At 38.4% G+C, this 121,896-nt stretch overlaps 4 protein-coding genes across 8 annotated transcripts; 2 read left to right on the plus strand and 2 right to left on the minus strand.

Annotated features, from left to right (window-relative positions):
• Positions 1 to 865: 865 nt before the first annotated feature.
• On the minus strand, positions 866 to 3,450 carry LOC137085012 (retinol-binding protein 2-like). The gene is made up of 4 exons (XM_067451568.1): positions 3,288 to 3,450; positions 2,430 to 2,608; positions 1,180 to 1,281; positions 866 to 1,067 (listed from the first exon to the last, which is right to left on the minus strand). Exons 1-4 carry the CDS (start codon positions 3,358 to 3,360, stop codon positions 1,014 to 1,016), a joined length of 408 nt encoding a protein of 135 aa, XP_067307669.1. The 5' UTR covers positions 3,361 to 3,450; the 3' UTR covers positions 866 to 1,013.
• A 6,107-nt stretch (positions 3,451 to 9,557) lies between these two features.
• Positions 9,558 to 69,611, plus strand: urb1 (URB1 ribosome biogenesis homolog). Of its 2 annotated transcripts, none has more exons than XM_067450098.1 (41): positions 9,558 to 9,793; positions 10,849 to 10,988; positions 13,050 to 13,201; positions 17,824 to 17,953; positions 18,234 to 18,330; positions 18,408 to 18,493; positions 18,568 to 18,693; positions 21,325 to 21,446; positions 22,696 to 22,891; positions 23,069 to 23,206; positions 25,332 to 25,505; positions 25,609 to 25,717; positions 25,809 to 25,934; positions 33,169 to 33,281; positions 33,441 to 33,560; positions 33,672 to 33,788; positions 34,013 to 34,151; positions 35,301 to 35,471; positions 37,934 to 38,133; positions 39,631 to 39,843; positions 41,662 to 41,847; positions 42,628 to 42,893; positions 44,412 to 44,694; positions 49,203 to 49,464; positions 49,570 to 49,774; positions 51,303 to 51,480; positions 53,020 to 53,078; positions 53,206 to 53,396; positions 55,700 to 55,810; positions 55,899 to 55,962; positions 56,054 to 56,222; positions 57,480 to 57,588; positions 58,747 to 58,907; positions 59,663 to 59,774; positions 59,870 to 59,976; positions 60,167 to 60,310; positions 61,872 to 61,981; positions 62,077 to 62,277; positions 63,625 to 63,866; positions 64,987 to 65,559; positions 68,365 to 69,611. In XM_067450098.1, exons 1-41 carry the CDS (start codon positions 9,655 to 9,657, stop codon positions 68,535 to 68,537), a joined length of 6,714 nt encoding a protein of 2,237 aa, XP_067306199.1. In that variant the 5' UTR covers positions 9,558 to 9,654; the 3' UTR covers positions 68,538 to 69,611. The 2 variants fall into 2 exon arrangements, with proteins under 2 accessions (XP_067306199.1, XP_067306200.1); XM_067450099.1 differs by having other exon boundaries at positions 62,080 to 62,277; positions 68,365 to 69,608.
• On the minus strand, positions 68,346 to 71,284 carry LOC137084134 (melanocortin-2 receptor accessory protein-like). Its single transcript, XM_067450101.1, has 4 exons — positions 71,111 to 71,284; positions 70,936 to 71,032; positions 70,460 to 70,702; positions 68,346 to 68,467 (listed from the first exon to the last, which is right to left on the minus strand). Exons 1-3 carry the CDS (start codon positions 71,214 to 71,216, stop codon positions 70,630 to 70,632), a joined length of 276 nt encoding a protein of 91 aa, XP_067306202.1. The 5' UTR covers positions 71,217 to 71,284; the 3' UTR covers positions 68,346 to 68,467; positions 70,460 to 70,629.
• A 1,235-nt stretch (positions 71,285 to 72,519) lies between these two features.
• On the plus strand, positions 72,520 to 121,183 carry wdr62 (WD repeat domain 62). Of its 4 annotated transcripts, none has more exons than XM_067450103.1 (32): positions 72,520 to 73,076; positions 73,323 to 73,414; positions 76,511 to 76,573; positions 76,655 to 76,712; positions 80,517 to 80,687; positions 82,086 to 82,223; positions 83,305 to 83,487; positions 84,628 to 84,788; positions 90,045 to 90,234; positions 90,313 to 90,462; positions 90,919 to 91,082; positions 91,158 to 91,249; positions 92,467 to 92,592; positions 92,704 to 92,774; positions 95,557 to 95,678; positions 95,869 to 95,944; positions 96,037 to 96,148; positions 97,505 to 97,568; positions 98,661 to 98,783; positions 102,162 to 102,301; positions 103,614 to 103,675; positions 103,748 to 104,014; positions 106,962 to 107,116; positions 107,620 to 107,741; positions 107,862 to 107,972; positions 109,019 to 109,130; positions 109,313 to 109,415; positions 110,216 to 110,273; positions 112,455 to 112,535; positions 113,040 to 113,744; positions 114,269 to 114,351; positions 120,338 to 121,183. In XM_067450103.1, the coding sequence occupies exons 1-32, from the start codon at positions 72,942 to 72,944 to the stop codon at positions 120,596 to 120,598; spliced, it is 4,551 nt and encodes a 1,516-aa protein (XP_067306204.1). In that variant the 5' UTR covers positions 72,520 to 72,941; the 3' UTR covers positions 120,599 to 121,183. The 4 variants fall into 4 exon arrangements, with proteins under 4 accessions (XP_067306204.1, XP_067306203.1, XP_067306205.1 ...); XM_067450102.1 differs by having other exon boundaries at positions 72,526 to 73,076; positions 107,862 to 107,987; XM_067450104.1 differs by lacking the exon at positions 112,455 to 112,535 and having other exon boundaries at positions 72,633 to 73,076; positions 107,862 to 107,987.
• Positions 121,184 to 121,896: the final 713 nt, after the last annotated feature.

Consider the following 121,896-nt stretch of genomic DNA (forward strand, 5'->3'; position numbering starts at 1 on the left):
ATTTCACCTGCAGCAGCATTGTGAACTTTTGTAATGACATTTTTGGCCATTAACTTTTAAATGCATCATTATATTCAAACTGCAAACACATGAGGAGAGTCTCTGCATTAAAGACCCACAAATGGCAGATCAACGAGCGGCTACATTTCTCTCCGATACGGTAGGAGATTAATCTGAATGTGGAGGATTTGAACTGTGACGAATCTGACGATGATTGACAGGGCAGATAAACGGTGACGGGATGCACGTAACTAAGCGACAGAGTCCGTTAAAGATGGCGAAGTAGTATGTCCCGAAGCTTGCATACTTTTCTGCTACACACTCAAAAGTATATACTTTTTCTTCACAAAAAGAGTACATACTTTTAGGACGTAGTATAAGTAGGCGAATTGGGACGCAGCAACTGTTACGAGTGAGCGAGCTGCCTGTGACAAGATGGCCGCAAGTTGCGGACGGCGACCTCCATTGGCCAATAGCGCGCACGAGACATCTAGCCTTTATTATGGATATCTATGCGCCTGATCATGTGCATATCTGAGCCTTTGTATCCTGGTTTTCATGTGTCTTGTTTTTTTTTGATTCTCTGCTTGTTCGGTTGGATTTCTCTGTTCCCCTGAACTCGGTTTATGTTTGGATTGATTGTTTGTGTATGGCCTTTTCCTGTTTTTGGATTCTAATTGTGGATTACTCTTTCAATAAATATTGTGTTTGGATTCTCAACCTGACCTTTGTGTTTCCCAGCAGTACTAATGCGATGTAAACTTTGATATGTTGCTCTCAATAAAACACACCTATTATTAAACTGCATTATACATCTTGTGAAATTATTATTAATTATTAATTAGTGCTGAGATCATCAGAAATCCTTTTATTGGTTACTTGCTGCTTTGAAATCCTCCCACATGGAGGACTAAATGAATGTATTTGGTTGAAGATGTTTATTAAAATTGCTTTAATAAATATGGACAGCACAACTCCAACCCCGGAGGGAATATTCAGTTATTTAGGGAGAATTAATTTTTCTTCTTGAAGACTTGATGGCAGACTTTGTCCTGACAATGGATCTCCTAAAAAGAGAGAGATAGTGTGTTAGTTAGTAGTATGATAACTATTCAAACATATATAACATATATCAAACACAGTTTATTGTTGTACTGATGGCCTGAGGTTGTTGTTTACCAGGTGAAGCAGGTCTCCTTCAATCCACTGCCTCCAGCCACGGTTCTCCTTCTCTCCCTTCTGCACACAAACCAGTTTATCACCGTCCCACGTCACCAGCGTCTGAAAACAAACATTTCAACAGATGTAAAAGACGTATAAGACGCCACCTGCGCATTCACAACAATAAAGCAGTTATTGTTTGGTTAAATTTGCCTATTTAGAACACAAAGTGTATAAAATGAGCAAATGTGTTATATTTATCATTCATAACAGTGCACTCAAAAAAGTATTTAGGTCCAAATTTAAAGGAGCACTATGTAACTTATGTCATAAGTGAATACATCGTCAATTCTTCTTCCAAAATATATTTTTGTCTTACCCAGATTCACTATGGTAAGCCGATTATAAGCGCTTATCTTTTGGATCTGATGGGATCGCTTTAGTGGGAAATTGTGACCATACATCACTCGCCCGAGCGCATCTCGTCTTATACACAAATAGAGAAAAGCTGTGGTGTGGGAGTGACAGAGGTTTGTTGTCAGAACGAGTGAGAAAGGTTCGCATGGAGCAGCTAAATCTCCAACCTCTGGGAATCACTCGTTTTAAACAAACGCTGAACAGAGGAGAGTCTGCTGGCAGAACGAGAACACGACAGAGCTCGTAATAAAACAAGAACCAACATCGGTTTGGCTTTTGAGATGGCGAGGTCTGAAAGGTTGTAAAAGTGATGTGGAGATGGAGTTTTTTATTACTCAACAGGTGAGCAAGGTCATTTATTGAACAGACAAATCTCTATCAGAGTTCATCGTAAAGCATTATCTATTGTGAAGGGTCATATTCATCCGCAGTCACAGAACCAAAGCACATAACAATGTTCTTTTGCTAAATTAACGCAATTTAGTTTTTTAACAACCAGAGGGACAAAAATTACCTTTTTATGTATTGAAAATTTCCATGTGGTTGGATTACACAGTTTTAAAATAAACTGATACATAAGTGTGACGCATATTTGACAGTTCTGCACTCAACAATTGTTTATTATTACCATTTTAATTTCCTTTTAATAATCATTTACATTACTTTCCTGTTTATCACTGTTATCGCTGTAAAGCTGCTTTGGAACAATTTTTATTGCATAAAGCACAAAATAAATAAAAGTGACTTGAAATGAATAGCAAATGAACATATTATCATCTGAAGCAGTGTATTTTTTTCATTTCTGAGAAATGTGATCCTGTTTTGGACTTTGCTATATTTTGGACACCTACTTTAACAACTCTGTTGTCCAGGGCTTTTGTGTGCTCCTCGAACTCCTCTCCGATGTTGAAGTTAACTTCATAGTTTCTGAAGGTGCTGAGAGTTTTAGTCTCAAATTTGTCTCCATTCTGCACGATGACCTTAGTCTGTTTGAGATGCACTGCGATCTTACGGGTGGCAAAGTCAATGTCTGTAGGGAACACAATCAGATGTTAAGACCTTGCCCAGGAGAGATTGTGTGAACAGATCTTACTGTGTGTGAAACTAGTGAACGGACGCTTGTGAATCAGTCCCATGATGCAACAGAACTTAAAATGTAAGATCTGATCAGACTTTAGCTTTGATCAGACTTGACCTCATTCACACAAAGGTGGCCGATGTGTTCAGGTTCACTCTTCTCTCTCTCCTTTATCAAACCGACTGATAAGATACTGTCGTCATCTTTGACCCTGGAACAAGCACTACATTTCTTTATTCATTTATCACACTTTTTGTTCATTATACCTCAGTTAAAAATTAATTCAGTTACTTTAATAATTAGTAATTAATTAACAATATTAATTGTCCTTAAGCTAAAGTGTGACCAGCCAGGTCTTACATTTTAGGTACAATGAATTCATGCATTCAAATCTGTTGCAAAATGAATATTGCTCATGTAAGGCTGAATGTTTTGCAACCCCAAACGTCTGACTCTGTCACCTTACTCGGCATCCTCTTCTTTATTCTGAGATTTTCAACAACTGCACGTTCACTTGAGCAGGATTACAGCGAGCTCGATATAAGAGCTCGATCTGCAGATCTGCAGCGTAAAGGTCCTGTTGATAACTTTATGATTCAGTTCAGACACACAGTAAAAGAAAATCTCTTACCCAGAGCCTTCATGACGTCTTCAAAGCTGTCATTGCTGACCATCTCCCACGTGCCATTGAAATCAGCCGGCATTGTGAAGCTGTGTGTGTGTGTGTGTGTGTGAGAGAGAGAAGAATAGGACGAGGAGAGCCACGGCCTTTTATAGCCGTGTGTGTGTGTGTGATGAAATGATCCGTAGGGACAGAGTTCTTGTGATAAGACCCTTTATCTTCATTAATATAAGGGCTGGGTTTTAGAAATGGGATGTACTCGTGTCGGCTTTAACACGGTCTGAGAGAAACATACAGAAGCTCTGCAGATGTTGCAGATGTCATGAAATTGTAAAGCATCATTACCCCAGTCTTCAGTGTCACACAACCCTTCAGAAATCACTCTGATATGATGATTTGCTGCTCAATAAACATTTCTTATCAATGTCATTTGTGTGGCTGCTTCATATTTTTGTGGAAACTGTTATAGTCCTTTTTAAGATATTTGATGAATAGTAAGTTCAAAAGAACAACATTTATTTTAAATAGAAATCTTTTGTAACAATGTGAATGTCTTCACTAGCCTGGTCTGGAAACTCACCATTGACAGGGCTCAATCCGAGGGGCGGGATAAACAGTTGTCTTTCAGACTCCCTCTGCACAGCGTGCACGCAATTGGATATAGGATAGCGCTACAACCAACCAGAGCAACGAAGGTTCAGCAGAGCTCGCTGACTGATTAAACTTTCGCCGTATCCGGTCAGCAAAACTCTGAACACATCTTCCCTTTTTAAGAATGACTTCAGTGCCGCTCTTTGTTCTTTTCTCAGAGAAAAGCTTAACTCCAAGTCTTCCAGAGTCGTCGTCAAAGCTGATTCGAAAGACCGCTGTTCTGCAGTTTCTGTGTTTACTAGAAGCACGCAAGCACAACTCGGCCGTCATTATGTTAAGCCCCGCCCACCGACTCTATACACAATGTGATTGGCCCGACCAGAGTTTGGTTTTTACAGCTCAGAAGTGTATTGAGAGTTGCTAGACGACACTCGCGGGCAGACTAGATTTGCTGCCGCTAGGGTGCGTCTAGATTTCTAGGCTACGTCTTCACTGCACTTTTGATCAATTTAATCTTTTAAACTAATCTTAGTGACTCAAACCTTTGAACAGTTGTTTATTTAAGTTCACATGTTGCTTCAATTAACAATGTGCAATAAAATGGTAAATTATGTCAATGAGGCGTCAGTAATAAAGTGTCACTTGCATTTGTGGATTTGTAACAGGTGAAAGTTTAGGGCACACAATGATGATAAGAGAAGTGTCTTTATACACTCATCACCAGCTCAGGCGTGTAAACCGATCATTAATGCAATCACTTCAGATTTAACAAATGTATTTACACATAATGGTAATGAATGATTAGAGCAGTAATAAAATGTAATACAGTAAATTGGATTATCATTTCAGATGTGTCGATGCATGTAGGCTACTTTATCATTATACACATTTGTTTAATCCTCCTCTTGAGAGATTTGATATCTTCATATCTACAGTGGATTTTATCAAAGGCTGCGGCTGAAGTCAGTTGTAGTTGTTGTTTCTCTTTCCTTCAGTGATTCTGCTCATTATCCTCCACTAATGCTCAATCATCACTTAATTAATCAATTAATATCTTGACTGCAATATGTCTTCTTTTAGTGAACTCAATTGAAATAAGTTTAGAGTACTCATAACTATTGGTTTCTAAATTTACAATGTTTAAGGTAATCGGTGTCCTCAAATGTAATGAGTTATCTGAACTTGGATTTGACTTTGTGCGTGCTATGGTGAGCTAGCAGTAACTGAAGCGCTCTGAGTTAATTGAAAGTTTGTAATTTCAGTTTTTTCTCAATAAAGGAAAGTTTCAGCTATCAAGTATTTGAATGCAGTGTAAAAGTTGAATTGTATATTAAGAAATATCCTTGTTTTAGTGGACTTAATTAAAATAAGTTCAGAATACTTATAACTATTGATTTTTTATAAACTTAAATGGTTTGAGGTGATCAGTGTCCTCAAATGAAATTGGTCAGCTGACCTTGGGCGAGTGTTTGAATCGACATTCCAATCTTTTAACAATTGCTTTTTCTGGTTTTGAGATAATGTAAATTATGTAATCAATAAGTCACGATAGCATATGTTTTTACATTACCTCATTAAAATAATTTCAGTTCAAACTTTTTATATAAGTAATACACGATTTTAGTTTAAGTTAGACTACATTTTTAAAGTCAGTTTAATAATTTAAGCATATAGGTGGACATTTTTAAAGTGTATATTTTTTCGTTTTTTATGAGAGTCGTCCAAATATCTGAATAAAAAGACAGATTTTGTCATTTTGCAATAATCCTAAGCAACATGTTACTGGGTTTAGAAATAGAGCAGAAGGGCATGTTGCTTAAGAGACAGAATTTAGGACAAGTGTTCTCACATTGCCTTGGACCTAAGATCTGAGTTTGGTCTTGTTTTAAAGAAGATAATCAGCAATATTTAGGGCAAGTGTTCTCATCATTCTCTTCAATGTTTAACCCCTTAACTGTCACCGCCACCCCCGGCCCCTTTTTTCCCTTCTGAGAATGGATGTGAAAATGCACTATCCAAACCAGAATGGATGTAATTCTAGAATTCTTTGGACCTAAGATAAGTTTGGTCTTGTTTTAAAGAAGACACTCAGCATATTATTGCTGTAATAAAAGAAAATGAAAGTATGAAAAAGTTATGGAAGTTTAAATATACTATAAATCAACTGCACTAAATATTTATCTTATATAAAATATATATTTATCTAAATGTTTACTCTAAAATGACTATAAAATAAAAGCTATATGTTTAATCAAGTTGTGTTCCAAATGTAAAGTTGATATCACAAAATTTTAGTATCAAAAGTGCTCCAAGAAAGGAACAGGGGTGAACCGGCGACAGGGTCATGGCCAAGGCTCATTGATGTATGGGAGGAGTGAAGGCTGGCTACTGTAGCTCAAATTGCTCAAGAAGTTAATGCTCGTTCAGATAGAAAGGTGTCAGTTTGTTCATATGGGACTGCATAGCTGCAGATCAGTCCGGGTGCCCATGCTGACCCCTGTTCACTGTCAAAAGCCTCAACAGTGGACATGTGAGCATCAGAACTGGACCGCGGAGCAATGGAAGAAGGTGGCCTTGTCTGATGAATCATGTTTTTTTTTTACATCACGTGGATGGCTGGGTGCATGTGCGTCACTTACCTGAGGAACACATGGCACCAGGATGCACTATGGGAAGAAGGCAAGACGGCGGAGGCAGTGATGCTTTGGGCAATGTTCTGCTGGGAAACCTTGGGTCCAGCCATCCATGAGGATGTTACTTTTAAATTTACCACCTACCTAAGTATTTTTGCAGACCATGTACACCTTTTTGTGGAATGTACATAATTCCCTGGTGTCTGTGGCTCTTTCAGCAGGATAATGTGTCCTGCCACAAAGCAAAAATAGTTCAGGAATGGTTTGAGGAGCACAACAACGAGTTTGAGGCGTTGACTTGGCCTCCAAATTCCCCGGATCTCAATCCAATCGAGCATCTGTGGGATGTGCTGAACAAACAAGTCTGATCCATGGAGGCCCCACCTCGCAACTTACAAGACGTAAAGGACCTGCTGCTAACATTTTTGTCCAGATACCACAGCACACCTGGTCGAGTCAATGAGAGTCAATGCCTCGACAGATCAGGGCTGCTTTGGGAGCAAAAGGGGGACCAACACAATATTAGGAAGGTGGTCATAATGTTATGATCGGTATATATATATATATATATATATATATATATATATATATATATATATATATATATATATATATATATATATATTATTTTATGGACAAATGCTAGAATATGTTTTATTATGAACCTTTAACATGAAAACCAAAGTTTCAATGATTAAAACTGTGTACATCAAAGTTTTGTGAAAAAGGTCAGAAAAAGGTGCATGCATTTATTATATTATTATAATAAATGAATCTATTACTGTTCCTACATAATATATAATACAAAACAGTGGTAATATCTATTCAGAAGTGTTAGACCTTTACAACAATATAAAGTTTGTCATTATTAGTTTAGGATTTAATTGTAATATATGAAGTAAACGTAGGCAACATTTAAAAAAACTTGAGACTATGAAGTTTTTCTGTTAGTCCTCAAAACCACCAAGCAATTCTTATCCCATCAACAAAATGTCATCTTTATAATGTGATCAAAGCCAAGAGAAACCTAATGCACTGGCTAAAGAAGAACATTTCAAGGCACCGATCAAACACTGAGAAAAAATATCATTCATCATTAATAGGCTGTTACATCTTAATTACTGTAAATTACTATATCAATTAGTTAGTCATTAATCAAAATAGCTTTTTTGGGGGGTTTTTTGTTTGTTTTTTTGCATTAGGAAGTTTGCAGGAGCAAAAGCCAGATATAAGCAGAGAGCTGACTGTACGCATGTACTACAGATCACATAGGCTAAAGTTCAGTTTGCTGTCGGTGATATACTCTTGCATAATTATTCTTGTAAAAAAAAAAAAGTTAATAAAGTCAGAACAATGATTATATTTCTTTGTTTCATGTAATCTTGCAACATTGGTCATTGTAAATATTAATTATTTAAGATTGACATAAAACCATTACAAATCCCATAATAAACATCTCTGGAATGTAATGCATTAAGATACTGACAAATGTAATGGCGGTCTGTTTTTTTAATGGGTTTTTTTCATACAATAAAATTAAAAAATGACAAGATGATCGCGGAAGATTTGGTTTCAAAGTGAAATGTAAAAGTGCCTATTTCAGTGAGTTTGTCATTGTGTGTTGTTGTGTTTTTCATTCAGAATAATAGGCTAATGAACCCACAGTTCAAGCAACCCGCCCCCGAATCGGCGCTAATTCTAAACCGAAACTAAAATCGGCTTGGCCTCACAGAGCGCGCAGTTACTGACGAGCTGACATTCACGGTGTGCGCGCACTGGCGCGGTTTCAGTTCATGCATATGGAAGCTTACCTTTCATAGAAATTCACTGAAAGTACTCGCTTTGCTCCGCTCCGTTATTAAAGAGCATATTGAGTAAAAAGACAGCGCAAAAGGGAACTGAAGCAGGAGGGCCGGATATAGGCCTACTTGATTTTTTTTTTAAACATGACGAGAGAAAACTCACCTTGTAACTTTAAGTGTCCTTCTGAGGTGTTGTTCTTCCTCCTAAAAGAAAAAGGAACCTCCACTCCCCAAAGGTCTCCAAACAATTGCCTGTTTAAAAAAAGGAATATGGCGTCACACCATATCCATTTTTGGGACAAAATGTTTTAGTTAAGGGTGGCTTCAAAATATTTTGCCTAAACTTCTAATCAATCAAACTCACAAGTAGACATTTGGGTTATCAATATATGATTGAATAAACATAAAATTAAACCATTTTCTTGTTTTAGTAAAAATCTAAATTTGTGAAATCTGCTTGGGACAGTCACGCCATATGAGCTTTTTCTGGTTTGGCTGAAAATTGTGGAAAAAATGAAAGATTAATCCTACAAATGCTCTGTATGTCCATATATAACAGCACTTTCTGAACAATATCACAACAGTTTTTGACATATTTTTTTTTTAATAATTTACGTAACTTTGACACATTGGACCAAAAAAAGGCCATGTCATGTCAACCATATGCTTAACTGGCTGAAATCAGGGAAACTGTCAAGTGGGACAGTTAGTGACGAAGGAGGAGAGGGACCAAGAGGATCTGGAGGCAAAAGAGAGAGAATAGTGAAACATTTTATGTTTGATGTTGCACTTGAAAAGTTTCAGATTGATCCTCGTGTTTATTTATTTTATCTATCTCGAGAGGTGTTTCAAATATTTTGAAGCCCAAAAAAGTGCATCTATCCATCCACACGGCCCTGGGGGTTAATAAAGTCCTTTTGACGTGAATTGATGTTTTTTTGCTGTAAAAAACAAAACAAAACAAAAACATAAAATAAAATGCTGACTGGGCTGGACTGGGTTAAACCGTACAACAACATCTGTGAGATTCAAAAGAAATTAATGATTCAGTCAGACTTAGCCTACTACGATAAAGTCTTGGCTGCTTGTAAGGGTGCTTTCACACCTGCCTCAGATGAATGTAGAATGTAGAACTGGCAAGCGAATGCTTGGCTTAGCTTATGAATATTAATTCGGTTTCGTGACGCTCTCATTGGCTCTGGTGACGCTCTACAGAGAAAATGAAGAACGTCAGCACGTCAAACTTAATATTCATTAGATACGCGTTTCCACGTGTTTTGCTGCTCTACCGTATCTAGTTTTACACTTCCTGTGTTCCATGTGTCTGTTTTCGTTTAGTGGGATACTACAATGGCTACTAAACGACAAAATGGGAATCCTCCTGAGTCCGTTACAACAGCAAAGAAAACCAAAACAAACGAAAGCGAGTTTAATGGCATTGTCTTCAAGTCCATGCTAAAGGATTCCTCTACAGTTAAAGCGCTAAAGGGTGAGTGAGTGTTTGTCCAGCTGAAACCAGCTCACGTGTTGAACTGTAACTGTTACAGTTTAATGTAAAAATGCTCGATTTGTGTACACCGTTGATCAGTACATTTCTCTTAACGGTAAGTATCAAGCTTCCAGTTTTCATCGCCAAAGACTTTTATTTTGTTTTCATATTTTACTGTGCAGAGGGGTTGAACAAGCAGTCACAAATGGAGACTAACACTAAATTATTACTTATGCATTCATTGAAACGACTAAAGCATGCTAAAATGAATGTTCTTTTTATTTTTTATTTATGTATTATTTTATTTATTTATTTATTATTTTGCAATCTAAACATAAATACCCTGTACATACCCTTGTGTTTGTATTAGTAAATTAGATGCACATATGTAGATCTATGTTGTCTATGTACAGTAACTTACAGGCCAAAAGTTTGGGCACATTGCTATTTGTCTATTTGAAACTACTAATGAAGTTTCTTCTGCTCATCAAGCCTGCATTTATTTGATACATATATATGTTTTTATCAATAATTTTATTCAGCAAGGATGTGTTAAATTGATAAAATTGATAGTAAAGGAGTTTTATATTATTTTTTATTTTGAATAAATGCAGTTCTTTTGAACCTTTTATTCATCAAATATATTAGGCAGCAGAACTGTTTCCAACACTCATAATAAATCCTCATATGAGAGTTATTTCTGAAGGATCATGATCACTGAAGACTGGAGTAACGATCCGGAAAATTCAGCTTTGCATCACAGAATTAATTGATCATTTAAAGTATAAAAAATTGAAAACCAAATATTTTAAATTGTAATAATATATCACAATGTTAAAAAAAAGATTCTGTATTTTTGAATAAATAAATGCAGGCTTGATGAGCAGAAGAAACTTCTTTCAAAAACATTACAAATAGTAATGTGTCCAAACTGTTGTCCTGTACTGTATGTCTATACGTATACATAAACACAGATGAGATGATTTTGGATGACAATGTCTAAAAAAAGAATGTTATCATGGTATTTTAACATATTTCTCTTTAATACCTTGCAGGTTTGGAGACCTTCATAAAAATGGCGAAGAAACTTCCATGCGCAGAACTTTATGATGTAGTTGAGGGCTACATAAAAATCTCAGTTGAATGTTCAGAGATTTTCGGATTACTGGAGGAAGAAAATAATTCAGAGTCTGAAGTAAGTCATGCATTTGAATTTTGGTTTGTTTATGTTTTTTTATTTTTATTTTATTTTTTATTATTATGGGGTTACACTTTATTTCGACGATCCACTTAATTACCACTTACATCAACATTAGGTGACTACACACCATACACAAAATAATGCCTTTTAAAGCTACACTGTGTAACTTTTTTAGTTTATTCTTAGCTAAAAACACTTAGTTCTTTCAAAAATATATGTGCTCATTAATGTATATTTACTTCTTTCAAGTAATAAAGTATTCTCGTTAGTTTATAATATGCCATTGAAAATACATACAGGTGAGGGGTTCGAATGCCAGTCTCAATGTTGCCCCTCCATCTTGAAAGTACATTAGCCAAAGAGGGACATACCCGTAAATTCAAGTTTCGCCTTTCGCGTTTTGACACTCGATGGCACTCATGAACGAGGTCGAACTGGAAGCCATGTTAATCTTGGACTAAATCGCCCACCGTAGGAGTTAAAACGAAATTAGAATTGAGAGGAACAGAAACTATTATTCACTGGATGGTCATATACCTTTACACCGCTAGATGGAGGCAAATATCACACAGTGTAGCTTTAAATAATAAATAGTATATGAAACAATATGCAATAAGAAATGTTAAAAAAGTGTATGCAACACTGTGGTCATGATGATCTCACTACTTTCAACATAATTCAGCAGGTGGTATCATCTCAAAAATAAACAGGGACATTTTATTTAATTTTGTCTTAAGTATTTTAACTTTTAAGAGTACGCAATCAAATATTGAATCAAGAAAGAGATATGAAAAAAACGTTATTTGATCACATAGGAAAGGTCAAATCACATTGCATTGTAGGATACAGTATTAACATTTTACATAACCTACATTTTGGCATTTATAGTAGTTAGTCTAGGTATTCAATACATACAGAAATGCTTCAGCTATGCTTGACCGTTCATATGAATTTGTTATGCATGTTGTATGCAGACTTATGGAAGCTTGTTACTGTCACAGAATAAAAAATGCAAAAAGTGAAACTTTATCTCACAATTCTGACTTTTTTCCCCTCACAATTGCAAGTTTATTTCTCACAATTCTGAGAAAAATGTCACAATTGTGAGTTATATACTCAGAATTGAGCAGTGTTGGGAGTAACTAGTTACTAAGTAATAAGTTACTGTGATTTAATTACTTTTCCCTTGAAAAAGTAAAGCAAGGGATTACTCTTATTTTTTCTGTAATTTAATTACTGTTACTTCTGATGTAATTTAACTAAATACTAAATATAATTATATATAATACAATAGTGGAATTAACAACTTTAAAATGCATGTTATTATGTATCCTTCTCACATTTGTCTTACTTTGGTCAGTTAATAAGAGTAATTTTACTAATATTAATTAAAAATATTATTATTTATTTGAATAAATTAGAAAAGCTGTTTCATGTCTAACATTGAATTGCTTATTAGGATTTAGAAAGCAATTAAAAAGTAATTAGTAATAAGTAATTAAATACTTTTTGGAGAGAATAATTTGTACAGTAATCTAATTACACTATTGAAGATGTAATTAGTAACTAGTAATTCATTACTCTTTTAGAGTAACTTACCCAACACTGATTGTGAGAAATAAAGTCAGAATGGCAAGTTATAATCTCACAATAGCAAGAAAAAGTCAGACTTGAAGTTAAGGTAATTGCGGCTTTTTATCTCGCAATTGTGACTTTTTCTAGCAATTCTGAGTTCATAATTTAGAATTGAGTGAAAAAAAGTCAGAAATGTGATATCTCGGAATTCCAACTTTTTTATTTTTATAAATTTGAGATATAAAGTCAGAAGGAGAAAAACAATTCAGACTTGTGAAATAAAAAGTTGCAATTACTTTTTATTTTTATTTTATATTTTATTCTGTGTCTAAATTCTGTGTCAACAAGGAAACAAGCTTCCTAGCCGCACGGACTACATTAGCCAACATTAGTTCTTTTCTGTCCGCAAAGAATGCAGTTTGGCTTTGATGATAAAAAGTTTGCATGATAATCATAAATTCTGTTTAATGTCTTTTGTAGCTGACTCTGATATTCCAGAGTCTAGAAATGATTTTGCTGCGTACGGCCAGTGATCTTTCTCAGCTGAGCATGGTGGGCTCCAACATCGTCAGGAAGATTGTCTCCACTCACATGAAACTTCTGCTCTCCTCTCTACATTCTGACAATCACAGGTATTTTCTGCACTAATCCTAGTCTGTTAGATATTTGCCTGTATTGAACTTAGTATTATTATAAATGAATCATTAAGCATTATTTCAAGCATTATAGACAAGGAATCACTCAGTAATAAATAAATGAGTAATCGCACAAATAAATACAACTGAACAAAGATATGATTGAAATAAAGTGTTTTAAGATTTATGGGTTTCTGTGCACAGAAACTGTAATCAGAAGAAAAATAATACTGCACATAAAGAAACAAATATACACCGATCAGGGATAATATTATGAGCACTGACAGGGAATAACACTGATTATCTCTTCATCACAGCACCTGTTAGTGGGTGGGATATATTAGGCAGCAAGTGAACATTTTATCCTCAAACTTGATGAGATAGGAAGCAGGAAAAATGGGCAAGCGTAAGGATTCGAGTGAGTTTGATAAGGGCCAAATTGTGATGGCTAGACGACTGGGTCAGAGCATCTCCAAAACTGCAGCTCTTGTGGGCTGTTCCTGGGCGGCCAGGGCTCATTGACGCTCATTTAGAGCGAAGGCTTGCCCGTGTGGTCCGATCAAACATACAAGCCGAAGCCACTATAGCTCAAATTGCTCAAGAAGTTAATGTTGGCATTTTTGGCATAAAGCATTTTTGCAGACCATCGAAATCGAACCGCATTCGCGATTTGGCTTGCGTGCGATTATGAAAGCTCAAAGACTGCGATTTAAATTAAATAAATAAATGCCCAGTGTGTTAGCGAAGAGCGGCTCTGTGATCAGGAGTAAACGCTGCTCCGTCTGAAAGACTGCGAGTTTGAGTCGCTTAACGTGTGTTTGAAAAAGCAACAGGAGTCAAACATCTTCACAAACTAGTGAAGAGCTCATAAACCTGTTCAACAAGACAGCGTTTAATAACATGCTTTACCTCACTTCATGTCGTCAGTCGAGTGTGTGTGAGCTGATGTGGCTTCTCATCACAGAGTGAGGCAGACGATGCGTTATTTTATAGTAGTCTATGTCAATCAGCACTGCATTATAATATACTTTATTATTATGAAATATTATGAATACCCTTGACGGCTTGAAGAACTCAAATACACCATATTTTGCTGCAGTCGTGTTTATTGTCGTCATGTTTAATCAAAGCGTCTCTATCTTCTGTTTACAGCGTTAGCTTCACACACATCATGGATTTCCTGAAAACTAACGTCAATTACTTCTCTGAGGCAATTGTGGCGTTTCCGCTCAAGGGCGCCCTCTGGCTTTCAGTATGAATTAAAAACTTTTGGGTAATCAATAATAAGAAAATAATACATTTTAAAGGTGAACTATGTAGTATTTTTGCTGTAAAATATCCAAAAACCACTAGGCCAGTGTTATATATTTTGTTCAGTTGAGTACCTACAATATCCCAGAAGTTTCCAACTATTTGTAAATTGTGAGAAAATTGCTATTTTAACTAAGGACCAGGACGTTTCAGCATTGCATTTGAGGGAGTCGCCTGTCAATTGCGTCATATCGGCTTTACCCTCGGTTTCGGCTTTTATTTGGCAGGAGCGCTTTACTCTTAGCAGTGTGAACAACTGAACGCACGGAGTAACGTCATAACATCGTTTTAAACACACTTAAATGTATCTAATATGATAAACAGAGCAGCATTATCTCAAAATCATAACCGGAAGAGCTGATCAGTGCAAGTGCCCGGCGAATGTGTCCCGTCCCGTCATAATAAAAGTCCTGGTATTCGCGAGGCGGGTATTTATTTAACAATCGCTCCAGCAGCTTTGCTCAGGTCCATAACACTCGGTCCTGCTCTGCTTTACACTACAGTAACGTTAATAACCGCATGCATGAACGTGATTTCTGCCCGAGTCCTATTTTCCACCGGCTGTGATGAGAAGACCACATCTCCCAAGATGCTGCGCTCACACTTTGCGTCATCAAACTACGATTTGTTTTGAATAGGCGCCCTCCAGTGGACGGAAAGCTCCATAGTGCACCTTTAAAACTTAATAAACTTTTAAAAATTATAAATTTATTGGACAATCCATGTTTTTCTTCAATGTACAGGAGTTTTGTCCCCCACAGTGGATGCACAAGAGGTTCATATTTCATATTAAAGACAGACTTTAAGAAATTGATATCACAGATAAACAACACATATATATTTATCTTTTATTTTTATTAATTTTTTTACAGTAACTCCTTAGGCTTAGACCTTTCTAATGTTTTTAGTCATAGGCTGTCTGCATATTAATAGGTAACCAGCAGTTTTTTTTTCTTTGTAAAATAAGTTTTCTGTAAAAAAATAAAAAATAAAAAAATAAATAGTAGTATTATATTGTTTTATTTATTCTGACGTACTCTTTTTTTTAAATTTGTAATTATGAAAATGTTATTGTAATGGTAATATTTCTTATTTTTAAAAATATTTTTAGCAGTAATAATATTCATAATTATTATTAGTCACATTAATATATAAACACAATGTTATATACACACACTTTTCATTTGTAAAAAATAATAATAACAATAATCGCATTTTAAATCGCAATCGCAATTTTACCCAGAATAATCGCAATTATATATTTTCACCAAATCGTGCAGCCCTAATGTGCACCCTTTTATGGAAAGTAGTATTCCCTGTTGGCTGTGGCATCTTTCAGCAGGATAATGCGTAGTGGTGTTACGGATCACAAAACTCACGGTTTGGATCACATTACGGATCATGAGTCACAGATTTAATCCTTTTTCAGATCGGGAAAAAAGGGGAAGAGACTTTTTATTTGCTTTCCATTTATTACATAAAAACATTTGGTGTTAACATTACGGAAGCTTATTGCATTCACTTGAGAAAAAAAATCTACTCTGTTTTTCTGAATTAATGACTTAATTTTTTCTTGAAATTTTTTTTTTCTCTCTCTGTTTTTCTGAATTAATGAGATCCCTCAAAATCCAGCCAAGAGCTCTATTTTAGCTGGATTGCATGGAAGTAAACATGTCCCGCCTTTCAAATTTAATCCGGATTTATTTTACTTTGGGTTTGAGACGTTGTTTTTAAGTAATATAAATGGTATTGTTTTTAGTGCGTCAAATTTGTGCAGACAGCTCCAGAATTAGCCTGTTTCTCCATATCAGATATGGTATGCTTTGCGAGCCCGATCTCATGAAAATGCGTATAAATAGTAGTATAAATAAGTGTGCAATCTTGTGGAATGTATACGCTAAAATTAGTTTTGGTGTGCATATGGTACACAGTTTTTCACATGCTTATGATACGCACTTTATGGCGTATTATACGTACGTACCCCCCACCCCACCATCCCCAACCTACCCAAGATCATGTCATATGCACGCCATAAAGTGCGTATCATATGCACGCGAAAGACTGCGTAGCACTTGCATTATCTCAGTATACATTCCACACAATATACATTCCAGACGATATACATTAGACACGATTTCACACTCGTACTATTGATACGCATTACTATGTGATCGTGTTAAGATGATGCATCTGAAATGCATTCAGGCTGGCTACGTGGTGACACAAGAGACAATCAGGCAATTGTTGAAAATACTGGATCAGTGCAATAGCAATGTCAAGCAGATCATAATGTTCTTTTCTGCTGTCTTGAGCTGTCTGCACAAAGTTGATGCACTAAAAACAATACAATTTTTATTACTTAAAGACAACGTCTCAAACCCAAAGTAAAATGAATCCGGATTAAATTTGAAAGGCGGGACATGTTTACTTCCATGCAATCCAGCTAAAATAGAGCTCTTGGCTGGATTTTGAGGGATCTCATTAATTCAGAAAAACAGAGAGAGAAAAAAAAAATTTCAAGAAAAAATTAAGTCATTAATTCAGAAAAACAGAACAAAAAAAAATTATTCATGAAAAATTATCTCATAATTCTGAGATAAATAAGTCATTAATTCAGAAAAAAAAAATTTCTCAAGTGAATGCAATAAGCTTCCGTATAACAGCCTATTTGGTTTGTAGGTTAACAAGGAACTTTTGGTGTTAACAAAATTAACCTATATATATGGTTATGGTTGTTTACGTTAGAAATATATTTACAAAAGTTATTTAGAACAGCTTTGCCACTTGTTGTTTAATTAATGTTATTATAGAAACGGCAGCAGGAATTAGGCTGCTGTCACTTTAAGAGCTGCACAGATCCAATATATTAATACACATGCGTTTTATTTCTCAACTGTTTACGTTCACTTAAGACATAACGACTGTGTTTATAAGGATATTTTGACTTGTGTATTTATCCATTCAACTGCAAAAACACTTGAAAAAGAACTAAGTTCAGTATCGCACGCACTATTCAGTTTGAGAGGCAGCTTTCTGTTTGCCAATTTTGGATGTATGTGCAGCACAGAAAACAGTATGCGAGTCTTCTTGGAATTGAGTGGTTTAAAGCCATATTAAACTGCACACAAAGGAAGTGACAAGGATTCGTATTTTACATTTTTATAACAAGTATCCGATTCAAGAATTGGAATCAATTTTCTATTCCCAACCCTAGAACTGGCAGTACTTGTTACAGCAGGCAAAATTAATCACTTGAAAGTTTAACAAATGCACTCAATGTTGTTTGCCTACCTGCTTTTTATGAACAGGTTTGTCCGTCAGTGTCTGTGTTTGCTGTCCGCTCTGGTGTCTCAGGGTGCGGAGGCGGCGAGGGAAGTCTTCAGTCAAATTCAGTTCAGCAAAGGTCTCTCTAGCCTCGCTCAGAGAAGAGACAAAGCGGTAAGAGCTTCACAAGTTTACATTTTCATTTATTAAATTAGCAGATGTTTTTATCTAAAGTGCCTTACAAATGAACTTTCAGGACCAAAATAAGACACTGATACTTACACTTAAGTCAAAATGTATTTTATATAGCGTCTTTGGTTTATGGTTTCAAAGCAGCTTTAGTGAAAATCTGTATAGTAATATTTATAATAAGTTAATATCCTCATACAAATACTATTAATAGCTGGACAATTTTCTCTTTCGTTTAAGTGTAATAATTGTGTTCATTTTCCAGGGGAAGCCAGATGTTAGAATGGCTTACATTCAGTTTGTCCTTTCATTCCTGATGTCTGGAGACAATACAACTATTGGCCAGATACTGGAAACTAAAGGTATCAATGTGCGCTTTGTGCGTTATGAATTGTGCTTTTGAGTTGTCTTAATAAATGTTTTTTTTGCTGCTCTTTAGATTTCCTGTCTGAAATCTTGTCTGAAAGACTTACAGAAGATCGAATATCCATTGTAAACCTGATTCTGTCCACCCTGCAAACCAGAGTAAGACCCTCCCCTATGAATGCCATTTACCAATGTGAGATGCTGTGGATAACTGTTTATATATTTGTTCATAGGTTGTTCAGAATAAGACCATCACAAAAACTCAGAAAGTGCGCTTCTTCAGTGCTTCTGTACTGAGACAGATAGCCTCCCTCTATAAATGGAACGGGATTGTAGATGTCAGCATGGATGAGAAAGAGGTACAGTGGAAGCTTTGCACTCAAAGAAGCCTTCTCTTTAATACTATGCAGGTAGAAGAATGTCAGAAGTCTCTGACATTTTTGCCGATATGTCTCTAGATGGAGTCTGCAACATGTCATGTACTTGGGGCATGATTTAGTAAGGGGACAATTAAATCCTGTTTTATATAATTATACATTCATTTCTAGGTTGACAATTATTCAATAGATTGGACTGTATTAGAAAGATAAATATGACATTTAAATGGCTGGAAAATTTATATTTTATTGCTTAATCTGATTTCCCTGGTATTCCAACAGTGGTTCATTGTGCGACTATATTGTATTGCAATAAATGATATATCGTTATTAATACTGAATCAAAACTATTTGTCACATAATTCATCATTTAAATGGTTAAATGACAGTATATGGTTACAGTTACACTTGAGTCGTTTACACACAGTGAGAAAAATAAGTATTTGAACACCCTGCTATTTTGCAAGTTCTCCCACTTAGAAATCATGGAGGGGTCTGAAATTGTGATCATAGGCGCATGTCCACTGTGCAAAATAGCAGGGTGTTCAAATACTTATTTTCCTTACTGTAATAGATTTAGAATATGATGTAATTGTACCCAAATTGTCACCCGAGAGTGAGAGAGAGCATGCAAGAACAAGTCTAGAAGCAGAGCCCGAAGACTTGTGCTAGAGAAAGAAAAGAAAGCCAAAGTGAAGGCCCCAAGAAAAGAGAAGAGCCATTGCAACAGTTACAGTCTCCTCTTATCCCTTCTTTACCATATGACTGAAACCCAAATGTGAGACATTCAAACTGACCAATCAGCAGTTCCTTTAAACTTGCTTCTTTAAAATTACTGATCATAATCACGATTGTTTTGCTCAATATTGAAATTGTGATTATTTATTATTTATTGTTAGGTGATATGATCAGTTATTTTTAAATGGTAGTGAAATTTCACAATTATACTAGGTTAACTATACTAATACTAGGTTAACTCTACTAATACTAGGTTAATTAATGCAAGTAAAAAGTCCTCAAACAGTTACAGAAGGCAAGTAAATAGTCAGAGCTAAAATAAGAGCAAAGAAACTAATTACAAACAAAACCGACAAAAAATATAACAGAACAAAAATACAAATGAAGTAAACAGTGCTTCAAGTTTTTCAGGAAGATGAACTTAGTGGTATTAAAATGAGTAATAGCCAACAACAGAAACTGAATAAAGTAATCAAATGTAAAATAACACAGCTAATATAGACTAATCTTTATTTAAAACTGGTTTATTCATTCAAGAGCAGTAAGTGATTTGATCTTTCTTTTGTTGTTTGATTAACATTATTGACAGACTGCATTAGGTTTATTAGACTGCTGTCGCTTTAAAGGTCCCGTTCTTCGCGTGTTTTCGAAGCTTTGATTATGTTTACAGTGTGCAATATAACATGAGTTCATGTTTCGCGTGTAAAAAAACACAGTATTTTTCACACAATTTACTTATCTGTACAGCGCTGTTTCCTCTGTCCTAAAAACGGCCTGATGATTTCCTTGTTCTATGAAGTCCCTCCTTCAGAAAGACGTAATGAGTTCTGATTGGGCCAGCGCTTCCCGTGTTGTGATTGGACAGCAGCTTAGCGCACTTTGCCCGGAAAGGTCCCGCCTCTTACCATAACGGGGAGATGCAAGCGCTGAATGCGCGCTCTTCTCCACGTGGGAGAGCAACGAGACCACGCCCCCTATTTTGCGTGTTCTTGTGGGCGGAGGGTTAGTCAACAAACGGTTCTAGTGACGTCATTACATCCCTGCACTTCCTGCTGTAGTCCAAACCGGCCGTTCGCTGTAGGCTTTGAAAGGGAACTTCTGTTAAATAAAATATCTCGCTTGGGATTGAACTTTGAGCTTTATAATTTTACAGGTATTATTTATGCTCTATCAGCAACATTACACACTAACTAAAGTTTGAAAGATGGAATCGCGAAGAACGGGACCTTTAAGATCTGCACGGCCCCAGTAAACTGTTACACACATGCTCGTTCTTTACATTTTTCTTTACATTCACTTAAGACATAACCGACTGTGTTTACGAGGATAATTACAAATGACATTTGACCATTTAATTGTTTCACGCTGATTATCTTGTTTTCATAATCAATAAAAACTAAATTACGATTAATCATGTAGCCCTATTGTGTTTTCTATTAATTTTCCTCACAGAAAATGCATGGGTGACTGGTAACGAGGAATTGTCCATGCCTCGATGGGTCAGGGCTGTTTTGACAGCACAATACAATATTAGCAAGGTGGTCATAATGTTATGCCTGACAGGTGTATGTTTGTGATAATGTTGGTTAAACAAACAACAATACTTATCGTTCAGCTGATCCATCCTACTGCCCCATTTCATCAGATTTCGTTTTGCAGCATTGAGGATTATAACCCAGTCACACATGTTTTTGTTGAGCTTATGAATGTGATGGCCAATCAGAGGTGTTCAGATCAGTCATCGCTGAAACAGTGTTTTGTTCTCTTCATATTCCTCACATAATTGCATGGGTAACTTTGGTAACCAGGAATTGTCTTCCTGTCTTATATTGTGTTTAAGTTTTTGTATTCATAATTAACATCTTTTGGAAACAGAAGGATGAAGAGGCTGGGAAACGTATAGTGAGGGAGCTGGTGCATAACTTCCTGCTGGACATCTGCTGCTCTCGCAAACATGGGATCAGTTTTCATGACCCGAGCCTGGGCACCGCTGGAAGGTAAGTCCTTCAGATGTTCTTGTCGTAATTTTTGCAGCTACAATTGATTTTTTAGTTAATTTAACAGGGTCAATGTGTAGTCCACGATTGCAGAAAATAAGCTTTGTGACCAACAGAAGTTTGTGATTCTTACATGTTTTGTTCATAATAATTTTAACAAATAAACACAACATTTATATTAAAAAAAGTTTTTTTTTAAGCCTATATACATAACAATGTCATGGAAAACCTCTGTAGTCTTAGGGTGTACTCACACTAGGCACGGTTGCCATGAACCGGGCCCGAGTACGATTGTCCCCCCTCCTCCTCTGGCCTGCACTCACATAGGGTTTTAGCATTCGTGCCGGAGCACGCTTACGTCATTATGGTGCGACGGTTTTGGGATAAACAGGAAGAGCGGCGCTCTCTGAACACAATGGAGTCCATCGCTCTGTTTTCTTTGTGGATAATTTTGTGTCGTTTGGTCCACGGTGGTCCACAGCCCTCTCACAGCCTGTTGTTAAACAGATGTGTCGCCTTAGTGGCGCGAAAATGTTCACGTAATCGTGCTGCTCGTATTATGAGGTTTGCAAGGTACCAGCTGAAGTGCAGCAAGGACTTTGCAGCTTTGATTACGGACTCCAGCACGGTTAGCGCTCACACTGCATGCGAACCGCGCCCGAGTCCAACTGAACCGTGCTCTGGCCCACCTCTTCCAAGCGGGCCAGGGCCGGCTAATCGAGCCGCGCCCGGGCACGGTTCAGAGCACTCACACTAGTCAAACGAACCGCGCTTTGGTAGTCAAACGCACTCGGGCACGGTTCAAACTGGCTAGTGTGAGTACACCCTTAGCCACTTAAAACTTTACAGAAATCACAAGGGTTTGTTACTGATGTATTTTATGTCATGGAATAACATGTAAGAATATCTAGAGCTTGTGTTAACCTCAGACCTTCTGTCACACATTTAACCAAAAACCCAATTTAAAGAAACTTTGGGACGATGAAATCGGAAAGTGCTAAAATTCTGACTCATTTCTTTGTTTTGACCTACAAACATATATCATCCCTGCATCAGTCAAATAAGAAATTATAAATTATCCATATATGCTTAAAACCATGTTTTATTAACTTGCTCCAGTAAAATATAACGATACCAGCTCAAGCACTTCAAAAAAATCTCTCAAGTGAAAAAGAAACAACAGACTGTGCCCAAAACACACTCTCACATCTTCATTCTCCTTTTACTTGTATCACCCTGCTGTTTCCAGAGCAGGAAACCTTGTTCTTCTGCAGTTTCTGGTGAGGCTTAAGCAGGCGACAGAGGACGAGATGGTTGCGGAGCTGGTTGTTGGTGTTCTGAAGAGCAGTCCTGATATATTAACCAGATACTTCAAAGAAACCCAGTTCTCATTCTCTCCACGAATCGCAAAAGCCTGGCAGGACAACATCACTCTGCTCAAGAAAGTGGGTCTGATTCCTTTGTATGTCTTCTGGTTGCTTTATGTGGTTTATATTGTGTGGTGCAGTGCTTTCATTTAATTTTGGAAATAATAACAGGGACAATTTAACTCTTAATTATATCGTTCAATGCCTTTATGGAGCTTACAGATGATGGTTACTCAAGGTTTGATGTTGTTACAGATCTATGAGGCTCAGTCAGAGGTGTCCAATGCTTTCCAGACGAGTGAAGTGATTCCTTTACCTCGTCTGCTGTCTATGGTGTTGGTCACGTCTCTCCCTTCAGTGTGCAATAAAGTCTTCTTCACTCAAGGTCTCAATGTAAGTGATCGATTCAACCAGTCATATCATCAGAAGTTGTGATGCCTGGTATATTGTTGACTCTACCATTATTCGGCATTATTCAAGGGTTGGTTCACCAAAAATGAAAAGTCAGTCACCATTTACCCCTTACTTATCCTTATGTCAATCCAAATTCATAAGACTTTTGTTCATATGGAACATAAATGAAGGTCTTTTTTGATGAAATCTGAACACTTTCTGTCTCCATTGATGGCTACACAACTACCACTTTCAAGCCCCAGAAAATTAACTGGATACTTACGGTCATAAAAAACCTGAAAAAGTCATGGACTTTTCAAATGTCAATTTCCAGGCCTGGAAAAGTAAAATCCAGAAAGGTTTGGAAAAATCATGGTGTAGTAGAATATACACAGATCAGGCATAGCATTAAAGGTAGGGTAGGTAAGAATTGGTTAACTTTTCCAAATTTTTCCAAATTTGTTTAAACGTTCTTTATATATCAATACATAATTAAAATGTAAGTACTCTAAAAAAGAAAGAATAAAATTTGAGTATCTGTAGACCTCTCACGACACATTATTTCCATTCACTCCTCCTTCTCCCTTCTGGGTTCTTTCCAAAGCCACGCCCCCAAAATACATGAACGCGCCTCACCGGCCAATCAGCTGGAAGACGCATTATTTACCTGAGAGGAGCGGAGTGCATGTAGTCACATCATGTCAGAATCACATGTAATAAAACATCTAACTTTATCAGTATGAATATAAACAAATAGGATGTCTTTTAGTACTCACGATCAAGCTAGAATACCGATACTGGTAAAGTTTAAAATATATTTTGTTTAATTTGGTAACGAGCTAGTTATATTTGTAAGGCAAAGCTAAAAACGGGTAGCATTGATTCATTTCAGCGATCAACTTGAACTAAGCATATTGAGTATTTATCATCTCTACTAATGGCTAACTGTATAATATTGTAACTTTATGCTAAGTAATGTATTAGGCAGCTTCATGTGCTCTTGATACATGCTTCATGAAAACATAAATCAAAAAAATGTAAAATCAAAATGAAAGATTACCTGTCTAGCAGAAATACAGCCAGCAATGAGTCGTTTTTCAGCCCCTTTAGGTCCCTCAGTTCTCGACATCGTTGGAAAGCCACGCTGATATTTACTCACATTTGATTTCTTTGATTATCCAAAGACTTCTTGTGCATTGCCTTTACATGTAGGGTCACTGTCTTCCTTTTTTTTTTGCATTGTTTGCCTTCGCTGACTGCAAAACCCGGCACCGTGCATTTTGAATGCTTTTGCTTTTCCTAGGGGTGCGCGCATGTGGGCAGATCCTGTAGCGAAAGCGGTGGTCGCCATGGTAGCGAGAGAGAGTGACAGTCGCCCAAGCCAATCATTTGTTTCGTCCCGAACGAAAATAATGAGCGGTGTTTATTGCAGATTAAAAAGTCTAGAGTCACTCGGTTTTTATACTCTCTTTTTCAGAGTACTTACATTTTAATTATGTATTGCCATATAAAGAAAGTTTAAACAAATTTGGACAAAAGTGTTTAGATCATTTCTACCTACCCTACCTTTAACATACTGACAGGTGAAGTAAATAACATTGATTATAGGCAGCAAGTGAACATTTTGTCCTCAAGCAGGAAACATAGCCAAGTGTAAGGATTTGAACGAGTTTTTCAAGGGCAAAAATGTGATGACTAGATGACAGGGTCAGAGCATCTCCAAAACTGCAGCTCTTGTGGGGTGTTCCCAGTCTGCAATGGTCAGTTTCTGTCAAAAGTGGTCCAAGAATGGAACAGGGGTGAACCGGCAATAGGGTCATGGGCGGCCAAGGCTCATTGATGCACTTGGGGAGTGAAGGCTGGCCTGTGTGATCCGATTAAACAGACGAGCTACTGTAGCTCAAATTGCTCAAGAAGTTAATGCTAAAACACTTATGATTATATATGCGGTCTTGTTTCTGCTTATTTTTCTCCTGTGCTTTGATCAGGAGATATAGTACTCTTTCAGATGTATCATAACGCCCCCTACTGTATAACAGTGGAAAGGCAAAAAGTTTTGTCAATGGCAGGGAAAGAGTTAATGTCATCTTAAAATGATTTGAAACCTTTTTTGCTTCTCTATTAGATACCCAACTTGGTGGTCCAGCACACAACGCTTTCCCTCCTGGCGTTTATTCTCAAGAGAGCTCAGAAGAACATTGAGCACTGCCTGAACAAAACAGTCTGGGAGAGTTCGGATGTTTACAGCCCTGCCGCGATGGAGGAGTTTGTGCAGCTTTACAGAGAGGCACTGAGCAAGGTGTGGATGATGGGAAAACAAGTGGAATGGAGGGGCTTAAACTCTATGGGGTGCATCTGAGGGATTAAACAAACAATCCGTATTTTTTCTTTTATTGCCACAGATTCTACCAGACATGGTGTGCGTTGTTTCCAACTGGCAGTCGCTCTCAAAAGAGAAGGAAGATGCAGCAAAGACGAAGAACAAGGAACAAAAACAGAGCAAAGAACACCGTAATAATCACATTTTATCTCTTGTTTTATATCTGTAGACATACTGTGGTTGTTTACATACTATAAATATGAAATGCTTTCTCTCAAACAGCACGTCAGGATGATCCACAGCTCATCCTGGTGAAAGCGCTGCTGCTCCAAGTGATGTGTTTGTATCAGCGCGTGGTGCCTCACCTGGTCAGCCAGAGCAAATTCGATTTCAGCAAACTCCTGAAAGGTACAACAGATATAGTGTATTCTGTCCTCAGTGTGTGTGACTGTACACAAATCGACAGATAGCTAACAGGCTTCAAGAGAAAGTCAGAGGCTGAAGTAAAGTTCAATGCTCTTTACTGTTGTCGTAATTCTCATGAAGGAATCTTTGTAAAACTGAAATGATACAAAAAGATAGTACAATCACTGAATGCTATGAAAACACGTCATAAATTAACAGACATAAAATAATATACCTTTAAGCTACAAAGTTGTAACATATAACATTCAGCTGGTATGCTTATAGCTGTGAATAACATCTAAATATTACGTGCAGCTCAATAGCTAAACTATCAATATATGAAATGCTTTACAGTAGCAGTTTTCACATGTTAACAAATAAATATTCAAGTAACATCACAGAAAGTCTTACATGACGCATGTGAATCAATGTAATTAACTATAAATTCAAATATAACTTACAAGCGATGCTTTCCAAAGGCACAAACAGGATATGAGACAGGATAAGGTGACTAGAGCTGCAAGCTGACCGCATGGAATATAACTACTAATCTGTTTCCTGATACGACTGCACCATGTGATAAAATCAACCAATGAAAGCAATGTAAGAATTATATATGAACACAATGAATTACTCCTAGATGCCCACTAGGGGGAGAAAGTAACAAACTAAACGCAAAATATTCCTACAGAACATGACACTCCCCGTCTGGTATTGATTAAATACCACTATCTGGATAATCTTATTGAGTCTGAATAAAGGGGAACTAAATCAGTTTAATTCCTTAGCACTTGAGAAGGATTGTCTCAGAAACAGGTCTCAAGAAGGTCCTCGCTGACCCAGATCTTATGACCTTGAGTTCGATCTTCCTGACCTTCTCATCTTCATCAGGGAATGTCCTTGTAACCAGAGCTATGGGCCATTCATTCCGCTTCTCCTGGTTATCCTTAAGCAGAACCAGGTCACCTTTCTCAATATTAGGTCGTACGTCCTGCCACTTGCTTCGGCTTTGCAGTGTAGGAAGGTACTCACGTCTCCATCTGCTCCAAAATGTGTTGGCCAGATGCTGCACCCTTCTCCACTGCTGGCGGTGAAGGTCTGTATTGTCAAAGATTCCCGGAGGAGGAGGGTAAGTAGACATCTTCTGAGTCAGAAGTGTAGCAGGGGTAAGGAGAAAGGGTGACTCCGGGTCTGAAGAAATAGGTGCGAGTGGCCTAGCATTAATAATTGCCGTGATCTCTGCCATTAAAGTAGACAACACCTCATGAGTGAGGCATGAAGGGTTGGTTTGCATAAGCATGGAGTTGAGTATCCGTCTGGCGAAACCAATCATTCGCTCCCAAGATCCTCCCATGTGGGAGGAATGTGGAGAGTTAAATATCCAAGAGCAACCCTCTTCACCCAAGTACCTCCTTACATTGGGCTCTTTGGGATCGGTAAGGAGTATGTGCAACTCCTTGCAGGCACCTGTAAAGTTGGTTCCACAGTCTGAACGGATTTGCTTAGCAGGCCCCCGCAGAGCAAAGAATCGGCGCAATGCATTGATGAAGCTTGACGTGTCCATCGCCTCTATCAGCTCTATGTGCACGGCCCGTGTGCTCATGCAGGTGAAAAGTACAGCCCACCTTTTGCTGTTAGCCTGTCCACCGCGGGTTCTTCTTGTGGTGACAGCCCATGGGCCGAAAACATCAAGCCCAACGTAAGTGAAGGGTGGCTCAGTACTCAGACGATCTGTGGGTAGATCTGCCATCTTTTGTTCAGCGCTTTTCTCCCGAAGCTTGTTACATGTAACACATTTGTGAATGATACTGCTGATACATTTCTTAGCTCCAATGATCCAGAATCCAGCTGCACGGACAGAGCCTTTTGTAAAAACACGACCTTGATGCTCAACTTTGTCATGGTAATGACGCACAAGCAATGTTGCAACATGGCTGCGACCTGGAATGATGAGAGGGAACTTTTCATTAGTATCGAGTTCCGCATGTTTGAGCCTGCCTCCTATTCTCAGGAGACCCTCTTCATCCACATAGGGGTTCAGCTTTCTCAATGAACTATCTTTTGAGATGTCTTTCCCAGCAACCAAGCAGGTGAACTCTTTGCTGTAAGTTTCTCTTTGCACACACTTGACAATAAGAGTTTCTGCCTTGGAAAGCTCTTCTGCCTTGTGAGGTTTTTCGCATCGATGCCAGCCACTACAGATGTCAACCTTGGTTTTTACTGCACTTCTTTGAGAATGACTGATGTGTGTCAGGAATGCTATAGCTCGAACTAGAGACTTCCAAGACGAGAACCGTTCAAACCGATGAGATCCCAGACTAAATGATGGAGTAGAGAGAGTGGTGGCATGAGAACGCACATCAACATCTGCATCCGGATCAATGAGTCCATATGACTCCTCTTCTGAAGTGGCTACTCCTTCAGGAAGGGACAAAAACGGAGGCCCTGTGAGCCAGGTTGTGCTAGCTAACTCTGCCGCAGGCAAAGAACGTGTAGCATGATCTGCCGGATTCTGCGTGGTACAGACGTAGTGCCACTGCTCAGGTTTGGTGGACTTCCTGATTCGCTGGACTCTGTTGGAAACGTATACATAAAACCGCCTGGTCTGATTGTATATGTACCCCAAGACAACCTTGCTGTCTGTGTCAAACCGCAATGCGTCTAATTTGATGTCCAACTCACTCTCTATCAACTCTGCCATTTCTACTGCCAATACCGCTGCTCCCAGTTCCAATCTTGGGATAGTGTGAGTAGATGAGGGCACCAGTTTTGCCTTTCCCAAAACAAATCCCACGTTACACTCTCCATCATCGTTGATCACCTTGAGGTAAGCTACAGCAGCAATGGCCTTCACTGAGGCATCTGAGAAGATGTGGAGCTCTTTCTTTTGAGTAGTGGTAAGGGTGGTAGGTGTGTAAGCTCTTGGAATTTTGAGCTCACTCAGGTCTTGCAACGAGTCTTTCCACATTCTCCATTCAGCTTGTTTCACGTGTGGAAGAGGCTTATCCCAGTCGAGGGCTTCAATGCTAGTGAGTTCTCGTAATAGGAACTTCCCTTGTATAATGACTGGCGCCACAAATCCGAGAGGGTCAAACAGACTGTTCACGGTGGCTAGAACACCTCTACGGGTAAAAGGCTTCTCGGTAGATGCTACTCTGAAGGTGAAAATGTCATGTTTAAGATCCCAGCTGAGCCCTAAGCTGCGTTGAATGAGGGCTGAATTATCATTGAAGTCCAGGTTCTGCAAACCCTTTGCATGGTCTTCTGGTGGAAAAGCATCCAAAACGTCAGAGTGGTTCGACGCTATCTTGTGGAGACGTAAGTTTGAGCTGGCAAGCATCTCCTGTGCCTTTTTCAGCATATCTATGGCTTCAACAGCTGATGGTAGAGACTTGAGGCCGTCGTCGACATAGAAGTCGCGCTCCACAAAGTGTTGGGCCTCTGAGCCATACTCCTTTGCTCCATGTTGTGCCGCGCGACGAAGACCATAGATAGCTACCGCTGGCGACGGGCTGTTGCCGAACACATGGACTTTCATCCTGTACTCAACAATCTCTTTGCCTGGTTCGTTGTCCCTGAACCAGAGGAACCGAAGGAAGTCTCGATGGTCTTCTCTGACAGTAAAACTGTAAAACATCTGCTCAATGTCTGCTACCACTGCTACTGACTCTCTGCGGAAGCGTAGTAAAACTCCAAGTAAGCTGTTATTCAGATCTGGGCCTTTAAGTAACACATCGTTGAGAGAAATCCCATGATGCTGAGCACTGGAATCAAACACGACTCGAATCTGATTCGGCTTCTGAGGGTGGTAGACACCGAATATGGGTAAGTACCACCGTTCCTCTCCCTCTTGCAGCGATGGAGCTAACTCTGCCTGGTCGTGATCGAAGATCTTCTGCATGAAGTTCACAAAGTGAGTTTTCATCTCAGGCTTTCTTTCAAATGTGCGACACAAAGCAGCAAGCCGATTAAGAGCTTGCTCTCGATTGTTTGGCAACTGTCGCCGTGGTGATCGAAATGGAAGAGGTGCCACCCAGCTGTTGGACTCATCCATAAACATTTCTTTGTCCATAAGCTCCAGGAAAAGCTCATCTTCGATGGAGAGACCCACTTTATCATCATCCTTGGTTCTCTCAAAGATCGCACTGCCAAAGCTGCAGTCATGGAGGACTGGGGTGTGGTGTGTAAGGCCGTGAAGAGATGTGCAGTATAGTCCTTCGTTGCCAAACCTCTCCTTGACTTGAATATAGTTGGGACATGGAGTAAGGAGAGATGGTCGTCCATTTTCAAGCACGTTAGTCCGAAAAGAATTCACAGACTCTGTCTTGTGAGCTGAGCCCAAGCAGACGTTACCTATAACAACCCAGCCAAGGTCTAGTCTTTGAGCATAGGGTGCTCTAGGTGGCCCATTGCGATGTTCTCTGACTTTGTGAACCTGGAGGATGTCGCGTCCCAGAAGAAGGAGTATCTGGGCCTCTAGATCTAGTTGTGGTATCTTGTGGGCTATGGACTTCAGGTGTGTGTAGTGCTGTGCAGCTGCTGGAGTTGGAATCTCTGTGCGGTCATTTGGCATGTGATTGCATTCAATGAGTGTAGGAAGCATTAAACTTGTCGTTTCATCCAGTGACTCCACCATGAACCCTGTGGCTCTTCTCCCACATGCTTCAGTGACCCCTGAACATGTGCGCAGAGTGTATGGTGAGTTCGACCCTTCAATTTTAAAGAGGTCAAAGAATTCTGACCTGGCCAGGGACCTGTTGCTCTGGTCATCCAGAATGACATACATTTTCACAGCTTTATCAGGGCGTGATTTAGGATAAACTTTCAGTCTTGTGAGCAGAGACATAGCTTTTGCCATATACAGGTCTCTTTCCCCCTCGTTCAAGCTTTGATGGACCTGTAGCAAACCTGTGGGAACTATTCAATGGGGTTACAGTGGCTGTTGAGAGAGTGAAGCTTGGGTCATTTCTTCGGCGTGCTTCACTGCATATGAAGTCTGCAAAGTATGCAAATGGAGGAAAACATACGTTGTGTTGCTCCTTGTATTGTGAGCCTTGAGCTAACCACCTCTCTTGCAGACCAATAGGCAACTTCTCAACGATAGGGTTGACACCCCTGGCGGTGTCCAAGTATGAGAGCCCTGGCAGAAAACCCTCAGATTTTGCAGATGCTAACTCTCTTAGCAGGTCTCCCAACTCTCTGAGCTTTACAGGGTCCTTATGACTGATTTTAGGAAAGTTCTCTATCCTCTCAAAGAGCGCTCTTTCAATAACCTCAGGGGAGCCGTAGCACTCCTCTAGGCGATCCCAAGCCATTCTTAAACCTATATCAGGTCTGGCAACATGCACAGAACGTATCCGTATGATGTGCTCTGAAGACTGATTTCCCAACCATTTTGTTAAGAGGTCAAGCTCCTCACCTGCACTTAAGTTCAGTCCTACAATAGCGTTGCAGAATGAAGACTTCCATGCCCAGTAATTTTCTGGACGATCATTAAATTTGATCAGGCCAGAATTCACAAGCTCTCGACGTACCAAGTACCTTGCAATATCGCTCATACCTGCCCTGTCGTCCACATACCCTTTATGTGGCTGTACTGAGGCTCTACTGACAGAGCAAGGGTGAGGATGAGTAGAGAGGAGGTGATCAAAGGAGTAGTTATGAATTGCTGGTGTAGGCCTTTCGGGCTGCTGCGCTTTATGGCTGTCATCCCTTGTGGTGAGTTGATAAACCAAAGACGTTGCTTTTCCTGGCTGTTGTGCTGCAGCCTGGATTGCACCCTCATTCTTGGGTACGAAGTGAGAAGCACTGCTGGGACCAGGGAAATGCTCCTTTCTGTCTGATTGGACATCGGGTTTGATGAACGGCAACCGTGATGGCGTGTATGGTTCAAGTACTGGGGGGTTTTCCTCATTAAGACGTAGTTCGGAGTGATGTTCGACGTATTCACGGGTGCGCTGAATGGCGACTTGAACTGAATCGTGGAGACTCTTACTGCCCTGTGAACTTTCGTTCTCTACTGCTGCCTCAAGAACTTCAGCTTCAGCCAAGGCTACTGCAATCTCCCTCTCATGCTCCAAAGCTGATAACTCGGCGGCTATACATGCCTCCTTGACCTTCAAATCAGCTGCTAGATGTGCCTCTTTTATCTTCAGTTCAGCTTCTCTCTGAACGAACGTGGCGCGTGCACGTGCAGCTTCAACTTTAGCACGGGCCTTAGCAGCGGCCCTGCTAGCTGAGGATACTTTAGATGTGCTTGATGAGATGGAACGTTGTGATCTTGCTTCATGTGCTGTCTCTTGCTCTTTAGCACCACCGTCAGTGATGGACGCTTTTCCCAATCCTGCTTCACTGGTTTGCGACATTATGGTTAACGATCCTCAAAGATGTATTAGAAGGGATATATAAAGAAGCCTTAGTATGCTTGAGATAATGTACTGGCTCAGTTCCTACTCTTCTCGTTGTTGTTTTGCCCGCTGTGAAGTCGCTTTTTTACTATTCTGTCCTCAGTGTGTGTGACTGTACACAAATCGACAGATAGCTAACAGGCTTCAAGAGAAAGTCAGAGGCTGAAGTAAAGTTCAATGCTCTTTACTGTTGTCGTAATTCTCATGAAGGAATCTTTGTAAAACTGAAATGATACAAAAAGATAGTACAATCACTGAATGCTATGAAAACACGTCATAAATTAACAGACATAAAATAATATACCTTTAAGCTACAAAGTTGTAACATATAACATTCAGCTGGTATGCTTATAGCTGTGAATAACATCTAAATATTACGTGCAGCTCAATAGCTAAACTATCAATATATGAAATGCTTTACAGTAGCAGTTTTCACATGTTAACAAATAAATATTCAAGTAACATCACAGAAAGTCTTACATGACGCATGTGAATCAATGTAATTAACTATAAATTCAAATATAACTTACAAGCGATGCTTTCCAAAGGCACAAACAGGATATGAGACAGGATAAGGTGACTAGAGCTGCAAGCTGACCGCATGGAATATAACTACTAATCTGTTTCCTGATACGACTGCACCATGTGATAAAATCAACCAATGAAAGCAATGTAAGAATTATATATGAACACAATGAATTACTCCTAGATGCCCACTAGGGGGAGAAAGTAACAAACTAAATGCAAAATATTCCTACAGAACATGACATAGTGCATTTACCTTCTAACCTGCAATGGGAGGAGTCAGTGACTTATTGAAACATTTGCAGGCATTGTGACGGAGAGGGGAATGAAACAGGAAGTTCCTCCAGTTCTACAGTATCAAATTCTTCAACTGGCTCTTGAACTTCCTGCAAGCAAATTCTCCTGGTTCCGCGTTCAGGTAAAAAAAATGTGCTTGTGTGCTAGCTTGACACTCATTATTCAGGTTTGTATGACCTTATTTCTTTTCAACAGCTGGTTTAGTTGCTAATGTTTTTCAGATTACTTAATTGTTTTCTCATGAGTTGAAGTCTTTCACTTTTTTCCTGGTCAAACACAGGAACTAGCTGATCCAGATCAAGAAAAAGGAGAGAAATCTGTCTTCTATTTGTTACTTAAGATGTTTGTAAGTAGTAACAGTAGCTACTTGAAGACCTCAACCAGGATGCTGGTCCTAAAGGTGAGTTCACAACAGAAAAAGCCATACAGAAACCTTAGATTGCTTAACAAAAAATACATTTGAAACTTAAAATGATCCACTGGTGCTGATTTATCCTCCTCTGCTTTTCAGGTGTTGAGGGACAGTGGTGTATTTGAGCACACGTGGAAGGAGCTGGAGTTGTGGCTGGACCATCTGGCACGTTTGGAAGCATCCCATCAGGAGACCGTTGTTCAGTTTTTAGACCATGTACTTGATTGTGACTACTCTTACCAATTTAATGGGCTTTTATATAATAATGTCTGCATTATGAATGATAAAGAGTTGATATTTTGTCGTTTAATGCTGTATACCCAAGTGAAACAAGATTTTCAGTTAGACAATATTTAGGGAAAGGCTTATTAGCCTAATCAAATACATAGTCAATTTTGAAGTGATGTTGTCTTCAAAATGTTGATATTTTATGATGGCAGGTTTTAATGCGAGTGGTGTGTAACCCACACATGTACACTGAGAAAGCTGCGAGTGCGGTCCAGGAGGCGGCGTTCTTGCAGGCTAATCTGAGCGGCCAGGAGGGAGATGAAGCCAGCATCCCCATATCACACATCGACGGTTAGCCATTACACACTTTTTTTTTTTTTTTAAAGCTGCAGTCTGTAACTTTTTTTGGTCAGGTATTCAAAATAAATTTTACAAATTTTACAAAGTACATAACCAGCCAGTGTTCAAAACTATCTCCTTGCCCCATTCACAATGGTAAGCTGGCAATAATGTGTTATATTTGAGTGATACTGGTAGCTTTCTGCGGTTAAAATTAGAGCATGATGCCGCTTGTATTTGCGTCATGTCTGTATACATAAAGAAGGAAAGTAATCCCGGACACTAGGCTATCGCAGGTGAGGATGCTGCAAGTGGCAGATCATTTATAGGATTATTTTTTTTCTCTCAGATAGTGAGAACAAAAGTGGCAGGCGTGTTACTTGTTTAGATTACATTTTCGGGTGAAAATTCTAATTTTGGTCATATACTCCAAGACTAAGAATCTTATACCAAAGTACAGTATCTATACCAGTGCGGTGTGGTGAATGAATGACAGCCACACAAACTCACAAAACATTAGATTAATCCGCACTGAGGAGCCGATGCACAACCCACTTAAAGATGATAATTATAACTGCAATTCCAGGTTTCAAACAGAGATGGCGACAGAGGCAAAACTTACGTACTGCAGCTTTAATATGTATCTACAATCAGAGGTGATTCTGAAGAAGAAGAAGTTTTAGTTATTTAGTGCCTTTCCAAAGCTCAAGGACCCTTTACATAGCATTAAACAATACATTTGCACAAAATTACATTAGCATACTCACATACACAAGACAAGAACAGGTCTTCTTTAGCCACATTATTCAAAATACAAATTGAATAGATAAGCCTTAAGTTGGGTCTTAAAGGTAAATTACACAATGATAGAGGAAGCGAATTCTATGATTTGTGCATTGATACTAAATGCCCTACCACTTACAGTGGAGAACCAAAAACGATGAATGGGAAAAAGACCAAGCTCAGATGAAACATTAAATGTTAGAAGAATTACCTTAAAATGAATACGTGATGCCACAGGTAGCCGCAGTAAAGGCGTTATGTGAGCAGAGCAACTGGTGGAAGTGAGAACTCTAAGTTTAAGATTCTGGTGCTGTTGGGGATGTTTTAGGTTTATCTGTGTTCTTTATATGTGTGTGTGTGTTTTACTCTGCGTTTTAGATGTGCTCGACATGGTTGATGTTATAGTGGAGGGCAGCGAAGGGGACGTTGAAGAGATCGGACCTTCCCTCACTGAAGACATCATCCTCCAGACGTTCCCCTTTAGTGCCATTGTACCAGCCGTGCTAGAGGCTCGCAACAAACTGCCGGGGAGTTTTAAAGAAGGGAAAGGTGATTTGCAGATCACTGTTTTCAAAAGATCCGCATTTATTAAAAGACATGCATCAGACTTCCTTGCTGTTGCTTAGCAGTTAGCAAAAATTGGAAAACAAAAATCCACCAAAATATTTTTACTGAAAAATGTCTAATTAGTTTTTCGGCGACCTGTTTCAGCAGATCTGATGAGTTCTTTTTAAATTGGGTGGGTTTTTTTCAGTCATGGCACCCTTTGGAAATGTTCTGAATTGTGTGGCACCCCCTCACATATGTTACGCTAGGTATGTAACGGTACAGATTGCTCACAGTTCGGTTTGTATCACGGTTTGAGGTTCACGGTTTCAGTACAGTTCGGTATTTGCTATATTCAGGGAAAAAAGGACTACTGTCAATTAAAAATAAAGCAAATAAGAACAAATAACTTAAATACAAGCAGCAGCACAAATAAATACTATTGAGCAAAAATACTAATAAAATAATGCTTTTCGCGTTTTTCAGGTGGGTCTAACATTAGTTTTTAGGTAGAGAAATGGAATAAAGTAATCAAATGTAAAATAACTGCATATTTAACTGTTTAAATTAAAGATGAATCCTTATTAAACTTACAAAAGCTATCTTTTGTTTGACATTAAACAGACAGCAGTAAAGGCTACTGCCCCTTTAAGACCTACTGCAGGATGCATCGTCTTTCTCGACTGTATAAAGTTCAGTTAAGCCATATTCAGACTATGTCTGCTTGGATACTCTTTAAGATGGACATGTTGACATACTTTTTGTGTGAGTTTGTCCATTCAAGCCCAAGACTTGAAAGAAAACTCAATATTTGCACGCTGTGAGACAAATGCGCGCTCTCGGATGAGTGCACAGACGAATCTTCTCACAGCGCACACAAGTTCTCATTCGCGTCTTCTGGCGCTACAAGTCACCCGTATTCGAATATACGGCAGCAGGCAGCATTGAACAAAGTTTACTAAGAGAGACCATTTGCCCACGTTTTTCTTTTATTATCGCTGTTGTAATGTATCACTGAGAAGCCAGCACGTGTATCCATCGACAGAAACATACATAAAGCATTATTTTCAAGTTACAACCCATATTAAAGATGCGTCATCAGATGTGAGATGAACGGGCAAGTGTGTGCCGGCACCTTTTACACGGCACCCTTGCTCTCGTCAGACGGCACCCCATGGTGCTGCGGCACCCCGGTTGGGAAACACTGATGTAAAGCATTGAAAAAAGGCCTAAAGCCCAAAAATGAAAACACAATGCAATACAATTTTTGAATCTGAAGATTAGGGTAAACTATACTTGTTTATCTATATATACTTATATATCTTCTGTAGATTCTTATGGGCAGTACTAAGTACTAAGTGAAATAATATGATCTTTAAACAAAATTAGAAAAATGTAAATATTAAAGGGATCAAAATTATCCCATATTATTTCACAGCTCTGTGAAATACTTAATTCTGATTGGACAATGGTGCATTCCAGTGGTATTCCAGATAACAACCACCAAAGTTGACACAACACATCGCTCATCCGGGTACTACGAGTTATCTTGACCGGTACTACTTACATGCTTAACATGTGGCGCCCAGAGCCATGTGGAGCACGCATATACAGATGCCTTTTTTATGGACTTCAAAAACAGAGCTACAACTACTGCCAAAGCGATTAGCCAGGACTTTTTAAATATGACTCAGATTTTATTCATCTGAAAGAAGAATATATCACCTAGGATGACTTGAGGGTGAGTGAATCATGGGCTCATTTTCATTTATAGGTGAACTATGCTTTTCAGCATTAATTTCAGCATATATGGTAAAAAAACAAAACAAATCTTTTCAGCAATAGATAAAGGCTTAGCAGTCTGGAACTTTTTTTCGTGCTGAAAGCTTTGTGTGTGGGCTAATAAAATATTTAAACTTAAGACAATATTTTAAGTCTAATTTACTTGAGACAAGTAACTGTTAGCAGTGTAATAAGCGGTACACCCAGCCGGTTGTTATCGCAGAATAAACCCTTTCAGAGTGACACAAGACCCTTCCTTTTCACATCGGGGTCCTGATCACACTGTCGGGGTTTATTCTGTGCTAACCACCGGCTGCGTGTACATTATCCCTTACATTTCCTCAACCTTAACTCATCCTAGATGTATATGACTTTATTCTTTCAGATGAATACAAAGTTATGTTAAAAAATGTCCTGGTTAATCCAAGCATTATAATGGCAATAAATGGCAGCCCAAAATTTGTACGCTCTCAGACTAAATCTAAAATATCTTAAACTGTGTCTGAAGATGAACGGAGGTCTTACGGGTGTGGAACAACATTAGGGTGTGTCATTAATGACATCAATTTCATTTTTGGGTGAACTAACCCTTTAAGACCACCTAATATAAATTGTGACCAGGGTGAGTTCTCAGGCACGAGTGTATGCTGGTTGTGCTCTGATCATCTCTGTCTGCTGTACAGGTGTGGTGTATGAGTACATGGCAGCAGTCCTGTGTGATGTCCTGCACTGTCAGAGGGACCCGCTGGCCCTGTGTCTGACCCTCCAGCACTATGATGAAGAGCTCAAAACATCATGTGCTTCATCACCTCCTCACGCCTCTGTCGTCACCTTCTACCACTACTACTCACAATGGCTGCCCAAACACACACAGAAGAAACTGGTTAGTTCTTCACACTTTCAGCGCAGCTCATTGTAATGGTTCGCCGCCTTTTGCTGCTGCTTCTTGATTGTATAAAAGCATATATAGGAAAAGACGAAACAAAGCTTGGGGACATTCTGTCTGTATATCTGTCTGTGTGTCTGTCTGTCTATACTTTCTCTCTGTCTCTATACTTTTGTCTATCTGTCTGTTTATACTTCTGTCTGTCTATACTTTTGTCTGTCTGTCTGTCTGTCTGTCTGTCTGTCTATTCTTTCTCTCTGTCTATCTATACTTATGTCTGTCTGTTTATACATCTGTCAGTCTGTCTATACTTCTTTCTGTCTATCTGTCTGTTTATACTTCTGTCTGTCTATACTTTTGTCTGTCTGTCTGTCTGTCTGTCTGTCTGTCTGTCTGTCTATTCTTTCTCTCTGTCTATCTATACTTATGTCTGTCTGTTTATACATCTGTCAGTCTGTCTATACTTCTTTCTGTCTATCTGTCTGTTTATACTTCTGTCTGTCTATACTTTTGTCTGTCTGTCTGTCTGTCTGTCTGTCTGTCTGTCTGTCTGTCTGTCTGTCTGTCTGTCTGTCTGTCTGTCTGTCTGTCTGTCTATTCTTTCTCTCTGTCTATCTATACTTATGTCTGTCTGTTTATACATCTGTCAGTCTGTCTATACTTCTTTCTGTCTATCTGTCTGTTTATACTTCTGTCTGTCTATAGTTTTGTCTGTCTGTCTATACGTCTTTCGGTCTATCTTTCTGTTTATGCTTCTATCTATCTGTCTGTCTATACTTCTGTCTGTCTGTCTATCTGTCCATTTATACTTTTGTCTGTCTTTCTGTCTATCTATACTTTTGTTCGTCATTTACTTTGTGGAATAAAACACTCATTTCATCTTTTTAACCCACTCTTTAAACTAATTGCTGGGGTTTTGTCATTTTGTAAATGCATTAACACCATAGACCTAGACTCCCCGTGTTCTACCACCTGTCACAACTGTGACCAGACATAAAACCTTTTTTTTTTTTTTTACATAATTGACATTGATAATTTAAGATCCTTACAAATACCATACAAATTCATCTCAGGGAAAATGGGGTTAATATTCACAGACACTAGTCTATATCACCACCAGATGTGTTCTCAGGTACCGAAAAGTGGCATAATTTGATTTAATGCTAATTGTTCCTGGGTCTGTACCCAACCCTAGTACTTATAACCCCTTATTCTGCATGACCGATCATATTCTTATATCCCTTGATCTCACCCTATACCTAAACTTAACAACTACCTTACTAACTAGTAATAAGAGTTTATTGAAGCAAAAGTCATAGTTAATAGTGAGAATTGGACCATAAACTACAGTGTGACCATAATGTATGTAATAATATAACTAATGCTATGAAATGGAATGTAATTGTAAAGTGTTACCATTTAAATTTTAGGTAGTTTGTTTCTTGAATCATTTTACTGAAGATCCTGTTTGACTTTTTTTAATCTTTCTTACAGTTCATGGCTAAAGACTTCAGTGAGGATCGATCTAGCGTTGGCTTCACCGCTCTGCTGAAGGCATCCTATAGTGAAGGGCCAAATGCTTTCCTACAGTACTCTTTTAAGGAGGCTGCACGGGACGCTCTGACCACTTTGGATCTGTCCCAATTCCCAGTGGCTGTCAATCAAGTGCTTTTCTACCTCAGACACTTCATCGTCACTTTCAATTCGGTATTGAGCCTTTGAGAAATATATTTGAACGGTTTATGCAAACAATAAAATGTGAATATCTCTTGAGGAATAATTTCCAAAAAATGAAAATTCTCTCATTATTTATTTACATTCATGTTCTAAACCTCGGCGTGCTTTCTCCTACGAAATGTAAAACGATATTTTAAAAAATGTTGGTAGCCAAATAGTTATGAACAACACTTCAAGTTGAGTACATAATTTTTCCTTTTTAGGTGAACTATCCCTAAGTTTCAGAAAACTGTACTAACATTTAATCTAAAGGGGGGTGAAACACTCAGTTTCAGTTTCAGTCAATCTCATGTCAATCTTGAGTACCTATAGAGTAGTATTGCATCCTTCATATCTCCGAAAAGTCTTTAGTTTTATTATATTTATAAAAGAAATATGGGCTGTACCAAGTCTTTCCGGAAAAAACGAGCGCCTGGAGGCGTATCGTGTGGGCGGAGCTAAAGAATGACGAGCGCGCAAAGCGGTGACGTCCTCAAGCGTGGAGAAACCCATGGCTATCGATCTCAGCTAATAGATATATGATCCAGAATCATTCAGAGGCTGAAATAAATTGAACAGGAGAAACAGCAACAGCAGGACGTCCGTCTCTGTGGTATGTACTGTATTTAGTGGCCTGTCAACATTTGTGTCTCTTTACTCGCAGTTTATGAGGACATGATTCGGTTTATGGACTATTGTATGCGACTAAACCTTAGCAGTAGCAAGCAAAACGGTTTTGCACGTCAGACTAGTGTAACGTTATACAGAGAACAACAATGGAGTAACGTTAGCGCATTTGAATGACGAAGCACGCGATCGTGTCGTTTACTGATGTTTACTCACGCGACGATAGCCAACAGCAGACATTTGAAGCAGTTTTACTCACCGGCTGCTTCCAAAGCAGGACCGAACCTTTATCGCTGGGACCGCTCCGTCAAAAACACACTTCTTTGGTATGATTTGGTGAAGTCCTGACAGCAGTGAACGGTGGAGATCCACTTTGAGACGCGACTAAAGTGATGTTGTGAAGCTTCCCGTCATTTCTGCGTTCAAATCGGTTCAAATGCAGATCTGCCTTCCCGGAATGCTGTGCGGACGCGTTGAAGTCGCTCAACGTCACCCATAGGAATAAAGTGGAGCGCGGCGGAAGTGTATGGACGTGCATTTCCTCTCTCGCTCTAGTCACGCGCGCGCGCACCCTACCGGGAGAAGAGCCCGTACGGCCCATACAAGGACCTTCCGCTCTATTAACGTCAAGCCGAGCCATACTCGAAAAAAACTCTCCGAAACTTGTGAGAAACCGGAAGGAGTATTTTTGACACAGAAATACTCCATCAAACGTCCAACATTAGTTTTTGAAACTTTGTCTATGTTTAGGATGGGAATCCAAGTCTTTAACAGTGTAAAAAGCTCAGTATGCATGAAACAGCATTTCACCCCCCCTTTAATAACTTTCTTAAGTATGTTTCATTTGAGGCTAGTAAAAAAGCAATGTATCCATAAAAAGACACCACCAGTGTCTATTTTTTTATGGTTTTGAAAAAAATGTCTACATTACTCTAACTCTAAACTATTTAATATATTTAATATTGTTAAATATTATTACAAAAATGTAATTATTTAATTGTAAATAACTTCTCTATTTGAATGTATTGTAAAAATGTCATTTATTTCTTTGATCAAAGCTGAATTATTATTATTATATATACTAATGTACCAGTATTGTATACAGTTATTATTGCTGCTCAAGTATTACCAATAGAAATGTGAAATCCTGTGCTGAATGATTGTGGCTCTGTTTGCCTGCAGCTTCCTAAGGAGACGGCAGCAGAGGTGTTGGGCCATCTGATGGCAGTCCTGCACTCTCTCATCCTCAAGCTGCTGAGCTCAGAAACACAACCGCCCTCTCAACCTGAACCCGCAGAAAAGCAGGACGAGGGGGACCTCTTTTTTGACACAAACCACGTACCTGCTCAGAACATTGATAAGGAACAGGTAGGCTTGAGGTTTTGTGTTTGTCTCTAAAGAAACATCCTGGATTATTTCAGAAACATTATTAGTGGGGAGAAGGATCACTTGTAGAAATAAGAATGGGATGGGTTTAGCGGTGAACGATTAATTAAAATAAGGCTGCAATCGCTTTTTGATTAGTGTGGTTTTCAAATTGCAAAGGCTTTCTTTTTAATTAAATAAATGGTATTTGCGCTGCGTGTTTCAGAGTGAAGCGTGGACCTGTGTTCATTTACTTGTGACGGAAGAGATGCTCCCTGAGGTTTTAAGAAATTAAGAACTGTAATTTTACAGTTGTAAATTGTAAAAAATGATGATCCTATTATTTTACTTAAATACTCAATTTTTAATTTTACAGTGAAATATTTTCTCTTTCTTTTTAGTTAGTAGTGGTAATAGTAAAATAAAAATAACAGCAATAATAATAATCATTTTATTTTATTTTTGTTTTGTTTGTTTGTAGAGATAATATTGTTAAATTAATGTATACAAGTATTTGAAATATTAGTTTTGCTGTGATTTTATTATAATTTTCTTGGTTTTATCACTCCTGGGTTTGCTATATAGTCTTTTGATGCTGATATGACATTAAATGATAGACAGACAGACAGATACTTTGTTCTTCTTATTAGACATATTAATATATAATTACACTATTTTTTGTACAATATAATAGTGCAAGCCCCCCCCAATATTGTTACTGTAGGAATAGAGTCCTTACAAAACCTTACATTGTTCCTCCCTTCTTTTTCCTCTGCTCTCCAGATAATACTTGTTGTCCTCAGATCAGTGTTTAAGCACCCAGCAGTGGAGCAATGGTTTCTGGCTCTGGAGTTGAGCTCATTCCCTCCACACAGCCTGAATCCAGTGAGGCTAAAGCAGCTGTGTGGCCGTCTGACCGAGAGCACGCTCGCCCTGCTGGAGTCCAGCGCCGCCGCACTCAGAGAGCTGGACGCCCTGGAGCTCGCGGGCTCATACCTGACAGCCGTGCAGAGCGCCGTGCTCAAAGAGCTCCACGACAAGAGAAGCAAGTGAGTCTCACACCAGTCACAGCATGCAATGCGTTCTGCTAGTTTGAGGAAGATCTTGTGGGTTAAGTTTACATACTATTTTACAACACGTATAATAATACTTTGATAATAAAGGGTTAGTTCACCCAATTTTTTTCATTATTTCATCAATTACTCACCCTTATGTTGTTCCAAACCCACAAGACCTTCATTCCTCTTCAAAACACAAATGTTTGTATTGTCACACAAGCACAAATTAAATGAAAGCAAGCTCTGCATTTTCGAAGTCAAAATTTTAGGCGACTATTTATGATCTATTGTTGGTACATTGTTTTTTTATATTATTAAAAGTTCTATATTATGCAGTGTTTTTTTTTTTTTTTTTTTTTACAAGTAATTGGCACATCTCAAAAGTTAACCAAACAAATCAATAAATTGACCAAGTTTTAAATATATAAAACAGGTTATATATATATATATATATATATATATATATATATATATATATATATATATATATAATATATATAAACTGTCAATCATTTACATAAAGGTTTTAAAGCATTTATCAAGCAGAATTTGTAAAGTTTGTTGGAACATAAATGGAAACTTAAATATACAGTTAAATAAAATAAATATAACTATAAATAAAAATGTATAAATATAAATTAAACTGAAAAAAAAAAATCAAATAAAATGTCCTCTATGGAGGGAAAACCTCTATTTTGGGTCTCAGGAGGATATTTTGTGCAGAGTGAAACCAGCATTTCTATCTAGATGTCACTTTCTCAAACTTTGCAGCATGCAGTATGGAAAGCAATAGTTTTATTCAATTGATTTTATCATTTTATAGACTGTATATCCGACTCCGATACAGGAAAAATAAAACAGAACTTATAACATTGGGGCTAATATTTAATTTTTAATATTAATATTAATAATTATTTAACTAATATTGAACATATTTAATGTTAGCAAGCAGGCTGCTTATAGTTTTCGACTACAGTCCTTAAAGTTAACTGCAAGTAAGCGAACCTTCAGTTCCTGCGATTCTATGCTATTCGTCTTTCTTTTACTAAGTGAAGCAATACTTCACAGTTTACTAGTAATATATAGTAAATATATGGCCATTGGTCTTTGAAATATCAGTATTTAAGCTTTATCTCCTAGGACTATTGTTGAATCTTCCAAAAGTTTTGGCTTGGGGTCCTTCACATTTGGCAGCACCTTACATAACACGGGGTTGCCCGCGGATGTGCCTGACTTTAAATCTGCGCTACTAAACATAAAATCGTCCAAAGCCAATATATAAAAAAATGACAAATATCGGCCCAATAGACCTCTACTTCTAATTCATTCACTAGAAATAAAATGTCGAGTTGAGTTTATTGCATTGTGGGATGTTCTGGCATTCTGGCATTTGTAGTAATCTGGGTATTCCATATATACACAAGGGTTTCTTTTTTTGCTCAAATATGAGCAAATTTCCAGTAGTAGTTTTTTTGTTTGCTGCATCACTTAATCACTTTTACTCTCTAGAAGCTGTCCCAAGAAGAAGTCCCTCTCTGTGGGAGCTCTCCTGACTCTACATGAGTACATGGAGCCGTCCAGCTTGAATGAGGTGGTGTCCGCCCTGCTGCTGCTCCCTCAGAAGAGTCTGGTGGCCCCTGAGAACCAGCTGAGCATGTACGGCCGTGCAGTGCTGAAGCTGCTTTCTGAAGACCACAGCAGCTGCATCGCTCTCTCTCAGGCACACCTGCGAGGTCTGGCTGCTCTCCTCACATCCTGCCAGTGTGTGCAGCTTGAGGACTTCCTGCTACAGGTACAAATAACAGCGAAGCACTCAATGCTTAGGGGCTAAGGGTTAGTTATAGGGTTAGATATGATCACGTTGAAGTTCTTTTTTGTCCTTCACTTAGTGGTAAAAAGATGGCACCCATGCTGTTGGGAATGTAGATATGTGCTGCGCACTTTTCTCTCAATAACGAAATAAACGCAACGAAATGACAGCTATGAATAAAGTATCTGATCATAGCAATGTGGAGATGTTTGCAACAGCTCTGCGATTCAGCACTCCAGTCAAGTCCTGTCACGTTTATTTATATAGTGCTTAAAACAGCAGATCTCTTTGAAGTATGCAGTTTTATAATATTAAAACAAAGTTGCTTTCAATTAGAATTACAACTTTAATTTCTACAGAAAACCAGCTCTCCAGTGTGTTTGTTTCACTCACGTCTGACCTCGAGGGACTGAATGTAAGAAATTACGTTAAAGAAGATTTCCTCATCAAAGAAGACGGGGCCTCAAAAGCCACACCTACCTATTATTACATCATAGCCACGGACCAATTGTAGTTTTAAAGTGTTTCGGCCCGATTCTGTTCAAAAGGATTCTTTGATTTTGCTTTGAAGGGTTAGTTTACCCAAAAATGAGAATCAAACTTCGTTCATCTTCAGAACACAAATTAAGATATTTCTGATGAAATCTGAGAGCTTTCTAAACCATTCATAGGCAGCAACGTCAGTGCAACTTTCAAGGCCCAGAAAGGCGGTAAAAAGTGCATGACATTCAGTACACAACAGATGCGAATTCGTGTCATGGGAAGGGCTTCTGCTAGACGGCTCGTGTGATTGCGAAATGGCTGACATGGATTGTTTTAAAATATGGCGAATAAGCTCAATTTGCTGGCTCTAAATGGTAAATGGACTGCTTTTAAATAGCGCTTTCAAAAGACCCTATGGCCATCCAAAGCGCTTTACATATTGCCTCACATTCACCCATTCATACACTCATTCATACACCGATGGCGGTGTCTGCCATGCAAGGCGCCATCCAGCTCGTAGGGAGCAGCTTGGGGTTAGGTGTCTTGCTCATGGACACCTCGACACTTGGTCACGTGGAACCGGGAATCGAACCACCAACCTGAACCACTGAGCCACTCCCACCCCGGTTAAAAGCTTTAACTAGATTTTAGTCTCAATAGGGTGAATTCAGGTTGATTGGGACACTTTTTCCAAGTCATCTCAATGGCAAAAAGTGTCCCAGACTCCCAATCACCCTAAAATCACCCTATAATCACCCTATATATAGCTCAAATTGATTAAAGAGCATTTTTACAACTTACCTCCACTCACTCACTTTCTTTCTTCCATGCAAGGTAATTTATATTCCTGTTTCTGTAAAGTAAGAAGATGTATGGTACAGCTCCGGGTCTCCACATATGATTTTCTCCTTATTGCTGTCACTACTAGCCTAGAAATCTAGACGCACCCTAGCGGCAGCAAATTTAATCTGCCCGCAAGTGTCGTCTAGGAACTCTCAATACACGTCTGAGCTGTATTCCTCACAATCTGGAGGGGCCAATCACATTATGTATAGAGTCAGCGGGCAGGGCCATAATGACGATGGCCGAGTTGCGTTTGCCTGCTTCTAGTAAACACAGAAACTGGCAAACGGCGGCGGTCTTTGGAATCAGCTTTGAACGCGATCCTGGAAGACTTAAAGAACGGCACTGAAGTCATTCTTAAAAAGGGAAGATGTGTTCAGAGTTTAGCAGACCGGATACGGTGAATGTTTAATCTATCAGCGAGCTCTGCTTCACCTTCGTTGCTCTGGTTGGTGTAGCGCTATCCTATCGCGTGCAGAGGGAGTTTGAAAGACAGCCGTTTATCCCGCCCCTCGGATTGAGCCCTGTCTATGGTGAGTTTACAGACCAAACATCTTGATGTGGATCTGGCTTGTCAGGCTATGTCACTACTAGAGCAAGCTCCTGATTGGTTAATGCAGCGCAAATATCCGCCAAAGTTCAGATTTACAGTCATTCGCACCAATCACCTCATCCGTGCCGCCTCATTTGCGCAATTCGCAGCGCAGAATGTCTATTTGCGTCTTTACATTGACTTACCATGTAAATCACTTGAGCTTATCATTTCATTCGTGCATGGTGTGAGCGCTAGGGCTGCCCCCGACTAAAGATATTCCTAGTCGACTAACACTCCTGCATTTTAGTGATTAGTCGAATAATCATTAATTTATGATATTATTATAAAAACTTGCGTATATACAGGGAAAGGTATAGTCCAAGTTGAAGTTTAACACTTCCATATGACAGAAAATGCTAAAGCATGATATTAGCGCGTTCAAAATAAAAATGAAGTGCTTAAAACAGAATAGTAAAGCGTTTAAAGTATACAGCGCTTACGGACACAAAAATCAGTGGCCGGAACGTTATAGACTAAAAATAACATTAAAAACAGCAATCAGACTGCCTGTGCATTTTAATAATTTATTATCAAAAATACAAACTGTAACAGTCCAAAAAAAAAAAAAAAAAAAAAAAAACAGTTTTGAATAAAATAAAATAAAATTTGTTCTTTAAAATAAATTAAATAAACGTATTATAGCCTAACTTAGGCATAGTACAAAACAAGTAGCCTATACTGTAGCAAAAACGCTGTTTGGTATAAAAATACAGTGGAAAATTAATATACTTTTTATATCGTTCAAAAGGAAAATTAACAAAAACGAACAATTTAATAAATGCACATGGCACATCGCACAACGGCAAAACTTAGAATAAAAAAAGAAGGCGGCAAACAAATCAACAGCCTAAGTCTGATTAAATTGTTTAGAACAACTATATTTAAGACAAAATGTGGAACAAATAATTTAAAGACTAATACAGATCAAAAATATCAGAACAAAAATATCAGAGCAAAGCCGCAAACTGCCATTAAGACGACGGATGAGTCTTGAACTGTTAAACAAATTGCAAACATCAGACTAATTTTTCTTACAGAATAAAAAACAACTTCTGGATTTTATAAAAACGAATAAATAAAAATATGTATTTATTTATTTGTATAGCCTACCCGTTATAAAAATACTCGTTTTTTTATATAGCCTAACAGATAGCAAACAGAAACACTATAAGGAAACGTTACTACTTACATGTTTTAAATGATAAGACATATTTGATGTTGACGAGTGATAGGCAAATGTTTGCCTGCAGAGTTTGCAAACAGCCTTTTTAGGGTTTTCCTTCGACTTTTCAAAATGATCCCTGGACTTTTTTCCTGACATAATTATTAGCATCAGCCAGACACCTCTCCCACTAGTGCGCTTTGGTATACCGCGAGGCGCGAGGTCTCGTTGACCGATCGTTGCTTTGATGTCATGTCATACTCCGTCTGCAGTGTGTGTGCGGTGCGTGTTGCGTAAGCGGTACAGGATCCGCACACCCTGTTGTGCTTTCACATATACTGCGTTTGTAGTCCGCAACTGATCCGCTGTTGCATACCACAAACAGCATTTATTCATTATTTTTTATTTAAAATCCAAAAGTTGTTACCTACTGAACATGGCTCGTCAGAATTGCAATTCTCTTTGTTTACTCTTTCATAGAAGTCAGTAAGGTATACTAGCCTTCATTTAAACAACATTTTATTTAATTCATTTATTCATATTTATATAGCCTAGTACTTTAGATTTAGCTCACACAAGTGGCAAAACATTTAAACATAGGTTATAGCCAAAAATCACAAACATTTTAAATAAGAAACTTACAATAGGCTATTCAAAAACAGCATCACAAAATAGACTCGGTACGAAAACGATCGTCGCACTGCTGCAGGACCGCATCCGCATGCAGTGTGAAAGCTGTAACCCGTTAACATGGGTACGGAAAAAAATACGCACCGCACAAGCACTGCAGACGGAGTATGTGTGAAATGGACGTGACTGCGCAGCCCCTGATTGCATAATTTTTTCACGTGATTTTTTTTTTGCGACTCACCACCTAATGAAAATGTATTCGACCAAGCCCTCTTCATATCGACAAACGTTTAGTCGACTATTTAGGGGCAGCCCTAGTGAGCACACCATTAGAACCTGGAAGCAATGTACTGTTTTCACTTTTTTACAATCTAGAGAGAGATTGAGTAATTGTTAAATAAAGACGGTATTTTAGTTTTTTGCGTATTCTCATCACCTCATAGCATTAAGGTTGAATCATTGGAGTTGCATGGACTAAATTAACGATGTCCTTACTACCTTTCCGGACCTTGAAAGTGTTAATTAGCTGTCTTTGGATGAGTCGAGGGGGCTCTCGGATTTCATCGAAAATATCTTAATTTGTGTTCTGAAGATGAACGAAGATCTTACGGGTTTAGAATGACATGAGGGTGAGGAGTGAATGACAGAATTTGTGGGTGAATTGTTTTTTACATTTTTTTTAAACCCTTAATATTGATGGCATTCAGAGTAGCAATAATGCACCTACAGTTGTCCTTTATTTATTTGCACACTTCTAGTAAAAATGTTTCTCTGTAGGTGCTGTCCCGGGAGCCAGGCACTGCCAAACTCATTCAGACAGACGTTCTCTTGCACTGTATCCAGAGAGAAAGTCCTTCAGCCCAGGCCATTGGTGTTGTTCTTCTGCAGAACTGCTCCACACACGTCCTCAGCTTTGAGCTCTGGTGCCTGGAGCCGTCCAACCTAGCGCAGATCAGCTCCCAAAGTGGTAGCTTCCTGTTTTTACTCAATGCCTACTTGAAGAGAGCCACTAGTGATGATCCCACCCGCCCTAAAGACAGTCAGTATTGCTGCTTTCTTAGTTGTTCATATTGATTATGATGTGCACATTCAGTAATACTTCCATAGGTTTGGTTCATGTCGTCTTATCTATAACCACACACAGTTCAAAAATCAGTCCTGAAGGCTCTGAAGAAGGCGTTACTGTCCGAGCTGTGGCACACAGTGCAGGAAGGGGAAGTTGGGGTTATGACCGACCTGCATGTGGAGGTTCTGTCCGGTCTCGTACGACTGGCCGCTGAAAACGCTGATCTAACTCAACTTATGAAAGATCTTCCTGCCATCCTTCAGAAAACCGAAAGTCATGAAAGGTAAACTCATCACTCTCTCTGTCAAATAGAGTCAGGGCAAAGGTGTTCAAAAAGTTAGAAAAATCCTACATTTGGTAATCCCATGTTTTGCTATCCAGGATCAGGTAATCCATCTTTCCTTTTGTGCCGCTTTTTCAAAGAAAAATTGGATTGGATCACCCTGATCCAGATACACACTTTTTAAGATTACCATATCTGGATTACTATTGCTCTATGGAGTCCCTAAAGAGACATGGTGATGGAAAAAAACAAGGCAAATAAATTTCAGCGTTCACCTGATAAACTGCATTGAATCACAGAGTTTTTGTCTGGTTCTTCTCTGGTTCAATGTAGTTAACAAACAGTTAGGGTGTGAAATTAACTTTTTCTTCTACTATCCAAAAAAAGAAATACACTAGATTAAATACGCTCAAAGACGAGCCGATCAGAATTAAAGCTTCTACTTTCATTTTCTTGGTTTCCTTCATTGTTTGGCAGATATTTCCTTTTTCACTGGGGTGAGTAACCCTAGGCGAGTATGTTTATGCTGCATTATTATGTTTTTGAATGTGTACTGCAAAAATGTATTTTTGTCTTGTTTCTAATCAAAATTTTAAAAAAATTCTTACATTTAGAAACATTTACTAGACGAGTAAAAATGGTCTTGTTTTGGGAAAAAAATTACTTTTTATAACTAAAAAATAGATTATTTTGCTTACCCCACTGGCAGATTGTTTTGCTTATTTTAAGTAAAAACTCTATTAATTTTGGGTATTTTTTTGCCAAAACAAGACAATTACTTTTGCTTGTCTACTAAATACTTCTTGTTTTAAGAATTTTAAGATGTTTGGACAAGAAACAAGACAAAAATACTAAAAAAGAAAAGCATTTTTTGCGGTGTGTGTGTTCAAGTAACCCAGATATGTGCAGATTCTGGACAATATGGTGTATTTAATATATGTAATTGATAGTATTTGTGCTAAATCTGCATAGATTTGTCTTACGCAAATTTCTCAAGCAAAGAGAGTAAACATAATCAGTAAGCCGCCAAAAAGCGAGGATTTGACAGCGTTACCCACCAGAGTGCATTTGGCAGGTGTTCATTTCAAACCCTGCAAACAGTAATACAAACCACTTATTTTAGATATTATATTAAATATTATATATAATTTTTATATTTACACCTATTTGGGGATTATTTTATTGTAATAATCAATTATTAACAAAAACATGTTTTATTTGTCTGCATTTTATTAAATTATCGAGACTTAAAATCTGAGGGAGACTTCAACTAAACATTTTAAGTCAAATCCCTGCACTAATTTAACAGTACATTGTAGTCAACAGCTATATTTAGTATTTAAAGAAAAATAATAATTGAACCTATAAAAAAGGGATCCATGGAAATGCTTCAACCCCCCAAATTGGTTACTGAAGTTTAAATATTTGACATTGTGATCTTTGCAAACTTGAACTGAAGCTTTAAAGATTCCAAGGTTGTTATTTACTTGTGGTTTTTTGCTTGACGTCCTGGCACGTGTTGTTTCAGGTGGAAGCTGGCAGACTCCATCAGTGAAAAGCTGTGTGATAGTGCAGAGGAACTGTCTCAATGGAGGAAATCTCTGCTTTCGGCCACTCTCCGCTGGCTGGCTGCTGTATATAAAGAACCGAAAGACCCACAAACCCATCATGAGGAGACCATGCTGACAAGACTCAAGTCACTCCTGGTGGGTCAAGTATTATCCTAGTCATTTTACGTTCCTAGGTGGATTAACATCAGGTTAAGGTTACCGTTGTACTTCCAGTGAGTTAAAAAAAAAAATTCAATGGTACAGTGCACTTATTAAGTAATGCATTTGCAAAGACTTATGTACTTATGTAAAGTATGTTATTAATACCGTTGTATTTAACACTGAATATTATACCGTTACAATATAATGTACCGTTGTCCATTTTTAAAATTTCTTTCACAAATGTATATCAACTGTTAGGGCCCTATTTTAATGATCTGATCTTACGTTACGGTTGCATTTCAATAGCGCGCAGTCATTTTTAGTTCCAACACGCCCAAAAAAAATATCAATACGCCAACAATGCGCCTGAACACACCTCGTTTTCAGACCAGCACGCCCATGGGAGAAGAGATGGGCGAGAGTGCATTGCTATTTAAACAATGTGACGCTGGACGTGAAAATGATAACTGTGTCAGGCTGTAACTAGCAGAAAACACATGCGTCGAACCTGCCACCACATTGCGCCGGGTGTATGATAGGGCCCTTAGTTATAAACTTTGCTAATGTGCCACATAAGCATAATGTAGTAACTTTTACAGTGTGTTGTGCACTTACAAATGTTTGTACTGCAAATTGTTCAATATTCAGCTAAATCAATCAACTGTATTTATATAGCGCTTTTACAATGACGATTGTTTCAAAGCAGCTTCACATGCTGCATCCCAATTCACCTACTTATACTACATCCTAAAAGTATGTACTCTTTTTTTTTTTTTACACTTTTGAGTGTGTAGCAGAAAAGTATGCAAGCTTCGGGACATACTACTTTGCCATCTTTAACGGACTCAGTCGCTTAATTATGTGCATCCCGTCACCGTTTATCTGCCCTGTCAATCATCGTCAGATTCGTCACAGTTCAAATCCTCCACATTCAGATTAATCTCCTACCGTATCGGAGAGAAATGTAGCCGCACACACAAACACACACACACTCTCCCGCTCGTTGATCTGCCATGTGTGTGTCTTTAAAGCAGAGACTCTCCTCATGTGTTTGCAGTTTAAATATAATGATGCATTTAAAAGTTAATGGCCAAACGTGTCATTAAAAAAGTTCACAATGCTGCTGCAGGTGAAATTTAATGTGGACAACACTGAATAAATATATTTTTGTCAGGTTAAATATTGATAGTTGGTCACTCAAACCCCTTTATCTAAACTTCTCTACTTAACCGTCTGGCTCGCACATCCGTCATGTTTGTAGTTTTTTAACGCTTTTTATCCGCGTTTGTAGTTCTAATGTAACGGCAATATCAGCCGTTAGAGTGCCCATCGATCCATACTCGGACCGGAAATAGTAAACCATCCGGGTATCTTTGGAGCACTCTTTTCAACATACTACGATTTGGGACATACTAATTCTATTTTCGAATACTATTTAGGATGGATAATATGCGAATTGGGACGTAGGGTCAGTGTTAAACAGGACAATATTGCAACAAAAACTGATGTATACTACATGTTGGTTTCTTGCAGATCTTTCCAGAAAATATCACTGCGTCAGAATGGAACACCTTTGTCAAGTCTGGGCTGAAGTAAGTGACTTTACTCTTAATAAATAAACGCTAATAGGACTAAAACGTTTTTCTGGCTTACTACTCCGTTGACACGATCAGTGTGCGTTCTGGCTAACTAAAATGTCTCTTAAAATTCCACTCTCAGATATCGATACAGTGACTCTAGCTTTTTGGGGACCTTAAACACCCTTGTGGAGATCTTATATGGAACACCAGAGAGCCCTAAAGATCTGCTGCCCATGTCTACCATCCACATGATGACCACCAGTCACTCTCTGTTCTTGCCCACAATGCTGGCCACACAGAACGAGTCCGACAGTCCTCATCTGTCTAAAGGTGAAGAAGTGAAGACCAATGATATCAGCAGTTCTGAACACATGAAGCTTATATGTTGATCAGCTTTAAGTCAAGTCCCCTTTATTTATATAGCGCTTTATAAAATACAAAACAGCTTTACACTGATAAACAGAAAAATAATGATTCGATGATGCGAAAAGAATTCAATCAATTCCTCTGTGAAGTAGCTGTAAAAAGAAAATAGTGTTATTGTTCAGCTGAGGTCAGTTCAGTAACCGTATAAAGGTCAGTATGAAATGAGTTCAATTCTGCTATACAGCAGCTCTGTAGAAAACAGGAATAGTGTCTGTGCAGGCAGATCAATAATATTAGGTGTCCCCAACTAAGCAAGCCAGAGACGACAAGTGTCGAGTGAAGAGGTAAATAGATCAAATAAATTATCTCATTTTGTACATGAACGTATCATGTTCATTAGGGGTGTACACCATGGTACACAAAATGTATGGTTTATTAGTACCTCGATTTTTGAAGTCAGAGAAAAAAATATTTTTTTTGTTTAATCAAACTGGTATTCAAGGACCAAAGCCATTTAGTTTGCTCTGTAAACCAATCTATTAACCCACTATGGAAGCTTGTTTCCACAATTTTGCCTATAACTTACAGTTGTGAATGCAAATCTGACTTTTTTTCTTTCAATTCCAGTTTATATTTTGTGATTGACCCCCCCCCCCCCCCCCCCCCCCTCAGATTTGCAATTGTAAGTTGACATCTTGTTATTGTAAAACTCAAATTTCCAATACATTTTTCTCTCATATTTAACTTTTCTCTTTTTCTTGGAATTCCTTTTTTCATCTCACAATAAAAAAAAAGATTCCACCACTGAATAACAAAATATAACTTTATTTTTATTTTAACTCTTTTTATATATCTCGCAATCCTGAGATTTTGTAGTGCAGACTTTTTTCTTCTCGGAATTGCAATAAAATTGTGAGATGGAAAAATCATTACCTTTTCTATTTTTCCACTCCCTGGTGAAAACAAGCTTCCATAGCACACGCTTCATTCTGCAGTTTATGCTGCTTTTGTAAAGGGAAGATGGTGTTTGAAGTGCTTCCACTTCTAGATGAAAAATATTTGAGCTAAATGTATATTATATAGCATTCCCGTTCTATAGCGCTCCGTCTGTTGGAGGTGCATGTGCGTCTTCGCTCATTCATTCAAGTCTATGAAGTTTAACTGAAACTTGCTTGTTAAAATGAAAATACACGCAGCTGACAGGAGAGCACTGTGCTTTAAAAAGTAGGCTACAAAATTGTAAAAATGTATGAGTGAATGTTTGAGACCACTTGGATTGTGCACCTTTACTATGTCCTTTATTCATTTTCAGATGTGTTTGCAGAATCACAGTATATCAATATAATAAATAGATTCGCTCATCTGAGGGGGAAAACTCAAATTTCACACATACAAAAGTTCTTCAGTCTCAGTTGTTAAAGGTCCCGTTCTTCGCGTGTTTTCGAAGCTTTGATTATGTTTACAGTGTGCAATATAACATGAGTTCATGTTTCGCGTGTAAAAAAAACAGTATTTTTCACACAATTTATCTATCTGTACAGCGCTGTTTCCTCTGTCCTAAAAACGGCCTGATGATTTCCTTGTTCTATGAAGTCCCTCCTTCAGAAACACGTAACGAGTTCTGATTGGGCCAGCACTTCCCGTGTTGTGATTGGACAGCAGCTTAGCGCACTTTGCCCAGAAAGGTCCCGCCTCTTACCATAACGGGGAGATGCAAGCGCTGAATGCGCGCTCTTCTCCACGTGGGAGAGCAACGAGACCACGCCCCCTATTTTGCGTGTTCTTGTGGGCGGAGGGTTAGTCAACAAACGGTTCTAGTGACGTCATTACCTCCCTGCACTTCCTGCTGTAGCCCAAATCGGCCGTTCGCTGTAGGCTTTGAAAGGGAACTTCTGTTAAATAAAATATCTCGCTTGGCATTTCACCACGCCGTTTGGATTGCACCAATTTGTCACACTTTATAAAGTTTGAGCTTTATAATTTTACAGGTATTATTTATGCTCTAAGAGCAACATTTCACACTAACTAAAGTTTGAAAGATGGAATCGCGAAGAATGGGACCTTTAAAACAATATTGCATTCATTCGGTACACATTTATGCTAAAAGACCCGTACTGAAAATTGATAGTATGAATATGGATATCGTTACACTCCTAAAGTTCATGCAAGAAATGTATCATGGCTTATTAGCTTGCTAAGGCTCCTGTACCTATTACTTAGACTTTTAAACAATCTCCTCAGAATAATAATAAAATATTGTCTTCCAGAGTCATTGGTATCGTTCTTGCTTACGCTGGTGAAAAAATGCCCTGAAGTGTGTAACAGCAATCACTTCCTTGTGCTGCTTGGTGCCTATGGAGCTTCGCTGAGCACCACAGGTAAATTGCACTCTTGAGATGATTCATTGGATTTGGATTTTGGATGAAGTCAACTATGTGATTGAGTAAAATCTTTTGGTTTTCGCAGATCAGAAGCTTCTACTTGTGCTTCAGGAATATGAGAAGAACAACATTAGTCTTACTGAGTTTCAGTACGTTTCTGCATATTTCACATCACATGTTTGAAGATGATTAGCGCAAACAGAAAATGGTCGTTTACTGCATGTGTGTGTTTGCTGTCAGGTATGTGCTCTGGGGTCCTGCCGCGGTGGAGCACCATAAAGCCCGTAAGAGCCTGGGACCTTCACTGTGGCAGAAGCCCAGTTCAGAGCATCTTCTGTCACTGCTCGCTGCAGACAGGATGTTAAACACGGTCACACACTTCCCGCAGCAGCGATACATTATCCTTCAGGTAATAACAGGCTAGAATAAATAACATACAGTATTTTAAGCTGTCTTAAAGGGTTAGTTCACCCAAAAATGAAAATTGTCATCACTTACTCGCCCTCATGTCATTACAAACCTGTAAGACAACACAAATGAAGATATTTTTAACAAATTTCTCTGTCCATTGAAAGTCTATTCAACTAAAACTTTGATGTTTTAAAACATTCTCACCAGTCACTTTATTAGGTACACCTTGCTTGCTAGTATCAGGTTGGACCCTACCAGGTTGGAACTACCTTAATTCTTCATGGCACAGATTCAACAACGTGCTGAAAACATTCCTCCGTGAATCTGGTCCATATTGATGATGATCGCATCTTGCAGTTGCTGCAGATTTGCCGACTGCACATACGTGATGTGAATCTCCCGTTCCACCACATCTCAATCTGATATTATATCTTTTGTTTATTGGAAATTTGACAGTACAGCACTGAGATGCAGAGAACATTTTTGTCTTTCATTAGACTCTGTGACTTCCTTCTTTTTCCCAAATATTAGGAAGTTGAAATGGCTAAGTCAAAAAGTGCTCCTCTGCCGACATCTACTTTTACTTAAATAAAATTGTTTGTATGCCAAGTAGATTTAGTTTTTTTAGACCTTTAAACTTAGTTTTACTAATCACATTAAAAATAACATTAAAATATTTTAAAATGCATACAATATAATATTTAGAGCTTTGTGTGCTGGAAAAAGTTCGAAGCCGTTGGAAAGCCATTGAGAAGTGCGTGAATTTCACTCTCAAAAGTTTGTATGAACCCTGAGATGAAACAAAAAAACTAAAACACATTTGACTATTTTTGCCACAATACCTTGGTTACGGTTAGCGTTACTACATTAAAGCCCACAGTGAATGATTTGTGGATTTAAAAGCCTTCTGATGAAGTGGCTGGTGAGTGTAATGTGAACCGAGTACTAAGCTAGTAAATAGTTTTAGTCCTATTTGCTTTTGTTTATTAGTAAATAAAAGCCTAAATTAAATCTGTTCTTCATATAAAGTGATCGTTTCTCTTCAGAAGACTTCAATTAAAGGTCTTGTTTTATATGGATTTTACAGTCTATTTAATTGAACAATGTAAAGCCTCAGAGTTTTGGGTGAACTAACCCTTAGTACACATTCTAAATTGTAATTATATTCCTCTTTACTGTATAGAAGTAGGAAAATTAATGAATTGTGCATTTTTAAAGCCAGTCATGCATGAATAGCGCATAACTCTTTCTACAGGGCAGCAAAAACTTGGTCTACAAGCAGGAAGGCAAGCACTCTTTAGATTTGTCATCTCTGTATGACCCCTGTTTCCTTCTCCCTCTGTTCAGCTTCATCCTTCGCCCAGGTAACCTGACATGACATGCCCATAATGCTGTTTGTTTTTTTGTTGTTTTTTTTGGCTACTTTGTACCAATAGTATATAATATATATGTTGTGGCCATATTGCTGGCTGTGATTAGTGTTTTGTTATTTTTTATTAATTTATTGTATCAGTCGATATTTAATATTTAATTGACTCGTTTACACATATTTACATAAATAATCACCCATTTTTTGCTAAATAGGGTAAAAGGGGTCATGACATAAGAAATCAAATTTTTCCTTGCCTTGATGGTTTGACATATAAGAGCTCTTTGTACCATTAAAACATCCTACAAGTTTCACAGGAGTACTTCTTATAAACTAAGCATTTATGTACTCAAGCTCTAAAAATTATGAATTTTTATACTGCGGGATCTGTGCATTTGCCTTCAATGGATGCGAGTGTCATGTCAAAAGCAAACAAGCCATTATAATTGTTGATGCTGTCTACACTGATAGAATAAACCGTAGCTAGTCCGTTTGATCGGACCACACAGGCCAGCCTTCGCTCACCACATGCATCAATGAGCCTTGGCTGCCCATGACCCTTTGACCGGTTCACCACCGTTCCTTTCTTGGACCACTTTTGACAGAGACTAACCATGTGCAGACCGGACACAAACCACAAGAGCTGCAGTTCTTACACTTGCTCATTTTTCCTGCTTAAAAGACATCAACTTTAAAGGACAAAATATTCACTTGCTGCCTAATATATCCCACCCACTAACAGGTGCCGTGATGAAGAGATAATCAGTGTTATTCACTTCACCTGTCAGTGCTCGTAATGTTATCCCTGATCGGTGTGTGTTTGTATACATTTGTTCAAACAACTTTAAAATATAAGTGAACCTCAAGGTCAAGGAACATGTTAAAATAAAATGAATAAAAATAATCCATGTCATGATCCCTTTAAATCTGTTGCAAATAGCTATAAGATCACCACAATAGTCACTTTACTTAATTATTATTTTTATATTTTCAACAAAATCAATTTGAATTTTTTTGTCAGTATTTAAACATATGGCAAGTTTTTTTTGCTTTCTTAAAACATTTATTTCATGCCTGCTTTTTCAAGGTCACACGTTTTGAGCTTTATTTGCATTTGTTAACCTGTTTCTGTTATCTGTCTCTCTCTTATCAGAGTGTGCTGTCGACTGTCACAAGTTTGTATCCAGTCATGCTTTGGGCGTCGCAGTGGCGGCCCTGAGCAGCTATGACCCTAAAGTGAGGGCCGCGGCGTACCAAGTACTGGGATCCTTTTATCAGCACCTAGAGGGCGCTCGATTCAGAGAGAAGAGACAGGTAGAGAAGTCTTTCTGGTTACCAGTGTCAAATATCCCTGTTAGGAAGATTTATCTGAAGATTGTTTGATTTCTGTACTTTGCCATATTTTATGTAATTTTATACTTTGCATTCAGTGTTTGTAAGTGATGTAATAAATAATAGAAAATATTAATACAATTTGAAACTACATTTTATGTAATATAATATAATATAATGTAATATATTATATTATATTATATTATATTATATTATATTATATTATATTATATTATATTATATTATATTATAATATACTCTTCAAAAAGTTTGAGTTCAGTAAGATTTTAGAAATCAATACTTTTATTCAGTGAGTAAATATCAAATTGATTTAAAAGTTACAGTAAAAACATTTATGTTACAAAAGATTTCTATTTCAAAGAAATGCTGTGCTTTCTATTTTTCAAAGAACCCTGTAAAAAAGTTAATAAACATTGATAATAAGAACACATCAGTGTGAATCTTGAAGGATCATGTGCCACTAACATCTGCTGAAAATTCAGCTTTCCCTTCACTGGAATAATTATATTTTAAAATGTATTAAAATAGAAAACAGTTATTTTTAATTGTTTCACAATATTACAGAATCACATTATAATATTATAAACAATATCACTATTTACTGCATGTTGTTGTATCAAATAAATGCTAAATCTTACTGACACCATATTACATTACATTATTATATTTATTATATCGTTTGTTTGTTTTAATATTTGTTTTTATATAATATCCAGCTACTGTACTTGCTGGACACTGTTAAGAACGGGATCCAAAAGCAAAACCTCCAGGTACCTTTTGTACACGTGGCCTACATTGCTAAAGTCGCTCAGCAAATCCTGAGACCTGGTGAGTGTGTGCATGGAGCCATAGAGTCGAGTGCTCACTTGACATGTTAACATGCAGTAAGAGATATGGATTCAGTTGAACTTTTCCCTCTGCAGAGGAACACATGTACATGGTGGTGAGCAGATTTCTTTTGGGAACTCAGTTTCTGGACCTCAAGAGAATTCCTGACTTCTTCAAACTCTTCTACAGCTTTGATCTGGAGGTAAAAAAACATCAGAGGTCATGTGATAAGACACTTTTGGTTGCACAGTAAATAACTCATATGCTTGGCAATATATAGAATACATTTAAACGTTTACTACATGACTGTTCTAATAAACATGTCTTTAACAAATTTGTGTTGGACTTCCTGAAGACTCTGGACACTTATATGTTTCTTGTTCTCTTTCCAGCACAAAATGGAGCGTGAGTGGGGTTTAAACATTTTGGAGGAAGGGGTCCGGGATAAGCTCTGCTACGAGCTCTGTGAGAAGCAAGGCATCTATCAGACACTGCTGGGCTTCAGCAGCACGCCGCTCTGTGACCAGGCCTCTCAGGTGCACACCAAACATTTGCCGAAATCTGTCTCTGTGTTTGTTAAAATGTAGTGCTGGCGAGCAAAGCAACAATTTAGGTTCGATTTAACTCCAATGTAGCCTAGAAATCTAGACGCACCCTAGCGGCAGCAAATCTAATCTGCCCGCGAGTGTCGTCTAGCAACTCTCAATACCCTTCTGAGCTGTAAACGCCAAACTCTTGACGGCCCAATCACATTGTGTATAGAGTCGGTGGGCGGGACCATAATGGCGACGGCCGAGTTGAGCTTGCGTCTAGTAAACACAGAAACTGGCGAACGGCGGCGGTCTTTCGAATCAGCTTTGACCGTGACTCTGGAAGACTTTGAGTTAAGCTTTTCTTTGAGAAAAGAACAAAGAACGGCACTGAAGTCATTCTTAAAAAGGGAAGATGTGTTCGGAGTTTAGCCGACCGGATACGGCGAATGTTTAATCAGTCAACAAGCTCCCCTTCACCTTCGTTGCTCTGGTTGGTGGTAGCGCTATCCTATCGCGTGCAGAGAGAATTTGAAAGACAACCGTTTATCCGCCCCTCGGATTGAGCTGTCAATGGTGAGTTTCCAGACCAAACATCTTGATGTGGGTCTGGCTTGTCAGGCTAACTCCAATGTGCTTCCATTATTAGAATGTCATGAACACCTGCCGACCTGCCAAATGCGGGTGTATTTCAGCTGTGGCGTGTAACACAGTTGCTCCTACTAGCCGCTTTGACAGGTTACATTTTATATATAATATATACATTCCACAGTTGTAGTCTTTTAAGAAAGTTATCTGAAATGATAAACTAAGTGCAATGTGATGTTATTAACATATCGATTTTTGCATAAACATTGATACTGAAATATCTGAAACACTTAAAATATTTTTTTTTCACAGATTAGACACAATACACAGCTTCTCTTTCTCTCTCGCTCTCTCATCTCTCCAACAGCTAGTGACACACAAACCAAGCTCCCTTCATCACTCTTTTAATTTGCTCTGGATGAATATTGTTGGTGTTAGAGGGCTTGAATTTCAGTGTGGGATTGCGCATATTGCACATCATTTTACTCAGTCCCGGAGATTTTGTGCTCACACCCGTACTGCGGGCACATAAAACTGTCTCTCAATACTAAACAGAGATCTTTTCGCTGCTTATTGGCTTAAACAGTCAAAGACGCACAAAATAATGTCCAATTGCCGGTCCTGATGAGTATTCATGTAAACACAGTCAGTTCTGTTTTAAGTGAACGTAAACAGTTGAGAAAGAAAACGCATGCATGACAATATGGATCCGTGCATCAGGTCTTAAAGTGACAGCAGCCTAATATACCTGCTGACTAATTATGAGATGATATTAAAAAGATCTATAGTAGTTTTCCCCATTGTGTATCTGTCCAAAATTGTGGCCAGTGAAAATGCTGAATGGCTAGTAACCTTGGAAATCCACTAGCCACAGTGGCTGGTTTGGAAAAAATGCCTCTAAAGTACATGGCAGGTTGAAGCATGGCAGGGAATCTCTGGAAAACTGTTGGTTTGACAATTTTCTGCTCTGCTGTTCCAGATCCAGATAACAAATGTTTTGCGGCAGACAGCTCATGGCAACAGAGCAGCTTATGTCCTCACCAAAGAGCACGGAGTCCTAACATGGATATTACAGATAATAGAAAAGAGGTGAGGGGGTGAATTTCTAATGAATAGAAGCTTTAAGTGCTTTAAATCTCATTTTTTGTGGAGTCACTTTAGAAACTGATTGCATTTTTTTCAAGTAGGAATGTTGACAGGACACTGTTGAGTTCAGTCATCGAACTGCTTCATGCTCTGTGGTTCACTAATTTGGGTAATAAAGAGGGCAAACCAGAAGCAAACGGCAGTTCATCAGAGCGGCCGCAGACTTCAGGCAAATGTCTTCCTCTGCCAATCATCAATGAGTTCCTGTGCACGCTGCTCACAGTCATCAGACACCTGGGGTAAGACCGAAAGAGGATACGTCTGTGCTTACAGGCTCACTATAGGATAAAGATGGGCTTCCTGTGAGGATAAATTGGCAATATATTAAACTTACTTAAAATATGCATGATACGACCACTGTTTTATTCATTTCCATGAGGTCAGCTTTCAATATTACAACAGGTTAAGGGTTTTTTTGTGCCAAAATCAGTCCCTTTCTCTGAGCCTTATAGCAAGAATTCACAAACTTTTTTTCTCAGCAGAATTAATATATTTACTTCAAGTACAACCTGAGATTTTAGGTTAATATTTTAATAATTTAAGGACACATTCACATGTTCAGAGCTCTCTAATGTTGGTTAATTGTCACATGACATTCAAGTGAAGTCTTTTTTACATAGTATTTTTTTATTTTTTATTATATATACTCCGCACCTACTTTCAACTCTATACTAACTTACTAAACCAGGCCACTCCCCTTTATTTTGTTTATGTCTTTGGCGGGATTTATTTAAAGGTCCCGTTCTTCGTGTGTTTTCGAAGCTCTGATTATGTTTACAGTGTGCAATATAACATGAGTTCATGTTTCGCGTGTAAAAACACAGTATTTTACACACAATTTACTTATCTGTACAGCGCTGTTTCCTCTGTCCTAAAAACGGCCTGATGATTTCCTTGTTCTATGAAGTCCCTCCTTCAGAAACACGTAACGAGTTCTGATTGGGCCAGCGCTTCCCGTGTTGTGATTGGACAGCAGCTTAGCGCACTTTGCCCGGAAAGGTCCCGCCTCTTACCATAACGGGGAGATGCAAGCGCTGAATGCGCGCTCTTCTCCACGTGGGAGAGCAACGAGACCACGCCCCCTATTTTGCGTGTTCTTGTGGGCGGAGGGTTAGTCAACAAACGGTTCTAGTGACGTCATTACATCCCTGCACTTCCTGCTGTAGTCCAAACCGGCCGTTCGCTGTGGGCTGTAGGCTATCTCGCTTGGCATTGAACTTTGAGCTTTATAATTTTACAGGTATTATTTATGCTCTAAGAGCAACATTTCACACTAACTAAAGTTTGAAAGATGGAGTCGCGAAGAACGGGACCTTTAAATTAGGAATATTTTGACGGAAGAGATCTCAAGACTACAATGGAGTTCTGAAACAGTGACACTAATATAGAGGATAACTGGAGTGACATTTTTAATGCTCAAACAACACTCAACAGCACTGTTACACACTAAAGAAAGTTGAACATGTAAAAAAAAACACAATAGGACCCCTTTATCTTGTGCCAACCACACAGAATCACCACTTTTTTCATCAAATGCAAAAATATAGTTTTAATGAACTATTTGTTTTCCCCTGTTCTCTGATCAGGAGTGGTGTGAGCGCGTTTCAGCTGAAGGCAGTCCTGCACACGCTCTACTCTGTACTGCTGCATCGTGGGACAGCTCTGAATGCTCACAAAGAGGCAGGCTGGCTGACGCTACACCCACAGAAACTATCGTGCTCTGAAGTCCTCGGTCTCCTGCAGCGCTGGGCAACACTGGCCCGGGACGCCTCACTGCTGTCTGCTCTTCAGACTCTTATCCACAAACACAAAGTCAAAGACCTGATGGGTAAGAGTCTAAAAAAATGATTTAAAGGGGATATTCCAGGTTCAGTACAAGTTATTTTTGCGACTGACCTTATTGCATATGCATTTGGAGAAGTTTCTATTTCAGACGCAAAATCAATGGGAGGAGAGTATTTAAATGAATCATGCAAAGTGATTCACTAAGGTTTGCGCTCGTCATGTTACTGGTGTTTGCCATTGTTTACTGCCCTAAAAAACATGTCTTAAAGCAGACGGTAATTTGTGCTGCTCTTGATAGATTGTGTTGGTCATTATAGAAGTGATCCGGCTGCGTCTGTGTTCCTTAATTTGCTCGTCATCGGTAGATCACACAGAAATTTCCACTCCCATCGGCGCTTTTATGGGATTGCACTCTCACACTAATTTGCCCAGTTCTGCGCGTGAAAAGCTTTACTGTTCCAATAACGCACACATTTGAACAAAGGAATTTGTGTAAGTGCTTTAAAAAATCATAGACTTTACAAATCCTACAAAAATTGCTGTGCTTTTTCCACTGTAGTAAGTGTCTCACTGTAAACTTGGCTTTTTTATAGAAAAGGAGGGAAGTGTTGAAATACATTTTTGTGGAATTCAACAACTTACATTGAAACTGGAATAGTCCTTTAATGAAGAACTGACAGCCAGATAATATCAATTACACTTCTTTTAACATTCACGTTCCTTTTATTCCTTTAACTCCTCCATATTGACTGGATGCAGGCAGGTACACTACCTTTCAAAAGTGTGGGTTTTCTGAAAGAAATGAATACTGTTCTGCAGCAAGTACACAATAAATTGATCAAAAGTGACAGTAAAGACATTTATAATGTTACAAAAAAAAAAAAAAATCAGCATGCTAGAATGATTTCTGAAGGATCATGTTAATGGTTATTACTGTATTATTTACTGTTTTTACAGTATTATTAATTCAATAAATGTAGCCTTTGTGAGCTCAAAAGACTTCTTACAAAAACAATTACAACCGCTTAACAGCCCCAGACTTTTGACCAGTAGTGAACATGGACAGACCGTGGCCTTGTGGAAACTAGATGAATGTTAGACACACAGATCACATGTTTTGACACATTCTTGTTCCTAACTAAACATTTCATGTATTTGTTCAGGCTCTGGAAGAGAGAAAGGGCAAGGAAAATGCCACTCAGCAAAGCACGCTCAACTTCGAATGGAAAAACAGACAGACACTGTAGACGGACAAGGGGAAAAACTGGAGCAGGGTTTGCTGGACGAGTGTAAACCGCTTCTTAGAAACATCCTCACACATTGGGAACCCAAACCGCAAGAGGTTTCCAGTTGCAAACCTGAACTCATGGACAGATCTGATTCAAGCAATCTAGACGTTGCAACTGCATGTTTAACTCTCAAGTGGGCCCTTAAGTCTTTGACAGAGAGCCCATATGATGACAGGAGCACATTAGCTGTTTTAAAATGGGTGAATAGTGTCATACTGCCGCATTCAGCCATCATAGAGGCTGTGCTGTCTGATGAAGGCACCAGAAAGGACTTCCTAAGATTATATCACCACACAACGCAAGAGCATCGCTCAACAGCGGACACCCTTCAGCTGTTCTCTAAAATCATGGTTCATCTGCTAGAGGCACGCGGCAGTTTTTTGGATGTCACGCACCAGACAGTGTTAAGAACGTGCTTGCCTGCAACAGATGATGGTGCCAAGAAAGGTAAGAATACAGCCATAGAGCACAACAGTCTCTGTAGAGAACTAGATTTTTATCATTCAGGCATTTAGAGTTGAATAGTGCGGTTAATTTGAACAAGTGTGAACGCTGCCATCTGAATCCTGGTGTGCACCAAAGACACAGAATGAAATATGAACGCAACACGGGCCAAAGACATCTAAACGAACCAAAAACAGGATGTGATGTCACTAGATGTGACCCTAATATGTAATAAATATTCAATTTTAAATTGAGCTTGGTCTGGTGACAGCCAAACAAGACCGAATGCTCAAGCATACCTGTTTTTTCTTGTCATGCAAGCCACATTGCTAATTACATTTCAGTGCCAACCCTCTATGGACACAGTGAAGCGTGATTCATTGCCTAGTAATTTTATTTTATTTTACTCACCAGACTATTTGCATGGAATCCAAATGAAAAAAAAATCTACATATTATATACATTTTAAACACTATTACGTAAGCAATAGTACAAATAAACACAATAGAACAAAGATGCAAATGGAATGAACAGTGCTTTTCAGGTTTAGTTAGATACAGATTTGGTAGATTATCTATTTGAATAAATTATTCAGAAATTGAATAAATTAATCAAATGAAAATAACACTGCATAGTCTTCACTGTGTAAATTAAATATACACAGATCGGACATAATTAGGAAGTGACGTGAATCTCTTCATCTCGGCACCTGTTAGTCAGTGGGATATATTGAGGCAGCAAGTGAACATTTTGTCCTCACATGGATTGAGGGGCACAACAACGAATTTGAGGTGTTGACTTGGCCTACAAATTCGTCAGAACTCAATCCAATCGGGCATCTATTGGATGTGCTGAACAAACAAGTCTGATCCATGGAGGCCGCACTAGCTCTTTAAATCAGGATGGATTCGCTATCAATGTTTTGAAAGTGATTCCTCTGTGCCGTTATCATTATAGTTGTGGTGTGGACTATAGAACTTTATCTTGAGTGTTATAGCTATCATCCTTAACGTGAACGGCTTTAAAGTCACCATGAAATCAAAGTTCAATCACACCCTAATTTTCTCATTTGTTTCAGTCGGATATGTCACAATAAGACACAGCCTCTGTTTTTGATGACGGCATACTTGTATTTTAATTATCTTGCAATATATTAAAATATATGCAAATGCAACACAACATATTCCACACATAGACAGATAGGAGCATATGTTGCCAAACTAGGTAGACTAGTTGTTGCCCCATGAATCACAGTGACCTTGGAGGCCACAGAAGAGCATCTTCAGGTCTGGTTTTGTCAGAAATGTCCATCTCCAACATTAATAGGCCTGCACAGATCTGGTACACACACAAACACCAGAGAATACCAGTTTCCTCCAAGGTTGAGAACATCTTAGCTAAATATAAACAAAACATTTCTCCAAAACATGCTGATATTACATCTAGGTGAATTCATTCTATTCTTTAAGAAAGATGCATAAAAGAGGTATTTTCTGTAAATCCCTAATAGCCACGTAGAACTGCTCTTATGTGAGCCTAAGGTCAGGCTAAACAGGCATCAGATTGACACATGCTGAGGGGGTCTTCTCCCTCCTGTGATCTATTTTCTCACTGCCAGGGTGTTTACAACCATCAAGGACGAGCCTGTCAGCACGCCTGACACAGACATCCGAGTAGTACCTAAAGAAGTGTGCATTTAAAAGTTTATTTGGCTTTAAGTTGGCTTTGTATTAGTAGAAATCCGGTAATATATGCAAATGATTGTGCTTCCCCCCTCATATCCCCCTGAGACGAGAGATTTATGTATTTTATTTCTGGGGAAAATGTCCGTAGCTGCCTGAGCTAAACTGTAAGTGTGATCCCACTCCCCATTCGCGGGTTGAAAACATGCGGAAATAGCTCCTATTACTGGCTGTAGTCTTTAGCCTCTGGCCATAAAATCCTCAGATGATGCAAATATCGTCAGTTTGTGACATCAGAGGATTTTTTGGCCATAGGCTAAAGACTACAGCCAGTAATAGGAGCTATTTCCGCATGTTTTCAACCCGCGCATGGGGAGTGGGATCGCACTCACAGCTCAGCTCGCAGCTGCAGGCATTCATGTAAACGGAGCGGTGCGGAGCAAAGTGAGTGTTTCAACTTCTCAAATTAATTCCTATGAAAGTTAAATGTCCAAAGGCATGAACTGTGAATGTATGCCACGGACGCGCTTACCTCAACTCTAGTCTTGAATGTAATCTAACTCCTGCTGCATTTTTGCCGTGATGAGTCGATGAGTCAGTCTTCAAATGTAGTGTCTGTTCTGTTCTCTAACTGAACTGATTTTATGAAGATGAACACGGTGGGAAAGTGATCCAGTAATCCAGCGGTGGCTTTGGGAGTGGCCTCATAGGGCAGCGAAGCAAGTGCATTCTGGGAGTTGTTGTCTTTCATCCACATGAACCAAAAATACATTTTCTGTCTTTTCTCAGTCTGGAAGGCACCAAATGCAATTTTTCCCCCCAAAATTTCACAGTTCTACTACAATAATACCCAGTTTAAATACAAAGCTTAATGCTTAATCACTGAAGGAACTCTTGAAGGATTATTTGATGAATAGAAAGTTCACAAGAACAGCTTTTATTTGAAATGTCTTTACGGCCATGTTTGATCAATTTAATGTATCTTTGTGGAGTAAATTAAGTCATTTTTGATGAGTGGGAAAATACATTTGGAGCTGGGTTGTTGAAATGGTGTGTAAACAGTCTATAATCAGTCATGTTTTCTTAAAATCTTTTCCCACTGAAATATTGCTTGTTTTGTTGACAGAAAGCGGGCTGAAGCTGCTGTCGCTGTACATCTATGAGCTGTGGAGTGGCGGGCGGTCACCTGACCTCCTGCTGACCCACGCCAGACTGCTCTGCAACAGGACCTGCAGCAAGAAGCCCAAATCTCACTCGCTGCACATGTGTAGAGACATCCTGTCTGCGCTTGATCCATGACATGCTGCGCTATGAGATCAGTTAGCAAAATAGTCATACAAAAAAAGTGGGTCTTTTTTTGTAATTTTAATATTTTAAAATAAAAAAAGATGAACAGGCCTTTGTGTTTGAGTTTTTTTGGCTATTGATGTTTTTGTCAAATGTACTATAAATTTAGTATGATGTATTTACATCGCAATTTTTTTTATGGTTTATCAGTAGCCGCGTTTCCATTACCCTTTGAATTGTGCAAATTGTGAATTGAAAATACGCCTATTGGACACGTCAATTTCTGAAAAACTCCTAGACTGGCTAAACCCAGCCTGATCTGCCGGCAGTTTGATTTCGGCCTGCAACTGGTACATTAATTTCTACTGCTTCTGTTACACTTTTTTGCAGGAACCAATCACAGACTGTCTTATCCACCTGGTGCGTTATTGGCGGTTTAACACGATGACAGATAGAGAAGCGATGGCTCGTTGCCCGTTGATCCAACTAAATACAGAGTCATTCAAATAATGCCAGCTGATCACACCTCTTGTACAGTAGAAAATGCAGAGCAGACTCCCCAGACTAATCTTAAATCAATCTTAAATTGAGCTTGGTCTGGTGATAGCCAGACAAAAAATCTCCCAAATTTAGCAAAAATGTTTTTACGCTCTCATGAGGCTAGTGGGATCTGGTGACATCTGTTGCCAAGATTTTTTTAATGATTTATCGCGAGAGGAAAAACTTTTTTAGTTTTAGTCGCGTAACAACGGTAAATGGTCATTTCGCAATTGTTTTTTATCGACATTTAGAAACTACTGCAAAAGTTTTGTGCAAATATGTAATGGAAACGTGGCTATGATGCACTTATTTTTTTGGTATGGCCCAAAAATGTTTTTTTAAAAGGGCAGTTTTGTATGGAAGCTTGTTTCTGCCACTAATCAAAAATACAAAGGGTTTTATCCCGCAATTCATAGTTTTTATTAGAATCGAGATAAAAACTCGCAATTGCAAGTTACAAAGTCATTCAAAATTCGGACTTTACAACCCGCAATGTCAAGTCTATATCTCACAATTATGACTTTTCTCGCAATTGATAGTTAATATCTCACGTTTTGAACTTTATTTTAAAGAATTGCGACTTAATCAGAATTGTGTCTATTTCTCAAAAAGACGAGTTTATATCTCACAGTTATTACTTTTTGGCATTTCCTAGTTTATATCTCGTTTTAAACTTTATTTTACAGAATTGCAACTTTATATCGGAATTGTGACTTTCTCAAAAAGACAAGTTTATATCTCACAATTGTTACTTTTTCGCAATTATCAGTTTATATCTCGTTCTTTGAACTTTATTTTTTAGAATTGTGACTATATCAGAGTTGTGACTTTCTCAAAAAGACGGGTTTATATCTCACAATTATTACTTTTTTTCCTGCAATTGCTAGTTTATATTGTGTTTCGAACTTTATTTTAAAGAATTGCGACTATATCAGAACTGTAACCATTTCTCAGAAAGGCGAGTTTATATCTGATGATTCTGACTTTATTTGTAAGAATTGCTACTTTAAATCAGAATTGCGACTATTATTTAAAATAGTGACTATTTCTCAGAAAGGAGAGTTTATATCTCGTAATTCTGACTTTTTTTAAGAATTGCAACTCTTATATCAGAACTGTGACACAATTTCTCAAAATAGTGACTATATCTCTGAATAGCGAGTTGAATTTGGACTTTATGACTCGCAATGGCGAGTTCATATCTCACAATTCTGATTTTTCTTGCATTTGGAAGTTTACATCTACAGCTATTATGACTGTATTTCTCAGAGAGGTGAGTTTCTCTCACAATTTTGACTTTATTTTTCACATTGTGACTTTATTTCTCAGAATTGCAAGATCATATCTCACAATTACAAGAAAGTTTGAATCGTTAGATAAAAAGTCACAATTACCTTTTTTAACTTTTATCTAGTGATGAAAACAAGCTCCCGTAGTTTAGAGAGGAAACACATTGATGAGGATATCATGGTTTAATGGCAGTTACTCAGCAGTGATGCTTCTTCAGCGTCACTCGTGTAAAGATCATCATCATGGCTTTAGTGTCTTCTTTATAAGTTGCTTCTTATTTGTATGTTTTCTGAGAAGATCCATAGCCTTTCATCAATGGTGAACCAGATTTTTTGACACGAGGTCCCCTACATAAACCAATAAAAATATAATTATGTTCACTTTATAAAATATTTGTTGTTCTTTTGTTAAGCCATCCAGAAGCATTTTATCGTTTAGCTGAATATGCAATCTCTATAGATTCAACAATAAACATTACAAATTAAATCATTTTAAAATATAAAAAAATGCACATGCATCTAAAATAACTATTGTGTGGTAAATAAACATTTATACAGTGAAACTTGCTTTTCATTCTTGCCTTGGTAGTTGCCCCGTTTGTGATATAAGTGACAAAATCAAGAAGAAGAAGCCAATAAATGCAGCTAGAATGATCCAGAATATCAGGACAATTGAATCTAAGAAGAGGAAGACAGTTAGGCGTCACATCAGCTGATCTGAGATCAAGAAGAGAAGAGAAGGTCCAAGTAGCTCACATCTGTTGTACTTCAGTGTACTCGCGTTCACAAAGATTGGGTCCACGTAATCGTAGTAGTACTCGTAATCCAGCACGTACTCTGATGACTCTGTGGAGTTCTTCATTGTTGGAGGATTGAGTGATAGTGTGTGAATCTGAAACAGCACTGGAGACTTCTGACTGAGTTTAATCCTTGATCCCACCCACGAGAGTCACACACTGTGAAGCCACACCTCCTCTTACAATATTTCTGATTTAAACATTTCTTTTATAGGTAAGATTATCATTTCTCTTTAATAGGGAAGGAATGATGAATATATAAATAAATATTATTGCTACTATAAATAATTTATTATATAATGATTTATTAGTAATAATATTTTTTTTAAATAATGCTATGGTGATAATTATATTTAGTGTGCTTATTACTATAACTAGTATTGATATATTTTATTAAAACATAATAATTATTATTAATTTTGAATATAGGATATTGATTTTTTCATATACATGTGAATTTCTCTGAACCGATGGATGAATATATCAAATTATTATTGTTAGTGTAATAACAATAATATCACTTTTTTGGTGTTATTAATTATTAATAAACAATTTCAATAATTATGATGATTATTATTTATTAAATAATTACAACAGCAATAATAATAATTGATATTACTATTATACATTTTCACAATTAACAATTATTAAATAAATAACAGTAACAATAATTATTATTTAATTAATAGAAATAATAATTATTATAATTATTAATTATTTGTTAAATAACAATTACAACAGAAATAATAATTGATTATTACTATTATTTTTGATAATATGTTAATATGTATTCATTAATTATTAAATGAATCCATAACAGTAACAATAATTAGTCATAATTATAATTGTATTCATAAGATAGAAGTAATAAATAAAAGAAATAAATATGTCATTATTTATTATTAATTTAATAATTATATGTTTCATTGTTACCATTAATTTAATTAAAAATTATTATAATTATTATTTAAATAGTAATTAAAACTGCAAGGATAATAATTATGATTATTACTTTATTGTTGACAATTATTTGTTAATTATTAATTCCAAACCTTTAAAAAGGATTTATGAGCTTAGAGTCAGACGAATCAGTGAATGAAAATATAGTTAGCATCCAAAAATAAATGTTTTTTTTTTCGTGAATTATTTGTGCCCTTATAATAATAATAAACACAAAACATGGAGTTACAATTCATAGTTTTGGTCCACTAGATTACATTATATTATGATGAAAGATATATTTACGGTAAAATAACCTAATGGTTATTAAATGTTTTAACTGTCATTTTGAAAAACTTACGAAGAATGATCTGCGACGGATTTATAATGACAGCTTTTGTGCCGATGATAAATTAAGACGTCCGGGCAAACCTTACAGTCTATGGGGCAAACCCATCCATTATGTCATACTAAATCGACCAATAGTGAGTGCGCTACACGAATGATCCCGCCTCCCGGGCGCGATTCATCCAATCACAGAAGACGGTGTATGTTTGAAACAGCCAGTCTCAGATCACATTACATGGACTTCATGGCTTACAGCTGTTTGTACACTGTTAAGTTTCGTTTTCAGTCGAAAAATAGAAGTAATTTCATCGTACTTTCTAAACTAAAACTTTTGACCCACAATCTGAATTATGCAGTTTGTCGGAGTAACGTTATAACATAGCCGAGCGTTTGCGTTTCTTATCAATGGACGGCATTTAACACGTTGTAAATGCAAACGTATAACTTTGTGATTTTAGAGTCTGGATTATTTATTGAACAGTTTTACTGAAGAGTAGTGCATCATGGCGGATGGAGCGAGTCTAAACGCAAGTTGTTTGACCTCTCGAGCAAGGAAAGTCAACAACAACAGCATTTCAACAGCGGCGAACATGAGGAGAAAGACTCGACAGAGCAACAGAAGAGACATTCACAGCCGGGTAAGTTAACTTATATGACCAACATGACTTAGTCACTCACGCCTGTTTGCTGTACTTTACAGCAGGCCAGAGAACTCAACCACTCTTCCTGTTTCTAGCTTCGTTTCCATGGAGTTGATTATTGTTTTTGTTTCGTTCATACAATCGTTACACTCCCTGGTTGTTGCATTGCATTTACCAGCATGCATGTGAAATGTTGAAAATGATGAGTATGAAATAGTTGATGAAGTTGCATTGTGATTGCAGGTTGTCCTGGAGAAGGTCCTGGGCATCACAGCCTCCAGCAGTAGTGCTTTGACCTGTGACCCCAACACGGGTTTAGTGGCTTATCCTGCAGGGTAACGTTATGACTGTTTCATACGCGTTTTATCTTCTGTGTGTTGAAGTCCACAACTTAAAGGCATAGGTCACTTAAAAATGAAACTGTCATCACACCTTTGTCTGTCTGTCTCCTTTTTGTTTTTTTGATATAACAGAAGGTTAATCTTTAAAAAATATCTGATACCTGTTACCTAATAATAATTTTACAACGGAAGTTAAAGGTGGCTGGAGCTGTCAAGCTAAAAAAAAGTCCTGTGTTTGGCTCTTCTGAAACCATGTTTTTGTTTGTGTATCACTCGGACAAACTATTATTCACTGTAGCTTTAAATATCTTATCAAATATGCTGCCGCCCCGTCAATGATGGTTCTTCTGAAGTAATGGAAAAATCAATGTGCTTTGATGCTATAATCCGTCTATTATTATTTTTTGGTCTGTTTTCAAACTTGTAACAACCTAAAGGGTTATAAATAAACAATTATCCCATAATTTACCCTCTCAAGCCATCCTAGATGTATGACTATCTTCTTTCTGCCAAACACAATTGGAGATATGTTAAAAAAATATCCTGGCTCTTCCAAGCTTTATAATGGGAGTGAATGGTAAATGAGATTGTGAAGGCCAGAAAAGTGCATCCATCCATCATAAAAGTAATCCATATGGCTACAGGGGGTTAATAAAGGCCTTCTGGTGTTTTTGTAAGATAATTATCCTTATTTATAACTTTATAATCTATAATCGCTGGCATCCTGTAACGGTCGTACACAAGCGCTACGGCCCAAATCGCGTACTATGTGAGCAGGTTTTACATTTGAACTTACTTCACACGACTGTTAAATAAGTATGTTCTATAGAGTATGAATGTGTATTACATCCGCCATGCTGTTATTATCACATGACCAGCATAAGTATGACCCGTCCCTTTACTTCCTTTCATAAATCCTCCGTGGCCTCATGGGATAGTAAAATGTCCATCGAATACGCACTTCAGAATCTCACCAGAAGTAGTAGGTCATCTGGGTAGTTTTCGCCTACTGTTTTTAGATTATTATGAATTCAGACATGCTACTCTTTTGGTGTACAGTTTTTCATATACTATAGAGTAGGGATGTATTCGATTTCAGATGCAGCTTAGTTCCGGCAGAGAAGTGACCTCTAACCCGATGTCGGCGTAGCTTAAAAGGGTACTTTAAGCTGGGAAGATGAATCTGTATTTAAACTGGGTCATCAATGTAGTAGAAATGTGAAATTATTTTTGAATTTGGTGCCTTCTAGACTGAGAAAAGACAGAAAATGTATTTTTCTCATGGGGATGAAAAACTACAATTCCCAGAATGCTTCGCTGCCCTGTGAGGCCATTCCCAAAGCCACCTACTGGATTACTGTGACTGAGTTGGAGAAGACACTACAGTTAAAAACTGAACGTGTCTGTTCAATATAATGAGTGTCACCGCGCGAGTGTCACAGCACTGAGCACTAACTGCAGGAGTGATGAGAGCTGAGGTAATCGCGACTACACTCGCGGCATACATTCACAACACAAGTTCAGTCTGGCGCGTTTCAGTTCATGCCTTTGCAAGCTTAACTTTCATAGAAATTAATTTGAGAAGTTAAAAGACTTACATTGCTCACCATAGCTCCGTTTAAATGAGTGCCTGCAGCTGCAAGCTGAGCTGAGTGTGATCTCCATCCCCCGCGCGGGTTGAAAACATGCAGAAATGGCTCCCTCTGCTGGCTGTAGTCTTTAGCCTTTGGCCAAACATTTCTCCGATGATGCAAATATAGTCAATTTGCGTCATAGGAGGAATTTTTCCAGAAATAAAATGTATAAATCTCTTGTCTCAGGGGGATATGAGAGGGGAAGCACAATCATTTGAATATACTCCAGGGTTTCTACTGATACAAAGCCATATGCTAATCGCTGAAGTAACACTTTAAGCTTAGATGAGATTAGACGCTTCTCACGGTTCAAACAAATAGGGTTGGACCTTAAATCAAGCCCCTCTTCTCTTATATTGAAATATAAAAAAAATTCTCCTTTTAGACTTCAAATTCATGAGCGGTGTTTTGTTTTACTCTATTTTCTGCGCTTCCGCGTTCGTTAATAGTATGTCGTGTGTCAGGTCAGAGGTCACTCTTCCGCCGAAACTCAATCCGTGTATAGCCGTTACTGGAAGCCAGTGATTTATAAAGTTATAATTAATGGATATTTTTTTGACAAAAACGCATCGGTTCACTTCAGAAGGCCTTTATTAACCCCCAGGAGCCCTGTGGAGCACTTTTATAATGGATGGATGCACTTTTTTTGGGCTTCAGAATTTAAGGTACCATTCACTGCCATTTATAAAGCCTTGGAAGAGCCAGGACATTTTTTATATAATGATTGTGTTCAGCTGAAAAAAGAAAGTCATATACACCTAGGATGACTTCAGGATGAGTAAATCATGGGCTAATTAAAATAAATTTTCGAGTTTTATAGAGGAATTTTTCTATATTTAGAGCTTGACAGCTCCCATTTACTTAACTTTTTTTAATATGGGAAAGCCTGCAGTTTTTATTTAAAAAGTAGAATAATAGTTATAGAGGTTTGGAGCAACATGAGTAAATGGCATAATTTGATCTTTGATCTTGGGTGAACTTTAAACTGCCACACAAGTTAGACTTGTTGAACGCCTGTGGGAATGAGAGAAACTTAATAGTTTTATTCAACATGAACACATTAAATTAAGATGATGGTGAAGACATTTATGTTACAAAAGATTTATCTTTTAAATAAATGCTGTTCTTTGAATTTTCTATTCAGTGAAGTTCCTGCACAACATTAATAATGTTCACCATAATGATTTCTGAGGGGTCAAGTGATGCAGAAGAATGAAAATTCAGCGTTGCCATCACAGAAATTAACTGTATGATACATTACATAATATTCATAATTTCACAACTGTTTTTATTGTATTTTAACCATTTAATTAACCAGTTAGTGCAGCCTTAGTGAGCAGAAGAGGTGCTGCATTGTAAATTCCCACAGCATTGTACATCTTTGTGAATGTAGCAGTGAATGCATACTGTAAATTATTTCCATCTGTAAACAATGTTGTGGTGATGTGTGTTTCAGTTGTGTTATCGTCATCCTGAGCCCAAAGAAAAACAAGCAGACTCACATATTTAATACATCCAGGTAAATGACACCCTTATTATTTTTAGTTCCATAGCATAATTTTGGTCTGAATTGTAAGTCTAAAGCATGTTTGTTATTTAGGAAAACCTTCAGTGCCTTGGCTTTCTCGCAGAATGGAAAGTATTTGGTCACTGGTGAGGTAAGTGCTCTGAGATGTTTTATGAGGGCCAAAAGAATGACGACTGCGCTGAATGCCCTTCTCTGCAGCGTTCGAAAGGGGCAAGAGGCACCCTATCATTGATTCATATGGTTATCTTATGTATGCGGCAGAGGAGGGCTTATGCCTGGACCGCGCGGTGCGTTACGACACATTCCAGCTCCCCGGTTGCCATAGTGAGACCCAGTGTCTGTCCCAACTTGGTAAACCAACAGAGAATCGCTGTAGCGACAGCAGGCCACAAATGCAGTGCGATGCCTGCTTTGCTTTTTTTAGGCATTGGACTAATAATAATGCATATCGCATAGGGGAGTTGGCAGATATTTAAAAGAATAGTTCACTCCATTTTTTTTCCCAATGAAGCTGCTTGAATATTCTTCAGATATTGTCCTTGTGCGTTTCACAGAAAGAAAAACCTCAGATGGGTTTGGAGGGTGATTGTGTGAACTGTTTCTTCAACAGTTTGGTTTTGAGCGGAGTCACAAGATTCAGTTGTTTTCATATCACTACAGCTGCATTTGGATGAGGATTAGTCACCATTTAAACTCTTGAAAGCCTCATGTTGTCCTACATTTTGACACATGGTTATTAATTTGTGGCTGTTTTGCCCACTCGTATTATCCTACTAATACTATTTCTGCAGTGTAAGAATAAAATATCCAAATGTCTAACTATATTAGCCCAAATTAAGAGGTACTAGAGGCTCAATGCAGCAAAAACATTATATACAGGAAGTCCTCGCATCACTGCAGCTGTCGTTAAAGACTTTGTGACTTCCTACTTACTTTTTTTCTGTATATTAGGAAAGGAAAGTGGAAATGGCTAATAAGACCAATAAGTGTTCCTCTGTTGTCATCTGGTTATATTGGCAATTTTATGTTATCTTTTTTATTTTTAATTTTTTAATAAAAGTGCTTGTTTGCCACAGTGTTAGTTTTCTTTTAGTTTTACAAATCATGACATTAAAAATAAATCACATTAAAATGGGATAATATTTAAAGTGCTGGAAAAAGGGAAGCACTTGAAAGCCCTTAAAAAGTGCTTGAATTTCACTCTCAAAAGGTTGAGGTGAATAATGTAAAAAGAAAAACTTTTGCCTGTTTCTGTCACAATATCATGTGGTGTTACTACGTTAAATCCTTGAAAATTCAGGGATTTGTTTGACTGAAGCCTGTGAACTTAAGGTTTAATTTCCTAAAAGGTGAATTTCTCCTGGTTTCCATGTCAAAGCTGTTTGTTCTGATATAATTCAGTGCCAAAAGCTTCCCGCTAGATCTCGCAGCGATTTTATTAATTCTGTGCCGAGTTCAAACACTTTCCCAGAGCACACGTGCGACCTCTAACAAAATTTAGTCGCACCAGTAGGAAAAAAGGTTATAGGTCTGGAGCTGCTTCAAATATGGCCACCGAGTAAATAGACTTTCAATATAGTCACGTTAATGGGATAGTTCACCCAAAAATGAAAATTATCCCATGATTTACTCACCCTTAAAGGGTTACTTCAGCGCTGAGAAGGTGAATCTGTATTTAAACTGGGTCATCAATGTAGTAGAAATGTGAAAATATTTTTGAATTTGGTGCCTTCTAGACTGAGAAAAGACAGAAAATGTATTTTTGTCTCATGGGGATGAAAGACTACAATTCCCAGAATGCTTCGCTGCCCTGTGAGGCCATTCCCAAAGCCACCAACTTGATTATAGTGACTGAGTTGGAGAAGACACTACAATTAAAAACTGAACGTGTCTGTTCAATATAATGAGTGAGTCACCGCGCGAGTGTCACAGCACTGAGCACTAACTGCAGGAGTCCGATAAATGAGCTGATGAGCTCTCGTGATGAGAGCTGAGGTAATCGCGACTACACTCGCAGCATACATTCACAACACAAGTTCAGTCTGGCGCGTTTCAGTTCATGCCTTTGCAAGCTTAACTTTCATAGAAATTAATTTGAGGAGTTAAAAGACTTACATTGCTCACCATAGCGCCGTTTAAATGAGTGCCTGCAGCTGCGAGCTGAGCTGTGAGTGTAATCTTCATCCCCCATGTGCGGGTTCAAAACATGCAGAAATGGCTCCCTCTGCTGGCTGTAGTCTTTAGCCTTTGGCCAAACATTCCTCCTATGATGCAAATATAGTCAATTTGCAGCATAGGAGGAATTTTTCCAGAAATAAAAATGCATAAATCTCTTGTCTCAGGGGGATATGAGGGGGGAAGCACAATCATTTGAATATACTCCAGGGTTTCTACTGATACAAAGCCATATGCTAATCGCTGAAGTAACCCTTAAAGCAATCATAGGTGTATATGACTTTCATTCTTACAGCAGTCGGAGTTATATAAAAAACAATATCCTTTTTCTTCCAAGCTTTATAATGAGAGTGAATGGTACCCAAAAAAGCTCCAGGGAGTTAATAAAGACCTTCTGAAGCGATGTAATAAACATGTCCATATTTATAACTTTGTGAACTTTAATCACTAGTTTCCGGTAATGGCCGTCTGCGAGTCTAGTCGGAGTGGCACTAGTTTAGGTGCGAGTAGATGCAAACAAAAAACGCTGGGCAACAATCTTGAGCTCCTCTGACATTTCTCTTTACAGATTCTTGTTTTAGACTTCTAATTCGTGAACGGTGTTTTGTTTTGCTCTATCCTCTGATTATGCCTGAAAAGGTTTTGGATTTTTTATCATATGTTAATTTAAAACATCTTGTATAATATGACTTGCTGTTTTGTTTTTTATTGTATTTATATGATACTTAATTATAAGAACAAAATAATTTTTGTAGTTAATTTTTGCCATGAAAATAGCTTTGAATGCTCACATGGCATTAAATAAAATAATGTGAATCTGAATCTCTATCCTCTGCGCTATGGATTACAGTTATGGTGGATGAACGTGCTTTTTTGGACTTCAAAATCCACTCCCATTATAAAGCTTGGAAGAGCCAGGATATTTATTAATTTAACTCCATTGTGTTTATTAGAAAGAATGTAGTCATATACACCTAGGATGGTGTGAGGGTCAGTAAATGATGGGATACTTTTTGCTTTTGGGTGAACTAACCTGTCATTATTGGCCACATTAGTGTGCGCCAATGCCTATCTACTTTTTCAGCAGCATTGGTTTTGGGTGTATTTTGTTTTTTCCATTCATTTTTTACAAAAAAAGTTAATCAGTAGCTTAACCATGAACCAAACCAAATCGGATAATACAGAAGTCTAGGACTGTACTTCACTGCTTTAATGAGAAAAATAAGTAAATTCCCATGAAGGCTTGCTAATGACATAATCACAATAAAAACAAAACATATTAAAGATATTGTTTCAGATGCATGTATGTAGGAAACAGTATATTCTAAGTTTATTGCAAAATTTATATGTAAAATATTTAAGTAGTTTGGTGGCGTAGGGAGAGTGGGTTGTCTGGCTTTCACCAGACCACTCTTAATTTAAGATTTTTTTGCTATGCTTTGCATAATTCTGTTGGTGTGATCAACAGGCAACGACCCATCGTTTCTCTATCTGTCATCATGTTAAACTGCCAATAGCGCACCAGGTGGATAAGCCAGTCTATGATTGGTTCCCGCAAAAGTGTAACAGAAGCAGTAGAAATTAATGTACAGGTTTCTAGACTGAGTTGCTGGGCAAAATCAAATTACCGGCAGATCAGGCTGGGTTTAGCCAGTATAGAGAGTAGGGTCTCTGTCTCCCACATTTTGTTTTTTTAATTTTGTACATTGTTTTTATTCTTCTTCATCTGTTCATTCTCTCTTTCCCTGTTGCTGGGCAGAGCGGGCACATGCCCTGCGTGCGGGTGTGGGACGTGGCAGAGCGGACGCAGGTGGCAGAGGTCCAGTGCCATAAGTACGGGGTGGCGTGTGTAGCGTTCTCCCACAACGGGAGCTATATAGTGTCTGTGGGATACCAGCACGACAGGACCGTCAGCGTCTGGGAGTGGAAGGTGGGTTTGACAGCCGGCTGCCATGAATGGTTGTTTAAACCAAGAAAAGTGTTATTGGAGTTTATTAAGATTGCAATAGCTGTGTTTTGATGACAAATTGAATATACACCTAATGGAAATGCATAAATTTAGCGAAAACTCCCATATATCGACAAAACAGTTTGTACTCTCATGAGCTGTTTTTTAGGCTATTTGAAAAAGGAATAGTTTGCAAAACTGCAATGAAATTTTCAGGTCACTTGGCGTGCGTAAAAGTCGATAATTTTTGTATGTTTGGACAGAAGACGAAAGTTCTTTATTAAACTAATGAAAGAAAAAAGAATTACAGGAATACTGGATTCTAGACAATTAAGAAATGCTACAATTGATCAAGACCTCGAAGCAGAAATGAGGGAGAAACCCCCAGAAACACCTCATACGTGGCCGCTCCTAAGTATAAGAGGCTTTCCTTGCCATTATTGCTTGGATAACACGCCTACGTCTCCTTTGAATTAAAAATAATGGCTAGGGATATATGTAAACCCACCAATATTGTATACCATACCAACATCCATGATTTTTAGAATGACTTATTGCGAGGTAAAACGGTTGAGGAGGAGGGTCTATGTAAGTTTATGAGTTTTTTCAGATCTTATGATCTAATGGACAAAATAAGCGGTATTTACATATGAACGTACCCGGAGATGATGGAAAATGTACAGCGAGCAGCAGCTTTTAAAAGACCATGTCGAACGCTAGTTGTGTGTTAGAAATCAGGGATGGTGAGAGAACATTGTGCCTGGTACGTTTTTTCCTCTTCAAACCAAACTTGGATCTTCAGCTGACAAAGTTTAATCGGTTAGAGCACTTAATTTTCGTTCATTCGGTCCGTCGGTGGAGAGTAGAAGATCATTTGTGGCTGTTCGAACGCATTCGGCCACATGAGCCTTTGCACTACAAAAGCAATCCAGTCTAATCTGGTCTACCTTCCTCTGAAAGGGGTCGAAAGTGGAGAAGCTGAAAATATTTTAGACCCCATTTACACCTGTATTTAGCTTCATCCACTTGTGATCCGAAATGCTGCTTTCTTAGATATATTGTCTTCTGCATTTTTAGATCAGCGTTTGCACAATGTTTCAAATCGACACGCCCCTAACAACGTTGCAACTCGTGTGTCATCTGGAATTGAGATTTTCAGTTAGTAAATCGGACGTTGATCAATCATTCATGTTCTCGCATATCATAACTCGAATATTTCTGACTCCAGTGACGTTTGTTTAGGTTGCACGTGTACGTTAACACATCTAATGCTCTTGGAGCAGTGGATACTGCAAAGGGACTCTGCCAATCAGAATACTGCTTGTAAGTCTGGTTTACAAGAACATATAAATGATGATCTTAACTTTTCTTTGCTTGTAGAAGGGGACTGTTATCGCATCCAATAAGGTGTCCAGCCGTGTGCTTGCTGTATCTTTCTCGGAGGACAACAGCTACTTCGTAACCGCGGGGAACCGACATGTTAAGTTCTGGTACCTTGACGCCTCAAAGGAAAGACGGGTGAGACACTTGGCACATGTTGCTACAGTATACAGATGCACCGAAAATCCAGTCTCTGAACGTGTTTTTTAAAAATTTAAAAGCGGATTGTGGCCAAAACTGTTACTGCAATCACTATCCCCTCTCCCCCTCCCCCTGACTCGAGGTTTCCAGATAGGCTGCAGGAGCGTTTGTAGATCTGCAGCTGTGGAACTAGAGCAGAACTGCAAACCGGATGCCCAAACACTACTGACTATGTGATTGGTTGATAGGAGGAGGGCAGAGCTTCAGGCCAAAACACATGTCAACATCAGTTTAGGGCTGCAACAACAACTTTTAAATGACATTGGCCCTCATTTATCAAAAGTGCGTACACCAAATTTCCAGCTTACACCTTGCGTACACCCAAACCCAAGGTGACTTTGAGATTGATGAATATGGACGTTGGCGTACGGCACGCTCAAATCCTACGGCAGCTCAGGAGGTGGTGTACGCACATTTTGAGTTTGTGCGCAAATGCGCAGAAAAACAATTCCTAACACCACAAAACACACTGACAAAGATATGCTATATTATGACCTACTGTAAAAAAACAACAACATAGTAATTATAAACTTATTGCGTACACCTGGATTGCAGATTTGCGCACAGCTTCATAAATCAGGCGGTGAGAGGAGTTTAAGCATAATCTTACGCCAACATATACGCCCGTTTCTACTCAAAATTGATAAATGAGAGCCAATATCCTGTCCGGACTGATATATTTGAAATTAACATGATTTCTTAATGTCTAGCGACAAGTCAGGGCCATTTTATGATTAATTAAAATGTTGTTCTTACATACAGTTCCTTTAATGACAAAGATTAATGTAAATGGCATCTGCCAATTTGTTTTGGTGCCATGGTTATTCAGTCCTATTCACAACCCTAGAAGTGTTTAGTGCAGTTTCCTGTGTTTGCCCACATCCTTCTGTGACTGGGTTTTTGTTTTGTAATCAAATGGAGCTAAAAAAATGTTTTCCTCTTCAAATATGCACTCAATTTCTTTGTTATTGAAGCATTTGTGAAGATTGTCACCTGTTGTCCTGGTCGGCTCCCCCAGGTGAACAGCACCGTGCCTCTGATTGGTCGCTCAGGGCTGCTCGGGGAGCATCAGAACAGTCAGTTCTGTGGTTTGGCGTGTGGCCGTGGCTCTATGGCGAGCAGCACCTACTGCATCACACACACAGGTCTGCTGTGCCAGTTTAACAGCAACAGACAACTGGATTCCTGGGTTGATCTCAAGGCAAGTTACAGACAGTGCCTTCATTTCATTACTGTAATCCATCCAAACCCCTTTAATAAGGCTGGGTTGACTTGATATCAATTTATATTTATATATATATATATATATATATATATATATATATATATATATATATATATATATATATATATATATATATAACTAATGTTATGTTGTCAATGATTCATGTAGTCAATATTTGCTTTTTCCTGTGTAACCAAATGTGAGCTTTTTGGGGTTTTTTATGCATTTTTTGCTTCGTGAAATATAACCTATTGCTGTAGTTCGCCTTTTTATATAACTAGGCTATATTGCCAAAAGTATGGGGTGCCCCTCCAAATCACTGAATTCAGGTGTTCCAATTACTTCCATGGCCACAGGTATATAAAATCAAGCATCTAGGCATGCAAACGCATTTGTGAAGGAATGGGTCGCTCTCAGGAGCTCAGTGAACTTAAGTGTGGTACCGTGATAGGTTGCCACCTGTGCAGTAAGTCCATTCTTGAAATGTCCTCACTGCTCAATATTCCACGGTCAACTGTTAGTGGTATTATAACGCAAGGTCTATAAAGACATGGATGAGCGAGTTTGGTGTGGAGGAACTTGACTGGCCTGCACAGAGTCTTGACCTCAACCTGATAGATCACCTTTGGGATGAATTAGAGAGGCGACTGCGAGTCAGGCCTTGTCTTCCAACATCAGTGTCTGACCTCACAAATGTGCTTCTAGAAAAATGGTCAAAAATTCCCATAAACACACTCCTAAAACTTGCGGAAACCCTTACCAAAAGATTTGAAGCTGTTATAGCTACAAAGGGTGGGCAAACTCCATATTACATTAAAGAATGGGATTTCATTAAAGTTCATGTGCATATAAAGCCAGGTGTCCCAAGACTTTTGGCAATATAGTGCATAGAAAAACCAGTATGATGGCAAAAAGGACAAATCAGACTCTAATATTCCTTGTAATTTGTAGTAATCAACATTTTAAAAAAAAGTTTGCACACAACCCCAATAAGCCAGTAAACCCTACAAAATGTTCAAGCATCAAGTACAAAACATGTCTCTGAAAAATAGGATCGGATTTATAGGATGCTATTTAGAAAGTGTGCTGTCATGTGTCTTTGTTTTGCTGTTGTAGACGACGTCAGCGCAGTGCTTATCAGTGAGTGAGGCATTTGTTTTCTGCGGTTGTGCTGATGGCACAGTTCGCGTGTTCAGCCCTCAGGACCTGCGTTACATCACCACTCTACACCGGCCGCACTGCTTGGGAGTAGATGTGTCTCAGGGCACACAGCCTGGGTAAGAGACTTTCAGACCAGCCTGGGCTAATGAGGACTGTTATAGAGCTGCAACTAGAAGTTTGTTGATTTTAAAGGGGTCACATGATGCTTTTTAAGGTTTTCCTGCTTGGTCATCCACATTTCGCGAATCTGACTTGTCCTTGAACTAATACTCTCATACATATCACATTATTAACCATTTGCAATAGAGTGCCGAAGCCATGACGTCACTTTGTAGGCCAACCCGGAAGTTAGCGGCGCATGGGTTCCCTCGATCAAAAGCCTATGCATTTTCCCCATAGACTTTTGGACAATCGCAAAAAATAAGATCTGTGTTCAACAAAGAGTTATGACCCTTACACGTTTTGTCTATCAAGATAATCTTTACAAGTGAATCCAAAATGTCTACCGTTTGAAGCCTAAAATAAAGCCGTCAGATATAAAATGCTAAAGGTAGGCTATAAACTGACTAAAGTCGCAGATCTACGTCATCATCAAGCTTCCTCAAACTTTATTTAAAAAACACGTGCGCTTATGGTCTGCGCTGTGTATGAACACTTATCCACTTTTTCATGAGAAATATTGCCCATTCGTTTTTTCCAAAAATGTTAGAAACTAATTGGGTTTATGCGTACCTCTCTGAGTTTTTTCTCGTTTGTTAATGTTTTATTTATTCGTTTATTATTTTGTTAGTTTATATAAACCTTAATATTATTTTCTTTGTGATTAAGATCAGGCTATTATGCCTGATCATCGTGCCCCAAATAGACTTTAAAGATTATCTTTCACTGTATTATGTTTGATTGTATGTTTGCATACCAATTGCTAATTCGCCAGAAAAAAAACGTGTGCTGCGTCCCAATTCGCCTACTTATACTACGTCCTAAAAGTATGTACTCTTTTTGTGAAGAAAGTATATACTTTTGAGTGTGTAGCAGAAAAGTATGCAAGCTTCGGGACATACTACTTCGCCATCTTTAACGGACTCTGTCGCTTAGTTACGTGCATCCCGTCACCGTTTATCTGCCCTGTCAATCATCGTCAGATTCGTCACAGTTCAAATCCTTCACATTCAGTTTAATCTCCTACCGTATCGGAGAGAAATGTAGCCGCACACACAAACACACACACACTCTCCCGCTCGTTGATCTGCCATTTGTGGGTCTTTAATGCAGAGACTCCTCATGTATTTACAGTTTAAATATAATGATGCATTTAAAAGTTAATGGCCAAACGTGTCATTTCAAAAGTTCACAATGCTGCTGCAGGTGAAATATAATGTGACAACATTGAATAAATATATTTTTGTCAGGTTAAATATTGATAGTTGGTCACTCAAACCCCTTTATCTAAACTTCTCTACTTAACTGTCGAACTCGCACATCTGTCATGTTTGTAGTTTTTTAATGCTTTTTATCCGCGTTTGTAGTTCTAATTGAATCCTCGTCCAACTCGCAATGGGTTGTGGGTAATATCAGCCGTTTGAGTGCCCATCGATCCATACTGTGAATTCGGACCGGAAATAGTAAACCATCCGGGAATCTTTGGAATACTCTTTTCAACATACTACGATTTGGGACATACTAATTCTATTTTCGAATACTATTTAGAATGGATAGTATGCGAATTGGGACGCAGGGGTGCTTTTACCACCTCAGAAGCACTAACGACATAAGCTATAGCTGTATCAATTTACAATCATATGTCCTTTTTCTTAGACGACTGATCATATATCGAGGAGAGAACCACTATAAATCTGGACATGTAGAACAGCGCAGGTTTCAATGTTTAAATCCAGTGAAATCAGCGATTTAAATCGTCGCCTGTAAATGACTTGGAACCATGGAAACACCAAAGACGCTTTTATATATGTGTTTTATGAGACAGGTGAGCAATTGTCTGGATACATTTATCGACAGAAAACGAATCATTATTACGTAACTCTGCACATTTAGTCTTATTTTTTTAATCTCTTTTAATCAAACTTTAGTACATTAGCTCAATCTTTAAATTGATTTCTGCCTGTCAGATGGATTTCCATCAGCTGTTGAAGTGAAGACAACTCCCATGATTCCATGCTCATGAAGCTACACCTTTTTATTATTTAAAAAAAGTGACCTCTAGCAGCGACACTTACATACACTGCCTTTAATGCAGGACTATTAAAATCTTGCCCCGGAGGGCCAATGTTCTGCAGGGTTTAGCCTCAACCCTAATCAAACGCACCTGAACATGCTAATCAATGTCTTCAGGATCATTAGAAAATCACAGGTGGGTTGGAGCTAAACTCTTTAGCGCATTGGCCCTCCAGAATTTCAGAATAGAGGGAATGAATGTAACGTCACAGTCAGCTGGAGCGACTGCGATTACACCCTATCGAGTGGCAAAAAGACTAAGAGGCAGCACTGGTTTACAGTGTGAATGCAGCGAAAACACACAAAACCAGGCCCGGTGCCAGAGGGGGGATGGTGGAGGCTTGTCCACGGACCCAATGGACATCGCCGGTCCGGACTTGAGACAGACTTGATAATAGCATGTCATTTTCTCACTCAAACCACTGCCAACCTGCTGTTGCTTCTGCTTTTAGAGGCTGAGGGAGCGTGTTTCGGCGGGAAAGTGACGTGTGTGCATACGCTCTATTGGCCTCCATTGAATTCATGAATTGAAGTTTGAATTGAATTGACTCTGACCCAAAGGAAGTTGAATTGGAATGACAGGAAGTGTAATTTGCATTCAATGCAAACTGATTTCCTTTTGATATGATTAACTAATTGAATTACACATTTTACAACTAAATAAAATAAATATATTAATATCTACTTAAACAAATATGGTAACTATTACATATATTTTAAGTAGTTTTTACACTTTTTTGTTTTGGTTTTGTGGAATCTACCTGAATAAATTATAAATTAAATCAGTTAGTATATAGCACATGATGAATTTAATATGACTGGAATGTGCTTTTTATAAGTCGACCAAAGTGGAAGTAAATGGAAATGACCTGTTCATATTTGACTTTGAGTTATGCAATTAATAGACTGTTTACTACTAGCACTAGCACTGATCATTGAACGAAGGAGCATGCTTCATAATAATACTACTAATTGCAGTTATTAACATCACAACCTAACCATAAGCTCTATTTTTCTGCACATTGGTTACGGTCAAAACTTCAGTGTAACAGAAATTCTTTCAAATGTCAAACATAACTGAACATACGTAAATATTAGCAGATGTTTCCCTTCACTCAAAAACACATTAAACAACACTTCATTTCAGTATTAATCTCCATTTCCAGTCATATGAAAAGCATGCTGGGAACTAACAATAGTGTCTCTAAATAAAACTGCATAATTAAGCTAATTTTCTTAAAATAAACAATTAACCTTATTTCCCTAATTTTATCAGCTTTAATCGGTTCTTCGGTTGGAGCCTCAAATGTGCTTGTATTTCCTTAAAAAATAATGCAAATGTATCTTTTGGTTTTATTTGTAAAATGTTCTCAATATTTTCTATAGAACACAACCACAATTTTCTGAAGAAAATATTCACCCTATGTTTAATTATCACCTTATTTTTTGTGTGTGAAAATTACTAGACCCATGATTAATTTTTACAGTGTAGTCACTCCTCAACCCTGCATACATTTTGTTCTAAAATATAGATAATGATCTAATTCTTGGAATAAATTGCCCCCTCTATGTTGTTTAATTAGTTTTGTTCCAATGTTATTTCCATTTTAAAGTAATCAAATAACAGTCGTTGTAAATGCAGTTATCATTAATTCTAATGCAAAACTCACTGAGCAACACTGATGCATCTAATTGTCAATCGCTCCTCAAATGTTTTATCATTGAGTCTGCAGCGTTCTGGTCTGAAGATCTTTCCTTAACACTAAAGATTCTCTCAACAGGTGCAGATATATGTATTATTGAATGTAAATTCTGCTTCCTTTAATTCAAATTCAAATTGTAATTCTAGATCCTGTATTTGACATCAATTCAAATTAAATTTAAATTCAATTCAGGGGTCATTCTCAATTCAATTCTGAATTGTGCACAAGCCTGTTGCATGCCAGTGCATAAGTCGCATGTTAAAACATTTTTGAACTTTGCCAGATGTGTCGAGAGACCACTGTGTGTTTGTTCCTTTTTGTTGTGCTCCATCTAGCTGATTTTGAATGTAAGGACACGTCCTGTGGGAACACCTGCTTGCACCACAAAAGCAAATATGTCCTCATGCTCCGTTCCCGTCTGTTGGCGGCGCTGTTGGGCGCACAGGGGTTGGACAATGAAATTGAAACACTGGCCAATATAGTATTGGAAGTTTCACACATTGTGGCGGTCCACACAACCTCATGGATATCAGAGTTCAAAAGAGGACAAATTATTGGTGCGCATCTCACCGACTCCTCTGTGACCAGGACAGCAAGTCTTTGGGGTCTATTGAGAGCTGTGATATCCAGGCAGGGTAATGTCGGCATACCACCACAGAAGAGGAACCACGTCCAAAAGACTGTCGACACAAGAGGAGGTAGTCTGAAAGGGTTGTATAGGTACTATCCCAGATTGTATCCGAAAAACATAAAACCACAGCTGCCCAACTCACAGAAGAATTGATGCTCATCTTGACTCTCCTGTTTCCACCAAAACTGGGAGCTTTAAAGAGTCAATATTCATGATCAGGCAAACCTTTGTTCGCTCAGACCAATGACACTTGTCGGTTTCATTGGTGTCAATGGTGAAAATCTTGGGCTGTGGAAAATGTGAAACGTGTAGTTCTCAGAGTCCACCTTCACAGTCTTTCCCACATCCATGAGAGTAATGGTGTGGAGAAACCCCAAAAAGGCTTAATGCCCGCATTGTTGCATGGCCAGACTGAAGCATGGGTGTCCTGTCATTTCTAAAATGATCCTTTCACTGAGCGTCTGTGAAGTGGAGCAGGACAACGTCCCACCAGTCTGGATTCTCATCCACAGATGACTGGTTTTGGGTGTGGGAAGAGGCATTTTTACAGTTTGATCAACATAAGCAGCACGGTGGTTTATATGCTCATTGTTTCCAAATTAATACCAGAAATGGATAAGTGTTTATTTGTGTGTGTGTGTGTCTCAAATTAAATTCCGATTTCAAGCTTGTGACATATAAACGCGCATATCAACTCAATGATTTTAGCTTTCATGTAAACACTGCATTTAGATTCGAAATTTGAATGAATTCTCATATGTATAACTGTTTCAAATATTTTATTTTTATTACTTCTCTTTTCATAGGCATTTGTTCGGTGCAAACCCAGAAGCACAGTATCCAGATACCCTGGCTTTAACCTTTGACCCTGTGACCAGGCACTTGACTTGTGTATATAATGACCACAGTGTGTACGTATGGGACGTGCGGGACATTCGAAATGTCGGGAAGGTCTATTCAGCGCTGTACCACAGCGGATGTGTGTGGAGTGTGGAGGTGAGACCTGTTCATATTAAGATTATCAGATGAACGATACACAAGGCCAGTTTATTAATGCTTAAATCTTCTCTGCAGACCTACCCTGAGCTTGAAGATTCATCAGCATGTTTGTCACCCGGCTCTTTCCTCACCTGTTCATCTGATAACACCATCCGCCTGTGGAAAAGCGAATCCCCGCAGAGTCACAGCTCAGGAATCGGCCTTCGCCACAACCTTTACAGCCAGGTACAGACTACTGCTAGACTGCAGGACATGACAATAATCAAAAATATTTTCACAATTCGTCTGAACATCAGAGAACTCAGTTTGTCTTTTTATCAATTTATTTATTCAGGGTTTGTAAGGTCATGAAAAATGTTAAAACAGTAATTTCCAGGCCTGGAAAAGTTTGGGAAAACTAACTAAACCCAGAAAGTTTTGAAAAAGTAATGTAAATTTGTTTCCGGTTTAATTAGTGTCTGAATTTTGGAGTGGTATTGCGCATTGTTTCCCTTTTCCCAAAACTAAATTCAGGCCCCGATTTGATATTTCTTCAACAAATTACAATACTTAGTATTCATGACTTTACGTTCTCTGTACAGACTGTATCTCTGTACCTGGTACAGTCGTAGTCATCAGTTACTCATGCTTGTGTCCTCCTAAAAGACTTCAATTGATTTGTTGTATGCTAATGTGTTTCAGGACATTGCCAGGATAGTCTATGTGGATAGTGACACGCAGTACCTCAAAGCTGAGGCTGAGAAAGCTGAGGGAGGAAGCCAGGATGGTAAATCTGGGATTAGGGTGATGAGTATCAGCCCAGATGGCCAGCATTTGGCTGCTGGAGATCGCAGTGGAAACCTGAGGTGAGTGAAATGAGGGGTCTGTAGAGGGAATTAAATCCTTAATGAAACGCATACTGAATCAACTGTCACCTTCAGGATCTTTGGCTTGCAGTTTATGGACGAACTACAGAAAATCGAGGCTCATGATTCGGAGGTCTTGTGTCTAGCCTTCTCTCCTAATGAGACTGGTAAGTGAGCCTTTATTTCGAATACATATTTTGCATTGCACATGAATTTTAAAGGGATACTTCACCTCGGGCATAATGAGCTTTCAATAAAACCTGGCTGCCTATTGAAAAAGGCTGTTGTCTTCCCTTTTGCCAAATAGGTAGGAAAATGCCCATAATGCACTGGGCATGTTGACACTCCCACAACTCTCGCTATGGATGCACTTACCAGAATCAAATACCGCCTTACTTTAGTAGGACATACTACTTAGCAATTTTTAATTACAAAGGTGTTGAGCTGTATTGTTCCTGGGTCCAAGAATTCAAAGAGTAAACGTTTAACGATAGTGAATTACTTTCCAGTGAATGATCCAGCGCATTATAGGCAGTTGCTAAAGATGGCAGAGCTTTGTAAATAAGGGAGAGCACACTCACGTATTTTTTTTTGTAGTCAACATTTCAAACTGGATAACGAACACTGTTTTTGTAGGGGTAGACGTAACACAGCGCACACGCATAGAAACAGAGGCAAATGGGCAGATAAAAGAAAGATGAAATATTTTTATATGTATATGTATGAAAAAAATATATACTATATTAAAAAATTCATATATTATTTATATATTGTGTGTGTGTATATATATATATATATATATATATATATATATATATATATATATATATACTGTATGTAACTAACCCAAGGAACTTAAACGTAAACCCTATTTAAGGGTTAAGCCTAGCCAAAAGGAGAGGAAAAACTGAAAGAAACCATTCTGTCAGTTCGGCCCAAAACGCTGTTGTGTTCAGATAAGAAAGCTATTGTCATCGAGTGCCATTTTTTGCCAAAATGCTGTTTAAAAAGTTGGCATATTACATAACAATTTTCAGCAATAATAACCCTACGTTACAATAACTGTTCTATTAATAACCCTCTACCGATCTGACTGTCCATCGACGGGGATACGAAAAAACCCCCAGAAATGTAATCTAAAGTTTTCACGAAAGCGCTGGAGCTGTCAAAAAGTTTGCCAGACAACTCCAGGTAACATGGAAAGTAAACATTGTTCCTATACATATACTACTGACATTAAAAAATACAAAGCGGGTTGAAAATCTGTAAATTTACTCTTTTAAATTCGAGGAGAATATTAGTGTTAGTCATCCTGAGTTGACCTGTAAAAAAGCTAGAAATTGTCATTATCGACCATGTAGATGTGAGTGTTTTTTCTGGTCAGGTTTGCATCTGTTGGCTTCTGCGAGTCGTGATCGGCTCATTCACATCTTTGACATGGAGAATAAATGTAACCTAGTGCAGACGGTTTACGATCATTCGGCCTCCATCACTGCCATCAAATTCACAGGTCAGTTAACAGTTCATACAATGAAGAGATTTTCTGCTGTTGTCCACAAAATCTTTTTGATTATTCAGACATTTCATACGTTTCTTGCGTGTTCTGCGTGTGTTTTTGTAGGTCTGAGTTCAGAGTTGTGTATGGTCAGCTGTGGCGCTGACAAGAGCATCTATTTTCGATCTGCTGAGAAGGTGAGGATGAAGTGGTTACCGTACCTTTTAGATATTGTTTTCTATTAATGCTGTGTTTTAGAGGTATCTTATTAGTTCTAATCCATAGAGGTTTCAGTTGAAAAATAGGCAGTCCTGGAGCAGATCATTCAAAATATTACCATACTTTTGGATATTCAACAGAGGTTATGCTTTGACCTCAGCCAGTCTGAGTGGCAGGAGAGTTGCTGCATAACTGAATTAAATAGGGAAATGCGAGTAAAAAGCAACGATTATCAGTTAAAACTAAACGTTGGACACATAGTGTTCCTTACAACTTACCAAAGATCGGGTGGTCCATGGATATTGTTTCCTGACGTTTATATGTTCCTGATTTTTTACCTGGTGAAATGCATTAAGAAAATTTGCCTGTGAACGCTTTATATACAATTGTGGTTAGAATTATTGGCACCCCTGGTAAATTTGAGCAAAGATGGCTGTAAAAATAAATCTGCATTGTCTATCCTTTTGATCTCTTATTAAAAAAATTTGCTCAATTTTAATTGAAGTTAAAGACTGTGAAGTCAGGGGGAAATTACCTCATGAAATAAAAGCTTTTTACCCCTCAATAATTTTTTTTATGAGTAAAATATTTTATATTTGCATTTAATATGTACTTTTTTTATTTTATTTTGCTGCACACCAGGGTGACTAGGAACATGAAACTGTCTAGCTATGAGGTCTTTTACCACAGGAGTATAAATATGAGGAAACACAAAGGCCAAATTCCCTTAAATGTCCATCACAATGAGTAAAACCAAAGAATATAGTTCTGATGTGCAGCAAAAGATTGTTGAACTTCACAAAATAGAAAGCGGCTGAAGGAAAATAGCTAAAGCATTGAAAATCCCCAATCTGCCATCAGGGCAATAATTGAGAAGCTCCACTCAAGTAAAGATGTTACAAATCTGCCTGGAAGAGGACGTGTGTCTGTATCGTCCTAATATACGATGAGGAGGAGTGTTTAGGGGGACAGAGACTTCCCAAGGATCACAGATGGAGAAATGCAGAGATTAGAAAGCCTAAAAAAGTCAATCAACCCCTACATCACCACATGTTGTTTGGGAGGGTTTCAAGAAATATCCTTCTTGCTCATCCAGAAAAAAGCTCCAGTATTTTCATTGGTCAGACATGACTGGACATTCAAAAGGGACCTGGTTCTGTTAGATGAAACTATAAAAATAGCTTTTTGGCAGAAAACACTCCAGATGGGTTTGGTGCAAATGGGGATAAAAGTACCCTGTGTTCATGGTTAAAAATACAGCTGGATCTATAATGTTGTGAATCAACCAATGGCCTCTGCTAGAAATCTTATAATGGGCCGTTGTTGGATCTTCCATCAGTACAATGATCCAAGACAAATATCAAAATCAACACACGTCTCACTGAGCACAAAATGAAGCTTTTGCCATGATCACCCCAGTCCCCTGACCTGAACTATAGAAAATGAGTGGGGTGAACCAGAGCCCTGCGCGAGACTGTTGTCTTCATCCCGCTCCTGCCTGCGCCCGCCGAATTTCTGACCATTACCGCCCGCTCCTGCAACGTATGTGTTACACTCCCGCAATATGTATGTCCTCTCCCCCCCGCACCCGCAAAACTGAGAATTTATTCAAGCACAATAATATAGATGCATTGATTTTGTGTCTTCTCCCGTCCCGCAGGGGAAAAAAAAACACGTAGGCCTATTTGTATTGATATTATTAAAGAGACTCATGGGGTTGTTTGTTTCGTTTCCCTGGCCTGCATGTAAAAAAAGATAGATAGATAGATAGATAGATAGATAGATAGATAGATAGATAGATAGATAGATAGATAGATAGATAGATAGATAGATAGATAGATAGATAGATAGATAGATAGATAGATAGATAGATAATATATATAGATAGATAAACTAGGCTACATGCAAACTTTGACCGGGGAGAACAGAGCAGGTGTGTCGCCTCAACCCAGACGTGCCGGATTTGTGCCCATTGTAGAATGAACCCAGCTCCTTTCCATCTTTATCACAAACAATTGAGACACTTCTCCAAATGTCAGACTTTCCTTGCTTAGCTTTTGTGCTGTAAATACCTCGTTTGAGGTTCTTTTCTACATCATCTATTGACATCTCCATCATGGCGCTAGGTAACCTCCCTATCCCGCTGTGTTTTTTTTAGCCGCCCATTCCCGCCCGCAGCAAAATTCAAACCACCCGCTCCCGCGAGATTTGCGTTGGGTCCCGCGGGACTCAATCCCAATGCAGCCCTCTAGGGTGAACGGAAGAGAAGAAGCCCCAACATGGATCTGTGAATCTGAAGGATCTGGAGAGATTCTGTATGGGGGAATGGTCAGGTGTTCTCCAAACTCATCAGCCATTATAGGAGAAGATTTTTGTGAATTTATTTTTATTTTTTTAATAAAAGATATAAAGGATAAACAATGCAGATTTATTTTTATAACCATATTTAATCGTATTTACTAGGGGTGCTAATAATTCTGACCACCACTGTAAATACAATAGGTAGATCTGGGTGACTACCTGTATTAATGTTATAACTGAATCCAGAAAAATGGAATTTGGTCAACAACTGGTTTCATTGGTAAGGATGTAACACCACACGGTGAATGGGTAAAAAGCTTTATAAAACCTGTTCACTGTAGTGCACTTCATGTGTCTAAGGGTTAAACTGAAAAAATATGGCTTTTCTTTTGATTCATTTGCCTTTAAGGTCACATTTGTTAATTTACTTTCTTATTGTTGCCGTGTCTCTTCTCAAAGACCTCGGAGGGCTTGAACTTCTCACGATCACATCACATAGTGGAGAAGACCACACTGTATGACATGGACCTGGACGCCACACGCACACACACGGCCATTGCGTGCCAGGACCGCAACATTAGGTAGGGCTTTGTGTGAGCTGTAGTTCTACTGCTTATACTGTACACTTCTGATTGAAAGAATCAGATCATCAGGGGTTTTTTGCGCTCTACGATGATAATTTGTCTGCTTTTATGAGGCATAACAATGACATTATCAAATCTTGATCGAGTTATGTGTGAATGCCATTTAAAAGGCTTTTTGCATTTTCAGGGTGTACGATGTGAGGAGTGGCAAGATGAAGAAGTGTTTTAAGGGCTCCCTGAACGATGATGGGACACTGCTCAAGGTATGTGTGATGGAGCTGACTAGTAGAGTAAATTATGTCTGCAGTCAAAATCCTTTACAATTTTGGCAATAAGATTGTTTTTCTGCTCTCAGGTCCAGTTGGATCCCTCTGGGATGTTTTTGGCCACAAGTTGTTCAGACAAAAATATCTGTATCTTTGACTATGAGTCGGGCGAATGTGTGGCCACCTTATTTGGACATTCAGGTACGTTTATTTTTCTTAGTGTGTGTGTGTAGTAATTACTTTATATATTAGGGCTGGACCAGAATATTCATTTGGTGACTTGATATTTGATTTTCAATTTTAGGATTTGAATATTCTTTTTTTTGTCCTTTGCGCAAATCAGGCATCCCACTTGAAACGGTTCTCATTCGCGCTTGAATATTTTTATACTACACTTTTTTTTTTTTTTAACAATTATCTTATATAGCCTAGATGTTTTTAATAGGATTGACAGTTGAATAGGAACCCAACCTCATTATACTTGGTAAATGTATTTGCTTCTGTATTTATACCTATATTTATACCTTAACTTGCATTTTGGGTTAAGCTGCATTGGTTTGACATTGTGGAAAATAGAATAAAAGAATCAAAATATTAGCCTTTTTACCTGTTAGGTTTGTGACGGTGAGAATTTTCCCTCACTGTCACATTAAAGTGCTTGTGCACTGTACGGCCGTGAACGAATGACAGTACGGCCGTGCGCATTTTACTTTCGGTTTAGAATTAGCGCCAATTCGGCTGCGGATTGCTTGAATTGTGGGTTCATCATTAGCCTATTATTTTTAATGAAAAGCACAAAAACAACACAGAACAATGACAAACATCCTTAAATGGGCACTTTTACCTTTCGTGTTGAAATCAAATCTTCCGCGATCATCTTGTCATTCACTGATTTGAACGAGATCTGACTCCTGCTGCTGTTCTGTGCTGAGACTCGTTCGGCTCACACAGCACCTTCAGTTTTTAATTGTAGTTAATCTGTTCTTTAACTGTCTAAATTATTTTTACTACTATAAAATATCAAAACGATGGTGGGGGGAATACATCGGTAATACTCACTATCTCAGCAAGTCTAATATTATCTGTTATTATGAATCTAAATGAATCTACTGCGAAATATAGGAGCTGGTTACCGGGACGTAACAGACCGGTGTGTTTTCTATCACAAAACTGTAGTGCAGTGTCCGTTCTCGGAGCATATAAGCACTTCTCCAGATTCCTGCCTTTATTAGAGAGAAGAATATGTTCAGCTCCCTCCATCCGAAGTCTCAATTCAATGTTGACTACTACCGAAGCTTCGAAGCTCAAAACATGGAATTCAGACCAGCCCTAGTATATATTCTACCTGTTAGATCTAATATTCAATTTATAATGTCTTTGTTGTTTCTACATACATTTTGAAATGAAATGTGAATTTATAACATTTATAACATTAAAAACATTAAATGTTAGGTGCAATTTTTTTTAATCACGATTCATTACAGAAAAAATTGCAATAATTTTATCATCGATTTGATGGTACTAACATTTTCCTTATGTTAACTTGTCCTCCCAAAGAAATTGTTACAGGTATGAAGTTCAGCCAGGACTGCAGGCATCTGATCACCGTATCTGGTGACAGGTAAATCTATATAATACTTTATAAATAGTAATTTTATACTTTAATAAGTAACTTTAATTTTAGTAACTTTACATTTATTTTGGATTTTTCAATAAAATGTTATGCCGTATTAAAGAAAAGGGGTACACATTCACCTTTAAATATTTAAGATTTTATCAGATGTCATCTGATCTTAAGTCTTAAGTCAGATCAAATTGAAAGCCATAACAAGTCTTAAATGAAAACAATAGACTTTATTATAGTTTGAGATTTTTGGCATGGAAAAACCGTACTCATCATACAGTTAATGTGATTGCTAAATTATGCACTGAACGTTCAAACTCAAAATATGGCTCTACTCTGCATTCAGAGCAGTTCGCAATTAATAAATGTCATGCTTTTGTAGTAAGTTATTATGATCTTTTGAGGACTCATGGCAATGTTTACTATGTTTTTATATTTTGATGTTGATGTTTGAAAGTAATGCTACACAAATAATCATTTTTAATCTTGATTACAATTATGGACGCCACAATTACAAAATCGTTCAAAGGAATGGAATGTGGACTTTAGTTTCATAAAAAATATATAAAAATATTGCATGCAGTTGCTTCAAATGATTGTATAAAGCTATTCAAAAACATAGTTTAGTGTAAATTGTGATCATTGTAATTCAATAATTCACAATTACAATTTCAAGGGAATAATCGACAATTTTGATTTTTTTGGTCATTATTGTGCAGCCCTATCACCTTTTAATATCTTGAATAATCTGAGTTTGTTAAATTGTCTTAAAATTTGTCTTAAATTAGATTTTTTAACTGTTTTAACTGTAACATCTAATGTTTAAAACCCCCAACAAAGTTGTTACGTGGGACGGTGGGAGTTTTTTCGTTTTTGTTTTGTGTGTAATGTTCAAATTCCAAGTACATTAAGCCACATGCTGAAATTCACAAACTTAGCTAAACAGTTAAAGTATACTTTTGTTACCATTTTGGTGTTTTATTCTCTGAAGGTAATAGAACCTTTCAGATTCTTACTCAAAAAATATTCTCTGCTCAACTTTACCTGTGTAAAACACTCAGTGATTTAGATAACTGTGTGTGTGTCCAGCTGTGTGTTTGTCTGGCGGCTGGACTCTCAGATGACAAACTCCATGAGGAAGAGGTTGGCAGAGAGGAAGCAGCAGGAAGGCCTGAGGGTTCAACGCATCGCCAGCAAACAAGAAACCATCAGGTAGAGTCATTTGGCCCCATGCAAACGGTCACGTTTACGCCAGAGGTCTTTGGGTAGGTCGATCTGATGCGTGTATGATTTACGCATATTTATATAGTGAAAAGCAGCTTTTAGGAGTATTTGCATTGGTCATGAAAGCAAACGTAATGCTAGGGGTGGACAGCGTGAACAAAAACAAATGTTGAGGTTAAGGTGCGGTCACATTCAATAGGAATCTACACAAAGAATTCAAAGTTTCTACACAAAGTTAAACGCATGTATTCAAAAAGCAAATTTGACTATATGAGCTGTGCTTCATACATAGCTAGGGTAGCTACACGGATGATGGTAGTATTGTAGCTGTAAAATGTCTTTTTATAACAAACTTAATTAACTTATTTTATGAGGTATTAAATCTGAGCATAGAAAAACAGGAATCACAATAAAGATTAATATAATGCTGCAATCATGACATATTTCTGTTTCATAATATTTTTATCATAATCTTGAAAATTTGACAGCTTTTGAATTAATTTTGCCTAAATATAATAAGCCTAAATGCAGTGGCCCAAAGTAAAAAGCTGAGGTAGGCGTACGGTATGTATAAACTTCATCACGGCCTCATGACTTCAACGTCACCACCATTAAGCTTCTGACAGCTCTTTCAGTCCTTATTTAAAAAGCTTTTTCCCTGAAATGTTGAATTCAAATGGTTTAAAAAAGCGCAATTATAAGCACAATGAGGCTGTGAAAGCGATTCATGAGTTAGATGAGTTTACCTGTGTGGCATGAAGACCTATTAAAGGAGGGGTGAAACACTCCGTTTCAGTCAATCTCATGTCAATCTTGAGTACCAATAGAATAGTATTGCATCCATCACATATCTCCGAAAAGTCTTTAGTTTAATTGTACTTAAAAAAAAAAAAAAGATGGGTTGTACCGAGTCTTTCCGAAAAAAACCAGAGCAGCTTGATATCGTGGGTGGAGCTAAAGAATGACGAGGGCGCATAGAGTCTGAAAGCTCTGACATCCTTAATCGTTGAGAGGAAGAAAACGTTATCCTAAATAAACCATTGAGAACAGTCAGATTTTGCCATGATTTACACACAAGATCCAGAATCAGATCTAAAGGCTGAAATTGAACAGGAGAAGCAGCAACAACGACTAGGGTGTCTCAATGGTATGTTCTGTAACTAACTATAACGTAGCAGCTTGTCATGCTTGCAAATTTTACAACATTTGTGTGTGTTTAATCAGGGTTTATGAGGACATCATTTGGTTTATGGTCTATTGCAGCGTTTTCCAAACTGGGGTGCGCAGACTGACCACCGGGGATGCGCGAGAGTAATGGCAGAAAAGTCTCTTTTTTTATTTTTTATTTTACGTATCTAACTTTACATTTTTTTTACATTTCAAACAAAATTTACATTTCAGAGTATTATTGATAAATACAAATTTCACATTACAAGCTGTAGTAAATTATAGTAAATCATATTTGCATTTCATTTTACAAGCGTGTCTGCGTCAAAGCCCTGCCCTTTTCATTTTAGGTCGAAACAAAAGTGTGTTTTTTTTTTTTCACTGAGCACATTCATGCAGTCCGAGCGCGATTCACTGCAAGCTCACTCTCACTCAGGTAAATCATTAACACCATCACCGCTTACAGTACATGTGTTTTATTTATTGTACTAAATCCATTACAATCGGCTAAAACGAATACACAGGTTACTTTTCTGAACAACAGCGCTCTCGAGTCCGTGTTTCTCTCACTGTTTACGTGAATCGCGGCACAGTTCGGCGCACACACAAAATACCGGCAGTTCAATGGGGAACGCGCATATCCTAAAGGGGCCACACTATATTCCTACTCATGGAATATGGACCTCCTCCAGGTATGGTGTGGTAGCTAAACTAAGCATTTCATATTTGGCAGCTGTTTTAGGATTAAAATGTTAAACTACCGATAAAAATAATCAGGCAAACTAATAAACCTTTGTTTAATTTTTAATGTGATTTAATGTGATAATTAACTATACTCCAATGTGAGAGGACAAGAAACATTAATGAATGTTTTCTTCAAATAAAAAAAAATTCTACCTATAAATGTATCCTATGTTTTGTTTAATGCATTAGGAGGGGAAGAGACAGGGCAAAATAAGGAGTGATGGAGATGAGGAGAGAGCAGGAATTGACTAATAATTTACTGCCCTCTGACTTAGTTTTAAAGCTATTTATCATAATTTTTTTGGCTTTCAAATGTCTTTGAATGCTCATATGTAGATCAGAAAAATAAAAAAAATTATCGGGGGAGCATGCCCCCCGACCCCCCTAACTCTATGCTGTATATATATTACAACTGAAATGTTGATTTTTTTTTTTTTTCTTATACAGAGGATATTTGTATTTAGTTATTGCTATTAAAAATGTGATGTTTAACCGAAATAAGGTGGTGGGAGTGCTTGACAGGTATCAAACATTAGAAACTGGTGCGTCCTACAAAATGTTTGGGAACCACTGGCCTATTGTATGCAGCTTAATGTTAGCAGTAGCGAGCATAACATGTCAGACTAGTGCGTGTTTATATAGAAAAACTATGGAATAGTACCACATTTAAATGAACGAGTCAATAGCTAACAACTCAAAGGCATTTAAAGCAGTTTTACTCGCCGCCTGCTTTAAACACTCGACCATGAACCTTAATTGCTGGAACCGCTCCATCTTTCAGCATTAGACGAACTACAAAATCCGGAGTTGAACTGGTCCTTCTTTATAAGCCATCGTCGCCGAAATGCAGGGAACAAACAAAAACACTTGCACAACTCCATTGCTGCTCCGGAAAAACAAACTCCATCCACTGTCCCATTAACGCTGGGTTCTTTGGGAAGCTGTTGCAGGGTTATCTTGCCCATACAACCTAAAACACTTCTTTGGTGAAATTGTTGATTGATTCTTGTGACTGTAGCACAGCCGACGACTTCCCTAAAGTGTTTTCTCTCTCGCTCTAGTCGCGTGCGCCCTTCTGTGAGAAGATCCCGTATGGCCCGTACAAGGATATTCCGCGCTATCTCACGTCAGATAGACCTATACTCTAAAAAAACTTATTCGAAACTTGGGAAACCGGAAGGAGTATTTTTGGCACTGAAATACTCCATCAAACGTCCAACCAAAAACCCATATGTTAAAAAAAACGATGCAAGCTGAAGTGCTAAAATTCTGACTCATTTTTGTGTTTTGACCTTCAAAAATAATCTGTGATTTTTGTTGATCTTCAAAAGGCCATGATTTAATTCAATTAATGTGAAAAGACCGTTTGTATTGTTTGCGTTTTAAAAACTGATATCTTGTCAAAACGGGAATGGCTGATTTAATTACCGTCGTATTTAAATTCGTGTTGCTCAGGAGAGAGACCTACATCACTGGGCCCTGCAGTGCACTGCCGCACATGGAGGAGGAAGAGGAGGACGGCCTGATGGCAGAGGAGACTCCAGAAGATGGTGTGGAGGACTGCAGGACTCCAGACAGACTCGACTCCACGGATGGTGCGTTGATTTGTCTCCTCTGGTGTTATCGGGCAGCCAATGTTTGGACCGCTCAATCACATCAAGTTAGGGCCCTATGAAATCCTGATTTACATAGTCGAATCAGAATTGTCAAGTCTTGCCTATAGTCGAATATCTTGTGTGGTGGGGGATAAACACATGTAAAATGATTCCTCATAACATTTTAACGCCAATTTGTGCATCACACAAAGATATAGAAGAAAATATATAAAACAATTTGGCTCAATTAACCTAAAAAATAATAAATAACTGCAGAAAGGCCACACTTAAGACAGGATTTGAATTTTACATGTTGGCAAATCAAATTAAATCGGCTAAAGTGCCTATGCAAGCACGCTCTAAATACAGCTCATCATTGTAGACACTGTAAGACAATCAAATTAATGTACAGAAATAATTTAGAACAGAATATACCTTTAAAAAATAAATAAAAATAATAAATAAAGTCACAAGGTGCAGAAAAGATGTGTGCATAAGGCCTAAAGAACATGTATATTTAAAGCACAAGCCACAAATAGTTCTATTAGATAGCCATGAGTGATCAATAAATAAAATTAAAATTTACAAAATTAAAAATAACAAAAGTATACCAAGAATTGTCAACTTGGTCTTTTCAACTGCAGAGACAACAATAAACGATTAAATTAGTAGTGCCTGAATTGTTTTGAAATCATCTGTACCCTGCCTGATCAGAATAAATTCCAGTCTTTTGCTCCGTCTGTGTCCATTTGAGTCTTTGCAAATTGTGTGCGAGGGAAAACTGGTAGTTCTATGTGAAATCAGACCTAGGCCCCTTTCACACAGAAATCCGGAGAAATTGCCGGTAAGTTACTAGAATGATTTTACTGGTAAATGGTCAAATATGCTGTTCACACAAACAACGGTGTTCTGACTATTTACTGGTAAGAGACCATTCACACATCAGCAGAAAAATACCAGTAACTTCTGTGATGTCAGTCATCTTTAAACTTTGCGCCGCTGTCTTCATTCTTCCGCATGGGAAATGTCGCTATCTGTCCAATCGTTAACATATTTTGACATCTGACTGAAAGGTACTAGTGCGCGATCATACAAAATGCATTTTTGCTCTTAAAAACATGATATGCGTGTAATAGAATTCAATTGCAGAGCCACAACACTGATGATTGGAAAAGGCTGGGTCTCAAGTGCAACGTTGAAAAGCTGCGAGACGTGGGGTTGGTGGATTCATTGGGCCCTACATCAAGTGCACAAGCAAAATGTATAGAATTGTTTAAAATGGGATTTAATGTGCTTGACTCTTACACTTTAGCATCTCTGGATTCTGCGGTCCTACAAACCAATGGCAAAATGCCCATGTGGGTGCGCAGACTGGTATGTATGTTCCTGTTTTCATAATGTTATTGCATATTGGAATTTTTCATGACTAATGAATCTTTATCGCAGGGTGGAGGTGAAAGTGATGGTGGTGGTTTAGATAATAGAGCTCAGTACCAGCCACAGGGCCGCTGGGCAGTGCAGTCCGATCCGCTAGCCATCCGTACAGTACTGGAGATGAAGAGCATGCAGCTTCCTCTCTCACACACTCCCTGCAGAGCCGTGGGAGAGGAAGAGTTAGAGGAAGACTCTCGCTTCCACCCGCAGAGTTTGGATAGTCTGTTGGATGAAGGTGTCGAGGACGATGATTTAGAGGAAGAAGAAAAGATGTGCAGTGTAAGTTTTGTCAAGAAAATTTTCAACATGGCAAAAGCATCTTGCAGCAGGTTGATGTTAGTAGCCCTAAACCCCATTCACACCACCAGCGACTTTGGGCGTTCCTAGTTCTGTCGCGCTAACGTTATTGGTAGACTGTACATCTGGTTGATGGTAAATTATAAAAGAAGAAAGAAAGAAAAAATGTGAGGACTTATTCCTAGTCAGATTACAGAGAAACATTCTGCTCTTGAAGAGTGTTATATTAACTACAGCTGTGGTCTTGTGTATTAAATCATTAACCAGATGAACTGTCTATCAATTTACAGTTGTTTTAAACTGACAAATTTTGCTACATTTTTACAAAACATAATTCAAATTTGACACATAATGAACATCATGCAGAGGAACTGTGTTTTAATATGTTCTGCGTCAGTGCTAAACTGCTCAATGCAAGTCAGTGGTTCAAATATTTACTACTATTACTACGTTAGCCTAAAAATCTAGACGCACCCTAGTGGCAGCAAATCTAATTTGCCGCCATGGGGGTCTAGCAACTCTCTGTTTGCTTGCGAGCTGGAAAAACCAAACTCTAGTTAGGCCAATCACATTGTATATAGTCGGTGGGCGGGCTTACCATAATGATGTGGCCTTTCGAATTGGCTTTGGCTGTGACTCTGGAAGACTCGGAGTTCAGTGCTGTTCTTTGCTCAAAGAAAAGCTTAAAGGGGTACTTCAGCGCTGTGAAGATGAATCTGTATTTAAACTGGGTCATTAATGTAGTAGAAATGTGAAATTATTTTTGAATTTGGTGCCTTCTAGACTGAGAAAAGACCGAAAATTTATTTTTGTGTCATTGGGATGAAAGACTACAATTCCCAGAATGCTTCGCTGCCCTGTGAGGCCATTCTCAAAGCCACCGCTACTGGATTACTGTGACTGAGTAGGAGAAGACTAGCCTAGAAATCTAGACGCACCCTAGCGGCAGCAAATTTAATCTGCCCGCAAGTGTCGTCTAGGAACTCTCAATACCCTTCTGAGCTGTATTCCTCACATTCCAGACGGGCCAATCGTGTCATGTATAGAGTCGGTGGGCGGGGCCATAATGACGACGGCCGAGTTGCGTTTGCGTGCTTCTAGTAAACACAGAAACTGGCGAACGGCGGTCTTTCGAATCAGCTTTGACTGGGATTCTGGAAGACTTGGAGTTAAGCTTTTCTCTGAGAAAAGAACAAAGAACGGCACTGAAGTCATTCTTAAAAAGGGAAGATGTGTTCGGAGTTTAGCCGACCGGATACGGTGAATGTTTAATCTATCAGCGAGCTCTATTTCACCGTCGTTGCTCTGGTTGGTTGTAGCGCTATCCTATCGCGTGCAGAGGGAGTTTGAAAGACAACCGTTTATCTCGCCCCTCGGATTGAGCTGTCAATGGTGAGTTTCCAGATCAAACATCTTGATGTGGATCTGGCTTGTCAGGCTAGGAGAAGACACTACAATTCAAAACTGAACGTGTCTGTTCAATATAACGATCAAGTCACCCCGTGAGTCTCACAGCACTAACTGCAGGAGTCAGATTACATTTGATGTCATAAATGAGCTGAATGAGCTCTCGTGATGAGAGCTGAGGTAATCGCGACTACACTCACGGCATACATTCACAACGCGAGTTCAGTCTGGCGCGTTTCAGTTCATGCCTTTGCAAGCTTAACTTTCATAGAAATTAATTTAAGAAGTTAAAACACTTACATTGCTCAGCATCCGTTTAAATGAGCGCCTGCAGCTGCGAGCTGAGCTGTGAGTGTGATCTCCATTCCCATGCGCGGGTTAAAAACATGCAGAAATGGCTCCCTCTGCTGGCTGTAGTCTTTAGCCTTTGGCCAAACATTCCTCCTATGATGCAAATATCGTCAATTTGCGTCACGTGAGGAATTTTTCCAGAAATAAAATGCATAAATCTCTTGTCTCAGGGGGATATGAGGGGGGAAGCACAATCATTTGAATATAATCCAGGGTTTCTACTGATACAAAGACATATGCTAATTGTTGAAGTAACCCTTTAAGTCATTCTTAAAGGGTTAGTTCACCCAAAAATGAAAAATCAGTAAATTCAGCATTCAGTACATTCCCACTGACCCACTCACAAGACCCATAAACGCACTAAACACATCGATACAAAGTCCATCTCACTACAGTGGCTGTACAATAAGTTGCGATGATTATACAATGCAACAAAAATATTTTTTGTGTGCAAACGAAATCTAAATAATGACCTTATCCACCAAGTTATTGTCTTCCGTGTAGGTCTGGGACGTGACCTCACGTGATACCGGAGCTCCTCTTCGCTTCCGGGTCATGTATCTGAACAGCAGAGCTGCGTCATATTCTCGTGCATGCGTCGAGTTCACGTCAATAACTTGGTGGATAAAGTCGTTATTTTGATTTTTGTGCGCACAAAAACTATTTTCGTCGCATTGTAAAATTATTGTACAGCCACTGCAGTGAGATGGACTTTGTTTAGACGTCTTTAGTGCCTTTTATGGGTCTTGTGAGTGGGTCAGTGGGAATGTACTGAATGCCAATGGAGGCCTTTCTCAGCCAACAGCTAATATCTTCATTTGTGTTCCAAAGATGAAAAGGGTCTTACAGGTTTCCAACGACATGAGGGGGAGTAATTAATGAAATAATTTTCATTTTTGGGTGAACTAACTCTTTAAGAATGGAAGATGTGTTCGGAGTTTTGCCGACCGGATATGGCGAAAGTTAAATCTATCAACTAGCTTAGTTTCACCTTCTCCGTTGCTCTGGTTGGTTGTAGCGCTATCCTATTGCGTGCGGAGGGAGTTTGAAAGACAACAATAAAATAAAAACAAATGATCAAATTGTGTTGACAATCCTCACTAATAACTAACCAATCATCTGGTGTTATAACTGAAACATGTAAATATTTTTTTTTTTTTATTTCTTATAGGTTTCCAGAGATGGTTTTAGCTCTTCGCTCCAAGGGACAGATTTTCTGCAGTTGCCCCATGGAGAGGAGAACTTCAATCCAGTGCACAGCTCACCAGAGAAGACTGGATACATTTTGTACCCGGCCAACAGCACTGCTCTGTCCACTGGAGAAGGGTAAGCCGCTTGGAACAACATCTGACTTTGGTTCATTTTCCATTTTGGGGTTAGGTTAATGTACATGTAATCGCTTAGTAGATGCTTATCCAGCAACATGAGAACTGATGCGATGTCATGTAAAAAATAATAATTTTAGTTTAATATTGGAAAATGCCTGGATGAGTTAAGTGACATTGTGGTGTATACTGAAAAGGAAAGGCTTCAATTATCAAGCCCTGAGGAATCCCAAAGTTTGCTTGATGTGACTGTCACCAGTCCCCCCCACGTTGAGTGGTATTTGATTGGAGGCACTTTGCACAATTTATGAAAAGTGTATGTGTGTGGGCTGGATTCATGCTATGAATGGGACCAAGCAACTGAACAGTGTGACAGTGTCCTCCATTTACATGCTGTGATACTGAACTTTTTACCCAGAGTAATCTAGACATTGCTAGATAAAAGTACCTCATAGTCAGCATTTTTCACTCATTGAATAATCTTTTGTTGTTTCTTCCCTGTAGAGAGTTTGACGTTAAAGCTCTATGTGAGGGAGCAGGTGGTGACCCTGAGGAAGAAGAGCTAAGCCCAGATAGCGCTTGCTCTGCTGAGAGCCAAGCCTCCCATAGCGACCAGCCCCTTGACCGTAAGTGACATTACACATTGTTTTTGGTGTGTATGAAACGTCCAAACACACTAGTGGTGGCCTTGAAGAGTTGAAGGTCCATCTGTTGATGAGCCTGATCGGCTGTGTTGTTTTTTTTAGAGGACACAGACTCCCTCAGTCAGGTGAGCTCCACAGGAAGCTCAGGAGTTGAAGAGGAAGAGGATGAAGAAGAATCGGGAACTCTGCTTCGCCAACATTTCGACACTCTGGGTGTGACTGCTAATGGTACAGCTTCAGCTCTTGTACTGGTGTTAAAGGAACAGTTCAAAGAAAAAACATTTTATTGGCTAAGAAAAATGTCATGTTTCTACATATTAAGCATATCTCAAAGAGCTTCATTAGTTTTCCACTAAAGGCTGGCATACTCTAAATGATTCGAGATTGTTTTGGCTACTTACAGTAAAGTAGTCAATGCTAGTAGCAAAAAATCGGAGCCAGTTTGCAGATATAATGCAGTCAGAGTTGACTGAGTCATGTAGTGTATGATGGTACAAGCTCCTCTTTTTAGGCATAATGTTTCTCTGAGAGATTGTTGCATTTGGAACGACTTGAAAGTCTGTGTGATTTCTCAGTTGTTTAGCGTATAGGCCAATTCACACTGCACCAAAAGATGGCAACAGACACTTCGCCGTGTTTTGTTGGTTCAGTGCGTTACCCCGTCGCCATTGGTCGTCTCTCGTTTTCGCCTATTGAACTTGTTGAATCTGTGTTTGTCGTATCATTAAATGTCTGAGAAGCTTTCATAATCTGGTGAGTGTCTGCATTGGTTGTCTGCATCTGTCGGTGCACTGTGAATTGTACCCAGCAAGCTATTTTGCGTTTAAAAGACCTGACGTCTAGGCTAAAACCGGCAAAATTTGGGCTGTCAGTGAAAATTGAATGGATGTCGAATGCATAGAATATGTCAAAGAAATAAAACTAAACACCTTGTAATCACTGTTAAATTTGCATTTGAGCATTTGATGAGCATTTACGGGGCTAAATACCACATAATTGGGGTCACTTCAACCCGTGGACATGAAAAACAGCCCGCGGCAACAGTTTCAAAGTAGCCCAATTTCGCGGGAAAATTGCGGACTTGGCAACACTGCTTGCTGGGTATGATGCTTTTATAAAAAAAATTCCCTGTTGCCTTTTTACAAAGTCTGCAAATGATTGGCCTAGTATTTTAGTCATGTAGTTGTGTGTTAGTCTTAATATGATGGTGAAATAATTACTGCTGATCTAATCTGCTATGTGTGGAAACTATCTTGTAGAAAAGTTCAACACAGACTTGAGCAGTCTGCAGCCCAGCACAGAGAGTAACTTCCTCAATCCTCGTCTCAGTATCTCCACACGCTTCCTCTCCCGCTTTCAGAGCCGCTTCCGGTGAGTCAACATCAGCAGCTGTTCCACGTCTCGCTGTCATGCTATGTAATGGAGAAACACTTCTAGTTATCCCTTCCCTTTTGAGGTCTTGATGAAATGGGGGAAGTAGCTGTGTAATTATGTGTTGTAGTGGGTGATGGTTTAGATGACGTTATAAATGTAATTTCTGTCTGCTGTTTTAGCTCTATAGGGACTAGTAGCAGTGCATTTTGCCGGCCTGCATCCTGCCTGCCCAGTATACCTGATGAGTCCAGTGATAGCTGTCAAACCCTCGACGGGACCATGGTATGATGCTTACTCTCATGAATAATGTTGTGCACTCTGAATGGTATAAACATATGATCCCAGTGGTTCTTCATACTCAGACTGAACACTAATGTGCCAGTCATTCTGTGACATTTCTACAGCTTTAGTTTTTAAACCCAGAAGAACAAAATGGCGCAAGCAATCTCAAATGTGACCACTTCTTCTATATTGTTAAAAATAGTCTGACACCATTGTTTTTCCATAATGTGTAACCTCTATGTGTATTAGCATCTCAGAAATGTGATTTGTTGTTATTGTTGTTGTTTTTATTTAAAAGGTTAATCCAAAAGGTCATTAATTACTCACCCACGTGTCATTCAAACCCATAATAACACTTGCGTTCATCTTTGCAACACAAATTAAGTTTTTATTAAACCTCAAGATCCACCAAGTAACGCTTTATTGTTAAAAAGTCATCTACATGGATTAAGCCGTTTAATCCAAGTCTTCTGAAATCGTTGATCAATGCACCGACTGTACATAGAGCACAAAATAGGGTAAACAGAAGCTCATGTGTTCTATGTCCAATATGTGTGTTGATCAAATGTGAATAAAAAGAATATAAACCAGCCTAAAATGTTTGATTTAAGTCTTTTCATCATATAAAGTAAATTTACAATTCATTTTTGCATGCGTGTGTGTTTGTCTACTAATTTTGTCAATGTTTAGGATTATACTTAAAGACCTCAAAGCATCCTTTACTTTTTAATGGAGCGCAATAGAAATATAATTATCTTTTGGACTTTTTGTTAACATTTTCTTTTTCTCCTGCTCTTAAGGACCAGTCAAAGCTTCTTTCAAACAACAGTGGAAGCATTGAGGAGAACGAGAAGAGTGGTATGTCCAGTTACCTGTTAATACAATGCATTTTACTTCTGACTGTGTGTGAAAGTGTCCAATAACAGTTAAAGGCCCTGATATATACACAAATGTTTTTTTTTTTCGTTCTTTGCAGAAAAAAAGAACGAAAGCGAGAAGCGGTATACTTTTTAGTGAACATTCCAACGCCACCTAAACTACTGGGAGCTGGGTTTAGATTAATATGTAGATGTTTTGTGTGCTTTCCTCTTAATAATAAACACCCAACAAAAATTACAGCAGTCAATCAATCAAGTTTATTTATGTAGCGCTTTTACAATGACGATTGTTTCAAAGCAGCTTCACAGTGTCAAACAGGACAATATTGCAACAAAATTAGATTTGGCTGTACAATCGTTCTGGAGAAAACAGTGATGTTATCAGCTTATTTTAATTTATCATATAGCGACAATGTAGGCAGATCAGTATTATAGTTTATAGAATTAAGACCTAATTAATTAATTTTATTTGTATATTTAGTTGAATAACTTTGATCATAATTTTAGTGTCCCCAACTGAGCAAGCCAAGCCAAAGGCGACAGTGGCAAGGAACCAAAACTCCATCAGGGCATGATGGAGAAAAATAAACTTTGGGAGAAACCAGACTCAGTTCTCCTCTGGCCTATTATTAAACAATGTATGATTATTATTCTGGCAACCTTACAGGTCAGAAATCATATTAGATTGTCCATCTATGATTGATAGATAGACGAGCAGTGAGAAAACAGCGTTTAAAAAAGCACTATGCAGTAGATTGCTATAAATTGTCTACTGCAGTCAAATTAGAAAAGTAACACAAAACTGTAAACTAAAATTAAATCTATGGATATCGAATCAAAATTGTATTACAATTCGAGAATTGATTTGGATCGAATCATGAGGTACCAAATGATTTAAGATTCTCACCATTAGTGTTTATGTTTTTACTTGTGTATGTCTGACATCAATGGACTGAACAGAAGAAATGTAGCGGAGAAGATTTCAACGTTAAAGAAGGCAGAGCATCAGAGCTACGACTAACTATTGTCCTCTCTATGTCCCAACCAGAGGGAACATTTTCAGAAAATTCACTTTGTCGAGCTGTTTCAAACTCCCTAAAATGAAATCTATGTTGTTTAAATTTATACTACATCAGTTCATTGTTCAATTTCGTTTGACGTATATATGGGCCGTAAGACGAGTATTTGACTGGTCATGTGAGGCAGTCTGTATGTAAAGTATCTGCCTCTAAGACTAGAGTTTTTAGCTCAGTAATGGTGTTTTCCACTGCTTGGTATGGCTCGGTACGGCTCACTTAAATAGTACCACCTCAGTTGAGGTTCCAAGTGAGTTGTACCAATATAGTCTATAACCCCTCCCACTTTGAAGCAGAACTAAACTGCAGTGGAAACGATACTGAACAGAAGTGATACGCAAACTGAGCCAAAGTAAAGCGAGCCCTACCGGGTCGTATCACACAGTCAAATAGCACCATAAAAGTACATGGATTTTATAGGTATTCATTTTACAAAGTACTATAATTGGTTTGTGCTTTTCAGCAACCTTTTAGAGGGATAGATCACCCAAAAATGAAAATGAGCCCATGATTTACTCACCCTCAAGTCATCCAAGGTGTGTATGACATTCTTCTTTCAGACGAACACACTCAGAAGAGTTATTAAAAAATGTCCTGGGTCTTCCAAGCTTTATAATGGCAGTGAATGGCAGTCCAAATTTTGAAGCCCAAAAAAGTACATCCATCCATTATAAAAGTGTTCTATGTGGCTCCAGGTTAATAAAGGCCTTCTGAATCGAAATTGATTGGTGTGTATGAAAAGTATCCACATTTAATTTCTATATTTTTTTTTAAGTAAAATATCTAGCTTCCGGCAGATAGCCTTCCGTATTTAAATTACAAAGAAAGTAAATTTTTTAAAAATATAACTCTGAATGTATTCGTCTGAAAGAATAAAGTCATATACACCTAGGATGACTTGAGGGTGAGTTTATTCAATTGAGTTAAATTGAGTTAATCATGGGCTAATTCTCATTTTTGGGTGAACTATCCCTTTATCAACCATTTTCTCCTCTCAGAAATGCTTTTGAATTAGAAGATATCAGATGTTCTGACACAGTTTTAGTAATTTTTTTTATTTTATTTTTTTAAATCTTGTCCTCCAGTTACCAAGAAACGTTCCTTGAAGGCTGCTCGGAAATCTTGCCAAAACTTGTCTTTGTTACGTTGGAAAAATGCTCTGGGAGGTCTGTGAGAGTGTTGGGTGGTTTTTAATGTCTGGGGTCACCAAATCAGAATCATTTCACATGGGTGTGTTTGGCTGCATCCCAAATTGCAATCTTCCCTACTAATATAGGTACAATTTCACAGTATTCATTAAACAGTAGGCGAAAAGTTCCCAGAAAGTTCTTCTACATCCGGTGAAAAAGTCTGAAGTGAGCGATCCACAGGAGAGGTTTTGTGAATGGCAACATGATCACAGTAGTATGCCAGGATTAAATTCATCCTACACACATCCATACTCTATACAGTAGGACATACCTTTCTTAATGATCATGAGTTACTAATTTAAAAGAAGTACTCAGAGAGTGTGATTTCGGATGCAGCCTTGGTGTTTTCATGCTCAGTTTATCTCTTTTAGTTTATACTCCTCTTCTGGTTTCTTGGGTTTCTTTGTGCAACTGGGGTTTGAACTACCAGCTACAAGTTTAAAAGAATACAAATCCAAATTTCTTTTTTTTTCTTTTCAGAAATCTCAAACAAGACCATTCAACCCAAAGCTCATAATACTGTCAATGCTGCAGCAATTCTTGCCACCAAATCTGCCATTAACACGTGTGATGCATCTGTTACACGTTCGCGCTACATGGGTCCCACTGCAAGCTCCCGCGCTAAGAAAGCGCAGAGCAACTCTGTGGAGAGTCTGAACGTGTGTGCTTCAGAGGAAACGCTGCTAAACTCCCCGTCCTCAACGCTGGACCCAACCGTTGAGCAAAGCAAAGAGAACATTATTCCACTTTCCTCTTCAGTTCCTTCCTCGGGACAGTCTCATCCGACGCCTGCCTTGGGAAACCACAGTGCTCGGGCTGCCCTCCGACTGGACCTCGTCGGCCCCAGTCGTGCCAGTTTGTCTCCGATGTCGCTCAAGGGCCGTCTAGGGAAAGTTGAACGCCCAGAGTCTCCGCGCCGCCAGGCTTTGGTGACGCCCACAGAGATGCGGTCGCTGGGGAAAGAGTGCCGGAAGCAGATCATTCATATTGAGCAGAGTTTGGCTCCTAAGACTTCGAGAAGGTTCTCAACAGGGTCTGAAATCTTTGCCGGGAAGCCCACAGAGTCAGAAACCAGTCGCACGGTGGTTGAAGACCTGCAGGTTACAGGGTCATGTGAGATTACACAGACCTCAGGTCGGGTCTCAGTAACTCAAGACCGAGAGGATTCTACGAAAAACGACACGGGTAATTTTGTCCAAAGTTGGCAAACTGCACAAACAAGCACACTGAACCGGGAATTATATATTTTTTTACTAATCAGAATAATCTTAATTTGGTATTTTTTTCCCCCAATATTGTTCAGCCTTGATATACTATACTATAATTCATTTTAAAGAGCAAGAAAGTTGTTGACCATCAATGCAGTTGTTTTAATATTCTGGTCAAGGCTTTATTCTATAGATATACTCCATAGATGCTGAAGTATTCCTTAATACTTCCATATATTTGTGCACTGATCCAAATTAATTTACATTCCTCAAAATTCAGATTAATATGGGTTTATGCCTGCTGTTTGATTCCTGAGTCTGCTATCCTAATATTGCGTAATCCGCTTTTTTGCGGTTACCAAAGATTTGGTTAATCTTTTTACACAATATGCAATATGACTAAATTCTGATTAACATAGGATGGTTTTTGTGCATGTAACCGCAGTTACAGTTAATGATTTTGCATGATTTTGTATGTTTTTGTCTTCGGGTGTTCTGCAGGGTCTCTGAGTGTCCAGATGTGCAAGGAGATGGTGAATGAACTCTGGCACACCCTCCATAAAGCGACTGGCTTTTATAGCAAGGTAATTTCTCTAAATTTCTACCTCTGTCGGGAATAACAAGTTTTGTTTTGAATTCCTCTTTTTGGTTTTCATGGTCATTTTCACCCTTTCTTTGATCCTTAAAATGGAACCATAAAATAGCACAAAAGGTTAGACTTTTACATGCCATTTAAAGCAGCACTAGGTAACTTTTCAACCTTCATAATAGGACTGGACAATAATTAATTTTTTCAATAACGGTGATATGATTTTTAAACACATTTCCGATATTTCGATATATACATTACAGCATTCCTCACTGACTGACGTTCAGGGCGCATCCGTCAGAAAGAGCAGAACACGATTGGCTACTTGCGCGATGACGTACACCACGGACACGCAGCCAGTGCTCAGCAGCATTAGGCTGATAGATCCACCGCGACAAGTTTTAGCTACAAAAAGAGTTTCCCTGACTAATACAAATGTGACTGGACGAGCTTCCACAAGTAAGGAGAGAGACTAACTTTCTTTAGTGGCTTGGAAGTGGTTCGGCTATCTACAGCACTATTCACAGTTTCACACGGGATTAGTATTATCTAGGGTCCTCTGTGATTTAGAAATGACTCCTCCACATCTGAGTTTTGCGTGACGCATTCGCACGGGATAAACAAAGCCTGTGATTTTACTTGAATTTACTGACTTCTCCCGGATATGATAGACTTTGTTATAGATATATAGCTGTATGAAATCATAAACAGGCATCGATATCGTTTTGGTTATTTTACAGTAGCCTAATAAATAAACATAATTTCGTTCAGTTAGCGAACAGACGCCATGAACTGAGCTCAGACCAGCGGCAGGAGTCAGATTTAATTTAGCACGAGTGAGAAGCTGACGATATACGGCGGAAGATTCAGTTTCAAATGAAAAAGCAGGGTATCCGCGGGGTCTTGAAAAGTCTTAAAAGGTGATAAATCAATTTTGGGAAAATTAAGACCCTTATAAAGTATTAAAAAGTCTTATCACGGCTTTATAAAGTCTTAAATTTTGAAAGTATTTTGTTCAAGCTTTGTCAAAAGAGTTTGACTCCAAAAAGTATTTATGAATATATTTATTTTCATCCCCATAAGTATTAAAAAACAACCGGGTACTCAGTCTGAGATCTGCTCGGAGCGCGCGCGCCAGGGATGGAAATTAGCGCCGCCACGCCACCAGCCAAATGCGGCTGATTTTGAGTTGTGGCGGGTAAACTCGCTTCACCTACCGAGCTGTTTCACCTCTTTGTAAACTTTGTTCAGTGCATGCGAGTGCTGCCGTATGTGCGCATATGACCAGTCGTTTTCTCTGTCATCACTCGCGTGCGCTGTGAGACTCGCGCGCTCTGAGAGAAGATCTGACGCTGTGCATCATCCGAGAGCGCGCGCGAGTCTCAAAGCGCGCAAATATTGAGTTCTCTTTCAAGTCTTGCGCTTAAATGGACAAACTCACACAAGAAGTATGTCAACATGTCCATCTTGATGAGTATCCTAGCAGACATCGTCTGAATATGCCTTAAGTGAACTGTATAGTGTGCAGTCTGTGCACAGTCGAGAAAGACGAGCATATCCCTGCCTTAGGTCTTAAAGGCGCAGTAGCCTTTACTGCTGCCTGAGGGATGTCCTTATATTTAGTTTGACATTAAACAATGCTCTTGATTGAATAGTTTTTGTAAGTTTAATAAGGATTAATCTTTCATTTAAACAGTTAAATATGCAGTTATTTTACATTTGATTACTTTATTCAATTGCTGTACCTTTCTGCAGGCCAGTAGACCTGTACATTATTATTTAATGAACACATGAGTGAGGTCGAGTTAAACATTCTAGTTTGAATTTTATTTTTCGGTTTTCGGCTTTGGTTTCTTCTTTTTTTGTTTCGGTCAAGAATTTTGATTTCGGTGCATCCCTACTGACAATGTTCTGCTCAGTATGTTGTCAACACGCTTCAAAGATGCCAGAATGAATAGTTTCATTCTTGGGACTAAAAACCATAAAACTGGAAGCCATAAAAGACCACAAATCATCGTGAAAATATCAGGAATTCATTGAGACTTGAGATTAAATAAACTGCCCAAGTATTGTAGAGCTTGTAGTATTAATTTGTTAAAAACAAAAAAGTGGCTGGTAAAAACATTGAGTGGTAGACTTTGAAAAAAGTTAATTTCCATCCCTGGCGAGCGCTGTCTAAGGGTGACGTCATGTATTTTGCGGAATGCGCAGTTAGGTGATGTGTCGCCCTCCATATGTTGTAAAACAGATATGCAATATAAACAATACAAAATTGGCCTACGATAGAGATTTTAAGTCTACATTCGACTACAACTGTTTATTAAAGGTTTGTTGCCGATTAGATTTTGAAGTGCGATGAGGTCTTAAAATATTTTGAGAAGGTCTTAAAAAAGTCTTAAAAAGGTATTGAAATTAACTTCAGGATTCCTGCATATACCCTGAAAAGTGGCTATTTAAACAAGCTTGTCATTGTAGCTGCTGTACTGTTCTGTTTTTCATTAAGAACAGTATTGATGTTAATATTAAACACACCATTCAATCAGATTACTCCCAAATTGATAATCATTCTAAAGTGAATGTATAATCCGTGTGGGCGCAGCTGCACAGGAATTCATAACGGTGCGCATTATGAATGCAGACTTTATTCTTCGTGAAAGATAAAGATAGAAATGCTCACAGGAAGAAAAAAAGCTTGCAAAAATGATAAACAATCTGCCTAATCCTGGCCAAATCACAGAGATGTCGATTCACACGGGACTACTATCATCACAGGACCTCTGTGTTCGATGAAATATGGTAGGTCATTTGCGGGAGAATTTGGCCGATTCGCACGGGATTAAGATCACAGACATTCTCTGCAATTATTACAAATCACCAGAGGTCCCCAGATAATACTAGTCCCGTGCGAATGGGGCTTAAGATCTGATATTAAACTTCAGGTTTCAGTGTGCTGCAAAATGTGCCGGAGAGGTGCCCGACCAGGGGTGTAACAATACATCGACATAGATGCATCTAATCTAATGTCTAACAATACGATGCCAAGCGTTACAAATAATCCATGTAGACTATTTGTGTAAGAGGCAAGTGGCACATTTGTTTTAATACTTTCCACATTTGCACACAATGTCATGTATTAACACCAACGCGTTCATTCTCGTTTAAATTACCTTTCAAAGCTTGTGAAAGTCAGAAGGTCAGAAATGGCTTCACGAAAACGTATGAATGCTCGTGTTTAAAGCCTTGCAAAAAGCAGCGTGCACTCATCTCAAACAGAGCACAAATAGGCCACTGAATTGAGTCTTCTTTTATTTATTTTTTGTGCATCAGTAGATAAAGGTCTATAGTTTTGCATAAAAGGAGAATATAGCGCTATGAATCGTTCTTCACTGAAATTTAAAACTTAAAAGAAAATGCTCAATAAACTGCGTCTGCGAAGTGAGAGTCTTATGTTTATTTGACGGTGATTTCACATTTCTTGTTCGTATAAAGGCTAAATACAAATAAAAGGTGAACATAAATTTATTTGTACCGTTTTTGTTTCTAAAATATTATATAGTTTTATAGGAGGAGGTTTCATAGACTTGGCAAATTAATTTATCAGAAGTTTGTAGGTACAGACATCTTTGTGGCAGTTCTTGTTATTTTTTCTAAAGCTTTTATATAGTTCATATCGATATCGAAATTATATCGTATCGACCGAAATTAAGAAATATATTGTGATATACATTTTGGCCATATCGTCCAGCCCTACTTCATAATATATATTTCAAGACTCTTGTGATGATAAATCGACTTACAATAGGTTGAATGAGCATCTCCAAAACTGCAGCTCTTGTGGGGTATTCCCGGTCTGCATTGGTCATTATCTGTCAAAAGTGCTCCAAGGAAGGAACAGTGGAGAACCGGCCACAGGGTCATGGGGTAGGCTGGGACAACAAATCAATGTATTGCGATTCTCTCTCGGATTGAGTTTAGTTTTTAACAGCAGATGGCACACTAGGCTAGTTTTTAGCCGCACACTCAAACACTCACGAAGAAAAGCGCTTGTGCGTTCAGCATCCCAATTCGCCTACTGGTAATACTAAAAGTATGCACTCTTTTTGTGAAGAAAAAGTACATACTTTTGAGTGTGCAGCAGAAGAGTATGCAAGCTTTGGGACATACTACTTTGTAATTTTTTACGGTATTAAATGTGCAATTTAAATATGATGATGCGTTTAAAGGTTAACTGAGGGTGTACTCACACTAGCCAGTTTGAACCGTGCCCGAGTGCGTTTGACTACCAAAGCGCGGTTCGTTTGACTAGTGTGAGTGCTCCGAGCCGTGCCCGGGCTCGGCTCGATTAGCCGGCCCTGGCCCGCTTGGAAGAGGTGGGCCAGAGCACGGATCAGTTGGACTCGGGCGCGGTTCACATGCAGTGTGAGCGCTAACCGTGCTGGAGTCCGTAATCAAAGCTGCAAAGTCCTTGCTGCACTTCAGCTGGTACCTTGCAAACCTCATAATACGAGCAGCACGATTACGTGAACATTTTCGCGCCACTAAGGCGACACATCTGTTTAACAACAGGCTGTGAGAGGGCTGTGGACCAAACGACACAAAATTATCCACAAAGAAAACAGAGCGATGGACTCCATTGTGTTCAGAGAGCGCCGCTCTTTCTGTTTATCCCGAAACCGTCGCACCATAATGACGTAAGCGTGCTCCGGCACGAATACTGAAACCCGAAACCGTCGCACCATAATGACGTAAGCGTGCTCCGGCACGAATGCTGAAACCCTCCTATGTGAGTGCAGGCCAGCGGGGGAGTGGGGAGGGGGGACATTCGTACTCGGGCCCAGTTCATGGCAACCGTGCCTAGTGTGAGTACACCCTGAATAAATATCTTTCAGTATGGTTAAATACTGATAATTCATCACTCAATCCCCTAGATCTAAACCTCTCCACTTAACTGCCAGACTCAGAACGATGATCCAAACACGGATGGAGTCGATCGAGTTCATCAACACCCCAAAAGCTTTACAGTCCTATATTTCTGCCTGGGTCGACTTTTAGTTCATTAGGCAGGTTTGATTTATATGCAGTTTAATGTTGATGATTGTGTTGTTTTGCACATACATACTTATGATTGATTACACGTGATTTGCTTTTGTTTCTGCGTCTGTGCGCGTTTCCATTACCCTTCAAATTGCGCAAATTGAAATTGCGAATTGAAAAACGCCCAATTGAAACGCGGCAATTTCACAAAAACTCCCATATATCGCAAAAAAGTTTTTACGCTCTGATGAGGTGGTTTTTCAGGCAATTCAAAAAAGGACATTTTCGCAAAGCTACAATGGAAACGTTTTTTTCGCATTTACAGGTCACCTGTTGCGGTGACGCAGTGCTGCAACATATGGCCTATATATATTATATTTTCCACTCAATTGTGTTGTAATAAGATATAATGTAGTTAAAATTACATATATTTTCTCCTAATAAGGACTAGGCTATATATACTGTAATTAAGACAAGAAATGTATTAAAACAGAAAGCGCTAGCCTATAGTTTCAGCCTTACTCAAAGGCCAGTTACGCACGTCAATGCATTCCAGACGATCTTAGTTTGCTTCTTATCTAATAAACAGGCAATTAATTGATGAAACATTGATCAAAATAAAAATATAATTTATACAAAACTAAATAATTTTTTAAGAAGGGCTTTCTAGAAAATAAAACTCGAAGTGATCAAAATCATGTGACTCCCCAGGTCTCAAACATATTGCGATTCTTACTCATGCTGTTCACTTTTCATAATCAACATATACATTAAAATAATAATATTTCAGGATAATGTTTAGGCCTAAACGTAGCCTATTTAATTTCGTAGTTAGGCTATGTTTTCCAAGCGCTATTTGAGAACTCCTGTTCTCTAGCATTCTTCAAAGTGAAAGGAGAAGCTTAAAAATCCATCTAATGGTGGAGATGTTTGTTCCCTCTCTGTAGTTGTGCTCCATCCCGGAGTTGTCGGAGCAGCAGGAACAGATGAAGAGTATTTTGCAGGAGGTGTTTGTGGGCGTACAGAGCGAGTTACACACCCTGTGCCCACCGGAGACTCGCCACTCGGCCAAGAGCGCCCGTCCCGTACCAGAAGACTCTCCCGGCCGCCAGCTCCGGGACGACAGGACCGTGGCCCTCCTGGAGAAATACTCGGAGATGCTCTTACTGCGAATGACTGAAAAAGGAGCTCAGGCCACACTGGAGTAATTGACTCACTTCCCATCGTTTTATTGGCCGAAATGAACTTCTAACGCCATACCCCCATAAGCACCTTTTAAACTTAAATGCCTTGCATTGGTTTTAAATAAACATGTTAATGCATATTTGACTTTTATTTTATTTTATAATTTTTATTTTATTTTTGTAAAACACTACATTTCTATACCTGAGTGTATTTGGTCACATATTTTTCTAGAGAAATTCTTCAGGACCTTTCCCTTCCCCAAATTGTTTGTCTTTTCCATACATCATGTACAGTTTTAGAAACAGTGTTACTTTTGAAATACAAACAGTTGAAATATGTATTGAGTTTTGCATTGAAATCCTTGATGTTTGATGCTTTCGTAGTTTCACACCATTTCACGCAGACTAGCGACGAGGTGTTGTTTTGAATGGTGACGTGTAGATGTTTCCCAGAGCACCAGGCTTACCGTTTGCTTGCCACTGGTGTGCTTATGCTTTTGTCTTTTTTTTTTCTCCACTGAAAATGTATAGTTAACTTCTTAGGAAAGCTTTGTAAATATGTTTTAATCAGCCATTCACACTATTTTAATATTAAACATTCATATATAATATTTTTGTGTCTGTGTGGTTCCTTATGATTCCTAAAGAGAGTGTGTTTTACAAATTTATAAATCGAGAGCAGTCTATCGAAAAGGAAGCAGAATAAGTTTACACTTTAGAAAGGTTTTAAGACCCCATTGAATTATTTTAAGCTTTGATTATAAACATTATGAACTTTTCTTAGTGTAGCAAAATATAACTATATACACTGCCTAAAACTTCAGAATGTGTAGTTTTACTTCTTGATAAGAAAATACATAAAATGTAATTGTTCAGAAATGTTTAACTGTTCAATTTTTCGATGTTGTATTTAGGGAAAAAAAGGGATTATAACACGTTTATATTAGGCTATTGATTTTATTTATTTTACGAAAATATATTTTTGCATTAACCTGTAATTGTTGCTACCACATGACACGAGCGGTTAAACGTTTTACCTTTGTCATGAGAATATCAGTGATATGTAGAAGAACATGTAGGCAGGCCTACGTGCTTTGAAAGAAATTGTAGATTATTGCCATGGACAATAAAGTGTTACCCAATTAAACGGTCGTGGTTCCCATGCATAAACTGTCACTGAAGCGTGACTTAGCCTTTTATTGGCAAAGTAATGCACATTAAATCCATAGACTGTAAAACGAAATAAAATAACTGTGATTAAATCAGTGTGATTCGAGGTGTCTGTGCTGCTGAACTGTTAAATAAAGAAGCCCGGAGTGTTT

The sequence above is a fragment of the Pseudorasbora parva genome, chromosome 8 (genome assembly GCF_024679245.1).
Source record: "Pseudorasbora parva isolate DD20220531a chromosome 8, ASM2467924v1, whole genome shotgun sequence".
NCBI lineage: Eukaryota > Metazoa > Chordata > Actinopteri > Cypriniformes > Gobionidae > Pseudorasbora > Pseudorasbora parva.

Excerpts from the sequence above, each read along its gene's own strand:
- LOC137085012 (XM_067451568.1), bottom strand. The coding sequence starts at position 3,360 with ATGCCGGCTGATTTCAATGGCACGTGGGAGATGGTCAGCAATGACAGC. Across the intron at positions 2,609-3,287 it reads AGACGTCATGAAGGCTCTGG|ACATTGACTTTGCCACCCGT; the intron begins GTAAGAGATTTT and ends TGTTCCCTACAG. Across the intron at positions 1,068-1,179 it reads AAGGAGACCTGCTTCACCTG|GAGATCCATTGTCAGGACAA; the intron begins GTAAACAACAAC and ends CTCTCTTTTTAG.
- urb1 (XM_067450098.1), top strand. The coding sequence starts at position 9,655 with ATGGCTACTAAACGACAAAATGGGAATCCTCCTGAGTCCGTTACAACA. Across the intron at positions 25,935-33,168 it reads TTTCAGCAAACTCCTGAAAG|GCATTGTGACGGAGAGGGGA; the intron begins GTACAACAGATA and ends AAACATTTGCAG. Across the intron at positions 51,481-53,019 it reads CAAGACTCAAGTCACTCCTG|ATCTTTCCAGAAAATATCAC; the intron begins GTGGGTCAAGTA and ends GGTTTCTTGCAG.
- LOC137084134 (XM_067450101.1), bottom strand. The coding sequence starts at position 71,216 with ATGAAGAACTCCACAGAGTCATCAGAGTACGTGCTGGATTACGAGTAC. Across the intron at positions 71,033-71,110 it reads TACACTGAAGTACAACAGAT|ATTCAATTGTCCTGATATTC; the intron begins GTGAGCTACTTG and ends TCCTCTTCTTAG. Across the intron at positions 70,703-70,935 it reads CAAACGGGGCAACTACCAAG|GGGACCTCGTGTCAAAAAAT; the intron begins GCAAGAATGAAA and ends TGGTTTATGTAG.
- wdr62 (XM_067450102.1), top strand. The coding sequence starts at position 72,942 with ATGGCGGATGGAGCGAGTCTAAACGCAAGTTGTTTGACCTCTCGAGCA. Across the intron at positions 76,713-80,516 it reads AGTATTTGGTCACTGGTGAG|AGCGGGCACATGCCCTGCGT; the intron begins GTAAGTGCTCTG and ends GTTGCTGGGCAG. Across the intron at positions 83,488-84,627 it reads ATTCCTGGGTTGATCTCAAG|ACGACGTCAGCGCAGTGCTT; the intron begins GCAAGTTACAGA and ends TTGCTGTTGTAG.